Source organism: Xyrauchen texanus, chromosome 20 (genome assembly GCF_025860055.1).
Source record: "Xyrauchen texanus isolate HMW12.3.18 chromosome 20, RBS_HiC_50CHRs, whole genome shotgun sequence".
NCBI lineage: Eukaryota > Metazoa > Chordata > Actinopteri > Cypriniformes > Catostomidae > Xyrauchen > Xyrauchen texanus.
The window spans coordinates 18439951-18574293 of NC_068295.1; the positions used below are offsets into that span (position 1 = coordinate 18439951).

At 39.0% G+C, this 134343-nt stretch overlaps 4 protein-coding genes across 6 annotated transcripts; 1 reads left to right on the forward strand and 3 right to left on the reverse strand.

The window, feature by feature from the left end:
* Positions 1-4581: 4581 nt before the first annotated feature.
* On the reverse strand, positions 4582-26858 carry LOC127660605 (metal transporter CNNM2-like). 2 transcript variants are annotated; one of them, XM_052150926.1, is made up of 8 exons: positions 25370-26858; positions 12849-12992; positions 12613-12750; positions 12354-12523; positions 10511-10604; positions 10000-10062; positions 7502-7680; positions 4582-4794 (listed from the first exon to the last, which is right to left on the reverse strand). In XM_052150926.1, exons 1-8 carry the CDS (start codon positions 26856-26858, stop codon positions 4582-4584), a joined length of 2490 nt encoding a protein of 829 aa, XP_052006886.1. The 2 variants fall into 2 exon arrangements, with proteins under 2 accessions (XP_052006886.1, XP_052006887.1); XM_052150927.1 differs by lacking the exon at positions 10000-10062.
* A 2675-nt stretch (positions 26859-29533) lies between these two features.
* LOC127660624 (BLOC-1-related complex subunit 7-like) lies at positions 29534-32926 on the reverse strand. The gene is made up of 5 exons (XM_052150968.1): positions 32778-32926; positions 32368-32430; positions 32190-32233; positions 31015-31035; positions 29534-30919 (listed from the first exon to the last, which is right to left on the reverse strand). Exons 1-5 carry the CDS (start codon positions 32907-32909, stop codon positions 30868-30870), a joined length of 312 nt encoding a protein of 103 aa, XP_052006928.1. The 5' UTR covers positions 32910-32926; the 3' UTR covers positions 29534-30867.
* A 4419-nt stretch (positions 32927-37345) lies between these two features.
* LOC127660334 (steroid 17-alpha-hydroxylase/17,20 lyase-like) lies at positions 37346-42408 on the forward strand. Its single transcript, XM_052150458.1, has 8 exons — positions 37346-37678; positions 37756-37894; positions 39057-39286; positions 40868-40954; positions 41113-41322; positions 41680-41849; positions 41928-42031; positions 42143-42408. The coding sequence occupies exons 1-8, from the start codon at positions 37346-37348 to the stop codon at positions 42406-42408; spliced, it is 1539 nt and encodes a 512-aa protein (XP_052006418.1).
* A 229-nt stretch (positions 42409-42637) lies between these two features.
* LOC127660613 (WW domain binding protein 1-like) lies at positions 42638-60127 on the reverse strand. Of its 2 annotated transcripts, none has more exons than XM_052150953.1 (4): positions 59936-60127; positions 53764-53866; positions 48180-48341; positions 42638-47088 (listed from the first exon to the last, which is right to left on the reverse strand). In XM_052150953.1, exons 1-4 carry the CDS (start codon positions 60083-60085, stop codon positions 46388-46390), a joined length of 1116 nt encoding a protein of 371 aa, XP_052006913.1. In that variant the 5' UTR covers positions 60086-60127; the 3' UTR covers positions 42638-46387. The 2 variants fall into 2 exon arrangements, with proteins under 2 accessions (XP_052006913.1, XP_052006914.1); XM_052150954.1 differs by lacking the exon at positions 59936-60127 and adding an exon at positions 54286-54473.
* Between the last annotated feature and the right edge of the window lie 74216 nt (positions 60128-134343).

The window sequence follows — 134343 nt, forward strand, 5'->3', positions numbered from 1 at the left end:
GTCATCTGCATTATATATATATATATATATACACACGTATATTTAAATCTGATATTGTATTGTCTGGTTTATAGCATGTAAGCATATACAATAGTACTCTCTGATTTATGACTGTACAGTATCTCTGTACACATTCAAGATTCAAAATAGCAGCAGTGAATGATAGACTCAAACCGCATGTTAGAGCACCACATTTTCAAAGACGTCTCCTCTTTTCTAAAGCAGGCAATCCAACGTGAAAACACTGTGCAGTCTTAAGGACATAACCAAATGCTTTAACTGAAGGGTGTTGAAAAAAAAAAAAATGGAATAAGCAGTTGAAAACATGATGTAAGTATATAACAATAGGAATGCTGACAGAAGCATTTGTTAGTCCTACGGAATGACAAAGTCTCCACAATAACTATTGCACATCTAACATCTCAAGCTTAACCCTTGTGCATCAATAAAAAAAGTTGTTACTCAGAGGTCCTTGGAGGACAAAAATGTCTATGCCAAAAAACTGCCATAATAATATTATTTTCCACGTTCATTGAGTTGATTTTTTTAACCAACATCAGTCCTGATCATAGCTACCAAATATTCATTCATTTTCAGGAGTTTAACCCTTTAAATGCTAGTTTGTTTACATAATGCCACTGTTGTTTTCACACACACACACACACACACACTTAGCTGCATCGTTTATTTAATTGGCCTGCGGTAATTTATAATACAGCAAAGAGAAATTTGGAAAACAAAAGTATGTATTTGCCCCATAGGCTAAATCTGGTGGAAAATATTAACATTTTGAATCCAGGGCTCGGAATTATAGCATAATATCATAGAATTCATGATTTTATGCTTGAATGGCACTGGGATCAAATATTGCAGTTTTAATGGGTTTCAATGGGGACATTTTTGTCCTTAAGGTCCTGAGTGTAAATATTTTGTGTACAGTGTATTATAGATGTATTATAGGAACTGAGGTTGATATATCAAAATTCCCCCAAAAATACACACCTTTGGCAACATTTTTGCCGTTGGCATTAACACAGCCAAAATTAAAAAGACAAAAATGTCTGGAAGGTTGCACAAGGTTTAACTAAACAGTCCTTCTATGATGTTATGTTAAAGGGATAATTCACCCAAAAATTACAAGTCTGTCATCAAATGAGAAATGATTTAATGTTTGGGAAAACTATCCCTTAAATATAATGGACTTCCTGTACATAATCTCTCAACTTCTTTTATTAAATTCTGCTAGTTGATTTTCAGATATTTCATCCTGCATGTCCTACCTGTGAGCTTATTATTTATGGTCATGATTGTCCCTGCATAGCTATTGCACTATTACACTGAGAGGTTGCTACAATACACTTGAGACGTGAATGCCCTGTCATCCAGCAAGTTTACAGAAGCGTCTTGGGACAATCTGATAAAAAAAAATAAAAAATAGTCATGAACCCAAACATTGAACGGCAGATAAAACATCAGCCATAGTATTTTTCCCATTTTGTATCAAGAGCATAAATGTGAACTTGATAAATGATAAAACCAAAATAAATAAATTCATGGTGAATTATTTTCTTTTTTTTTCCTCTCTCTCTTTTTAACTGATAAGTCAATAAAAGTACCACTTTTACAATCCCATGACATTGAGTCCTACATGCATAGCTTTTTACTATAAAGAAAGATAATAAGATAAGATAAAAGAGCAATTGAAATCAAGAGGTTATGGAGTTTAAAGATGAGATATGAGTTATGGTTTACTGAGCCTTATGAAGTTTCTTTGAGGTTATAAATGCAGCTAACAACTGTGTGAAGAAAGGTAGATGTGACCATGCATTTTACAAAATGTTTCTTTACAAAATTAAGAGTTATGCGATTACAGCAAAAGCACTGAAAATCAAAACATCTTGTTAATAAAGAGTGGTGCGAAAACATAAATATGGGAACCAGTCGTGAGACATTTATACTCTATTCACCTTAAAATAGGTGACATTGTACCTCAGCACAATCAGGATTTAAGTAAAAAATTATTTCTCTCTCTCTCTCCTATATATATATATAGACATTTGAAGTCAAAAGTTTACATACACAAGTTAGCTGTGCCATTTCCAGAAAGTGATGTCAAGCCTTTAGACAGTTAGCTTCTGATAGTGTACCTGTGGATGTATTTTAAGGCCTACCTTCAAATTCAGTGCCCCTTTGCTTGACATCATGGGGGAAAAAAAAAAAGAAATCAGCCAAGATCATAAAAAGAAATTGTTGACCTGCACAAGTCTGGTTCATCCTTGGGAGAAATTTCCAAACGCCTGAAGGTACCACGTTCATCTTTACAAACAATAGTATGCAAGTATAAACACTATGGAACCACACAGCCATCATACCGTTCAGGAACGAGACGCATTCTTTCTCTTAGACATGAACGTAGTTTGGTGTGAAAAGTGCAAATCAACCAGAACAACAGCAAAGGACTTTGTGAAGATGCTGGGGGAAACAGGTAGAAAAGTATCTATATCCACAGTAAAATAAGTCCTATATTGACATAACCTGAAAGGCTGCTCAGCAAGGAAGCCACTGCTCCAAAGCCACCATTAAAAATGCTAGACTACAGTGTTTGCAAGTGCACATGGGGACAACAATCTTACTTTTTGGAGAAATGTCCTCTGGTCTGATAATTTTTTTTCTTTTTTAACTTTTTGGCCATAATGACCGTTATGTTTGGAGGAAAAAGGGTGAGGCTTGCAAGCTGAAGAACACCATCCCAACCGTGAAGCATGGGGGTGGCAGCATCATGTTGTAGGGGTGCTATGCTGCAGGAGGTAATGGTGCACTTCACAAAATAGATGGAATTATGAGGAAGGAAAATGATGTGGATATATTGAAGCAACATCTCAAGACATCAGCCAGAAAGTTAAAGCCCGGTCGCAAATGGGTCTTTTAAATATGCAATGAACCCAAGCATATTTCCAAAGTTGTGGCAAAATGGCTTAAGGACAACAAAGTCAAGGTATTTGAGTGGCCATTACAAAGCACTGATCTCAGTCCGATAGGACATTTGTGGGCAGAACTGAAAAAGCATGTGTGAGCAAGGAGGCCTACAAACCTAACTCATTTACACCAGTTCTGTCTGGAGGAATGCACCAAAATTCCAGCAACTTATTGTGAGAAGTTTGTGGAAGGCTCCCTAAAACATTTGACCCAAGTTAATCAATTTAAAAGGCAATGCTACCAAAGTGTACGTAAACTTCTGACCCACTGGGAATGTGAAGAAAAAAAATAAAAGCTGAAATAAATAATTCTCTCTACTATTATTCTGACATTTCACATTCTTAAAATAAAGTAGTGATCCTAACTGACCAAAGACAGGGAATGTTTTCAATAATTAAATATCAGGAATTGTGGAAAAACTGAGTTTCAAAGTATTTGGCTAAGGCGTATGTAAAATACTGACTTCAACTGTATATATACTGTAGATGAAAAAGGCCCTGATATGTAAACACATTTGATTTCTTTGTACTGCAAATGCTGTACATAGTATATCTGCTCATGAGACTAACAAACTCTTGACATGGAACTGCTGAAATTGTTGTAAAAAAAAAAAATTGTATTATTTGGCGCGTCCAGGCAAACACTGTTTTGTCTGCTTATGCATGTTGTGTCCAAGGTTGCTGTGAATTGACCAGATTTGTAAGACCTTAGATGTCAGACCTTGTATATCATTACATCCACAGTGAATCACAATGTGATGCCCATTATTTGCTGTCCTTGTCAAATGTCTTTGGTCATGAGGCCTCTCAGTCTTGGTCTTCTGATAGGCTGAGATGTATCCTTAAGCTCTGACTCTCCTTGAAAAGGTGTGTTGGCCTCGATGTATTTAACTCTATGGAACATTTGAGTGTTTACTGGTGTTGGAAATTTCCTGGTTGCCGATATCTCTTCTCTCATCTCCTTGTGCTACCTGAGGCCAGCACGAAAGATTTTAGAGATCTTTGTGTCATCTGGGCCCTCAAGGGCCTCTATATCTGCTTCGTTGACAAAGCAAAGAGTAACTCAGTATTGTCTGAAGGCACCATTATATCTTTGCCCTTCTGGTATCTGGTCGAGGTGTGGGTTTTCACCTCTTCAAGAGTCCCAGAAGTGGTTTTCGTGACTTAATTCTTGCTCCTTTGTAGCTGCAACTAGTCTCTCTTCAAACGGAAACCTCCAAGTGAAAGAGTGTGAGACTTGTCTTTTAAGTGTGCTGTAGCCGTCTCCCTCTCGAGTGACGGGCAACTTAAGCTTGGTGTCTTCGATCAGTAGGTGAGTGAGCAAAATGCTGTTGGTGGTGGTCCCCGACTTATCCGCTGCCTACAAAAAGGTGTTAAGGTCATTAGTGCATGCATTGTGGGAATTTGCAGTCCTTAACGTTAAGATTCTATGCGTACGTTCCAATCCCCTTTAAATGGACCGTGATGAAAGGACTCAAAGTGAAGCTGCCTAGTGTACATGAAGGACTCTCGCTCACTACTTGGAAAGGGAGAGGCTAATAGAGCAGAGCACATGCTCTCACAATCTCTCTCCCTCTTTTGTCATCACTCTCTTTGCTGAGGGTAGTTAAATAGCCCCATCGTTGTGAGCAGTGTGGTTAGTTTTGTGTGCACTGATGGAGCTCTGCTGTTGGATCAGAGGAGAGGCAGACTCATCCAATGGTCCATCCTGATGTTCAGTGAAGGTCAACTCAATCTTAGTGAACTCACTGTCCGTGGACTGAGGTGTCTTGTCCATTCGTGACGCCATCAGGGCGTTCTGATATTGCTGGCGGGTCACCTAACAAAAAGGGGAAAAGAATGAATGACCTATTCCAGTTCTATTTATATATAAGTGTATGGACCCACTTTATATTAGGTGGCCTTAACTATAATGTACTTAACCATTTGATACAATGTACTTATTATGTACATACATGTTGTTGATTTTAATCACATTTAAAGAACTTGCATTTAATTACATTTGTAGTTACACTGATAACTTTACCCTTAACCCAACCCTTACCCCAAAACCTAACTCTAACCCCTAATCATAACTCTACCCTTACTCCTAAATATACCCGCACCTCAACCTCAGTAATGGCAAATGTGGGAATTTTGCAAAACAACTTGTAGTTACATAGTCTTGTATGTAATGTTAGTACATAGTAGTTAAGGCTACCTAATATAAAGTGTGACCAATGATATTATTAGCATAATAATTTGAACAGTTGAAAAATCAACTGTTCAAAATCAATGAATTCCTTAGTATTTTTGCTTTAATGACACCATGCATGCAAGCTGGCTTGGAGCCCTGGACTTCACAAGTTTGTGCAAAACCTGATGATCCATGTTATTCCAGCATGATTTGAGAATGTTACAAAGAGCATCTTGTGAGCTCCAAAAGGACGACAGAAAATATGACCTTTCATACAAAGAGTTGACATCACAGTTTCTTATTTGATTAGTGACCTAGACATGGCGCAGAATCTGAATTTTTCTTATTTTAAACCATAGCATTTTTTTGTTTACATTTTTTAAACCTAAAACTTTATTTTAAATTTCAAAATATTGATGTGGACTCTGACTTTTGAATATCGGATATTTGAAGGTTATTCTGGTTTGCTTTTGAAATTTAGCTTTTATATTTTGCTCTTTGTGCTTAATTGCTGGTGTTTGTAATTTTTTCTTATTTCCAAGTTGTTTTGGATAAAAATCATCTGCTAATTAGTGGCTCTCAACTGGTGGGTTGCGAGTCACAACCATAAAATGGGTCACAGGGCTATTCTGACAGAAAGCAGGGAAAAAACAATGCTAAATTAAAAAACTAAATAAATAAAATTAATTTACTGTTAACAAAATTATCTCAGTCAATAAACATGCGACCAATCAAACCCTCTCATATTTTGCCACAGCTGTTGGTAATATGGCTTAATACTAAATAAATAAATATGAATGTATGTAAATAAAAAATATTTTCAAAATAAATATTCGGGATTCAATACAAGTTAAGCTCAATCAACAGCATTTGTGGCATAACATTACCACAAAAAATTATTTCGACCCTCCTTTTTAAAAAACGTTTTATTCAGTTTACAGTCAGGCACTTACAATGGAAGTGAATAGGGCCAATTTCTTTAAAGGTTTAAAAGGCAGAAATGAGAAGCTTATAATTTTATAAAAGCACACTGTTAATTCTTCAGTTTTTTTTTCTCCATAATTTGGAATGCCCAATTCCCAATGTGCTCTAAATACTTGTGGTGGCGTAGTGACTCGCCTCAATCTGGGAGGCGGAGGACGAATCTCCGTTGCCTCCACATCTGAGACCATCAATCCACGCATCTTATCATGTGACTTGTTGTGTGCGTTACCGCGGAGACCTAGTGCATGTGCACCGCGGCATCCACGCACAACTCACCACGCGCCCCAAAGAGAGTGAACCACATTATAGCAACCACGAGGAGATTACCCTATGTGACTCTACCCTCCCTAGCAACCGGGCCAATTTGGTTGCTTAGGAGACCTGGCTGGAATCACTCAGCATGCCCTGGATTCAAACTCGCAACTCCAGTGGTGGTAGTCAGCATCTTTACTCGCCGAGCTACCCAGGCCCCCATTAATTCTTCTGTTCATATGAAATAATTAGTTGAGCTATAAAGTTGTGCAAATCATAATTTTTACAGTTATTTGAGTGTTTTAGGGTTTACAGAGTTACGTCATCAAGGCAAGAAGTTATTAAATTGGCTATATATTTACACAGAAAAGGTTAGTAAGTGATTTTATCACACTTAAATCATGTTAACACATACTGTTTATGTCTTGTGACTATACATTCGAAACAGTGAGCATTTTAATGTTTACCGATTGGACCCGTTCACTTCCATTGTAAGTGACTCACTGGAACCCAGAATTTTGCTTTTTTTTTTGTGCTGACTACCACCCCTGGAGTCGCAAGTTCAAATCCAGGGTGTGCTGAGTGACTCCAGCCATGTCTCCTAAGCAACCAAATTGGACCGGTTGCTAGGGAGGGTAGTGTCACCTAGGGTAACCTCCTCATGGTCAGGATTAGTGGTTCTTGCTCTCAATGTGGCACATGGTAAGTTGTGCGTGGATTGCGGAGAGTAGCATGAGCCTCCACATGCAGAGTCTCCATGGTGTCATTTACGACGAACCACGTGATAAGAGGCAACAGAGACTTGTCCTCCGCCACCTGGATTGAGGCGAGTAACCGTACCACCAGGAGGACCTACTTGGTCATTCCAAATTGGGAGAAAAGGGTATAAAAAAATTCAAACAAATAAAAAGATAAAAAAAGAAAGAGGGACAAGTTGAAATACATTTTTGTGGTAATCAACATTATGAAAAAAATGCTGTCAATGTACTGAACCTGGAATATTCCTTTAAGATGCAAAATCTGTCTAAAACTTTAGTAAATTTCAAGGGGCTTGAGGTACCACTACCACTCTAAACATTTTAAATAACAAGTGAAGGATTAGTAGTATTCAGACCTTGATGTAAAGTAGATCAGAGGCAGCTTTCACGGAGTAGTCTGGCACATAGACCTGCAGGAAGGAGTTGAGATGGTTGTTGCTGCTGCCCAGTGAGGGGGTGACTACCTCCATCCGATCAGCCCTGTTCAGGGAGTCGGAGTGGTTGAGACCGAATGGTCGTGGAGGTGACTTATTTTCTGTATATCAAATAAAGGGTGACATGCTGTTCAGTGGTCATCTGCTGGTGATGCTGTAGTGTAAACAAGCTATAAAGATGCTTGTCTGATATTTCATTCACTTTGCATTCCCTGCGTCTCCTTGTAAGCCGTGTTTTGGAATGTTGTTGTGTATTCAGACACAAAGGTTGAGCTTCATTTATTTACTATCCAAATTTGAGATGTAACAGCTGTTTAATGTGACTTGGCTATTTCTCTGCCAGAAACCCAATGTGGTCTTGTTTATATATCAAATAATCAACCAACAATAATAAGGGACAAACAACCAATTAGTCAGTAATAAAGAACTTCAATCTTTCAAGCTAAGATCTTCCCTGCCAGAAACCCACAGAGGATTTGTTTATATAGCAAAATATTCAACCCACAGTAGTAAGGGGAAAAACCCATTATGTTATGTAATGTAATGATCAATACCTAGTCACCTTTTAGAGACACAAATCAAATCTAATACTCAAAAAAGATGCCTGCTTCCATGTCTCACTTTACCAGGTAAATACTCCAACTATGTCAGAAAGTGACATAAGAATAAAGATTAGAACATCTGCTTAATAACTTACACATAATGCACGGTGAAGAGTTTTTAATCAAAATACGATTAGGTGCTTTACTTCTTAAAGAAAGAGTTCAAAGGGTGTTCGTAGGGAAGCAGTGCAACAGTCATTTTACTGGAATGTATATAATCCTAAAAGGTCAGATGCTAACAGTGTGGATTCCTTCAAATTTAGATAAGAGGACTTGAGTATGAAAATGTATGTGACCTACATAAAAAATTTTGATTTATATGGAAATTTGTGGAAAAACTTCACAAACAGAATATAAATATATAGTGATCAAAACTAGTCTGTAATGTTGTAAAATATTTATGACTAAACACAATGTTTTAATGTGAATTTTTGCAATTATTTGTACAAAATATTTTACATATATATTTGGGTAATGCTTTTACAACTTATCTAGTAACTAATAATTAATAATCAAAAATGAGACACCCAAATCAGAACTTGAATAAACATAACTAATGATCTGTCAAGAACTCTAAAATGTAATGTTATTATATAAAGTTGTTTTAAAATATTAATTATATAAGGTGACCAATATATAAATAAATACAAATTTCCAACATTCTTTGAATGTCCATGTACTAAAATATTTGATGAGTGTACCTTCATTTACTATTACTATTATTTTGAATGGCCATGGAAAATGAAGCAATGTAATAACAAATTTACCTGGTTGCAAAACATAGTCACTTAATTTATCTAATGAACTTTCACCTTTTGTTGACCCTTTATGTTTCGCAGAGCTAATGTGTGCTTCTAAATCACTTATACCTTTATAGCAACTGACACATAAGTGCCAGCTTTACATGTCATACTTTCTGCTTCCAACGGATCTCGACCTGGATGAAAGCATGGGAATTTTTTGTGCAAATCTGCTGTAAATTTGTACTTTCGTTTACGGCATTGTTTCCACTCAGTTGTCATTTGCTGCTACTGTCAAGCAACTGTTTGATGCCGAACACAACAGCACTTTGCGCAATCGTGGAGAGATTGACAGGCAGGAATTTGCCTAATAGTTGCTGAGAGCCTCTTATTATTGACCAATTGGTGTGCGAGAAGGCGGGACTTACAAAGAGGGGTTAAAGCAATGCAAATATGGGTGCACACACAAGGAAGTGTTAGACCAGATGCACATCAAAATGCAACTAAAGCCGAATTCAGGACATTTTTGTACATTTAGAAATCCCGGCTGGACGCTTTTTTTAAGGTCTGAAAACGAGGACATGTCCGGGAAAAAGAGGACATATGGTCACCCTAAATTATAAAAGAATAACCATGTTTTCTTGGACTTCATGGATTTCTTAATGTCATTTCTTTTAATAACTGCTGAAGAATATAAGCATTTTTCAAAAACTGAAAGGATTTGGTGCGGAATCACTGCAGAAGTCTGAAAACTAAAGCAACAGAAAGCAAAACAAGCAAACAGAACCTGTCTAAGGTGAATGCTTACATTTTATCAGTCATTTGCATATTGGCTCCAATTATCTGCAGTTATCAGACAGTGGAAAAACTTGTACTGTAAAATAAAATTAGGACCTTGGACAGAGAATAATGCACTTTGGAACTGGGATATTGGACAAAATTAGAAATACTGAACTCCGATAGAGCACAAAACCTCCCCTAGTAAAGTCATATGCTAAATCTGGATGTGTATCAATGAGAAAAATAGAGTAAGGGATTCCAAGAAAAGGATGAAAGGGTGGAGAAACAAGTGCGGTACCTGGAGATCCTGCCAGCGATTCTGCCCTGCTCACAACAAATGTTCGAGACAAGGAGAGGGGAACTGGAGAGCAAGAGGAAGGGAGATGGGAAAAGAGAAGGAGGGCAAGACAGAAGGAAATTGTGGGGAGGAAAACATGATTTACATAGAATTTCTATCAAGAAATAAAAGAGTAATCATTTGCATAAAGTGAATTTGCATAATGTGATTGATTATAGGGGTTAGAGTATTCTACATGCCTAAGGAAATCCAATAATAAATCAGTAGAGAATCATACATCATGCACAATTTGGTGGAAAGAATCATATAAAATAAAGAAATCAACCACAAGGATGTGTAAAAAAAAAAAAACTTGAGATTAGATTCCACCTCTCTTTCGGAAGATTTTACTTACTTTGATGACCAGAACAGATCACAGACTTAATTTATTCATTATGAGATCAATTATTTTCAACATCGAATTGTGTGTGTGCGTGTTTGTATGTGCAATGAGATAACCCATTGTTCAGACCTGGGGATGAGGTTAGAGCCAGTACTCCATAGTAGGAGAAGGCACCAGCCTCAAACTTCATTCCCTCTTTTCCAGCCTCTACTTCCACCTTCCCCTGTGGGCCAGAGAGAAAAAGCTCTTCAGACTGTGATGTTCAATGAATCATGCCATCTGGTGATCATATCACTGTTCCAAACCTAGTGAGCTGCCTTCTAAGGCTGTCTAGGTAGGTTTTGGAACAGTTTTTGTGTTGCTCTCTGTCTGACTGTTAAAGGAATAGTTATATAATAATATAACTCCTTTTTCACTGTACATCTTGCCATTGCAGTCTCTAGACATGATCGTGATTTCAAACTTGACTACACTTCCTAGTGCTTGACATGCGCAGTGGCATAGATGGTGCTAGGAAATGTAATCGAGCTTGAAATCATGATCGCCAAGGAGACTGCAGATGTCAAGACTTATAGTGAAAAAGGAGTTGCCGGATTTCTTTGGTCTGTTCTCACCCTAAACCAATTGGATCGCTTCATAAGACATGGATTAAACCACTGGAGTTTTATGGATTATTTTTATACTTCTTTTAAATGCTTTTTGGAGCTTAAAAGTTTTGGAAACCATTGACTTGCATTGCATGGACCTACAGAGCTTCTAAAAATCTTTGTTTGTGTTCTGCAGAAGAAAGAAAGTCATACACATCTGCACTGCAAAATGTCATTTTCTTAATTCTTTTTTTGGGCGCAATCCAATCGAAACTGATCATACCTATGCCCTACTCACTACAAAGGACAGAGCTCTGGGCACTCTGAAGGGAGAATGGCATTACAGTCTGAATGTACCATTTGCTAAAAGTCTTGTGAAAGGGCCCTTTGTGAAAACAAAATTGTTTTGTACGACCCTTCAAGTGACGTCCCCTTCCCGAAGTGCCCTTTAAAGGTGCAAATATGCCATTTGGAAAACAGAATTTGTCTTGTTTTCCATTAAAAAAATATCAAAAAAATTCTTAAAACAAGATACATTTAGTTGACAAACAAAATGGCATATCATATCTTCTCTTGTTCTCAGAGAAATCAAACAAAATTTTGTGAAATGTATGCTTAAACCCCCCCCCAAAAAACAAATTACAGAAATGTAGTATTATTTAATTTACATAAAATAAATGTATTTAAAAGAGAAAACACATTCATTTTCCTTACCCCACTGGCATATTTTATTATTTTTTTGCATAAAGTTTTTAGATTTCTCTGAAAACAAGACTTAATATATTATGCTATTTTGCTTGCCATGTATACATATCTTGTTTTAAGAATATTTAGATATTTTTACTGGAAAACAAGACAAAAATACTAATTAATACAATTATGAAAAGATTTTCACTTTTGAGTGAACTTTTCATTTAACCTTCAACATTTCACTACATCTAAAGAGTCCTTGACTTTCTATTCTTAGCTCAAGATTCTTAGCTATTTTATCAACATCGGACAATAACTGTGTCCACTTGGCCAATTAACAAGTGTCAACTAGACCTTGTATCAGGTACAAAATCTACCAAAAGCCTTGTCAGTTGATAATAAACAATTATGGATTTACATTTTTTTTTATTTATTTTTTTTGCTTCAATATTGTGTAAAATAAGTGTTAATTTCATTTCAGAAAATTGTTCACAAATATTTTACCATTACTAAACTGTATTATGTACTATATATACAGTATATGCAGTACTGTATTTCAGCCATTAGCCACCCTGCTCTCTAGATTTTGGTGCTGGCCATTGAAAAAAACATTATTGGCCAACCATAAGTTGTGACCACTCACTCAGTCATAACTCAAGCTCATAACACTGAAAGCCAGCGGAGGACGCTCTGACCTGCAAGATGAGGATAAAGTAGTCCACAGGCTTGTTGCGGTGAAAGAGGTAGTGCTCTGACATCTTCTTGTTCTTGTCATCATACTTGAGCTCCTGGATGACGTTAGTATGTTTGAGCAAACGCAGGAGGATTTTCTCCGACATCTGAGCAGAGCTGAAGAACTCCACCTCTGAGGGGAAGAAAAAAGGTTTAAGAATGCTTTATACATTTGTGATTGTGTTCATAATCATAAAAAACAACATACTGAATAATCAGTACCAGTTGCTAGGAAACGCAGTGTGGCCAGCAGAAGCTGTGGTGATATTTTCACCCCCAACTCATTATCTGTGGGTTTGAAAGCTGAGAAGTCCTGTTTCCTCTCCCTGCGAACAATCTTCTTTTTTGTCTTATTGTCAGCTTTCATTGGGAATAACAGAAGGACAATGTTAGATGTTTGCACCTGAATTGTGAGCTCTAAATACATGGGAAATTGTTTTAAATGGATAGATACTCACTGTACAAGTCTGTCTCATCTAAAATCTCAGATTTTATGATTTCCTCAATGACGTCTTCTAGCGTGACGATGCCCTGAACTTCATAGAATGGGTCTCCCTCCCCTTCGTTATTTACTCTTTGGACAATGGCCAAATGGGATTTTCCTGCCAGGGAAAAAACAACAAAAAAACCCACAATGTTACATACAGTTAAACTGCTATTATGACGTATCTCTTTTCAGATCTAATCTAACATGGTGGTCCTCCTAAACTAGCTTCAACCATAAATGCAAAAACACCCACAGAACAGCAGTTTTGTCGGTTTATGGATAAAATATGTCACGCATGCCTAGTATTTAGTTTTTGACAATTGTGACCAAACAAACTTTTCAAACAAGAGGCCTTTGGAGTGAGTTGGACAACAATCCATCGCGTTTTCTTAGCAAATCTCTCATGGTTCCACATCTGTTTTCCCAGGACCTCCTCGATAAGCTGCTTAAACAATTCCTGCCCAGCACTGTCAACCAAAACTTTAAAGAAAATTATTTTCCTGTTTCTCAGCTAGCAATCATTTAAAAGGAATTTTCCGGAGCCAGAGCTAATATTAGATCCAAAATGAAGTTTCCATTCTACTTGGGCGATGCTCTCATCGGCGTTAGTGTAGCAAACCATTATGTAGGATGTCCATATAAAACTTTTGCATAAATGCCAGCTGAAAGACAGAGGAAGATGTTTCTTTGAAAAAATATTAGGCAGTTCTCTCCACTCAGTTTATGACTGACTGGTTTGACTTTTTCCTGTGCTTTATCAAGGGACGTTCAGGCCTGATTCAGTAAGGAAATATAGTGTTGTTACCATTTCAAACCACGAAATCTGACTTTTAAAACAGTGAGAAAATTTGATTATTTGTGCAATTTCTCTGTATGTGGCATTGAATAGGTCTTTCATAAAACAACATCATTGTGACTGAAAATACACTGTGTAGGCTATATAAAGTATACTGTACATATACACCATATATCATCCAGAGATGGCTAGAGTAAATAATTTTTGTCCTTTGATTATGATTATGGTCGAATTTAATGGAAAACTATACAAGTTGCGCTCCGTGGCAATGCAGAATTTTGCTGAGGAGCGTTGCCCTGCGTACCCTTAATAATTGCTTCAAATTTAAGAATGTGCCATGTCGTTGGCCAGCCCCTTCAATTTAACCTTAAATATATACAATATATACAATGCCTTGCACCCTTTTGAGAGCTCACTTTAAGTGGTCTGTTCTTCATAGTGAGTAGAGCATAGTGATGCTCACTTTCAAATGGAATTCACCCTAAATCAGTTGTAAATGTATACATGAAGCACTTCGAGACATATAGCCCATAATTCTCCCCCAGATGCTAAGACATAAGAAATATGACCACTTGTGTCTGAGAATAAGGCCTGTCACTTCCTTCAATGCTTGAGATATGAACGATGATCATAAACCATTCTTTTAGTTTCCCACAAAAACTACTTAGAGACGGATTTATGGAATGCTTTCCAGAATAGGCTACACTAAACATTTGGGATCAAGTGAGCAGAACCAAGATGACTCTGAGTAAACACATTCTTTCTAGACAACACACACAGACACATTTTGTACATTCCCACCTTATTTATGGAATGAGGCTTTTCCTTCTATATTTTCCATAATGGAATTTCCCTATAAATAGTCAGTGAGACTGTGGGTGGCACGTCTGGGACGCCTCACTGGGACATCTTACAAATGCCGCAGACACATATCAAGGCAATGGCCCTTTTTTATCTGATCCTCTTATAAACAGTAAAATAACAGTAGGTTCCCAAAGGAAAATACTTAATTCAGTCTTAATATTTGACCTGGAAATTTCGATGCAGTTAACAGTAAATTCACTTTTCTCACATAGACAGTAAAATTGCCCATAAAAAGTGATTTCAAACACATGATTAAAAACCACTAACAATTGTATATAAAAAAAACAACAACAGCATCTATATATAGGGAAACCTATTGGGCCAGAAATGGCCAACAAATATTTTAGCCTAATACCTGAGAATCAGACTAAAACCTTGCATGATGAACACATTAAAAGTAAAACTACTACAATGCCTTTAAATAATTATCTATTTAAAATGATTAAGTTCAGACTGGTAGATTTAAACAAACACATTACAATAACTTGATTGACATGTGCAACAGAATAAGAGAGTAGTAGAATATTGTCAAAAAATATATATAATTCTTTTTAAAAGGCAACACTTTACAATAAGATTGCATTCATTAAAATCACAATGAATTATGTATCATTAACTAACAGTGACCAATAATTGCCAAATGATGCAGCGGAATGACGATTCTGATTGCCACAAGACTGGTTTTAGTTTCCATTGAAGCAATGTAAAAACTACCCGAACAAGTAATCCAGAAGTAGAATAACAACCATTTGAAGTGTTAGTTGGTGTAAAAATTAAATCAGGCTCAACTTGTGCAGTTGTTGGCTATCATAACAAGGATGAAATATGTCAAGTAGGTGAAGCAATATGAAACAAGTCATTAATGTTATACAAATCATTTAATGCACAGGTAGGTTTAATCGTTCCAGTCAGGTTTATCATCGTTCAATATTAAATGCGCCTCCTCTGCTGTCCTCCATAATGAGACATTGCGAGAGTTCTATGCCTGTTCAAACGACCTCCGGATGTGAATATAGTGTAGCAAATCTGATGAGTCTCAGAGCCAGAGTTGACAGTCACGTTACAAAATACAAAATTCTTCTTATATCAACTGCGAAGTGCTACAGAAAAAAACTGGAAGAGACACCAGTGTTCCTCAGCCCTATATCAGTAATTAGGAATGCACCTGTACTTTCCTCTTACTCACCCATAAGAATTATAAGGAAAGTATGGTTTGACATTCAGCTATGTTTTGTCCAGGGGGGGAAGAAGCAAACCGGGACCAATCAAATGTCCAGCAAGGTGATTTGAATTGTGATAAATATTATCTACTATTGCTTTGCTGCTCTGCACACACCCGCAAGAGGGCGTCGCTTGTTCACGCATCGCTAACTGAAGCGCTAAATGAAGACCGTTTCATAAAACGTAGCCCTTTTCGGTTTAGTAATCGCCCTAGGCCAATCGCGATTTCATTTTTAATTCAATCAATCGCTCAGCCTTAATGGATACCATACCGATGTCTCAGAGGTCAAAGTTTGCAGGTTTTTAGAGAGCTTTGGATGATCAAGTGACTTGGATGGTCAAGTCCGCAATGCTGGTTTTTACTCTTTAATGTATAAATGACAAAGAATAGAAATGAAACGTTACATATTGTTAGCAGTGGCAACCCTTCGACATTATGTGTCTATTATTATTTTTGTATTGTGCATTGTCCATTTTTCTAGTTATTCATACGTTTTTTTTTTCATTCATACAAATAAATGTAATATTAAATCACACTACTTTTTCTCAGTGTCAGATTTAGAACTGGCCGAACTCTAGCTCTAACGACCCATAGATGAAGTTAACCATTATTGTTATTGTAATGACTGCATTAACTAATCAATGCTGGCAAGTGACCATGGTATAAGTGGGATAAGTCATGGCCAGGTGTGCATTAAAAGATTTGAATGCACTTCGCATCCACGTCATGCATTAAAATTGTTTAACTCACACCTAGCCATGGATTATCCATTACATATTGCATGTGTCAACATATACAATTTTAATGTAAACAATGTCTTGGTATATGTAGAAATTAACATTAACCAAAAATAATAACTACTGTAAAAAACACTGTTTATTATTAGTTCATGTTAACTATTGCAGTTACAAATGTTAACGAATACAATCTTATTGTAAATGGTAAAACATAGCACCTGCAAACATAGCACTTTTTTAAATACTTATTAAAATATTAATTAAAACAACACTGCACTGTTGGAGTCTGAAAGACGGATAGACGCTAGGGTACACATTGTACATTGTACAGTATAGGTGTGCTTTTTTGTGAACAGCAGAGAGAATGGAGCGTGATTTAATATTTTACCTCTAGACCTTTTTTCACCCAATGGACCTTTTCTTGTATCAGTTAACTTCTCTCAACAATGTATAAATCTTAGAAGACCCTTTACTGGAAATTGGTGATTTCAGCTTGTTTACAACACGATTTATGTTTAAGTCTACCAAATGCGCCTTGTTTTGTCAACATAAACATCAATTAACCCTGTGAATTCCTGACCCCGCTTACAGGATTACGCATTCCAACCCCACAACATTTTGAATGCAAATACCTCTCATTGCTGACAAGAGTTGTTTTTAAAGACTACAGAAGCCAAGACTAAAAAAGCCACAATCAAAGCTCTTTAAATAAACTACAACATGAAATAGACCAACAAAGCACATCAAAGGGCAAAATGCTACAACCCCAATTCCGAAAATGTTGGGACAGTATGAAAAATGCTAATTAAAAACAAAAATGAATAATTTGTAAATTATAAATCACCCTTTGCTATATTGAAAGCTCTACAATTACAAATTGTATGATGGTTTACCCTTTGTATTTAATTGTTTAAATGTACAGTCATTTCAAATCAGATGATTGCAACACGCTCCAAATAAGTTGTGACAGTTGAGTGTTTACCACTGTAAAACATCACCATTTCTTCTAATAACACTTATTAAGCATTTGGGCCCTGAAGACACAAGTTTGTTAAGTTTAGAAAGTGGAATTCATCCATTATGCAGGTCTTTAGCTGTAAATTGTACGGGGTCTTCGTTGCCATCTAACGTGCCACACATTCTCAATTTGAGATGGTCAGGACTGTAGGCAGGCCAATCTAGCACCCACACACTTTGCTTACATATCCATGCACTCGAAATGCAGGGACGTATCTGGAAAAGACGGTGCTGGATGGCAGTATATGTTGCTCCAAAATTTGTACATATCTGTCTGCATTAATGGTGTTTTCACAGATGTGCAAGTTACCTATGCCAAGAGCACTGACACAACCCTGGCCCATACAGACACTGGCTTTTGGGCCAAATGCTAATAAAAGCTTGGATAGTCCTGTTCCTCTTTGGTCCTGATAACACGACAGCTGTGTTTTTCAAAAACTATTTGAAATGTTGACTCTTTGGACTAATAGACACAGCTCCACTGTTCTACTTTCTATCTAAGATGAGACCGAGCCCAGAAAAGTCAGCAGTGCTTCTGGACAGTGTTGATGTATGGCTTCTGCTTTGCATAGTTAAGTCTTAACTTGCATCTGTGGATGCAGTGGTGAATGGTGTTGACTAACAAAGGTTTACTAAAGTTATCCCAAGAAAATGTTCATGATATCATTACAGATAAATTACATTTTTGTTTAAGACAGTGATTTCTGAGGGATCAGAGATCATGCACATTCAGAAATGGTTTTCGGCTCGCCCTTTACACACAGAGATTTGACCAGATTCCTTGAATCTTTTATCCATATTGTGCACTTTAGAGGGTGAAATGCCCAAAATACTTCCAATTTGTCTTTGGGGAACATTGTTCTCAAAGTGCTGGATTGTTTGCTGAAGGATCTGTTAGCAAATTGACAAGTCTTTAACAATCCTTGCTCTTGAAGGACTAGGCTGTTTTTGGATGCTCCTTATACAGTATAGAGTACTATGACACAATTGCCTCATCTGTTTAACATCTCCTGTTTCACATTGCCTTGTTATTTCAACTCCTCAAATTGTTACCATTCTTATCTTGCCTGTCTCAACTTTTTTTGAGCATGTTGCAATAATCTGATTCGATATGACTACATAAAAACAAAACAAAAAACAATACAATTCACAAGGTAAAACATCATATAACGTGTAGTTGTGGTGCAACACAACTGTCCCAACTTTTTCAGAATTGGGGTTGTACAATGTAACAGTAATACCTGGAAATGAAAATAGTTTATGCAAAATTGAGATGCATAAGAGGGAACTAGAATGATGACATAAATAATATATTAAGATAGACCATTAGAGTCCACCTACATGGTCAATTGCCCTTTGAAACATCAGGTGACAGCATGCTTTCACCATAACAGTATATCAGAAATTTTGTGTTGAGTAAACATGGTTTGAAAGGTATGCTGCGTCACAACAAAGAAAGGGAGAGAAAGGCTTATGTGGGTGATACAGAGTCCTTTACACAGGAGATGTGGGGGCTTCTAAGACAGGCTTTGCTGATGGACTCAAACTCGACACTATACAACACATACCTCAATTGTTGCCCAAATCTGTTTAAGTCCATTTCCTGTTGAGCCATTAGTGGAATGTTGGGCCACTGCAATACAGTGGTCCACCTACCCAACATGGTGACAGCCTGTGAGGAAATTACACTGTCGATTGCAGAATATTTAAACAAATTTACCTTCTCGTGGAGAAATGAAAAAAAAAAAAAAAAAAAAAAAGAGCAAATGTCATCAATAAATTACAGTTCTTAAATTAAAACAACTGATTTAGCCCTATTTACACCCATTTTGCTAAAAAAAACTTCTCACAGTTATAACCTGGTTCCTGTGAAGCTCAACTGGTAAAGCATGGCTTACTCCGCCCAGATCATGGGTTCATACTGTGCATAATGTTGTATACACTTGTATACATTCGTATACACTTTGAATGCACATTAAATTGTGCAGCAGCCGGGTGCAGTTTCAATCTCTCCCTTTAGATAGTGACATTCGCGCAACTCATAGAAGTGGTGCTGACCGCACAGTGAAATGCCAGTTTCGGAGTTTGTAGTTATTTACAGGATCTGCTTCTGTATTATTTTAACTTTAATAAAGCTATAATGCATTAAATATAACTGTATTTAAGATGTAACACCTGGGTGTTTCCTTTTAAAGACGCTCGACAAGGAATATTTAACCCAAAAGTGAGACCATGCAACTCCAGTGGTTTAATCAATGCCAAGATTTATTGTGGAAAATATATTTTTATTTTGTATATAGTTATATTTTGGTCTGTTCTCACCTGAAACAATTTGACTGCTTAAGAAGACATGGATTAAAACACTGGAGTGATATGGATTACTTATATGCTGCCTTTATGTGCATTTTGGAACTTAACATTTTTGGACCCCATTAACTTGCATTGTATGGACCTACAGAGCTGAAATATTTTTCTTAAAATGTTTGTTTGTGTTCTGCAGAAGAAAGAAAGTCATACGGATGGCACGAGGGTGAGTAAATGATGATTAGAATTGCAATAATAGGGAGAACTATTCCAAGTCACTTGAATAAAAGGAGCTGCCAAATAATAAATGCAAACTCTATTCAATTGTAAAAATGAGATTTATAGGCTATTTGTACATATACATATATATATATATATATATATATATATATATACACACACACACACACACACACACACACACACACACACACACACTATTGGTCAAACGTTTTGGGTCACTTACTCATTGTTTATTATTACTATTTTTCTAATTTAAGGTTAATAAAGTCATCAAAACTATGGAAGAACAGAAATAGAAATATAGGAATTGCGTTGTGACTAAATAAATATGTCTATATCAAAACTATGTTATATTTTAGCATCTTCAAAGTAGTCACCCTTTGAATAGGATTTGCAGAAACATACTCTTGACATTTTCTCAACCAACTTCAAAATCACCTTTGGATTTTTTAAAACAGTATTGAAGGAGTTCCCATCAATACTGGACACTTATTAGCTACTTTTCTTTATAATTCAGTCCAAATCATCAATTTCAAAAACTTTTTTTTAGTTTTGTAATTAAATTAATTAATATGTTGGCACAATTATATTTTTGTCTACAAAACTAATTTCATACAATTAAGCATACGCCTTCAGATCAAAAGATTTTGAAGATCATAAGAAACATTTCAGTCAAGTGACCCCAAACTTTTGAATGGCAGTGTGTGTGTGTGTGTTATATTATATATATATATATATATATATATATCTATCTCAAGGGGTATGGATAGCTCAGTGAGTATTGACACAGACTACCACCCCTGGAGTTGTGAGCTCGAATCCAGGGTGTGCTGTGTGAATCCAGCCAGGTCTCCTAGGCAACATAATTGGCCCGGTTGCTAGGGAGGTTAGAGTCACATGGGGTAACTTCCTCGTGGTCGTGATTAGTGGTTCTCGCTCTCAATGTGGTGCATGGTAAGTTGTGCATGGATAGCGGAGAGTAGCATGAGCCTCCACATGCGGCGTCTCCACGGTGTCATGCACGAATAACCACGTGACAAGATGCACGGATTGAAGTCTCAGATTCAGAGGCAACTAAGACTTGTCCTCCACCACCCGGATTGAGGTGAGTAACCGCACCACCACGAGGACCTTCTAAGTAATGGGAATTGGGCATTCCTTATTGGGAGAAATGGGGATAAAAAAAGTCTTACATCAAGAGTGCATTCTTCTGCAGTGCATAATGGCATAACATTCCAGACAATTGATAATGCTTTTTTTTTTAAATCCTCTTTTACAGCCTCTAGTAGATACGTCTTGATCTGATTGCTTAGTGTAGCCAGTGAAAATTACAAGCCAGGCTGATTAGTCTGTAGCTTAAGGTCCCCAGTTCAAGTGATTCCCAAATCATACATTTCAAACACCAGTCATAAAACAAGTAATGTCCTCATGTTGTGATATAAAGTTGTAATGTCATCAAATAAAACTTGGATTATATCTAAACCTGGATCTGCTGAACAAGCATATACAGGGTCAGACAGGAGTGGATATGGCCTTTTCATGAACTCTGCTCTAGTAGTCAGTGCAAGCCACAGGTTTGCATTACTGACAGCCAGTGCCAAGATTTCACATCAAGTTCAATGCACTCCATTTGAACTGTTTCCACTGAGTCAGTGGCCTGTGCCACACCTTGGAGTGTTCAGATCAACAGGTAATATATTTAATAGTAACATTTCACATGCCATCTTACAATAAAACCAACAATATTACTTACTGATGCTAAGCATCTTGAAAGCAGTTCTCTGGTGTGTGTCAGTTACTTCAGAGTAGGGCTGCAACTAACGATTATTTTGATAATCGATTAATCTAATGATTATTAGAACAATGATTATTCTGCGATTTTTGCAAGGATTAATTATTAGCTCTTAACCGTTTATTCAGCTTGTGCCCCGACTAAAAAGGTTGTATTAAACATGCTTACTAACAATAAAAAGGACAAAATCATCTTTTAAAAAATGACATTCACTGAATTAAAGGGGAGAAAAAACACTTTTTATTAAGTATAATTCAGTAAAGAATTTCACTGCAAAAATCCCATTGTTATCAAGAGTTTTTGTCTTGTTTTCCATTTAAAATAGTCTAAAAATAGTCAAAAAATTGTCTCAAAATAAGATACATTTACTTGAGAAGCAACATATAAGATATTTAGACTTGTTTTAAGAGAATGTTTCTTATATATAAGTGTATTTTGTATATAAGTGTATTTTTTCACTTGGAGACCTAGCGTGTGTGGGGCGCATTCATGCTACAACTCACCATGCGCCCCACCGAGAGCGAGAACCACATTATAGTGACCATGAGGAGGTTAACACAAGGTGACTCTACCCACCCAAGCAACTGGGCAAATTGGTTGCTTAGGAAGCCTGACTGGAGTCACTCAGCATGCTTCAATTCATCTTTTACTCACAAAAAAACTAACTCTCTATTATTATTATTAAAACTGCATACTGCCAATTTTCTTCACGATAAGAAACACACAGTGACACATATATTATGATTCAATAATTTGCAAGCCATCATGTTATAATCTAGCTGCAGCAAGCGTGCACACTCGAGGGACGAGCATCCCCGCGCCAGATTGTGCATCAGCCGGGTGCAGTTTCAATCTCTCCCTTTAGATAGGGACATTCGCGCAACTCATAGACATGGTGCTGACCGCACAGTGAAATGCCAGTTTTGGAGCTTGTAGTTATTTACAGGATCTGCTTCTGTATTATTTTAACTTTAATAAAGCTATAATGCATTAACTATAACTGCATTTAAGATGTAACGCCAGGGTGTTTCCATTAAAGACACTCAACATGCAAGTTTTGCTTCAGCGGAACGGCAGCTCCGGCTCCACTTATTCCAGTGTGCTTCTGTATTTACTTGTTTGGTATTTTTGCATTATAATTCCCTCAAACTTTGCGATCTACATCCCCTGAAGCTGTTTGGAAACTTTAGAGTGCATCTGGACTGTGAGCTGTGTAATTCTTCCTCTCCTCAGTCAGGCGTGAACTGCAGTGCTGCTCTCGCGCGTCATCATTAAAGTTTAATGTGAGTTCATGTTACATTAAATAAGATCAAACGACTATTCGACAACAAAACATTTAGTTGACAATTTTTTATTTTCGACATTGTCGATAACGACGACTAACGTTTCAGCCCTACTTTAGAGCAATGTTTCCCAAACTTAGTCTTATGTTCCCCCATTGTCCCATCAGTAAAACTCAATACGCCTTCATTGGCATCAAACCATAAAGGGATAGTTCACCCAAAAATAATTTACTCCCCCTCATGTAATCCCAAATGTGTATGACTTTCTTTCTTCTGCTGAACACAAACTAAGATTTTTAGAAGAATATCTCAGCTCTGTATGTCCATACAATGCAAGTGAATGGTATAGCCAGAATGGAAGGTCCATATCTTCAGAAGCAATGTGATAGGTGTGGGTGCAGGGGTGCAACTAAACATTTTTGAGGCATATGCAACATCAATGTTGAATATTATGAAATATTACCATTCAGAACACACACACACACACACACACACACACACACACACACACACACACACACACACACACACACACACACACACACATCATTAAAAACGATATTTTTTTAAATCAAGAATTCATTAAAAAAAAGTTACAACTTAATGTGATGCAATTATTTCATTCAAACTTTTATATTTCGAATTTATATGCGAGCAGTCATGTACATATCAATAAAACCATTTAGTAATATATATATATATATATATAGAGCGAAGACTTTCAAAGACTTTCTTGAAGATTTTCAGTGCTAAAGTGATAATGAAGCCAACCAATCGATCTTCACCCTCTTGGACATTTTCTACATTTTAATGCACCGTTTTAATTTTCCATCTTCCTTTTTCTGTTCTGCCCACCAGATCGCATTCCCCCCTCTGATAATCTTTGTCATGTGACAGTCAGAGCATCGTCGGTAGACAGAGGGTGCCTCTTGATCAAATCAAATAATGCACACTTGAAATAAAAATGCACACTTGAACCCATTTAAAATGCAAAGAATGCTAAGTTACATAAAGGTTAAATCAAATACATTTTTTATCAAATACATTCATTCCCTTTGCATTGCATATCCCATGTTTGCACCCCTGTGTAGGTGAGAAACAGATAAATATTTGAGTTTTTACTTGATAGATTGTGAATGTGAAAGTGGAGATTCAAATTTTGAAAGTGAAAGTGGAGATTTATGGTAAAAAGGACTGGAGACTTAAGGATTACTTTTAAGTCACCAGTGTGATTTTTGGAGTTTCAAAGGCTTGATCACAATTCACTTGCATTGTAAGGACCAACACAGCTGAGATATTCTTTTAAAAATGTTATTTGTATTCAGAAGAAGAAAGTCATCCACATGTGGGATGGCATGAGGGTGAGTAAATGGTAAAATAATTACAAATTTGGGGTTAACTAACCCTTTAAGTGTGTAAATTATATTATACTGAATTTTCCTAAAAGGAAATTAACCACTAGGGGGACTCAGCAAACTCCTGAGGGGGTCTCAGGATGACTTGAAATTAGTTATATTAAAATATAACTTCATTTAAATGCAGAAATTTGTTAAATTCATGATGTAGGTCTACAACATAAACTGACAGTTCCGAATACATCTGGAATTAATTGTGATAAGTTTTTTAATCTACTTACACTTATAGGTTCTGTGAAGGTTTTTAGGGGTTCAAAAAAGGTTAAGAATCACTAATACGAAGTCCTAATATTGTACTGTCTTGTAGATTTAACAAAATAAAATCGAAATCTTTCCAAATACCCGGTTTGGCATCACTACTTTAGATGGGTTGTCAGTATTGTAATTGGTTAATGTAAAAAGAAAATGACCACATTTGTGCAATTAATAATTATAGGCTATTTGAATTGTTCAACAATTAGAAATGTAAAAATTAAAAAGATTCTCAAGGCACCATTTGGGGTTCCTCCGTAGCCACGCCGGTAGAACCATCTGTTCATAAAATGATCTCCAAATATCTTATCTCCTCAAGGAACTTCAAAATATCTTTCAAGAGCCTTGAAGCCTTTCTCTTATGATGGGGTTACTAAAGAACCATTGGTACTAGTTCTTGCAGGAACTAAAAGCAAGTTTCTCAGGGAACAGAAAGGGTGTCTGGAGGATCTCCAGAAGGTGCCACCAGTGTGGCATCTGAGGAATCCCAAGTGGTGCCTCAAGTATCTTTTCATTTTTACAGTGCATAACTCTATGAACATAATGTCCAATTGTATACAATTTTACCTTTTTTAAACTCCTCGAGCATCGCATCCAGCTTTGTATCATTGAAGACAAAATGCAGAGGGTGGCTGTAGAACTTTGTGATGGTTTTCAGCGGAGTGCAGTCATCTGGATCCACAAAGGCCAAGTCCTTCACAAACAGCAGGTCCACAATATGACACTTCTCACCCTCATACACAGGTATGCGCGTGTAGCCACTCTCCATGATCTCAGACATGGTGCTGAAGTCCAGGATGGCATCACTGGCAATCATGAAGCAGTCTCGCAGAGGTGTCATGACATCCTCCACGGTTTTAGTCCTGAGCTCCAGAGCACCCTGGATGATGTTCAGCTCCTCTTTCACCAAATCATTATACGGATCTGTCACTCTGAGCATCTCCAGTAGCTTCTCCCTGTTGTACACAGTGCCTATCTCCTGTCCCAGAACATGGTCCAGAAGTTTACTGACAGGATAAGATGCTGGGAATGTAAGGATCATGAAAAATTTCGTGAGGAATATTGTGTTTGCACCAACAGCGAGGCCATGCCTGGAGCAAATGGCTTGTGGTACAATTTCTCCAAATATTACAATCCCTATAGTGGACACCACTACAGCTATCAACCCTGATCCTGCTATGTCATCAAGCAGAATCGTCAAAGTGGTATTGACCAGAACGTTTCCTAAGAGTAAAGAGCAAAGAAGGTAGTTTCCTTGGCTTCGGACTGGTTCGATCTTCTTTGCGTAGTTTTTCTCCTTCTCTGTCCCACAGTTTTGGACTATCCGGAGCTCCATGGGATCAAGTGCCATCAGTCCCAGATTGAGCCCGCTGAACATGCCAGACAAACACAACAGCATCGCAATAAAAATCACCTGCAGCCAGAAAGGCAGCAGGAACTTTTTCTCCTCTACCACGAGCACTTTGGTGTCATGCCCTTCATGATAAATCCAGGTGCTCTCGGACCACGAGTCCTGGGCGGCTGATGAGGACGCCTGCGCAGCGGTCGCGATGCACAGGTAATACGCTTTACTCTTCTCCGTTTTTCGAAGGGGTTTCACTTCTATTTCAATAACTCCAGAGGTCTTTCTGTTTACCTCCACGTTGGGGAGGACGATTATATCAGACGTTCGGATGCCACAGGGATGAGAGTCAGGTGAGTCTTCGGGGCTCTGGCTCTCCGCAGGTGCGCTGCTGCTTCTGCCGCTGCTGTCACTCGAGCGCTCGTGTTCCGTAAAGGCGAGTTTGGACCACGTCTCGTTATTAATGTTTTGCCCATAGACTCTTAACCTGACATGAGATCGCTCGCTGACACGCAAATAACCTCTGTCCATAAATGACACCTCGTCTGTGTCCTCGAGTCTGAGGCCAATGATGACAGTCTCCTCTGGTGCATCTGTGCCACTAGTGCAGCTGATCACACAACTGCTGACAATTAAGAACATAACGGTCAATGATCTAGCCCGGTTCAGCGCCGCCATATTAGAAGTGGGCACTGCGGTGCATTGCTCTGCCATGTTGACAGTGGGCAGACTTTAGTGAATGAATGTTGGATGCCACGGTCAGAGGGAGTCAGAGTCCGCCTTCATCTTCTCTATATCCTTTCTGACAACAAGCGACATCATTACTCACCACGTACTGCTGCCTCTCTGCACCGCGATGACACACCAGCACTCTGTGAGAACTACTGTTTGTACAGATGTCTCTTGAAGGACGTTACTTTTGACCAATCAAGTAATGTATGCAAATAGGGCGGGACTATTGAAAAGCGTATCCAATGATATTGTACGGAACGTTGGAGGAGAGGCGGTCCTTACGGCCTTAAAAACGGTAGTGGGTGTTTTTAAAGACCAATCAATGGTTCAAATAAGGCGTAGCTAAAAGATGGGAGTGGTGTCTAGCGGCCAACTGAATTTTAGTAAAACTACGGGCCAATACATTGCATTAACGTACTGAAGAATTCGGGGTTAACTGTCAGAAGGAAAAAAAGAAAGAAAGCAAGAAAAAAAAAACGTTACAGGGCTTAAGTGTGGAGACCTGTAATGACAAAAGACAATAATAGAACCGAGAAGAATTTAAAGAGGATCCTCAGATTTTATCTATGTGCTTACTGTGTTAGAAAACGTACAATCTGGGCCCAGTTTCAGTATTGTGGCGGTAATGATAAAAAAAATATAATAATAAAAAAAAAAGTTAAAGTTAAATAAAATCGTACATATTACTGCCTAAATTTTATAGCCTCTTTATAAAATTCTCCATATTAAGTTTGGTTGTGTATTTGGCTTGTTTTAACAATTGACTAAACAATTAACATATAAGAGAAATACAAGACATAGATTGTAAACTGATTGTTGCTGAAAATGTTCCTGAATTTAGAGGTTGCAGGAATACAAGTTATAAGTTAAGCTCAATCGACAGCATTTTTGGCATAATGTTGGTTACCAAAAAAAAGATAAGTGAAAGTGAGGCACAGTTTATAATGGAAGTGAATGGGGCCAATCAGTGATTTGTCTTATTGTGTATTCTGTATATACTTTATTTTCTATTAAATTTTTATTTTATTCAATTTTTTTATTTTTTATTATTCTTTTTTATTATCTCTGTCCTGTTGCTTTATTGTATTGATGTGCATTTTAAGCTCCTGTCACCAAGACAAATTCCTTGTTTGTGTAAGCATACCTGGCAATAAAGCTTATTCTAATGATGATGATGTAACACTGTAAACCCCAAAAATCTAAAACGGCCATAAAAATTATGCTTTAAACAACTTTAAAGTGCTTTTAGGAAATTATAAGATTCCCATTTATGCCTTTAAACCATAAAATTGGCCCCATTCACTACCATTGTAAGTGCTTCACTCTAACCTCAAGTTTGATTCGATTTTTTTTAAAGAAAAGGAGGGACGAGTCGAAATGTTTTGTGGTAATCAACATTATGCCACACATGCTGTCGATTGAGCTGAACTTGTATTAATCCTAGAATATTACTTTAAGGGAACATATGGGGGGAACTATTATACATAGGCTAACCTGAAAAAAACTGTCTATTTCCATTAGAACAGAAAACAATCTTATAGTTCACCCAAAAATGAAAATTCATTGAACAAAATTATTTACTCACCCTCAAGCCATCCCAGATGTGTATGACTTTTTTTTCTGATAACCACAAACCACAAACACAGTTCTGTAGGCCCATACAATGCAAGTGAATGGTGGCTAGAAATGTGAAACTCAAAAAGCAAATAAAGGCAGTATAAAAGTAATCCATAAGACTCCAATGGTTTTGTCTTCTGAAGCAATATGATTAGTGGGTGAGAAACACATAAATATTTAAGTCCTTTTTCCCCCTTATCAATCTCCACTTTTACACTTCCACATTCTTCTTTTGTTTTTGGCAATTCACAATCTTCATATAGGCACCTACTGGACAGGGAGGAGCTCTTATCAATAGCTATGCACTAAGTATTTTAATTATATAGGCTAATTGGTATATCAACTCTAATCCAATAGTTGGATTACAGCTGCAGTTTTGACTTGCTTGTAAATTTGTGTTCTTCTCTACCCCATAAACAAACATGCAACATGTATGCATTCAAATAGGCCTTAGGTTATAGCCTACTGTATGCCACACAACACAAAACAGAGTCTGTTGTGTTCATCTAGACTAGAGCAACTAGATTTTACAGCAAAGCAATAAGTCTGTTAAGTTTCAGAGTAGGATTTATCATAGATAACAGAAAACTGTTTACATTTGTACATAGAATAGGTGGTCAGCAGTATAAATGCATATCGGTAAATATATAAAATAAAATATTTAAAAAATATGTTATAATGTAATTTTAGCCTTTTCATATTTACGGGATTTCTGTAGTCATGAAACACTTTAAACATCTTCAAAGATCATTTAATTTGCTCTTAGTTATTTTTTCTGGCTATTTTTTGCCTGTAGAGGGAGCCAAAACCTTGTAAATAGTACTTATGGACTGATATATATATATACTGCCCTACTTGATGTTGTCACATTGGGCAATCTTATAAAGAAATATGGATTCACAACAGTCATGATATGTGCTTACAGTACAGAACATATACGCACATTTAGTCGTGCAGTACACATAACAATTATGAGGCAAATAAATGTGTGCATGAAGACGTTGCAGGTTTGAAGGACACAAGAGCATTACAACCATGCATAATTCTCTAAATATTTATAATTAGATACATTTATTTACATTAGATGCACACTGCAACACTCAATGCCACTTTTCTAAACCTAAATTACTTTTTTAAATATATTTACAAAATTAAGCAAAAATCTATGTGATATACAAACTGAAAAGGGGGGTTATCACTTCCCACAAGAAAGCTGTTAATGTTCCACATAGTACTCAACTTAAAATAAATAAATAAAAGAATATCCATATTTTGGATGTTTTAAGTCATAAGGCATTATCTATTTTGAATAAAACAGTGTAATACTAACATTTAACTTCAACACGCTATTCCACAATCTCTTTGTGGGTTGTAAGAGGGACCTTGGGCACTGATAAGTGGAACTAAGGAGGTACAGAACATTCTTTTCAGCTCAAGGTTAGCATTGCTAGCTCCCATGATCTTGTGAGTTTGAATGGTCTGACGTGCAGAGTGCAAGACCGATTATTAAATGTTTGGAATTTATTAGCTGTTGATCTGCCACACATTTTTTCATTACATTTCAACAATTTTGCATGAATGTTTTTCATAATTGCCTATTGTTTTCATGGGAAATTTTTTATTAAAAAGATATTATAAATTCAATTGATTCCATCTGATGTGTTACAAGCAAACAAGTGTAGACTTTTATCCTCATGCTTATATTTTGACTGTCATGTAAATGTACATGCACACGTGTCTTGCAGACTTGCTGTAAGTCAAAACTCTGTGTTGGAATCCTGAAGAGTTATGCTCAAGGCCTCGCTCTAGGACATCCATCTGCTTGCCCTTGCAGAGGAGTTGCTGATACTGAATGTTGGATTCACTTTATCATGTATTCCTGTGCTGCACGTTCCACAAAGGACTTGTTTCTTCCATTTGCCTTGCTTGTGCACGTACATTTAATTAATTTGTACAAAGCTTAGACTGAAAAATATCCTTCCTTAATTAATAGGAAAATCGTGCAGAAATGTTTTTGTGTGAAATTTTATACAAATATATTTAAGTCAATATATGGCACAACAAAAACATCACAAAACAAGACATACATAATTTAACAACAACATACAGTATTTTTGGCATATCATTTCTTTAAAACAAGATAAAAAAAAGATAACTGGAAACAATCTCCAATAGAAAAGCCTTCACTTGAAGGTCTTGCAGCTGTTTTGTGAGAGCCATCCAAGAGCAGGTCACAATAGCACAGGAGGAGGTTGGTCTTTGCATCTTTTGAAAGAGTAACTACTATGCAATATGAGCCATGTGCACTTTACAATGTTTGTATCTGTGACTGAAAGTCAATGAAATACCATGACGGAGGCTGTCCACAGCTATATTATTTCATCAAGCGTCTTAGCTGGTCCTGCAGGTTTTTTGAGTGTTCTACACTGTAAAGTGGACAAAGAAAGAAAGGTGAATAAACACAAAAAAAAAAAAAAAAAATTATGCAATTGTTTAAAATATTTAAATGATTATGACTTACTTCTTTTGAATGGCTTCTTGCCTAGAGAAAAATAAAAATAAAGATACATTTTAGTGTTTCCTCATTCACAACTGAAAACGGTCACCAATTATCTGTTCTTCGACGTGGCCATTTTCCATCACGATTCACTATATACATGGTGTTAATGAAAATGAATACAATCAGTGTTGCAAACATGGGATATGCAATATATGCAACGCATAGGGGTGCCACACAAGGGGGGGCGCCAAAATCATACTTTTAAAACTCCTTTAATACCTTACGAATAACCAAAAGCACAATTTTAAACAATAATGAAAGAATGTATTTTATTTAATTTTAAGTAACTTAAAACATTCTTTGCATTTTAAATGGGTTCAAGTGTGCATTTTTATTCTTTTATTTGATTTGATCAAGAGGTACCCTCTGTCGATGTCACATGACAAAAATGATCAGGGATAAGTTCTGGTATGCAGAACAGAAAAAGGAAGATGGAAAATGAAAAACAGTGCATTAAAATGAAGAAAACTATGTCCAAGAGGGTGAAGAGAGATTGGCTTAATTGATCACTTTATCACTGAAATTCTTCAAGAAAGCCTTGAACCGATATTTAGAATAGAAGAATAGAAGCCTTTATTTTGGTCTCACATTATACATGCATTTAACAGCATATATAACAATGAAATATATTTGTATTCACATATCCCAGCTAATCTGGGGTCAGAGTGCAGGGTCAGCCATGATACGGTGCCCCTGGAGCAGATAGGGTCAAGGGCCTTGCTCAAGGGCCCAACACTGGCATCTTGGCAGTGCCAAACTGGGGCTTGACCTTCTTGTCAGTAACCCAGAGCCTTTTTTTTCTGAATTGTAATATTTCATAATATTCAACATTAATGTTTCTGCATACCCCTGAATACAAATATATATATTTATACACTACCGGTCAAAGGTTTTGAAACACACTCATTCTTTATTATTATTATTTTGTCCACATTTTAGAGTAATAGTAGTCATCAAAACTAATTCAAACATTTAAGCATACGCCTTCAGATCAAAAGATTTTTAAGATCATGAGAAACATTTCAGTCAAGCGTTTCAAAAGTTTTGACCGGCAGTTTTGACCGACCGACCCACACACAGATAGACAGACCGAGAGAGAGAGAGAGAGAGAGAGAGAGAGAGAGAGAGAGACTTACTGATATTGCAAGTGCGTCGTTATAATAGACATTTTCCGTAGACTCTGTAAGCATAAATAAACTTTAGAAGTTACTCTTCCTTTCGTTATTTAAGTACATAGATGGAAAAGGGTATAACTAATAATAATAACAACACTAATATATGCTTATGAAACTAGTTAATTTATCAATAACTTACATCTTCAGAGTGCAAAATTGTATCTTCTTGAATAACCATATTTCTCGCTGCTTGACTGAGTAGCTGCAAAGAAAAAACACTTTTTAATTATAATAAATCAATTTATTTAATATATTAAATAAGAGATTTAATATAATCATAATTTAATTTAATACTTTAATAAGGCCGATAATTATCAACTGCATGACATTGAGTCGCACAATGACTACGTCCCAAAACCTTTGACAGCATATTTAGACACAATATATGACACCAAATATATGGTCTAATGATGTCTAATTAGACAGCTTACTTGGTTGGTAGACATATTTTACGTTTATAGTTGAAAGAAGGAAACAGCTAGCCAGAAGGCTACATTTAGTCTTAGCAGTCAAAACATTATCAAGTTATGTAACGTATTCGATATTTACTTCTTGGCTCCGGGATCCCTTTATCACTTGGCGGGTTAGAGCGATCATATCTCCACTGCAAGAACTGACTTTATCTGACAATAAACCTTTCACAGATTGACCGAAGCGAGATTGAGTCTCGGAGGAAGCCATCACTGTTTACTACGGAAACTCGCGAGGGACAATGTAAAGTGCGAGGATGGATAACTTTAAAGCCAGACTTATCTCATAAGATTCAAAACTACGAAAAACACAATTAGCTTGATTCAGTAAAGTAAAGGCAAGCCAAGGCACAGATTATCTAATAAAAATATACAACAGTACAGCATGCATCAACAATTGCTGGCAATTAAATGTTATTTTTGCAAGCTCTTAAGAAAACAGAAATTACAAAATTAAAGGAAGTCCGGGTTCAATAAAATTTCAGCTTAACCGGCAGCATTTGTGGCATAATATTGACTACTGCACAAATTCATTTTGACTTTAACCTCCTATTCTTTAAAAAAAGTAAAATTCTGGGTTACAGTGAGGCACTTACAATGGAAATGCATGGAGTCCAATCTTTAAATGTTAAAATACTCACTAATGCATATTTTTGTCTTTTGGTGCCCAATACTTTTGAAAGTTAATTGTTAACATGATTTTAGTGTGATAGCTAATATTTTCAGTGCAAAGTTATTGCCAATTTTACAACTTCATTGCCATTATGATGTTGTGTTGTTATGTATTGTGTTACTACTAATAAAAAAATAAACAGGTTTTATTTGCCTCACCATAATTTGGAACCACAGTTTCCACATATTCCTTTACTCGATTGGGATGTTCTCTGCTATTCTGGACAGCAAGGGCAGTGACTGTAACATCAAGCGTATTTTTTTGCATTAAACATGTGTTTAAATCGACTTTAAGGCTCCAAAAAATCTTCAAAAAGAATGCAAAGAATGGCCTTCTCAGTTGCCACAATTGCAACGCTTGCGTAACACAACAGGGTGTTCAACGCACCACCGTTTCCATTTAAATAAAAGTTGTTCCAGTAACAGTAAATGGAACAGTGGTGCCATTCAAGTTGGATACAGGTGCACATGTGAACCCAAAACACACACAGTCAAACTAAAAGTAATTGGTTACACTGGAGAAAATGTGCCCGTGATTGGCAGCTGCATTGCAACCATAATGCACAAAGGAAAACACAAAACTCAACTGTTGGTTGTAAGCAAAGATGTGCAGCCATTTCTGGGCCTAAATACATGCGAAAGGCTCAACCTAGTGAAGAAGGTTTTTGTGGCTTATGTACAAAAAGACATGAAAAAGGAAACGCTCCTCCGTAAATTCACTGACATATTTGAGGGCTTGGGATGCCTAACAGGTGTACATAAAATTAATGTTGATTAAAAGATGACTCAAGTTATTCAAGCATGTCACAAAGTTCCCTTTGCCCTAATAGGGAAGCTGAAAGAAGAACTTCTCAGCATGGAACAGCTAGAAAAAAAAAATAAAAATAGAAGAACCCACAGAATGAGTTAGCCCACTACACATAGGAGGAAAAATAATTGTCAACTCAGAATCTGTCTCGATTCAAGAGATCTAAACAAATCCATCAAGAGAGAACACATCAAGTTACATACCAGAGAGGAAATAATATCACAGTTTGCCAGAGCAAAATGGTGTAGCAAACTAGATGCCTCCTCAGGGTTCTGGCAGATTAAGTTAGACAAGGCGTCGTCCAAACTCTGCACATTCAACAACCCTGAGGGCAGATACAGATTTTTGCATTTACCATATGGCATTGTCTCAGCTCCTGAGGTATAACACAAAACCATCAGAATGATCTACGAGCACATCAGAGGCGTGGAAACCATAATGGACGACATCATAGTCTATGGTGCAAAGAGGACCATGATGCCAGACTTCGTGAGGTGCTTAAAGTGACTCGTGACTTCAGCCATTGAGAACATGAGACCACAGAACAAAGAGGATGTTAGATGTTTTCTAGGTATGGTTACATACCTGGGAAAGTTCATACCTCATCTCTCGGCAAAGTCATCACTGCTCTGTAGTCTCCTTGAACAAAATAATTGGTCACATGAACAAGAACGCTGCTGGGAAATCTTGAAAGAAACCCTCGCTGCTGAACCTGTGCTAAAGTTTTATGATCCTGAAAGAAGTATACAAATATCAGCAGATGCATCACAGTATGACTTGGGCACTGTGCCACTCCAACAGTACAACGATGCATGGCAGCCTGTGGCTTATGCATCCAGAGCACTCTCTGCTGCAGAATAAAGGTATGCGCTGACAGTAAAGGATTTGCATGCTATTACTGTAGTATATTTTTATCAAGTTAATCAGGAATAATCAATGAAAACATTGTTGATTTATACCACAGTTATGTCTGAGGGGCAAACATGCAGTTTACTGTATGTAAAGGCCTGTGACGTGATGAATATGTGCTCACATATGTTTGACTATTTGACTGTGTGTGCAGAAACATAAATAGCATTACTTAGGGGGGAGAATTGATCTCCTCCAAAGGACTTTCTGTTACTTCTTAATATGGTCAAGACCAGAGTCAATGAAGAGCATGATAATGCGTGTAACCCCACCTTGTTTGAGGAGGTGTATTTAAGTAAAACCAAACCAGAGATGGTTCAGTTGTTGTTGGTACTGTGGTTTCACCGTAGGCAACTCGGCTTTATTGTGTGATAATAAAATCTATTCTTCTGAAATCAAAACCCCAAAGATGCTGAGTGATTTTTCACAAAATTGGCACAAGAAACCACTACATTACCTATGCATGTGAGAGATTCCACCAATTTCTATATGGACAAGCATTCACCTTAGAGACTGACCATAAACAATTGGTGCCAATTATGACTAAGCCGCTGAGTGATTGTCCAGTCAGAATACAGAGATTTCTCTTCAGGTTTTCCAAAAATGCGATATAAATCGGATCTACACACCGGGCCAGTACATGTTTGCAGCTGACACCCTGCCCCGTACAATAGCATGATAAAACACACAGTGCAGAATTTAAAACCTATGTGGACATGTTTGTATGGAGACGCATCCAGGCCTAAGTACCCCAGATCGAATGGACTGTCTTAGAATGCAGTGAAAATTGTGAAAGGACTGATGAGAAAGACACATGTAGGTAAAGAAGATTTTCAAAAAGTCTCATGATCTACAGAAGCACACTGTTGGATAACAGACTTTCCATGGCTCAGATGCTGATGGGAAGAAGGATCCAAACGAACTTGCCTGTTAATGAGGATATTTTAAGCACTCCACACTCAATTCAAGTGAAACGCTTCAAGGAGAAACAAAAACAGAAACAAACTAGACTGTATGATAGAGGAGCAAAACCCGTCTAAAACTGTCAATATAAGAGACAACAAAACTGGTACCTGGTCTCAGTAGGATAATGTGGAAAAACAAGTAACTACGGGGTCTTATGAGAAACTGACAGATGGCGGATCTTCACTGTGACGAAACAGGATTCTTTTAAGACCTAAGACAAACACCCAAACTGAAACAAAGTCTTCCACAACAACACCTGTGCCTGTAGCCGCAGAGCCTGCACAGGCCACGGAGACAACATTTCAGACTATGATTGAGCAAAGACCCAAAAGCAATCATTAAGCTGTCATTAAACCTGCTGAAAGACTAATTGAAGTTATGTGAACCAAGCTGGATTGCTTTCTCCTGTTGCTGTTTAAAAAAATAAAAACAGCTAAGAGTTAATCTAAAGAGTTAAAAAAAGAGTTGTATTTCATTCATATTAAATAATTTAAACGTGAGGCATTTGCATCTGAACAGTAATACAATAAGATTCTGTTTTTTTATCATTAGTTAACACACTAGATATCATGAATGAACAATGAACAATATAATTTTACAGCATTAATTTATTTTTGTTAAAGTTAGTTAATAAATACAATTATTTATTATTAGTTCATGTTAGTACAGCATAACTACATATACAACTTTTTTATAAAAAAAATGTATTACTATTTGTTGAAATTAACATTAACAAAGATTAATAAATGATGTAAGAGTATTGTTCATCGTTAGTTATGTTAACTAATGTTAACAAATGTAACCTTATTTTAGTGTTACTAATATTTGTAATGCTCACATAAACTGTGTTTCTATTTAAGTTAATTTAAGTTTAATATTAAAAGGTTTAAAATAATAAAATAAAGTTATTTGATCCCTCTTTGTTCCATTATCTATTTAACCAAACATATCAAAGTGAGTAGTATAGCAGTTTCAAAACAGGCTAAGGGATCTGCCAGAGTGTAACATTTTGGAAGACATTTCAAATACATTCTGTAAACATGTACAAAACAAAAGAAACTAAAAACTAACCAAATGCATAAATTTGCGGTTTTATTTATTTTTGAATATGAGGACCCAGTCAACATTTTTGTTGAAAACCACACTGATGACACTTAGATAGTTGAAGCTAAACTATTTCAGGGTCAAGGAGGTGGCATTGAAGAATTCATATAAAAATCTGCCATTGGCTTGCTCTTACAGGCAATGCTGACTTAATGAGCTTGTGGGCACTTGGTTGAATATTGCCAACAATGTCTGAACCCCACATCATGTCATGGTTTTTTTGTTCATGTCTGTTTTCTGCAGTGACTTTGGCAGTGCTGTATCTAAAAAGGAAAATGAATGGATATCTGCCAGGCGACAGATCCCCTCCGAGCCTCCCCTCATTGCCTATCATTGGGAGTATTCTCAGCCTAATGAGTGACAGTCCTCCTCACATCTTTTTTCAGCAGCTGCAGAAGAAATATGGAGCTCTATATTCCTTCATGATGGGCTCCCACAAAGTCCTTATCGTGAACAACCACCATCATGCAAAAGAGGTCCTGATCAAAAAAGGGAAAATATTTGCAGCGAGGCCACGAACTGTAAGTAAACTGCATTGATCACTCTAATTATTTGAACTGCTAACTTTTTAATAAGGATTTACATGGTTCTCTTCAAGGTTACAACAGACATATTAACTCGAGGTGGGAAAGATATAGCTTTTTCTGACTACAGTGCCACATGGAAGTTCCATCGGAAAATGGTGCATGGGGCTCTATGCATGTTTGGTGAAGGTTCATTTTCTATTGAGAAGATAAGTGAGTATCACAGCCACTGCCCTGACTTCACTTACAATTACATTTAAAATCAATATTATTATTTATTTATTAAAATTAATAAATAGCACAGATCACATCAGTCAATATGGTGGAGGGGTTCTCAACAGGGGTGCTGAGAGCAAATTAGTTGAGAGGGGGGCGTTAGGTAAAAAATGTAGGGCCTTTATCAATATAATAAACAAATATATCATCAAGTTCCTCTTTGCATTAAAAAATGTATCTAGACTTGGAGTATATTAGTTGGTTCTCTATAATATGGGTTGGTATGCAATTGTACCACGGTTCATCTGATTTTGAAGTCTAGTGACGCATCTGAAGTATCTGGTTCAGCAGCGTGAAATACACAGGCAGAGGCACAACCTTGGCTAATGCACCTGTATGGCCCTGTAGATGATACGGCTCAATGGACAGCAGAGCAGGGGCGTTTTTATTCACAGACCAGTCTTGAGCTCTTAAACACGCACCATTTATTATTACAGCGCTGCGAGAACCAGTGAGAAGCAAGGCACAAGATTCAGAAACCATTTGAATTCGGCCCAGAATTTTACAGTACCACCCTTGAATTTACTATAGTAACACCAACTGTACTTTAGGCAGTAATAGATTAATAATAAATGTGATCATCTCACCACTTCAGCTCTATTAAATTTGCAATAGTATACATTAGGGTAGTGGGAGAATATAATAAATTTTTTTGTAACAACTTATAAATGTTTATATTTTGTATTTGTTGTTTTTAAATGTGTTTAGGGTAGAACTACTTTTCATACTTACAAAACTGCCATAGTCTATTTTATAGAAGTCATGTTACATCTATATGTAACCATGGTTGTGAAGATCCATGCTTCCTTGTGCTTACTATGGTCTACAAACACAACTGTTAAAACTATGAAAAAATAAATAAGCTGGGGTAAGGGAATGAAGTAGTAGTTTTTGGTTCAACCAAAAATGTTTGAGAACCACTGATCTAGATTATATAAAAAAACAATATCCAAAAATAAAAAATAAAATGTGCAGAATAAAAAAACAGAATATCCAGAACAAGTTGCAGGGAGAGGAGTCAATGGAAGAGTTTTGTTTGAACTATATTAATCTTTTTCTCTTCAGTTAATGCCACCATATTCTCGTTTTCCACCTACAGTTTGCAGAGAGGCGAGCTCTATGTGTGATTTGTTGACTGAAACTCGGAACAGTGCAGTGGATCTGGCCCCAGAGCTGACGCGTGCAGTCACAAACGTGGTTTGTGCCCTGTGTTTCAACTCCTCGTACAAACGTGGGGATGCTGAGTTTGAGTCCATGCTCCAGTACAGTCAGGGAATCGTGGATACAGTCGCAAAGGACAGCTTGGTGGACATTTTCCCATGGCTGCAGGTAAACATTAGTTCAATATGTCATATATATATAAATAATAATTAAAGTTTCAACCAAAAAGAAAATTCTGTCATTATTATTTACTCACCCTCATGTTGTTCCAAACCCACATGACTTTCTTTCTTCTGTTATGCACAAAAGAGATGTTAAGCAGTATTTTGTCTGTCACCATTCAATTTAATTGCTTTTCATACAATAAATGTGAATGGTGACTGTCTCAAACTTTCTGCCAAACATCTGTTGAAACAATTCCAATGTTTAAAAAAAAAATAATAATAATAATAATAATAATAATTAAAAATCACTGCGCATGCGCAGTAAGCGGTGTCAGAAAGCCAGATGTGTGAAATTTGACCGATTAAGCTAAGCGCTAGCTAGCTCCTCTAAAAGATAATGGCTGTTTCTCAATGTGCGTTCTTTTGTGTTCTTACGTTCTCGTGGACTCGGTCGATGTCATCATCCTCTGACGAAGTTCAATTCCAGTACTCAAGAACGCAAGTACCGAGAATGCATAAAATTACCTGGATGTGTTCTCGATCAGGAGTATGCATTGGATGGTGACTTGTTGTCAAGAACCCGGTACTACTGTGGCAGACGAAGGACATTATCGTTGTGTTTTCCCCTCAACACAACAATACATTTCCGCTGATGGCTCTTGGGAGTCATTATACTCTGTCAACATTTGTTTTTTTGTTGGGTATTATTTAAATAAAGTAAAAAACATGTAGGAGTGTTAACAGAGTTTTTAAATTTAATGTTTCACTAGGCTTACAAAACCTCACTGCTGTGATAATGCCAGTAGTTCTCTCAGCTTTGTTCAAAGTTTGCAAAAGATGCATTCTACATCCTTCTGTCCTTCCGTCGAGTTCATTCTTCCAAGGTGGCTTGACAAGACTGGTCTTCACATGAACACAAGTCCGTTCTCTGCATTCTTACCATTGAGAAACAGCCAATATAGAGCACAATTAGCCTTCGGGTTCAAAGCTAGCTGGGTACACTATTGCTAGTAACGCAGCTAGTTAAAGTCATCAATTAAACGAAAGTACGAAACAAAGCCAACATAAAAACAGAAATATTCTTAGCTATACTATTATCAAAATGATATGAGTTAATAATATACCTGTAATAAAATGTTCGCTGCCTAGCCCTGAGCTGAAATGATCTGCTTATTCCAGCACTATAATGGAATCAGATGAAGTGAGGCCCTCAGTTTTTGACATTGGGGATTTGTGAGGCATTAGCACGGCACCTCATTTAGCTTAACCAGACAATTTAAAAGTAACTTTTTGAGGACTGCTGTGTCAGCTAACAATGGATTTGGTTAATTGTTTGCGCCGGTCTTTTTGCCACAACTTGATTCTGTGACATAGCGGTGACGTTGCCAAATTATTGGTCTATTGTGTTCCAAAGAAGAAAGTCATACAGGTTTGGAACAATATGAGGGTGAGTAAATAATAATAGATTTTTTTAAAAAGTATAGTAATTTTACCCTTTAAGATCTCATTAAAAAGCAATCATACAAAATCTTTTCTCTTATTATCAGGAATCTGAAAAATAACAATACTACTTTTTTTCTCTAAGATATTCCCAAATAAAGACCTCAGAATCTTGAGACAGTGTGTTGCCATCAGAGACAAACTGCTTCAAAAGAAATACGAGGAGCACAAGGTAATTTTACATCTTAATTTTTACAAAGAAGACCTCAATGTTTGTCTATAATATGCATATTTTATTAGCACAGGCTGTGTTTTAGGGTACAGTGTGGTAGCCTATTTTTCGGCCATTAATTTCTCTGTCAATAACGTGGCATTTGTCTCTATCTACAGATGGATTACAGTGATAACGTCCAGCGGGATCTGCTCGATGCACTGCTGAGAGCCAAACGCTGTTCAGAGAATAACAACACCAGCACTCAGGATGTTGGTTTAACTGAAGATCACCTACTAATGACAGTGGGGGACATTTTTGGGGCAGGGGTGGAAACAACTTCCACTGTATTGAAATGGTCAATAGCATACCTGATACATAATCCACAGGTAATAGAGCTGCTTACCACTGAATCAATTACATGTTATTTATATATATATATATGGTCAGGGGTTCAAGCCACAACACCACCAAGACACCTCTGTTGGGCCCTTGACCCTATCTGCTCCGGGGGCTCCGTATCATGGCTGACCCTGCACTCTGACCCCAGCTTAGCTGGGATATGTGAAAAATAAATAATTTCACCATGTATATGCAGAAATGTATGTATAATGTGTGACAATTGATCAATTTATTTTATTATATATATATATATATATATATATATATATATATATATACACACACACATGCATTTGTTAAAACTTAACAAAACATATTTGATGGTCTTTGCATTAAATGTATAGGTGCAAAAAAAGATTCAGGAGGAGCTGGACAATAAGATTGGAAAAGACAGACACCCTCAGCTCAATGACAGAGGAAATTTGCCTTATCTAGAGGCCACTATAAGAGAAGTGCTGCGAATTCGACCAGTCTCCCCACTCCTCATCCCTCATGTGGCGGTCCAAGACTCCAAGTATTAACCTCATACTTACTGTAATGATTTGTGCAAGACAGTTTGAAAAGTACTGATGTCTTCTCTAATCTTTTGCAGTGTGGGAGAGTACACTGTGCAGAAAGGGACACGAGTTATTATTAACCTGTGGTCTTTACATCATGATGAGAAAGAATGGAAGAATCCTGAGCTATTTGACCCAGGTAACTAACATAGAATTGTCCAATAGATTGCCTCTTAAGATGCATCTAAGAGCAACGTTATACCGTTAAAATAATGCAAAATCCCAATACAATTCTTTTCTAATCTGATAGGACGATTTCTAAATGAAGAAGGCGATGGTTTGTGCTGCCCATCACCGAGTTACCTGCCATTTGGTGCAGGAGTGCGTGTTTGTCTCGGTGAAGCCCTGGCAAAAATGGAGCTCTTTCTCTTCCTGTCATGGATTTTGCAAAGGTTCATGCTTGAGATGCCTGCTGGCCAGGCTCTGCCTGACCTGCAAGGCAAATTTGGTGTCGTTCTTCAACCTAAGAAATTTAAGGTCATTGCTAGACTAAGAGGAGACTTGAACCAATGCTGAGTAATAGTACTTTCTTTCATTTCTTCTCTTCTAATTTTCAGACATTTGTGAATATTTTTTTTTTTATAACAAAGCCCTTCTGTCGAGAAAAAATAAATACAAAGCTGCTGTATCACATATCAAACAAGAATAAAATGAATCCCTTGAGACAACGTGACTATTTCCAACAGTAATATCCAGGCATTTTGGATTTTTGGAACATAATTAGTCGCAGAGGAAATTCTTCAGCTTTAAAAACATTATTTTTTATTTTTTTTATTCATATGGAACATTCTTTGATACTCATTAATTTGGTTGAGCCTTATAAAATGCAGAAAATACATTTTTATATATAAAAAGAAAGTGACTACAGATACAAAACTAAAACATTGTACTAGGCTTAAAATCAAAGCTTAAGAAATACACAAAAGCAATTGGCTTGCAAAGCCTTCGTCACCTTCAAGCATGCAAACTTACTGCATCAGTGACAAAACAGTGCAATGACAGCTTTTCAGGCAGAACTCCCACAGTCTCATTCACAGTAAGCTAACCAACATTGTGACCGAGACAAACTTCTAAGCAATACCTTTGGTCTCGTACATCAAATCGCGAGAGAAAACTATCATGATTAGTGCTAGAGTAATACATGAGCACCCTTGTTGCAACAGATGACTTGATCTCCTCTAACTAAATTAGCTTCAAGCTTGACTAAATCAAATCATTACGATACTTTGATAAATGCATCCATGATGTAGTAACTAGTCCAATTTATTCCAAATGTTCTATATTAAAGCTGGTCAGACAATAGTGCTTCATTCAGGAAATGTTTCCAAAGGCACCAAGTCTGTGTTGGAATCTGCCTCCAGAACCAGTTTTTCCAGCAGACACAGTTGGAACATAATTTACCTGGCACATCATGTTTTAAAGAAAATTAGCCCAGTTCACACAGCAACACTCTGATTTGGAAATCTACAGGGCCGACGAGCTCTCTGTACCCAATCTAAGTCTCTGGCATTGTAGAAAGCCTAACTACTAATCCAAACCAAAGGTCAAATAAACACAGTGGCATTAAGCACAATCCATTTAAAATAACCTAATAACACACAGACAGTGTTGTAATGCAGCTTGGGGAAGTCTCCATCTCATTAACCAGATGTATAAGTGCTACTCTGAAGAACAAGCTAACATAGCAATAACAGTAACCTTACCTTATCGGCTACAATAAAACTTTAAAAGCTTAATCTAAGTAATAAAGCCTATATATGAGTGACCTTACTGTTAGTGGTGCCAGAGTTCCCTTACAGTGTTAAGATACAAAAACAATTTAAAGCACTATGGGAGAATCCAAAATTAAATTAAGGCAAAAATTATTAACATACATATTTAAATGATATGTTTCGATGGAAGGCATATCAAGTGATACTTACAAGTTAACCATTAGTATGTAATAAAGTCTATTATTTCCACTCATACTGGCCCTTGATTATTTCATGCAGTAATCCGAACACACACACACACATTGGACTCTTTAAGGCATATGGCAAAACTAGTAAAATCAATAAAGGCACCTATTGTAAATATGCAAAAGGGGTTAAATCTATATACAAAAGTACAACCCCAATTCTTGGGACAGTATGAAAATGCTAATAAAAAAAAGTAGCGATTTGTAAATTATATTCACCATTTGCTATATTGAAAACAATACAGCAACATATTGATTACCTTGTGAATTTCATTGTTGTAGTTTTTTTTTTAAATGTACAGTAATTTAAAATAAGATGATTGCACCATGCTCCAAAAAAGTTGAGACAGATGCAATTTAAGACTAATAACAATTTGACAAGTTAAAATAACAAGTCGATGTGAAACAGATGAGGCAATCGTGTCAATGAGCCTCCAAAAACAGCTTAGTCCTTCAAGAGCAAGGACCATTCAAGACTTGTCAAGTTTGCCAACAGATGCTTCAGCAAATAACCCAGCACTTTGAGAACAATGTTCTCCAAAGACAAATTGGAAGGATTTTGGACATTTCATCCTCTAGAGTGCACATTATAGTTAAAAGTTTCAAGGAATCTGGTCAAATGTCAGTGGGTAAAGGGCAAGATGAAAGCCATTTCTAAATGCGCATGATCTCTGATCACTCAGACATCACGGTCTTAAAAAAAACTTAGTTAGTCAACACCATTCACCACTGCATCCACAGATGCAAGTTAAGACTTAACTATGCAAAGCAGAAGCCATACATCAACACTGTCCAGAAGCGCTGCCGACTTCTCTGGGCTCGGTCTCATCTTAGATGTGTGTTTTTTGGTCAGATGAGTCAACATTTAAAATTGTTTTTGAAAATCAGCCGTTGCGTTCTCCATGCGAAAAGGACCATTCAAGCTGTTATTAGCATCAGGTCCAAAGGCCAGTGTCTGTATGGGCCAGGGATGTGTCAGTGCCCATGGCATGGGTAACTCGCACATCTGTGAGGGGACCATTAACGCAGACAGATATATAACATTTTGGAGCAGCATATACTATCATCCAGCACCGTCTTTTCCAGGGACGGCCCTGCATTTTCAGCAGGACAACTTCTAACCACATACTGGCCGAATAAGCAGAGTGTGCAGGTGCTAGATTGGCCTGCCATCTCCAATACGACAACAAAGACCCCATACAATTGTGCAGCTAAAGACCTGCATTATGGATGAATAGGGGAAAATTCCACTTTATAAACTTAAACTTGTGTCTTCTGTGCCTAAATGCTTAAAGTGTTATTTGAAGAAATTATGCTTCACGGTGGTAAACACAAATCAGAAAGTAGAACATCATATAATGTTTAGTTGTAGTGCTTTCAATATAGCAAATGGTGAATATGCTCCTTTTTGTATTTATTAACATTTTTCATACTGTTCCAACTTTTTCAGAATTGGGGTTGTATTTACAGCCTGCATTTAAAGATTATTTGCATAATTTCACTATTTGAAAGCATGTGGTATATAACAACAACTGTGGACATCTGCTAATGGATCTATGCAAATAATCATGCAAAATATAGTTTAGTTTTGCATCAAGGCGAAACCATGTAATACAAAACAAAACAAAACTAAAATGACAACCCTACCCAGTTTAACTGTTGGTAGGGAGCACATATATCGACAAGATCACTTTTAGGTGACTTCCCTTCATTTTTCTGAATAGCATCATGCTGTGATACTTCTCCAGACACAAAAATGTGTGTAAATATATATAAAAGACAAAAAGCATTAAAAAAGACAAAGCTCTGAAGTATCAGTGCACTGCCTGGTTGAGACTATCATGGCAGTCTTTACCCTGTTTTCTGTCCTTTGTTTGCACTGTGTAATTTTGTCCCTTTGGGAGTGGCAGTATTTTAAATTACATTAAAGGTAAGAATTTGAGGGGGGAAAAAACACAGATAATTTTAATCAGACCTTAAAGGAATAGTTCTCCCAAAAATGAAAATTGTCATTTAACCTCCCACATGTTGTTCCAAACCCGTATAACTTTCTACACAGTAGATATTTTAATGAATATTGCATTGAAAAAAACGACTGGGAAATTCATTAAAAATATCTCCTTTTGTGTTTCACAGAAGAAAAACAACATGAGGGTGAGTAAATTCTGACTCAGTTTTCTCAACAGGAGGCAATCAGCCTAAAAAAAACAAAACAAAAAGCCTCCAAATCTACAGGCATGTCATTCAGTGCTGTGGGTCAACACAATAAGCCTAGAAACGGGAACAGAATTTCCCCTGTGGCTTTGATCGTGACCTCTCTTTGAAGCAACAGACCTATTAATGTTTATTAGATTATCCAATTAATCCATTAAAAACCGTAAAGGATTTGCACATTAACACCCTCTTGAAACACACTCTCTCTTTCACACGCACACACAAAGTGACATTGCCGACAGTAAAAACTGATTGATGTACTTTGAGAAAGTAAAGGCAAAGGGACAGCAGTGTAAAACAAGTCTCTGCTGGAACTAGTTGTGCTCAACTCTGAGGGTCTATTTTGCTGCCATGACGTGGATCCTCCTGTTCGTTGATGGTGTGCAAATTGAGGCAGACTGGAGGCTGCTGAGGCTCTCCGTCTGAGGCAGCCAGGCCCTGCTCCTCATCCCCTAAACCCTGAGGGCTACTACTGCGTGGGTTGCAGCTATCACAGAAGTCCTGCTCCACAAGCAACCCTCCATCCATATGGCCTACTAGCTCTTTCATCTCCTCCTCTTCTCCATCCCCGGGCCCCTGGCTGCACACACATACTTCAATCCCAGAGTCACCCGTGAAGTGCCTATGACGGCCTGAAGTCTTGTCCTTGCTGTCAGGATAACAGTCCAAGCCTTGCTCTCCAGGTTTAGTCAGATCCTCACTGCTTTGCTTGACTAGGCTGTGTGAGGTAGCACATGCTACCTGCTGGATTTGCTCATCCTCCTCTAGGCTGAGATATGGTTTGTGGGCGTTTCTGGCGGGGCAATGTGTGGTGGGAGAATGTGGCTGCTCTGGGGAACAGTTCTCTGATGCAGAGGCAACGGGGCTGGATTGTAGTGGAGAGCAGAGCTCATCTGTTTGCTCAGAGCACATGGGGTCAGTGCTGGTGGACTGGCCTGGTTGAGAGGCACTGTATGGAGGAGGGGGTGTCGGAGGTCTGTTTTCGACTTCCTCGTAAGCAGGTAAGAGGTAACCAGGCAGAAACCCTGGATGAGAGGAAGACGGAAAATTACTGACGATCAATCATGATCCACTGTGACATACAAAAAAAGCTTTAGTTATGATTTAGGGTTAGTAGAAGTAATAGTTCTCCCAAAAATGAAAATTATCTCATAATTTGCACACCCACATGCCATCCCAGATGTGTATGACTTTCTTCTGCAGAACACAAATATTCTTCTAAAATTTTTCATTTAAGCACTGTAGGTCCATACAATGCAATTGTATTGTGACCAGACATTTCAAGATCAGCAAATCACATAAAGGCAGCAAAAATGTAATCCATAAGTCTCTAGTTGTAAAATCCATATCTTCATAAGCAATATGATAGGTGTGGGTAAGAAACAGATCAATATTTAAGTCTTAAGTCTATTTACTAATAACTAAACAGGCACCACATCTGACTTTCAGAAGTGAAAGTGGAGATTTATAATAAAAAAGGACTTAAATATTGATCTGTTTCTCACCCACACTTATATCACTTTTGAAGATATAGATTACACCACTGGAGTCGTATACATTACTTTTATGCTGCTTTATGGACTTTAGATTTCCACCATTCACTTGAAGAGAAATGACCAACATAGCCAAAATATATTCTTAAAATCTTTACGTGTGTTCAGCAGAAGAAAGAAAGTCATACACATCTGGCATGGCATGAGAGTGAGTAAATGAGAGAATTTTAATTTTGGTGTGAACTATTACTTTAAGACAAAAAAAACAAATCTGTAATCATTTACTCGCCCTCATATTTTTCCAAACCCATGTGACTATCTTCTGTGGAACACAAAGGGAAGCAGAATGTTTGTCTCAATCACCATTCAATTTCATTGCATGCGAAAAAATATGCAATAAAATTAAAGGGTGACTGAGGCATACATTCTGTCCAACAACTCCTTTTGTGTTCCATGGAAGACAAAAAGTCATACAGGTTTGGAACAAAATGAGGGTGAGTAAATGACAACAAATTTTCAGTTTTGGGTGAATTATCCTTTTTATCCTGGGTTAGCTGGAAAAACAGAAAGACAAATGATAAGAGAATGGATGAGAGAGAGAGAGAGATGAAGTGGGTACTGACTGAAGTAGAAGGGTAGAGAGGTGTAGTTATGGGCTTCTCTGTAAGCGATGAGGTTGATCTCGTGCTGCCGTTGCTGCTGCTGCAGTCTGTGTTTGGCTCTGCGGTGGTGACACACACAGCAGCAGCCCAGAATGATGATGAGTGTCAAGACCAACCAAAACCCTGATGAAAGACACACACAACAACACGTTCTTACCAACAGTTTTGCCTGACAAGGCCTTTTGTCGGTCACTTGGTGTAGTGTCTTCCAGTCAGTCACTTCGGACGCCTCAGGGGTTTCAATAGATTGTTCGTTTTATTCCAGTATAGCATTTGATTATCTCGATAAATAAACCGACAAGTAAATAAATTGAAAACCATATGCCTGCTGGCGTCCATGCATTTCCAACGTTCAATTCCAAAAAACTGTTCAACACATGGATTCCTCCTTTGTCTACCTTTATGCCACTAATTGGCACAGGTGTGCAAATTTAACTCCTTCTGTTCCAAGGCCTTCCAAGGCCGCAAGATCATGATTCACCAGCAGGGGTTATTAAATTAACTTCAACATAAATGTCACAAATGGCTCCTACACTTGGTTTCTATCTTCGTCACATCGTGCTTGTTAGCCAAAGTGACAAACAGTGAAATGTCAGTTCAGTTTGGCTGCAATTTTGTCAGTTCAAACAGTATTTCAGTGTGGACAGAAAAATTACTTGACGATTGTACTTAAAACTTGTGACTAGTCAGAATAAAGTGTTCGATCGATAACTCGGGCAGGTTGATCTTTGATCAGTGGATTAATGGAAGTGTTACATCCAGCTTGTGTTAGTTCCAAAATCTACTGAAAGCCGTATTATGAATTATACAGGAGACCTTCTAACTATGTACAATATGAAAATATAAATTTTACTAATGATATTTTCTTTGTTTTTCATCATGTCACATTTTAGCTTTTTAAAAATGAACAAATCAATGTTTTAATAAATAAATATATTATATTGAATATTATATTTTGTTAAATTTGTATTGTTTAATTGCATAATCTGTACTATTTACAGGTATTTACATTGATTTGTTGAACATGTGCTAAAACCCGGTATTGTCTCTTTAAGGGAATCCTGCATTTCTGTAAGCAGCATCTTTAAACGAGCGCATGTTAACAAGGGAGACTCGATTGGCTTCATCTCAACTGTGCTATACCGGATTTGAATTAAATGTTTCTTTTTTGTTCAACAACTTATTGTAAAGAACAGAAAGTGTATTAAAAAAGACATTCATTAAATGGGCCACGTTTAAAAATCTTTGGACACATTAAACTGGAACAAGTTTTACTCTCTATACGCAGTGAAAGGATCTTGCTGCTGAATACTCCACCACTATACTACACAATTAATTCACTGGTGAGTGAAATCTGAACATTTACCAGCCATTTGCCAAATATAAATATTTTTGGTCACATAGTGCAAAATTTGGTTGCAAATGCGAGTGATTTCCTCTCATTGGCTACGTTTACATGCACCCTCATAATGCGATTATAATGTACGGAAGCCCTGAACCGCACTGTGGAAAAATGTTATTCACTAGATTATTTTTTTTTTTAGGTGGTGTCTTTGTGCCTCCCTGAGCCTATGTCCTACAGTTTTTCTCCCAAATTCTTTTTCCCTGCTCAATTTTCTCCCTTCAAAAAACACAATAAAAAAAAAAAAAACATTTTTTTTTTCTCTCCAAAATTATAATTATAAAGCAATTAAATTCTACTTTATAATGAGCAATCTACATGCTGATTTGGGAAACAGGCGTTACTCCATTGTAAAATAACAAACGTCAGTCAAAGTGTTAGTTCACCCAAAAATGAAAATTATCCCATAATTTTCTCAACCTCAAGCCAACCTAGGTGTACATGACTTTCTTCTTTCAGCCAAACACAATCAGAGTATATAAAATATCCTGGCTCTTCCAAGCTTTATAATCGGAATGAATGGTACCTTAGATTTTGATCCATCCATCAAAAAATTAATCCATAAGGCTCCACGGTGGTTAATAAAGGCCTTCTGAAGCGAAGCATTTTTGTAAGAAAAATATCCATATTTATAACTTTAACTATAATCACTTGCTTCCAATAATGGCCGTCCGTGCATTCACTGGCTTCCTCCATCCTCCGCGCTCGTCACTTCTGACCTGAGATAACACTATGCCTATGTCAAACGCCGGAACTCGACTCTCTCATGAACGCGCGGACAGCCGTTACCGGAAGCCAGTGATTACCAGTACCATTCATTACGATTATAAAGCTTGGAGGAGTTGATTAGTATATATTAAGATCTAACAAATTAATTGTGGGATCTCACATATTAGTAGACTCTCAAACATTATATACAGCATGTTTCTTTCCTTGATTAAGATTTGCCAAACATTTCCTAAACAGATAAAGGACCACAGCTGTCATCTTAAGCACAAGATTTTATGCTTAATGATAGTGGCTGAGGCTGGTACAGCATGCTAATTGTTAGCTAGCAAAAAAAAAAAAAAGACGAGAGAAATTGAGAGAAAAAAAACATTTTGGGAATGAGAAAAAAACATTTTTGGAGAGAAAAGATGGCAGTTAAAGATATACTCAAACCAGCCAACAATCATGCCAGTCTAAATTACTGAGCTCACCACCCCCAATTCTAATGGTCGATATGACTATTAACTGAAGCTCCTGACCCATATCAGCTGATTTTATGCATTGCACTACTGCCACATGTTTGGCTGATGATAATCACATGAATAAGTAGATGTACAGGTGTACCTAATAAAGTGACCAGTGAGTATATTTCATAATGTAATATACAGGTTTATCAAGCAACATGATCAACTGAAATATGTTTGTGCACAACCTTCTTCTGCTTTCAATTTAATTACATAACTATTTTGGAAATGTATAAACAACAGTGAGGTTGTGGCAATTGCCTATATTGTGTGTGTGTGTGTGTACATACAGTTTAAGTCAGACGTTTACTCATTTTTTAACCACTCCACAGATGTAATATTAGCCAACTATAGTTTTGGCATGTTCTTTTACACGAGTTACTAACTAAATTACATGAGTAATTTTTCCAACAATGATTTACTGACAGATTGTTTAACTTTTAATTGGCTATATCACAATTCCAGTGAGTCAGAAGTTCACACACATTAAGTTAACTGTGCCTTTAAGCAGCTTGGAAAATTCTAGAAAATTAAGTCAAGCCTTTAGACAATTAGCTTCTGATAGTAGGTGTGCTGAACTGGAGGTGTACCTGTGGATGTATTTTAAAGCCTATATTCAAACTCAGTAACTCTTTGCTTAACATATCAGAAAATGAAAAGAAATCAGCCAATACGTCCGGAAAAAAAGATGTCTGATTTAACCTTGGGAGCAATTTCTAAATGCCTGAATGTATGAGTGGTGGTGGTGTAGTGGGCTGAAGCACTGAACTGGTAAGTAGAAGGTTGTTGGTTCGATCCCCACAGCCACCACAATTGTGTCCTCGAGCAAGGCACTTAACTCCAGGTTGCTCCAGGGGGATTGTCCCTTTAATAAGTGCACTTTAAGTCGCTTGGGATAAAATGCATAAATGTAAATGCATTTGTTTAATGCAAGTATAAACACCATGGAACCACGCAGGAAGCAATTCTTAGAGATGAAAGTAGTTTGGTGCAAAATTGCAAATCAATCCCAGAACAGCAAAGGACCTTGTGAAGATGCTGGAGGAAACAGGTGAAGTATCTATATCCACAGTAAAACGAGTCCTATATCATCATAACCTGAAAGGCTGCTCAGCAAGGTAGAAGCCACTGCTCCAAAACCACCATAAAAAGCCAGACTACAGTTTGCAAGTGCACATGGGGACAAAGAGAATCGTGAAAAGCTGAGCTTAAATGTATTTGGCTAAGGTGTATATAAACTTCTGTCTTCAACTGTACACTCACTGTACACAATGGCCCTAATAAAGTGCCTGACACGGTCGTCTTCTGTTCGAAATGTTATGCATTTAGATATGCAATTATCTAAATTATGATAATTGATTATCTGAGTTACCGTAGCCTTTGTCAGCTTATCAACATAGCATTTTCCCATTTCCCACAGAAATGCAGCTTGCTGGATGTTTTCTGTTTTTCGCACCATTTCTGTTTTACGAGGGTTGTGCATGAAAATCATAGGAGATCAGCAATTACATAAATACTCAAACCTGGCATGGTCAAAATTACTGAGATCACATTTTCCCCCATTCTGATAGTTGTGAATATTAACTAAAACTCCTGACCCGTATCTGCAGGATTGTATGCACTGCAGCCACACAATTAGCTGATTAGATAATCACATGTATAAGTAGATGTACAGGTGTTCATTATAAAGTGATCAGTGAGTGTATATGTGAGGGTACAATTTAATTTTTTTGGTTTAAAATGACGAGGTAGAACACAAAACAGAAGCAGTTTACAGAACCTTACATGTGGCATCAGATCACAGGAGAATAATGTGCTGGATTTTAGGGTGGGGCTCTCAACGGAGAGAGCTGTGTAAGTCAAAGTCTTGTGAGATCCAAGTGTGTGAAACTTTGCCCCAAATTAAGCAGAGACCTTTTCTGGGCTGTACTTTTCCTCATGTAGACATTTAAGGCAGCTGTTTACAGGAGCTGGCCTGATCTGGTTACACTGGATTTGTGTCTGTCCGGGTCGCATGTAATTGGCACAATGTAAAAACCCCAAGTGCAGCACTTGGCTAAGCAGATGATGTGCTGTAATTATTATGAAGATGAGGTTAGATCCCAGTTATTAAAATAGATGGTACACCAGAGGGAGAGGGGTAATTTGATAACACAGGAGCATTGCCAATGGGTGTGACTAGGACAGAACAGCAACTAGATCAGGACCAGCCAATCAATCAGAAGTTATAACCAACATGCCAAAATCTGCCTCGTAATTAATAAGTCTGTGAGAGATTTGTTTAAGATAATTGGGGCTAACTCGTTAACTGGTGTCTCAGTTATGACGCAGAAGGCCACTTGTGTTTGTTCTTAAAACGAAGGAAGACCTGGTTCCAGTAATCTAGATGATTGAACGATTATTTCTCATTACTGTTTATAGTAACAAAATAATTACTGACATCAGAGAACAACTACTGCAGACAGGTTGACAACAAATGCAGGTAGAACTTTATACCCTTAAATAATCAGACTTTTATGCTCATTGTGTCAGAATATAGTGTCTTGAAAATCGACATGCATACATACACAGACTTAAGAGTTAATAACATTAAGGACCATAGCTGACAAGTGGATGTTCAAATAACTTACTTTTTTCAGCAGAACACAAATAAGATGTTAGGTGGAGTGTTAGGGACTGAGAGACCCTTTCATTTAATGGGGAAAAACATGCAATGATAGTGAATGGTGACTGAGACGTTTTTTCTCCTTTTGTGTTCCACAGAAGAAAGTAAGTCATACAGGTTTGGAACAACATGAGGGTGAGTAAATTATGACAATTTCCCTGGAGTGAACAGTCCCTTTTTTTAATTCTTACTGTGCAGTGGATTTCAGACACTAGCAGTCTACACTTTATCTTGAGAGATACTTACACCACACTTCATAGTAATAGCTGCAGCACTGGGACTTTCCACAGCAGTGGCCCGAATCACAGAAGTAGCTCTGGTTGTTCACTCCAAAACACAGCAGCCTGCTCTGCAAAACCAAACACAGTGTACACAACATGAGCCTAAATATGAGAAGGGCTTTGCAAATGCTCCAATGATGCTAGTGTTTTTAAAGACATCCTGCACCCTGATTTCTACAATTTACAAAAAAAGAGCATTCAAATAAATAAGAATGAACAAAATGGGAATATTTTTATGTTTCAAAGGCAATATCTGGTATAAATGCAGGAGAATTTTTTTTTTTTTATAAAAGACCCCAAGCTATAGTTTGCATTGACATTACACTGTCTTCACCTACAGATGTCTTCACAAATAACAAATACAGAGTCAAATCACTATGTTCTCTTTAGTGAGCAGATTGTATAAAAAAAAAAAAGCTAATTAAGTTAAATTAGTTTATTAAAAAAAAATTACTGAATCCTGAGCTCTATTATTTTCCTGCATTACCTGTCTAAACCCCATCAGAAAAGGCACGGTAGACTTCTGATAGCAAAATCAACATTCAACTCGACAGAGACAAAGTTGTGTTACACACTGGACGGCAAACACCGAAGAAGAGACAGAGGAACGTCGGGCTTGAACCACCCTCCACCCTCAAATGGTGCGGTGCGACAAGAACTGCCCGTTTACTGGCGGCCATCTCAATTTAAACACACATACACACAGCCTTCCACATGGCATTTCAAACCCAGTGAGCTCTGCCAGGGAATGCAAGTAAACAGGATGAACAGACAAGCAGTTTGACCCTCCTCTCCATGTCTCACCCTCTATAATAGACACACAAAGACACACAGACACTAAAGACAACTGCAGGCTTGACAGTTGTCTTTTGAGTGTTGAGCTAGATACAGTGCTTACTCGCAAAAGACTGCAAGATTGAAAGCTTGTCTGATGAACTTGATTTTCACTTGATTATTGATAACAAGCTGCAGAAAGCAAAAGTCTAAAAGCTGCAAATCTAAATACCAATGCAATTACAGACAGCATCTTGTATAGAGGCAAAAAGTCCACAGAGGGGAAAGAAATGGACCATCGCTAATCCTTGCCTTAAAACGTTACTGTCCAATCCTACGTGAAGGCATAAAGAAAAACAAAAAATTAGGAAAAGTTGAACACACTTACACTGTTATAAAATGAGGTTTTTGTCTTTTCAGTTAACAGTGATAAGCTTTTTCCTTGATTTAAACAAGCCTAATTTAAACTAGACAGTAGGACAAACGGAAACAGAATTTATAATGGTTGCCATGACAGCAGCCACTCTTAACAAGTGTGAGCGTTTTGAGTGAGAAGGGAACAAAGTCCCTTTGGAAGGTAATATAGGAGGTACATTTTAAGAGTTATTATGATGTAGAGAGAAAGAAAAATAGATTTTAATGGTGTTCTTTCAGACTGTAATACTTTATTTTTAATTACATATTACTATAATTATAAATATTATATACTCTGCACCCATCTACTGAGGTACTTCAACTTGGGATTTAACATTACTTGTGTTTGAACATCATATTTTCGGGCAAATTGGCGTAATTGTTTTCAGACAAATGTTAATAGCAAAGAATTGTGGGTTGTGAGTGCCCACGAAAGATACACCTCATGCATCCTCCGAATTCCCGTGAAAGAAGGTCGCATTCAAGGCTGCATTTGGAGTGTCCTACTTGCTTTTCTGAAACGAGACACAGCCTCACTGAGCACTTTATTAGGAACACCTGTGCACCTACTTATTCATGCCATAATCTAATCAGCCAATCATGTGGCAGCAGTGTACTGCATAAAATCATGCATATACAGGTCAGGAGCTTAATTTAATGTTCACATCAACCATCAGAATGGGTAGAAAACATGTTCTCAGTGATTTTGAACGTGGCATGAAATGTGGCTGATTTGAGTATTTCTGTAACAGCTGATCTCCTTGGTTTTTCTACTCACAACAGTCTCTAGTAGTTGCTCAGAATGGTGTCAGAAACAAAAAACATCCAAGAAACGCCTTGTTGATGAGGTCAATGGAGAATGGCCACACTGGTTTGAGCTGACATAAAGACTTGTCCCTCTTGTTTTTGACTTGTCCCTCGTTTATTAAAAAAATAAAATAATGCAGCAGCAAAAATCGTGGTTATAGCCATTTGCTATGGAAATGAATGGCGCCGGTCCAAAAATATTAAAATACACTAGGGCTGCACGATTTGGGGAAAATGTCATATTGTGATTATTGAGGCTAATATTGCGATAGCGATATAATAAACAAATGGTAACATGAGTCAACTTGCTTAGTTATCAAGGAAAATGCACAAATAGATTACTGATAAAGTTGAAATGTGTATTTCTCAACTCAAACATACAAACTAGCAACAACCACAACTATAAATGCAGTGTTTTCAAATTAAAATATTTTTACTAAATTATATAACATCTTTGCATTACTGCAAACTTGTTATTTTCTCAATATTACACCTAAATAAAATGGAACAATAAATAACATACACATTTTCATGAAAATAAGATTGTCCAAACAAACAGGGACATTTAAGCAGGATGTAACATGTACTTTCTATAAACTCTTTTGAAATGGAAACTGGATATAAAAGTGTGGTTCACTCAAATCACTAAACCTGTTGTGTTTAAATGACCAACTGGTATTTCCAAATCCTCTTTCTAAAAAGTTCTACTTATCGCTGGTACCTCTTGTCCAGTGTGTGTATCATTTTCTGAAATCCCACTTTGCTAACGGTGCATCATGTCTCTTTATATCTCTGTGAAGACTTTGAAAACACATCTGTAATTGTGCCTTGTTTACTGGGCTTTTTAATGTAGTTTTAGTCAATGAAAACTGTTGACATTTTAGTAACATTTAGTCATATTGATATTTTAGCCACTGAACACTGTAAACATTTTAGCCATAAGAGTATTATTGACAAGCATTTGTCAATCTTGTCTATCCAAAACATGCATATATATATATACACACACACACACATTTTATTGTTGTTGTCATTTTTCACATAAGATTGATCTTATCATGAGGATCTCATCAATGATGCTACACGTTGCATGCTGCAGACAGCGGGGTTGAGAGAGGAGCGGAACTTTAAATCTCTCCCGGTCTCGACTCCCGCTCAGATTGTGTCTTCCGCGACTGGTTGGAGCGGCTCTGACCGCACCGAGAATGACAGTTTTGGAGTTTGTGTTTATTTACATGGTACGCTCCCGTATTATATTAACTTTAAGGATGAAATAAAGATATATCGCCAAGCTATGATCGGTGTTATTTTTTTCTGGCCACCAGTTCATTGTCGGGACACTGCACACCGGAAACTCAAATGTAATGACCACACGTGCAACTCCCTAAACTGAGACTGACTGGTCATCTTTTTATTAGCGGTGTAGAAAATGGGCAAACAGCTCTCAGAGAGAATGGGCTGTCACGTCCACACATGCACTTATTTATTTAATATAATCGCACAGGCCGACATCACGATTGCGATATGATTTGTCGTGTAGCACTAAAATACACCTTGTTTTAAAAGTATGATTTTAAAGTGTGATAAGCATCTAAAAAAGGGGTCCCTTTGGTACCATTTCAAATCCATCTTTAAAAAAAAAACAGGACTGTTGTAACCTGGTGCTAGTCATGTTAGCATACAAGATCTGAGATCAACCTATATTTTTTCCAAATAGCAGACATCCCAAGTCTCCCGGAAGTTCCGGGAGTCTCCCGCGTATTGATAGCGGCTCCCTGATGCCCGCAAATTAGTTAAAATCTCCCGGAATCAAGAGCGAGCGAGCGAGCAAGAGCGGTTACACTGTGCTCCAAACCGTGTAGCGCGCACGGCAGAAAGGGAGAGAGCGAAAGACCTTGCGTGTGTGTGTGTGTGCATCAAGAAGTGCATGTAAGACAGAGAACATCCTGATTGGCCTGTTTCGGTAAGTCAACCAATCAATTGTCAGTGTGGGCGGGCTTTTATCTCTTCTCCCGAACCTAATAGATCAGTTCAGTGTATCTAGACACAGGAACGCCATGGCAGAGGGAGAGTGCCCCAAAAAGCGAAAATATAAGACACATTTTACGCCAGACTACACGAAAGTGTGCCCCTGTCTAATAAGAGTGAAACATAATGACAGTCTTGCACGCTGTACAGTTTGTAACAGTGACTTCAGCATTGCCCATGGCGGGTTAAATGATTGTAAAAGACATGTTGACAATGACATGTTTCATTTCATGTGCATATTATTCAGGCCGGCTAGTTACCTAGGCTACATGAAAACAATAAACTCCTTAGACCTGTTTAAAGTTGCAATGGAATATAAATAAAAGCAGTTTACATAAATAGTATAAGCAGTTTATATTAAAAGTAATCTACATAATTAACAAATAATTGCATAGGCCTATAGAGAAATATTTCAAGCCATTTTTTTATTGTAATCTTGATTACGGCTTACAGTTCAAAAATCCAGTATCTCAAAATATTAGAATAAAGGATTTATAATGCAGAAATATAGACCTTCTGAAAAGTGTTAATTTATGCACTCAATACTTGGTCAGGGCTCCATTTGCACAAATGACTGCAAATAATTATTGCTCAGTGGTCCAAAGTCCACTTTTCAGATGAAAGTAAATTTTGCATTTCATTTGGAAATCAAGGTCCCAGAGTCTGGAGGAAGAGTTGAGAGGCACAGAATACTGAAGATACTAGAAGTTGCTTGAAGTCCATTGTGAAGTTTCCACTGTCAGTGTTGATTTGGGTTGTCATGTCATCTGCTGGTGTTGGTCCACCGTATTTTCTCAAGTTGAGAGTCAATGCAGCCGTCAACCAGGAGATTTTAGAGAACTCCATGCTTCTATCTGCTGACAAGCTTTATGGAGATGCTGATTTCCTTTTCCAGCAGGACTTGGCACCAGCCCACAGTGCCAAAACTACTAGTATCTGGTTTGCTGACCATGGTATTACTGTGCTTGATTGGCCAGCCAATTCACCTGACCTGAATCCCATAGAGAATCTATGGGGTATTGTCAAGAGGAAAATGAGAGACACCAGATCCAACAATAAGACGTGCTAATGGCCGCTATCATAGCAACCTAGGCTTACCAAAACACCTCAGCAGTGCCACAGGCTGATTGCCTCCATGCCACACCGCACTGATGCAGTAATTTGTGCAAAAGGAGCCCCCGACCAAGTATTTAGTGCATAAATTAACATACTTTTCAGAAGGTTGACATTTTCTGTATTATAAATTCTTTATTCTAATATTTTTCAAATCCACAAAAAAAGGCTTGAAATATTTCACTTTATGTAATGAATCCAGAATAAATCAAAGTTCCACTTTTAGAATTAAATTACAGAAAGAAAAAAACGTTTCCACGATATTCAATTTTTTTTTTAGATGCACCCATACAGAACATTCACAGTCAAGATCAGAATGAAAGCACAAGAATCAAAACAGCTTTAATCAGTCATCGTTTAAATATTTTAGATATGTATATTTTTTAAACACAGAGGACAGCTAAAGTTTCTATGATTCATACATACTAGGTCTACCCTTAAAGTGTCAATCACAGTCAACTTTACAATTAATAAAATATAGAATTACTTTGCCAGCAGTAGTAATAGTTGAAGATCTTTAATCATAATAGTGAACCCATCAGAAGTTTGTGAAATAAGTTAATGAAATGTCAAAAATGTGACTGTGACAAGACTGAAATCAAACAGACTGTGCTTGCATAGGATTCTGTTGTCAATCACATTGCTGGCAGTTTATTGCTCTGGTCTGAGAAGATATCTAAGTGAAATCAATTAGGGTGTGAATTGTTTGCATTTATCCGTACAAACATTAACTAAGTAAAAATCAAAACCTGCCAAAAGACAAGGCTAGAAGCTGTTCAGATCATCAAAAATGTCACTGCTGTGGAAACAAACACAAAGGCTGTGACTCAAATCTAGTAAGCTGCCTATATAGACAGCTTTTCTCTCTCTTTTTTTTTTTTTAGAATATTAAGCGCATTCGAATGAATAATTAAACGCTATTTTGCCCAAACGTGCTGTCTAGGTAGGCATTTCACTGGTTTCTGAGCCGCCTAGGCTAATGATGCTAACATTGTGTTTACCTCGGTCACCGCTGCCTCCGCTGACACCGAAGCGACCGGTCCAATAACCGCGTTAATTACAAACAACCCCATGCCCCGTCTTATATACTCGACCCCACACATTCCGCCCTTCCCCGTGGCTTTCGAAACATCTGCAGCACGGTAGGACATTCAGCTAGCCTGCAAGCTAGCTTCAGTTCCGTCCCTATCTTCTTTCTTTCAACTCTCTCACAAACGCTGAAAGTCCAAGAAGTCCTGCCCCCTGCATGCTGTTATTGGTCCGTTCAAGAGAACACTTCCTGGTTTGACAAATTACAGTGGCAACAATTGGCTGACTCATCTGACGTTCAAAGACGACGTCATCGACGAATTGGCCGTGCATTTATTGTTCTTCACCAGCTGAGATCAAGAAATCAGCTGATATGGAATTTAAAGAGACAGGAAATTACCCATTTCCTTGTATGCAAGATGACAGACAGACAGAAAGAAAGAACATATAAACAAAATAAATAACTAAATACATTGTAGAGTTGGCTTGGTTTATTCATAACTGAATACACTGTAAGCATGTTATCCATGATGGTTATGGGAATACATTATTATAGATTGTCAGTATGGATCTATTTATCAATTTATATCACATTGTCAAAGCTGTATTGCAGCACAGTGATTTCCACTTTTAACTTTCACCTTCCTCTTCTTTTATTTTTGGTGATTCATATTATTTGTGCATATCGTCACCTACTGGGTAAGGAGGAGAATATATAGTAAAACATCCTTATGTGTTTCTCACCCACACCTAACATATTGCTTCTGAAGATATAGATTTAACCAATGGAGTTATGAGGATTACTTTTATGCTGCATGTATGTGCTTTTTAACCTTTGATGTTCTGGCCACCATTACCTTGTGTTAAGGTAGGCAGCTGGTAGGTAGCTGTGCAGTGTGTAAACCTCACTCCCCTGGCCTCAAGAGGCACACTAGCAACTGACGCTGAGGGTTGTAGCCTTTAGCCTCCATGTTAGTGCACCCTTTTCCCATGCGGAGACTCAGATTTGACTCCCACTCTGAGCAGGTCGAGCAGGACCGGTTACAGTGGTGCCGTAACCCGGATGGGAGTGAGGATTAGGGGGGTGGCTGCAAAATTAGCCAGCTGGTAGGTAGCTGTGCAGTGTGTAAACCTCCCTCCCCTGGCCTCAAGATATGCACTTGCTCCTGGTGCTCTGGGCTGTAGCCTTTAGCCTCCTCATTAGTGGCCGTTTCCCATGCCGGAGAAGCCAGTTCGAATCCCGCTCCGAGTGGTTTGAGCAGGACCGGTTACACTTGCATTGTATGGACCTACAGAGCTAAAGATGTAAAGATATTAACTTAGTTCTTAACATCTCTAGATATTTCTGATATCCTGTAGTACATCAACAAACAATAAAACAGTTCAGTGGCTAATTACAGGGCTTCCACCCTTCTTAAAACATCTAAGGTAACATGACAGATACTGTTTCACCTGCTAAACACTTTGCTCTCCCAGCCAAATAGCTTTGCATCCCACTATTCTTCCAACATCGAGCAGGACCGGTTACACTTGCATTGTATGGAACTACAGAGCTGAAATATTCTCATAAAAATCTTTGTTTGTGTTCAGCAGGAAAAGAAAGTCATACTTCCTTTGGAGAAATTTCCTTTTTGGGTAAACTATTCCTTTAGCCTGAAAAATCAACAAAAATGGTTAACAATTGAAGGTTAATACTGTTTGAAAAAAAAAAGTGACGTGGCATCTGAAAATAAATTATGGTAATAAATGAATTAGGCCTTTCTCAGAACTAATTTCATTTTTATAAGCCATTTTTGCAATTATTTTTAAACAACTGGTCCCAAGGTGTTTTTTAGTAAAAGCATGATGTCACTTCCCCTCAAGTTCACACAGGTGTCCTAGCAGTGTAATTACATGTGTAGTTTATCACATTAATTATGGACATGTTCCACAAAGTATGAAACAAATTTTACAATTAATTTTTGTTTTATCTTTGAATTGTATATCTATTGTTTTTTAGTTTTAAACATAACCTTTTTGTTTGAAATGCTTGAAAAGTTTTCTTGTACTATCGTTCTTTAAAATACAGTAAATTGTGTTTTAAGTGTCCAAATACTTTTTATGCAGTTGTCCAAATACAATTGTAAATTTGCAAGAGCAGTTTGAATCACATTGAAAATTTAAATAGCTGACATTCAATTACAATTAAAAATGTATGACTATTGAACATTATCTGAAAGGGCAGAGTATAAATTTACCAAAGTTCCTAAGTATTTTAGAACTAATGTATAAAACAGTTTAATATCCTCAAGCAGGTTCCGTTTGCACAGGCCATTTATATGCTGTCATTGAAGTGGTAACCACTGATCCCTGAAAAATAAGTGTAATCTCTCAAGTAAACGTGTTTGTTTTGTGCTAAATGTTATTTTGACAGATATAGCTAAGGGCTCTTACTTGCTTTATTCCTATGACATATCTCTCCAACTTTGGACTGCGGCTTCTTAGGTGAGGTCCTTTGAACCAAGCCAAGTTAAAAGGAACAAAAGCAAACAAATCACATTGTCCAGTCAGGAATTTTTCTTGTTCACTGCCTTTCATTTCTCTCTTTTTTAGATGCTTCTCTCATTCAGAACAGTGAAGTCAATGGATCCCAGTTCGACAAGTTAGGAGGATACAAGCTAATCCCCTTAATCTGTCTATTCTCCCGTGCAGTGCCAAAGGGGGAGAGGTACCCAGCACAAGTAATCCTATAGAAAAAACAATAGGATTAGACCCCAGCTCTTGGAGTGACAATCAGATATCTACTGATTGATTTGCAAAGTAGGGTCGAGTTTCTTCAAATTAGCTTTTTTTTTCTCCTCTAGGAAAAGGGTGCCTTTCATTAACTGCTGGTGGGATTCCTTTAGGAGAGAGGCTGGAGGTCTGCATGAAAGGCATGTATTCTTCATTTCCAGCACACATGGATGAGTGACAGGCCTAAGCTTCTCCCACAGCAGAGCCTGAGATGTGGGGAAACACCACTGGCCTGGGCTACCCCTTCACCCTCTATCGGCCCCTTTATGATTCAAACTGTAATGCCTTTAAAAAGTATGTGACAGATGGATCAGAATTCCCTGCTCAGTGAGGATAGCAGATCAGCATTGATGAATGATGAAGACAATTTAAGATATGCTGCCTGTACCTCTTGATTTTAAATTTTTTGTCATGCAACATATTTTACATATCATTTAAAGGTGTACTCCATAAAACTGGATTATGTGGTGCTTATACCTAGCGTTGTAGATGCAGCATCATACAAAAATTTGCATTCTCATTTATGGATATCATTGTAAAAATTTGCATTCTCATTTATGGATATCATTGTAAAAATGTGCAATATGCAGTCATCCATGATGATTAATTTACTCCATGAGTGAAAGCATCAAATTACAGGGGATTATTGAGATAAAGCAATTCATATTTAGCTGGTCAGGATCTCAACATGGCGGCACTCATGAATGTGTGCCCTGCACTCTAGAGTCTTCATCTCATGTGAGTATACATCAGTTTAAAACATTTTCAATAACATTTCTCTACTATTTCTTTTTGTTTAAATGTTTAGAAATGAGCATAAAACTACTGATTTATGTATTTTTACACTCTCTAATTTGAGGCACAGGCTGCCTATATCTACATATATAAAAATACTGTGCATATAGCAAAGCTTTGAGGTCATTATGTTGGTCTCTGAAATTGTATTGCCTGTGTGTCAGTCATCTGAATAAAATGCAATAGTTGTGTCCTCTCTGTGACCTTTAGATGGCACTGTTGGTGTATAATTATCACAGAATCATCTGTCTCTGTATGTTAAAGCCTATTCCTGGATGTGTGATTAGCCACTGTGACACTTGATACTTAACCACAAGCTAATGCAGCTTGGGAAAGGCATCCTTCTGTAGGAAACAAGGGTCACCTGCGCTGAAAAGGAAGTCCTTGATTCCATTTAAGTCCAAAGAACTTGGCCAAGCAAAACAGGGGCTAACTCTTAACTTCATCTCACATTACTTTACCAGTCTGGTCCGTAAATGAAGAGCACTGCTGTGGATTATTGTGCAAGTGAATGATGTGTGAAATATTCAAATTCACCTGAACTTAGCTACATTGTGGTTTTCAGGTCAAACTTATAAAAGTACCCTGTGTGCTCATAAACTTGAGAAATGTGAATGGAGAATGTAAAGATATGAACTTAGTTCTTAGCATCTCTAAATATTTCTGTTATCCCATAGTACATCCACAAACAATAAAACATGAACGGAGTTCAGTGGCTAATTACAGGGCTTCCACCCATCTTAAAACATCTAAGGTAACATGACAGATACTGTTTCACCTGCTAAATACTTTGCTCTCCCAGCCAAATAGCTTAGCCTCCCACTATTCTTCCAACATCTGCCGGCAGAATCACAGTGTAATTGAGGCTTTAAAAAGGCATGCCAGAAAGCTCACCAGATGCATCATTACAGTCCTCAGCCGGTCTTTTGAAATCTAAATTTACGAAGTGGTCTTCGCTCAGGTCTCTTTCACTGGTTAACATGCTTTACTCTGAACACTGTTGAGATGCTAGAGCATGTGTCAAGCATAGGAAGGGATGCTGTACAAACAAACAAAACAACAGGAGCCATAAATTAAAACAAATGACATCATGCTTTCAAAAATGCCATCAGCGGTTTCTCGTGAGTGCTCCTTGCCATCCAGATGTTTCTTCTGAGATCAAAGTCAGAATGTGCTCTGATGGTGTAAACTTATTTGTTGAGTAATACTGGTAGAAAATGTGATCCTTGGTGCACTTAGAGTAATGTAGACCTTTTGTGATTAAATTGCCAGTATAATTTTACAGTGATTTATGCAGGTGCAAAGAATGTAAAGTGCTTAAATCCCAGTTATGTGCAATCGTTCCCATTTTATATATCAGCATTTCTGAATCTATGCTGCATGCACAGGCAAGTGTGAAGATCAGAGTGCACAAAAACAGAAATAATCACATTACGGCAGACGTGACATTGGTGTGTGTCTGTGTTTGTTTTGTGCGTTGTATGTTCCAAAATGTAATAACAACAACAACAATTTACATTTATATAGCGCTTTTCTAGGCACTCAAAGCGCTTTACATAGTATAGGGGGAATATCCTCAACCACCACCAGTGTGCAGCATCCACCTGGATGATGCGATAGCAGCCATAGTGCGCCAGAACACCCACCACACACCAGCTATTGGTGGAGAGGAGATGGTAGAGTGATGTAGCCAATTTAGGGATGGAGATTATTAGGAGGCCATGATAGATAGGGGCCAATGGGGGGAATTTGACTATGGATGGATTGGTTGACTGACAGATAGATAGATAGATAGACAGACAGACAGACAGACAGACAGACAGACAGACGAAGGGATGGACGGACAAGATGATGGAGAGATGGATGGATGGGTCAACGGATGGATAGATAGATAGACAGAGAGATGGATGGACGGATAAGATGGATGGATGAATTGGTTGACAGACAGACGGACGGAGAGACAGATAGACGGACGGAGGGGCAAATAGACAAGATGATCGATGGCTGGATGGGTCGACAGACAGACAGGCAGAGATAGATAGATAGAGGGACTGATGGACAAAATGATAGATGGATGGATGGGTCGATGGATGGATAGATAGATAGATAGACAGAGAGATGGATGGACAGATAAGATGGATGGATTGGTTGACAGACGGACGGACGGACGGACAGATAGATAGATAGATAGACTTACAGAGGGACAGATGGACAAGATGATCGATGGATGGATGGGTCGACAGACAGACAGACAGAGATAGATAGATAGACAGATAGATAGATAGACAAACAAAAACAGACAGACACGATTGGATGATGGATTGCTGGACGGATGGATCGATGGATGGCCTGATAGACAAATAAATGGATGGATTGATCGACAGATAGATGAATGAATGGATAGATAGGTCGACAGACAGACAAAAGACATTTACATTTACATTTATGCATTTGGCAGACGCTTTTATTCAAAGCGAATTACAGAGCCCTTATTACAGGGACATTTCCCCTGGAGCAACCTGGAGTTAAGTGCCTTGCTCAAGGGCACAATGGTGGTGGATGTGGGGATCGAAACGACAACCTTCTGCTTAACAGTATAGTGCTTTAGCCCACTACCACCACCACAAGACAGAGAGACAAGATGGATGGATGGATGGACAGACAAGATGGGTGGATGGGAAGGATGGATTGGTCGATGAATGAATGGGAAGGATGGATGGATTGGTCGATGAATAGATGGGAAGCATGGATGGATGGAGACAGAAGAGTGTAAAAAATAAAATAAGAATCAGAGAAACATTATTTTATTCTGTCACACTCAACTCTAAGAAACCTTCTTATTCATGTAAATCTGGCCATCTAAACTTACATGATGGTACATGCTGCTCCAGAAATCACATCTTGTCTAAAATTCACTGCCTTCAATTTAGGAATATACACAATGTCATCCTTAATATGACTGAGTGCCCATTTCCTGCTGAGCTGCAAACCTATGGATTATTATTTATTAAACTGACCATGTCTTTGAGTCCCGGGAGGCCATATTTCCTGCATGATTGTACAATATCTGTAAGGAGATGTAGGCATTCCTTTTATCCCCAATGACAAAATCAGTTAATGGATTTTCCCACATTGCATATAAACTAATTTACTCTGCGATTGACCATAAATCACATCAACCCAGTATGAGGCACTGTTTCAGAATCAGCAACTCTTTCATTCATTGTCTCGCGAGTTGTTAAATGTGTCCTGTGTATTGCTTCAGTAGTTTATAAGCAAAGTATGTTGTGGGTTATATGAGTGATAGCAGGATCTCTACTTGCTCTCCAAAAAGTTTACTGTTCAGCCCTTGTGTATGCTATGCATTTAAAGAATTGCAATATTACGCTTTAAATAATAATAATAATGATAAAAATAAAATGTGTTTTTTCTTTTTTTGTACACCAGGCATGTTTATTTATTTTTTAACATTGATTCTTGAGACATTTTCTTACCTGCCAAAATAGTAACATTTCCACTGTTAACTTAAAACTAATCACTAGTTAATCACAAATGTTCTGAACACAAATGTTTCTGAACATAAATGTACCAAATTTTGTCTTTTAATTATATTAAAATTATGACATTTCACTTACAACCCCTAAACCACCTGTCCTCAGACCATAACTAAATATTTCAGAAATATGAAAATATATATTAAACAAAAAATAAGCATAAATATAAATGTATCTTTAAAAGAAACACTGCTACTATGTTCTTGCAGAAGGTCAAAATGCAATAATAATAGTAAAGGTTTCACAGCAGTGCTACACGATTAATCATATCTCAATCGCAATCATGATGTCAGCCTGTGCGATTATATGACGGCAAAATGCTGCGATTTTATTAAATAAATAAGTGCATGTGTGGATGTGACAGCACATTCTCTCTGAGAGCTGTTTGCCCATTTTCTACACCTCTAATAAAAAGATGACCAGTCTATAATGATGACACGCGAGACGAGAGGAGCGCTGCAGCTCGAATGTCTGATAGAAACACAGATCACAGCATGGCCTATATCTTTATTTTATCCTTAATTATGCTTCAAATAATACGGGAGCGTGCCATGTAAATAAGCACAAACTCCAAAACTGTCATTCTCTGTGCGGTCAGAGCAGCTTAAACCAATCGCAGAAGAGACCTAATCTGAGTGGGAGTCGAGAGCGGGAGATTTAAAGTTCCGGCTGATGGGCACACTAACACGGAGACGCTCATCTCTCACCCCCACTGTCTCCAGCTCGCAACGTCATCATCATGAGATCATCATGATAAGATCAATCTTGTGTGAAAAATAACACTAAAATTACAACAACAATAATATATATATATATTACTGTTATATAATAAGGTTGACTAAATATGATAAAAACTAAAAAGGACATTTGACACAGGATTAAGACTAAAGATTAAATTAAAAAAATAGCTTACAAAATTAACATTATTATTCAGTTGCCAGGTCATTAGGAGTGTATTAATGCAAAGCCAACGTTTACGTGTTTTTAACGTCACTTTTTTGATCAGTGTGGTACCACCTCCAAAATACTTGCCTCATTTTGAGCCAGGAAAAACCCTGGTTATATGGCGATATTTTGGCTTTAAGATAACCGACACTGAGCAGAGAGAGATACTGTGCAAAATTGAAGTTGCTACATCACGTGGCAACATTACAAATTTATAGCAGCACCTGAAACAGCACAGAGAAAAGTAGCAAAGTGAGATTTCAGAAAATGATCCACACACTGGACAAGAGATACCAGCGATAAGTAGAACTTTTTAGAAAGAGGATTTGGAAATACCAGTTGGTCATTTAAAAAAAAAAAAAACTATAACAACAGTTTTAGTAGTTTGATTGAGTGAACCACACTTTTATATCCAGTTTCCATTTCAAAAGAGTTTATAGAAAGTACATGTTAAATTCTGCTTAAATGTCCCTGTTTGTTTGGACAATCTTATTTTCATGAAAATTTGTATGTTCTTATTTATTTTTCCATTTTATTTAGGTGTAATATTGAGAAAATAACAAGTTTGCAGTAATGCAAATATGTTATTATTTAATTTAGTAAAAATATTTTAATTTGAAAACACTGCATTTATAGTTGTGGTTGTTGCTAGTTTGTATGTTTGAGTTGAGAAATACACATTTCAGCATTATCAGTAATCTATTTGTGCATTTTCCTTGATAACCAAGCAAGTTGACTCATGTTACCATTTGTTTATTATATCGCAAATTGCAATATTAGCCTCAATAATCACAATATGACATTTTCCCCAAATCGTGCAGCCCTATTTCACAGCTATTCTTTGTCAACACATTTACATTTACATTTACATTTATGCATTTGGCAGACACTTTTATCCAAAGCGACTTACAGTGCACTTATTACAGGGACAATCCCCCTGGAGCAACCTGGAGTTAAGTGCCTTGCTCAAGGGCCCAACAGTGGCATCTAGGTGGTGCTGGGGCATGAACCCCCTACCTTCTGGTCAGTAACACTGAGCCTCAACCACTGAGCCACAGTCAGATATTTAGGAAAACATTATCAGGTAAAAGTGTAGTTTCCATATTTCATCTAAAATAAATCCAACTACACCACAAAAATCAATACCTCTGAACATTTAGATTTATCTTAAATAATTCCTTAGTACAACATTTATTCACTTCTGTAGCCGACTTTGTCTCATGGCTCAGGAATCAAAAGTGTCCCCTTACACACTTCTTCAGTTTTTTTTTTTAATGTTTACACACATTTATTTATCGTTTACACACCTGAGTTGTTTAGTATAACATGGATACACTCCTATGGGTTATCACATAGGATTCCCAATGGATAAGAGACCTGCCTGGAGTGTGATGAGACAACACCTTTGCAGAGTCATCTTGTGAATCCAAGGGGGCTTTAACATCAAAAGGATAAGATGTTTTGGGATGGCATGGATTAACTGTGTCAGTGAAGGCTGCCGCTAGCTGCTTCTGGATGGTCCTGCACTAAGCTATTTCTATGCTGTAAGACACTGCTTTGGGGAAAAGGGAATGAAGAGGCACATTGCCATCTTCTATGGGTCTTTGGTTATTCTTTTCCCCTTCTACAGATGTCTGCTCTGACACAGACCCAGCAGCCACCCATAGCTTTTAAGGCTTAACCTTTGACCTCAGATTTCTCACTTTACTGTGTATAACACTAGTCAAAAACACTTACAGGGTCACCAAATGTCTTCCTTGCCTCCTAAGGAGCACCAGAGAGCAATTATTAAAACACATATAACACAAACAGTTATGATACTTAAGTATTAGTGGCATTCACACATACAGCGATTTTCAGAGACAAAGCGATTGTAATTCACTATTTAGTTAGTGACTTCCAACTACATGAGCGACAGTGACCATTGGAGATATGATGTGAACATGTCCAGCAATGCGATAGTGGAAAAAAAAGAAACTTTATGTAAATGAGCAGCAACTACCAATACAAGTAAAGGCACAAAAGCACACGTGATCCATCTCCTGTGAGATACAGGAGTTGAGTGCAAAGAAAGTTTACATTGAGAGTTTATACTGTTCTATATGTTTTAATCTGCACACATGAAGGGATATAATAAAAAAAAATTATGCATATAAAACAATTGTCAGAGAAAACATTTGATTCATGCATTGGTAACCGTTCATCTCGTTCATGATATGATGCATTATGCATTATATCTATCAGTCAGAATGCCAACTAGCGACCAACAATACAGCCACTTTGCGATCTCCAGAGATTAAAATAGCTAAGAGTGACAGTAAGGTGTCATGAAATCAATGTAAACAGTAACTGACCAAGAAATTCAGACCAAGCATAGCCTCAGCTAACAAAGACCAAAAAAGACAACGAAGAAAGGAAACATAACACATTTAATTGGCTCTTTGTTGGAACAATATACTTTCAGTTACAATATATCTGTCATCATATAAGCTGTGGCTTAGCATATATCCCCTTAGTGGGTTCTGGCAGCTCTGAATAGTGTTTGTTTTAGACATCTCAGAGGTTGCTGGCAATGTGTTAAGTCCGTTAAGACTTGGGCCACAGAAGGTCGTGAACCCTGCTCGCTCTCATGAGCCTGTGACCAAGCAAGCAGGGGAAATGTCCACCAGGCCATAACTGTATCATTAGCTGTACTGATAATTCAAAAAGCAAGATGGGTACTTCCCCATCTCAGGTCTAGGAGACCATCTTCAAGGGCTTGGAGTAGATGTTTAGGGATCAAGAATAATATCTGAGCCTAAAATTCTACATACACATTGTATATAAACAAATAATTTTATTAGTCATGTCTCACCATTCACCAGCACATGATTGTTAAAACTTTCTAGAGATAATTTTCCTGCAGAAAGTGTGATTGCAATTGCAAAGCTTGAAGTCAATGACACTGTTTTGATTTCCTTCTCCCGAATTTGTAGTACAGCCTACTCCCGGTGAACAAGGTTTGAAATTATCACCCGTCAAATGCAGATTTTTCATGAGCAATGGTGGGTAATTTTGCTGATGTACCAGTCACTGTGGAGGGCAATCTGTAAGACTTCTCAGAGTAATATATGACAAGAAATCAGACACAAAGATGCATGTGACAAAATATGTGTGATTACATTTTGAAGAACAGATGAAAGAAAATGTGCAGATGCATGTCTGATCTGATGTGTGCGCAATGAGCTCTGCTGTTCACAAGTGCAATGAAAACGCTTTTGAAAGCGCTCTAAGAGACACACATTCACAGAGATCTGGGCCTCATTTACCAATAACTATTGATCTTAGTGGTTAAGATCATTTTCTATGAGTAATTTTAAAATTTGTGTAATTTTTTTTCTGTGCGCCCAGTGTCAAATAGTACCCACCACCCGCAAAATGTGACAAGGCTCAATCCAGTTCGCAAGCTCCTCGTCCAAATGCAGGTATTTCATGCGCGAGTAATTTTTTGTGGTTAACATGCATTGTGAATGCAACACTGCAGGTTTAGTAACACACACACACTTAAGCAATATCACACAAGCAAGCGTGCGATATGGCCCTACATCAGCACTGCTGTGATTCGGCCGCAAGCCAAGTGCCATAGATAATCACAGCAGTGCTGATTTAGGGTCATATAGCACAATTGCGAGTGAGGAAAAACTGAGTATGGTCATAAAAACGCATTTGTGCATGGATACTTTCTTAATTGACCGATCAAAATCTGACGTTGCTGGTTCAAAACAAATGATGCTTCCAAGCCTTTGTTAGTAATTAATAAATGTCACTTCAGAAATAGTATCACTCTTGTGCTGTTGCAAACAGGATGGAGGGATGTGTGTGTGTGTGTGTGTGTGTGTGAGAGAGAGAGAGATGGGGCATGTGCAATCACCTGCTGCCACACATAAGCAGAGATGCTGTCATCTCTCTGAAGATCAGCTTTCTCAGTGGTAAAATAGCCATCCAAGTGGGGGTATTCCTCTCTATTTCACGGTAGCCGGTGCGCAAGAGTCATTCCCTATAAAATCTGCAATATCCTCCACCATTTTAAACAGTATGTATCCAATGTGGAAACTCCGGTAAGAGGAAAGCACCTTAAGATTGGTAATCAATCAGTCTATTATGTCTCTAAGCTTTGATGAACCTTAATGCTGAAGTTGTTAGTTTAAAGAAGTTTAAAGCTATTTCCTAGCTTTAATAATGTAGTAGTAATACAAGCATCATGGAGAGCTGTTCTATGTAAACAATTACTAATTTATTCACTTCACGTCACCAACTGGCTTATATTACACACAAAAATTATCTTTTGACACCACCTGCTGGCTCACTTATGTAATGTAAAAAAGAAATGGATGTAAAAAGAGACACAGAGCCTAAATTAGCTAATCTACGCTGCTCTTACACTTTAGTTTAGGAAGACGAACACAAGCGGAGTGATACACACAGTGAAGCAACGGAGTGCTGATGGTGTCAGACCATCAGTGCTCATGGAACGTCTCTTGTCCAATCAGATTCGAGGACCTGAACTAACCGTGTTATATATATATATATATTGTTATTATTATTATATTTTGTATGTTGGTGCTTCTTGGAGAATTTTCCACAGTTCTTTTATTTATTTAGGATGTCTCAATTGCCTCTGTCTCTTCGTGTAATTCCAGACTGACCCGATGTTCAGTGGGGGGCCTGTGGGGGCCATGACATTTGTTGCATGGCTCCCTGTTCTTCTATTCTATTCTATTCTATTTGCAAAAGGAATGTTTGGGAGTATAACATTTATATCTCCTATGGACACACTAAAGTATCAGATATAAATAACCATCTTAAGACAAAGGATTTTGTGAAACATCTTATGTGCCCAAGACTTTTGCACAGTACTGTAAATATATATACGTACAGTACTGTGCAAAAGTCTTTACTAATATATATATATATATATATATATATATATATATATATATATATATATATATATATATATATATATATAAAACAAAGACAAATGTGATTCAGTGATAAATGGTTTGCACTTATGTAGCGTCTTTTTTAACCTTAACGATTACCAAAGTGCTTTACACTGTGTCCCATTCACCCTTACACACACACACACACACACACACACACACACACACACACACACACACACACACACACACACACACACACACACACACCTATATTTGAGTTATATTTTCTTTTCTTTAGGCAGCATTAACTGTATTACCAAAGCGCAACACATACACATTCACTAAGAACAAATACATTTGGCAGCATTTATTTTGGGAACACATGGGAATTTTTTAGGCTTTTTATTATGAGTCTTGTTATTATTATCTTTACATTTATAATTGTCTTTAGTTCTTAATTTGTAGGCTATTAGACATTTGTCACCTGTTGTCATTGACGGATGCTTTTGTGATGGCAAATGGGGCCATTGTTGATGGTAAATGTTTGGATTTGGGGAAGTGGTTATATATAAGATTTTTTTTATCACTTTTTAATTTTAATTGAATTTTTTTTTCATTTAAAGTGCAAACTGAATTTAAAAATGTATTTTATTTAAGTTTTTCATGTTTCAATAAATTTAATTTTTAAAGGAAAATCAATAAAACAAAAATATTCACTGACCCTTGGCAAACATTTTTTACAACTTTTTTGAACTTTAATTAAGTAATTTTATTGAGACCCACACAAACATGTGTACTCAATTCCATATTGCAACATTATACCTATTAATTGTTGCATATTTGTTTATTTTTATGTTTTTGAGTAGTCTATGTGCAAAATAAACATTTTATTTGAATGAAAAACATTTTTGAAAATAGTGAATTTTAAAAATTGTGCTATGGCTCTTTCAAAAAATTCATTAAAAATAGATCCTTAGTGAATAGAGGTTCCCGACCCCTGGCTTAGAATCTGAACTTTCCACAGATAACCATCACTTCTGCAGTTTGAAATATTTTCAAAAGAATCACAAATTGAAATAAGATTTCTGTAAGACATAAAATGCTAAAGTTTCATTTATGCGTTGAACACTGCTGTTGTAAGCCCCAACTAGCTAAAAACTACAAATCTGCTTTTACCTCAGGCAATTTTCTAAAACATAAGCCATTTTTTACTTTACAATCCAATGTTATATCTTAGATGTCCTGAACAAAATATGCAGTCCAGCAGGAAAAGCATGCTAAACAAATCATCAGAAATATGTTATCAACTGTTGATCATAAAATGTTATACATCATCGCAAAGGGGAGGATCTCAGCTTTCTAATGGTGCCTAGATTGAGCTTCTAGTCCATTTATAATGCCAAGATACTCGATGAAACAATGGGGGTGGTGCATGCCTTTTTATATTTTAAATTTAGCATTTTCAAGTTTCATGTAAACATGGTTTTCTTGCTTTGTTTGATTTTTTTGAACAAGCCGATTTTTGGTAGTTATCAGCATATTGATGTGCATGTAAATGTGTTTCACTGATGCCCAATGCAACTGCTTCTCAAGTGTCCAATCATGAGTGACCAGTGCAAGTTTGAATGCACAGAAGTGCGGATTTTCAGGGAGTAACGACTTAAATTGAGGAGACTGGCTTGAGAATATAGCGCAGAAGCCATATGCACTGCCTTTCTGATGCTGTTTTTATTGTGTTTTTTTAATTATTTTGTTGTATGTAAAAGAAGCTTCAACATTCTTCTAAATCTACCTTTGTGTTCCACAGAAGAAAAAAGAAAACTCATATGTTTGGAACGATATGAGGGTGAGTAAATGACGACAGGACCTTCAGTTTTAGGGAGAAATAACCCTTTAAAAAACAATAGGTTACTTAATTTATTCTTGTAATTATAGCTAAGAGCACTAGAATTCACATCACACACAAAAAAGACTAATAAATCATTAAATCAAATTACCAGCTGAAAGGAATATATAATACCATGCATACTTGAAGACATTCCGAAGTAGGAGTTTCCAGCCATTGTCAACTATATTAGACCAGGCCTAAAGCTGAGGGCCAAAGCACCATGACTAGCTCTCTCTGCGCGGCTTAAGGGCGAGTGTCTTATTTGCGCTGGCGGGCCACAAGGGTGAAACCTCATCCCTTGTTTACAGAAAGGGGCTCTCTCATTTTAGAACAGGTTGGAAAGTATCTGCACATGTGCTGAGCCATATCCATTCTCCATTAATAGTGTGTTGAATAAATCATGGGGAGGGAGTGTGGCTGGGCCGTGTGGCAGACAGCAGGGCAGCAGGAACGTGCGGGAGATGTCTGGATTGCATCTCGCTGTGCTGCACATGTGTACACACACATGCACAACCACATCAACAAAAACATGACAGTAACATCACCTGGTTATTTAACTGAAAACATAAAACAAATGGATGCACAAAGATGTACACAAATATCACCTTTAATTAAAGAGGAATGGAACAAATGTAGATGATTTAGCTGATTTTGAGACAGGAGAGATTTGTGGCAAACCTCCAGTCAGTTATCTCATTTCAGTCTGTTGCAACAAATTCCTTAAAGGTATAGTTCACCCAAAAATTAAAATTCTGTCAACATTTACTCACCCTCATGTTTTTCCAAACCTACATAACTCTCTTTCCTCGTTGGAACAGAAAAGGAGACTCACTTTTCACTTTCATTGTATGGAAAAAGATGCAATGAAAGTGAATGGTTACTGATGCTAACATTTTGCCTAACATCTTCTTTTGTACAGGTTTGGAAGAACATTTTTGGGTGAACTATCCCTTCAAGTTAAGAAAACTCTTAGTGATAATACCCTTGCAATTATAATGCAAGAGCTCCATAATTATTCACAATTTGTTTCACTTACTTACCCATCATCTACATTTATGACAGAATTTAAGTGCCCTCTTTTTAAAACACGGTGAAGACTTTCCGATGACTAACCGTTTTGAATCAAGATGTTCCACATATTGGGCCCTGACTGATCTTATTGTGAATTATTGATATCTTAAAAGGGGACATTTGCCCCTCCCCAAACTCTCCAGGGCCCTCTTTCAATCACCTCTGATTTGTGTTACTTGACTGCCCATATGCGATTGTGAGGGTGCCCCCTCCCAAAAGCCCTACATAGAGCCCCAGTCCACCCCACAAGCCACTCGCTGATCCCAGCACCCACCCTGTTGCCCTGGAGACACGCCGCACAAACATCAATATGGCCACAACCCAGCGTGGACTTGGGTGGGTGAGTCCCACTGCATGAGCTTCTCTCAGAGAGGGGGTCCTTTTCAATCTCTCAGAGGAACAATTGTGTCCACAGACCCAAGATGAGGCTCAAGTCTGGCTTCTTTTTTATTTAAACGGTACTCTATGCACAGGAGGGCTTATTAGATTAACAGAGAACACTATTCTTCCTCACAGGTGCTCTCAGATGTACTGGCTAACTTTATTACTCTCTGTAGACAAGCCTAAATCTGCTGACAGCACAGGTCAATGTAAGTGCTAAGCCTAATTCAACTTGATTCGTAACGTGCAGAAATGTTTCTATTGGAGGTCTTGGCATGTTCCCACCCAGGGTTTTTCATATGGAGACCCATTGCCGACCAGCCAGTCGCAAATCAGATGCACAAATCAAAGTAATGGATGAAGGTGTCATATCCACTGGTGAGGAGCTGGATGAGAGATTCGTAGACAATATCCAACACACCTGCTCTGAGGCAGAACTCTGTACCCAGACACGACACCAGGTGACACCTGGGAGACAGAATGAGAGACATGAGAAGATAGTTACAAATTATACCTTGTCAAACATTATTGAAGAAGATTAATACAATAATAAAAACACAGACAGGGACTTAAAAAGCACCTGGAGAGTGAATTATGTATGCTTGGAGGCCAATCATTCCAGAGCGCAAGTAGAAAAGAGACTGGACAAGTGAGGTCATCTTTGTCTCACATCTGAGAATCAGTTTAATCAAAGTGACTTTAGACTCATAAAACAGGTTGTGTTTACTTGTTGTTGAGATTGGAGCATCTATAGTCTCCACTTCTCACTTGAGTCAAACTAAACGCCTTCATTTATTCGCTAAATCTCTCATTACCTTTAAATCCCACTATATTCCTATGTTTCCAATGACCACAGACCACAAAAAAACTCAAATTAAGTCTTATTCCAAGGAGATAAAAAGTAAACACCTTTCTGCCTTTGAATGGGCTGGCAGGGCAGATAAGTTTGCCATTAAGGTAAATTCCCAGATATCCGTGAGGGAATGAAAGAAGCTGGAAAACTGAGAAGAGTGAAAGAAAGGAGGAGAAAGAAACAGATAGAGGGTAGAGGGGGCTGTCTGGGCTAGCACCACGGTCCTATGATCACAGACCGAACGGGACTGCAGCGCTCTTCACCCCCCACCCTCACCACAGAGGTCAGATTATTGTAGAATCACAATTTCTTTGTTGCTATTTAATCCCCTCCATGACCGTGACTGTGTGCGACTTGTGGACCTTTGATACCTGGTCCATAGCAACCATTTAGTAGAGCCCAATGGCCATAGCGACCGCCCCCCACGTTTGAGGTCTCCTGTGAGCTTGTTCACCGAGGGCAGACTGGTAATCCCCAACCTTCGCTCTGGGGGAGACAAGGGGGGTCTCTTTCTTAGATACAGGCTCTTTAAAGATAGTCCTGCAGAACCAAAGGCCAAGACCCCAGTGGGTCTAAAGACAACTCTCCTCTAGCCTTTGGGCATCTGCATAAAGCAAGAACTCATCATTTACCCCTTGCTGTTAAAATAACACCGTATCAACAACTTGAACTGATGACAGTGCTAAACAATGAGGACAATCAATTAATTGATGCCAAATTTTTTTTTTACAAAGCTTTGTCTCTTGACAGCAATTTGCATGAGATATTTTACTTAAGTGCTTTAGGAAATTGTGCAAATTCAGGTCAGGACAGCATGTCCGGCATCTGCCTGGGCATCTGCAAATGTCAAAGCGCAAAACATAAGAGTCGTAAAAAAAAGTCCACACATCTGTGCTCTGATTTTAAAGCCAGTAATAGCACTGTTCCAAGTATAACAGCAAACAGCCAGGATTCTTAGATTGTTAGGTCACAGGTTTTATGATTCCCATGTTTTTTCCACTTTTTAGAGAGAACCTGTGAAGATTACAGGATGGAGGATAACCATATAATCTTTTAAATTACTGCATCTTCATGGCAGGCGACCTTGTTCTTCCATGGCCGGCCCAGCGTCTGATCTTACAGTGGTGTGGCTTTTTGGGAACGTATGGTGAGACTGTCCCTCCTCTAAACATTGTCTGATCACAGCGAAGGGAGCATCGCTGGTTAAAAAAGAGCTTTTGATTAAGTGAAACAAGGTTAGAGGGATGCTAAAGAAAACATGTATATTCGATTTAGACTCAAAGTATAAAAGTTATTTAGCAGAGTGATGGCATGTTTTATTAAGTTTAGAGGGTGAAATAGACAGATTAATTAAGACATGAGAGTGAGTCAACATCCCTCCTTTGGACTGTCCCAATGGAGTAATGCATACTGTATACAGTGTGTTTGCCAGCCCCACTCACAATGGACACTCTTCCCATCTCGAACACACGTTCACACCAACAGTAGCTAAAGAAGTGTGGTGTGCCTTCTCCTCCTTTTAGCAACCAAAACTATAAATTACATAACAATGAGTTGGGCCCTATTGTGGCTTTTTTGCAGCTCTTGCCAAAGGAGACATCTAATGTTCAGACATGTGGAAGCTGAAAGGTCACTAACAGACAAGTTGGGGGCAACTGTGATATTTGCAATCTGCTAAAGTGATCACACGAACAATGTAGCCACCAAATATAGCCAGACAAACTTGCTTAGGGAAAATGCTTTATTTTCTACATCCTTTTAAAGCACTCCTCAAAAGGCAGCTGACCTCAACCTAATCCTCTATGACCTCTGGATATGCTTAAGTGCAAGCAAAAAAAGCACTCAATATTACTGGCTGATCTATTGTGCTTTAACATTTCTGCAGAATTATTTTGCTTTTCTGCATTGATTTTAAGGGAAAGTCTGCAGAAATCTGTGGAATTGTTTTAATGAAGTTCCAAAGCGGAACTTCGGGAGGAGCTTATCTAGGCCTACCAATCATATTCCAAGGATATCTAAGCGGCTGCTTTCCTCACACCGGTTATGATTCTTATGGTATCCCTCCACCTCCAGTTGTTGTTGCCATACTGTACCTGTCCCGAAGGTGTGATATTCGGATGTACTGATCCTGTGCATGTGTTGTTACACCTGGTTTGCCACTGTGAGGACAATGCTCCCTGAAGCACTTTCTTAAGTGTCTCACAGGACAGACATTGCAATTTATTGCCCTTGCCACATCTGCAGTCCTCATGCCTCCATGCAGCATGACTAAGGCACATTCACGCAGATGAGTAGGGACCCTGAGCATCTTTCTTTTGGTGTTTTTCAGAGTCAGTAGAAAGGTTTCTTTAGTGTCCTTAGTTTTTATAACTGTGACTTTAATTGCCTACCGTCTGTAAGAGCTGTCTTAACGACCGTTCCACAGGTGCATGTTCATTAATTGTTTATGGTTCATTGAACAAGCATGGAAAACATTGTTTAACATTTACAATAAAGATCTGTAAAGTTATTTGGATTTTAACAAAATTATCTTTAAAAATTTCCTGAAAAAGGGACGTTTCTTTTTTACTGAGTTAATATGTAAATAAAATCTAAAAACATAAAATCCCCAAATAAGTGTATTATTTTATTGTTTTTACTTCAGGGAAGAAGAAATGTTATCATTTCTTTAAACAAAAACAATAATAGTTATACTTTGTAAAGCAGTTCAATGGAAAGGAGGCGGCGAGAACCGGCTTGACGATTTAAATAATAGTTTTAATGATAAACTTAAAAGACAAACACACACATGACGGACATGTCCGTAAACGATCTCTCTCTCTCGCACCATCCTCCGCAGTCGGCCTTTATCCCTCTCTGAGTCTTAATTAGCCTGATAAGGGACCGGGTGTGTAGAATCACGACCCAGCCCCGCCCTCCGCCCTGCTACATACCAGTTCTCAGGGTTGGGGAGTAACGGAATACATGCAATGGGATTACGTATTTAAAATACAAAATATAAGTAACTGTATTCCACTACAGTTGCAATTTAAATCACTGGTATTTAGAATACAGTTACATTCAAAAAATTTAATTACTGAAGAGATTACTTTGCATTTTATTGTAATTTTTTTTAATTTAATATTTAGTCCTTTCAGATGGAAAAAATGTATACATATAAATGATGCAATCCAAAGTGCATTTGAACAGCGGTGAAACACTTTCTTATGATGTGTGACATTCATACGAGCAGACAGAGTAAGTTTGGAGTAAGTTTGGAGCAGAAGAAATAGAAATAAACCTTGTGTAAAGGTTTTTGTCTGCTTTACGCTAAAATAAAATGCTTATTCTAGCCATTTTATATGCACATGTTACCAGGCATGATCATATTTTTTTATCAAGAAAATTCATGTTGGATCATAATTACTTTTTTGTAGTAAGACCTTTGATATTAGGGCAAAAATTGTATTCTTGATAATAAATGTTGTATTATTTTCCTGTAAAAATATCTAAAATCCTTAAAACAAGATCAATTTGACTGATCTTGTTTTAGAAACAACAATGCATAAGATATTTAGTTTTTTCAGAGAATGTATTTTTAACATGTGCATTTTATATGTTTATAGTCATAACAAGTGAAAAAAAATCAACCAGTTCTGAAGAAGTAATCCAAAGTATTTAGTATACATTACTGACTTTGAGTAATCTAACAGAATACATTACAAATAACATTTTACAGCATGTATTCTGTAATCTGTAGTGAAATACATTTCAAAGTAACCCTCCCAACCCTACCTGTACTGTGTCCAGTCAAAAATAACAGCAAAGTAAGTGGCCCTACTTGATCAGAATATGACGATTAAAGAAGAAACTAGCCTCTAAACTGCCTGCTTCTCAACAAACCACCATCTGGCTCAATGTATGTCTTAATGTCTTTTCAACAGCCTAATAAGACAGTTGCAAATAAATGTCCTCCCTTTTTAATGTTCTGATATTGTTTGGGAGTTTTTAAATCCCTATTCTGCACTATAAAGAAGGTCATGTGTTTGTAATTAGTTGTGAGTGATGGTCTCAGGGCCGTCAAGAAAAATGGTGGGGCTGGCCTCCCTAACAGTCCTCCGTCTCTGTTTGACCATTTGGGCCACACACACACTTTATGAAAGAGAACTTTAATGAATTGATGGATTTTGAAAAAGGGCAATGTTGAGGACATTTCGTTGGGTGTTAGATCCACAGGAAAAGGTCATTTTGAGCTAACACTCTTGTAAGGTTAAGTGTAGAGGGTAAACTGGCACAGGGAAGCTATGGGAAACATCCAGTGCCTTGAAAGGATGTGAGACAGGTACATAAAGAGCCCTGCTGAGGTTTTCAGGTCCTAAAACAAACAGAAATAGCATAGCGCCGTCTGCATGTTAACCAATTTAGCCCACAGTTGAAATAACCACCAGCAAAGAGGAAAATAAAAGAATGCCATTGGCCAGGACAGTGGAGACTTTTAAATGTCACACGCGTTCTCTTAAAAACAATGAGATTGCAATTTGTATAACACAGCTCTTGGTAGGATCCAGGCATTTAACCCTTACTTTGAGAGAAAAAATTTGAAGAATTTGGGGGCAATTGTGCTATTCTTTGATGGCAAGTGCAAGGAGTTAGGGGTCCTTTATAAGCACCACTTGTGTGTCCCTGACTCTGGGTGATCATAGGCTTTTCACCTTAAAGAGGAGAAAGACTTTAAAGAAAGAAGGGAATTGCCATGTCCAGTGCAACTGAAGCATTGGGCAATCAGAAATGTTTTATAATGAATGTTTCAGTTGACTCAGACAAAACTATTTACAGGGTTCCCACACCTTTTGACCAATGCAAAAGATTTTTAAAAATCACTTTACACAGATTTTACACAAGAAGAACAATTTCTAGCCAACAAAATATTTTAGAGATGAGCTTAACAAGAAAAATGTATAGTCACTTCTTCAATTTCCAAGACATGTCCATAAAATCACAATTTTACAATTTCTGGTATTTCCAGGTTTTCCATAAGCTCGGAAACCCTGATACATTCGGTCTGACATAAAACATTTATTTATGGCATTAATTTATGTTTATTTAGCATCATCATTTACAGGTAAATATTAACTGTTAATTAAGCTGATACAAAGGGAGAACACAACCATTTCCATAAAACAACTAAAATTTGTCTGTTTCCAGTGCGTTTGTTTAGCGTTTGGGGATGGTAGCTTCTGTTTCAAGCACGATCATTATCAAATATGTTTTTCCAAGCACTTTACTTAAAAGACAGTTCAGAAGAAAATATGCTACTAATAGGTTGACTTACAGCAGAAATATCTTTATGTCCCTCATATGCAAACTCTTTCATTCCCTCATAGTGCCGTAATTAGTTTACCAAGCAGCTGGTCAGGTGGAACTTTGAAACATGAGGGTTTGACTGATCTTGGTCTGTACATGTCTTCTGTATTTTTTCTCAACCCAGTCAACAAGTGCAACTCAAAATGAGCCCTGATCTTTCAAATCCATGTTAAAAAAATCTTATAAGTATTTGAAAAGTACTTGGAAGTCCCCGGCTAAACAAAAATCAGGAATCAGAACATCTATAATGTTCATAGGTGCTTCCACTATCTTCAAAACAAACTATTTGAAAAACAATTGATGTTGCAATGAAAATGGTGAACAGGAAATACAATCTCAATTTATTCTACAATGGAGGGCAGTTCATCATTATAATTTGCTTATTATTTTAATGCAAATATAGTATATGAAATGTTCAAAATGAATGTTTTTGAAGAATATCTTTAAATAGTACCATCATACAATAGCAAAACACAGTAACTATGTCAACATCGAAACTAAGAAAATGAACAGTTTTTTGATTGTCCAGCCAAATGTATTGTATAGTACATACACACATGATAATGCACTGATTGGATATATACTTGAATCTGAGCATAGATGTGCCAAACCCATCTGTCACATGACAGATCATAGCCAAAAAGACTTGATATGGGCTAAGAGACAAATTTTTGACAAAATATGTGGTTACTGCATTTTGCTTTGGCATGGCAGAGTACGCTTTACGCTTCCCTCGACGACTCTCCTTCTGGATTTTCCCCACTGTACCTTTGCCTGCTCTTATTTAATAAAGCAGTTGTTTGTTACATTGTGACTGTCTCGTCTTGTGTGTGTGTGTGTCCGGGTTACAGAATAACCAACCTCACCGTAGACAGTCACAATGCGTCACTCCACGGATTTGCGCAGCTCTCTAGAGCGGATTTTCGTGGCGCGTTCTGTGCGCGGATTTGCGGCTGGGAGAGATGACCACGCACTCACGGCGCAGGGACAGCAGGTACGCACTTTGTTTGATTTTTGTCACCCTGTTCTACCTGTGTCTGTCCCTGAGCCCGTTTATGCTCCCAGCGCATTTCTGAGCGCCGTGAGCTCTTCGGGCGCTTACCTAGAGTTTTCCGAGCAAGGCAGTGGTTGTGTAACTCATAACCCCGCCCTTGGCATTATGGACCCAGCGGCCCAACTCATGGGTTTGCGTCAGGGGAGCCAAACCTTGGAGGCTTACGTGATGGATTTTTGTGTCCTGGCGTACCAGGTGAATTTTAATGAGGTGGCTCTGAAGACCATTTTTCAATGTGGACTGAATCAGCCAACCTCATCATTAATGCCTGGTGGTCGCTGCTCCCTTAACCTGGCTCAGTTTATTGACCTCGCCCTACTGTACGCCGGTTCCTCGTTTACCGTGGGGGAGGCAGAAACTGAACCAGCAAAGCCTACCACGGCCCCCGTCTTGAAGCCTACCACGGCCCCCGTCTTGAAGCCTTACACGGCCCCCGTTTTTAAGCCTTACACGGCCCTAGCCCCGAAGCCTGTAACGGCCCCAGTCTCGAAGCCTGGCACGGTCAGCGAGTCAACGCCCATGCCTGCCACGGCCAGAGAGCCAGCGCCCATGCCCGCCACGGCCAACGAGCCAGCGCCCATGCCCGCCACGGCCAACGAGCCAGCGCCCATGCCCGCCACGGCCAACGAGCCAGCGCTCATGTTCGCCATGGTCAGCGAGCCAGCGCCTGTAGCCTCGACCGCCCCAGAGCCAGCGCCTGTAGCCTCGACCGTCCCCATGGCCACATCCCCTGTTGGCCGAAGACGTCAGAGAAGGAAGAGGGCCCCTTCTCCCCAGTCTCGTCTTGTGCTCAAGGCCGCAGAGGTTCCCCCAGAGTCTTCCACGGCTCTGCCGGGTTCTGCTCCGCCCCCTGAGTCTTCCACGGCTCTGCCGGGTTCTGCTCCGCCCCCCGAGTCTTCCACGGCTCTGCCGGGTTCTGCTCCGCCCCCCGAGTCTTCCACGGCTCTGCCGGGTTCTGCTCCGCCCCCCGAGTCTTCCACGGCTCTGCAGACCTCTGCTCCGCCCTCAGAGTCTTCCACGGCTCTGCAGACCTCTGCTCCGCCCTCAGAGTCTTCCACGACTCTGCCGGCCTCTGCTCCACTCTCAGAGTCTACCACGGCTCTGTCAGCCTCTGCTCGCCCCTCAGAGCCCTCCCGGGCTCCGCCTCACGAGTCTCTCAGGGCTCCTACTCTCGAGCCTCCCAGGGCTCCTCCGCTCAAGCTTCCGAGAACTCCTCCTCACGAGCCTCCTAGGGCTCCTCCTCACGAGCCTCCCAGAGCTCTACCCCTCAAGTCCCTCAGGGCTCCCCCTCCTTCCAAGCCTCTCACGGCTTCACCTCTCGAGTCTCTCAGGGCTCCATCCCTCGAGTCTTTCATGGCTCCACCCCTCAAGCCTCTCACGGCTTCGCCTCTCGAGTCTTTCAGGGCTCCATCCCTCGAGTCTTTCAGGGCTCCACCCCTCAAGCCTCTCACAGCTTCGCCTCTCGAGTCTCTCAGGGCTCCATCCCTCGAGTCTTTCATGGCTCCACCCCTCAAGCCTCTCACGGCTTCGCCTCTCGAGTCTTTCAGGGCTCCATCCCTCGAGTCTTTCATGGCTCCACTCCTCAAGCCTCTCACGGCGTCACCTCTCGAGTCTTTCATGGCTCCACCCCTCAAGCCTCTCACGGCTTCGCCCCTCGAGTCTTTCATGGCTCCACCCCTCAAGCCTCTCACGGCTTCGCCTCTCAAGTCTTTCAGGGCTCCATCCCTCGAGTCTTTCATGGCTCCACCCCTCAAGCCTCTCACGGCTTCGCCTCTCGAGTCTCTCAGGGCTCCTCCGCCTCTCAGGGCTTCCCCTCTCGAGTCTTTCATGGCTCCACCCCTCAAGCCTCTCAAGGCTTCGCCTCTCGAGTCTCTCAGGGCTCCTCCCCCTCTCAAGCCTCTCAGGGCTCCCCCTCTCAAGTCTTTCGGGGCTCCCCCCCTCAAGCCTCTCGAGCCTTCCAGGGCTCGCCACTAGAGGCTCCTATGGCTCTGCCTCCTGAGCCCCCTACGGCTCCCCCTCCAGAGCCTCCTACGGCTCCACCTCCCGAGCCTCTCATGGCTCTGCTCCCAAAGACTCCAGAGCTTCCTAGGGCTCCGCCTCTCGAGCCTTCCACGGCTCCGCCACCCGAGCCCCCTACGGCTCTGCTCCCTAAGACTCCAGAGCCTTCTAGAGATTTGCCTCCCGAGCCCCCTATGGCTCTGCTCCCTAAGACTCCAGAGCCTTCTAGAGATTCGCCTCCCGAGCCTCCTGCGGCTCTGCCTCCCAAGCCTCCTACGGCACCACCTCCCCCGGCTCTGCCTCCAGAGCCTACCAGGGCTTCACTCCTGGAGCCTTCTACGGCGCCACCTCCCACGGCGTCACCTCCCTCGGCTCTGCCTCCAGAGCCTTCCAGAGCCTCACCTCTGGAGCCTCCTACGGCGCCACCTCTCCCGGCTCTGCCTCCAGAGCCTACCAGGGCTTCACTCCTGGAGCCTTCTACGGCGCCACCTCCCACGGCGTCACCTCCCTCGGCTCTGCCTCCAGAGCCTTCCAGGGCTTCACCTCTGGAGCCTCCTACGGCGCCACCTCCATGGGCTCCACTTCCTGAGCCTTCCAGGCCTTCGCCCCTAAAGCCCCCCTCGGCTCTGCCTCCAGAGCCTTCCAGGGCTTCACCTCTGGAGCCTCCTACGGCGCCACCTCCAAGGGCTCCACTTCCAGAGCCTTCCAGGCCTTCCCCCCTAAAGCCTCCTTCGGCTCCACCTCCAGAGCCTTCCAGGCCTTCGCCCCTAAAGCCTCCCTCGGATCCACCTCCAGAGCCTTCCAGGCCTTCGCCCCTAAAACCTCCGTCGGCTCCACCTCCAGAGCCTTCCAGGACCCCAGCTCCAGAGCCACCTACGGTGCCGCCTCTGACGGCTCCGCCTTTCACGGCTCAGCCCGGACTTCCTGACCCTCTACCTGTCCTGTGGCTTCTTCCCTGGCCTCCGGACCCTATTCCTGTCCGGTGGTCACCTTCCAGACCCCCGGACCCAGTCCCTGTCCTCCAGTCGCCTTCCAGACCTCCGGACCCTATTCCTGTCCGGTGGTCACCTTCCAGACCCCCGGACCCAGTCCCTGTCCTCCAGTCGCCTTCCAGACCTCCTGACCCAGTCTCTGCCCTATGGCTGCCCCCTAGACCTCCCGACCACCCGCCTGTCCACTATGTTCCCCTGACCTTGCCTTGAACTGCCCATTGACCCCCATGGACTGTTTCATTTCCTTTTGTGCCTTCTGCCCCTTGAGCTCACACGCTCGTTCTGTCCCCCATGAGCTCACACGCTCGTTCTGTCCCCTCGAGCTCACACGCCGTTCTGTCCCTCGAGCTCACACGCTCGTTCTGTCCCCTCGAGCTCACACGCTCGTTCTGTCCCCCGAGCTCACACGCTCGTTCTGTTCCTCGCTCCTCGCAGCCGAGCGGCCGTCAGGAGCCGTCCTATTCAGAGGGGGGAGTACTGTCACGAACCCCGCTCCTCTGCCCCATCTCCGCGTCCACGAGCATGCACACATGCACTCCGTGAGCGTGCTCGCTTCCCGCTTCCTCGCTTCGCCCCCTTGAGCTCGTACGCTCTGTTTCATCCCTCAGGCTTCCACGCCCGGTTTTGCTATTACGAGCTCACGCTCGTAAACTATCTCCCCCCTCTGACTCATGCTCGCTTCTCACGCGCATCAGCCTGAACATTATGACCACCTGCACTCACGCGCTTCCAATCCCCACACATTAGTTTCACCTGCACTCACGCGCTTCCGATCCCCACACATTAGTTACACCTGCACCTTCCCCTATAAATACCCAGCACTTCCGTTTCACGGGTGTTGGTTATTGTATTTAGATTCCGTGTTTTGCCCCCGCTAGTCTCGTCTAGTTTTGACCCCCCTGTGATTCGTTCCTCTTAGCTTGCCAGCTCCCTAGTTGTTAACTGTTTTCCCGTCTTCTACCCTCTTGTTATTTCTGATTCTGATTACCCGGCTTTTTGACCCTACGCTTTCCACGTCTACTCTATCTGTAGATTTGCCCCTTTGTCTTATCCTGATTCCCCGGCCCGACTTTACGCTTCCCTCGACGACTCTCCTTCTGGATTTTCCCCACTGTACCTTTGCCTGCTCTTATTTAATAAAGCAGTTGTTCGTTACATTGTGACTGTCTCGTCTTGTGTGTGTGTGTGTCCGGGTTACATATTGTGAATATTGTTGGCTCATGTACGATAAATTGCTTGTGATATTCCTTATTTGTAAGTCATATAAGTTGGACTTTGGATAGTGTAAAAATGTAAAAATACTAATTCTACAGTTAAGTCTAGACATACTCTCTAATATTACTGTGACTTTTTTTTTTTTTAATTGTGAGGCATTTTTGTGCTAAAAATAAAACGAGGCAATGTTTGGCTGTTTATCATAACCCCTCTTTAATCAGAAAGAGAAAAAACATTACAGAGCTACGGTCGTCTCTGTTTTGGCAAACAGAATGGCTGTTTGTTCTGATGTCTTCCGTGAACAGGGTAAATGTAACCACTCTAATGTGTCTCATGTTTGTGCTGGGTGTCTAAGGGTTATGCTGGTGGCCTGTCTGTGAAATTTTATAAAAGCGGACACACACACACACACACACACACACACACACACACACACACACAGCCCCCATGCCTGTCAGCCCCCCAACCCTCCACTCATCAGTCGGTTTCTCAGCCCCCTGTAACTGGCGGCATTGTGCTCCTCACACAAGGTGCACCTGATTACTAGACGGGAACACATTATGGCAGGATACAACTGACCCTGGTGCAGCCACACAAAGACAAGTGGAAAGAGAACACGACTCACTCCAGGACAGGTCATAGCACTCCTGAGACCGGACCAGTGTTTTCACACACTTCAAATTAAGATGATGCCCTACAAGTTAAAATGCATCTATTTTGCAAAACAAAACAAAAAATAAAATCACATAATGTCTATGATACAAATCAACGGAAGGATCCTTACAAGGTAGAACAGCATTAAAGAAATGGTTTACCCCCCCCAAAATAAAAATGTTGTCAATGTTTACTCAACCTTATGTAGATTCAATCTGCATGATTCTTCGGTAGAACAGCTCACTGGAGAGGAAGATTATCAGATAATAATGACTTTTTAACTAAATGTATTTTAATGCTGTTGTAATGCTTCAGTAGACTTGGAATAGAGTACACATGCAGTACGAGCCACATTTATAATACTTTTATGCTGCATTTCTGTTCTTTTCGAAGCTTGAAAGTTCCAGTCTCCATTCATTGCAATCACATGGAATAGAGCAACCCGTAATTCTTTTGTATTGTAAGCAAGAAAGTCCTACAGATTTGGAACAATATTTATAAAAAAAGAAAGATTTATAATTTTTGAGTGAACAATTCTTTAAAATCAAAATTGAAAAGGATCTGCTGAGCATGTTCAAAAATCCTAAACAGAACTGTCAAAAATAAATACTAATAAGTTATATATATATATATACAGATGAAGTCAGAAGTTTACATACACTTCATGTCATTAGAAGTCATTAAAACACATTTTTTAACCAGATTTAATATTAGCAAACTATAGTTTTGACAAGTCGTTTAGGATATCTACTTTGTGTATGACGCAAGTCATTTTTCCAACAATTGTTTACAGACAAATTGTTTAACTTCTAATTGACTACATCACAATTCCAGTGAGTCAGAAGTTTACATACATTAATTTAACTGTGCCTTTAAGCAGCTTGGAAAATTCCAGAAAATGATGTCAAGCCTTTAGATAATTAGCCATTAGCTTCTGATAGGAGGTGTACTGAATTGAGGTGTACCTGTGGATGTATTCTAAGGCCTACCTTCAAACTCAGTGCCTCTTTGCTTAACATGGGAAAATCAAAAGAAATCAGCCAAGACCTCCACAAAATATTGTGGACCTCCACAAGTCTGGTTCATCCTTGAACTAGACTTGAGCAATTCCAAATGCCTGAAGGTACCACGTTCATCTGTACAAACAATAGTATGCAAGTATAAACACTATGGGACCACACAGCCATCATAACACTCAGGAAGGAGACACATTCCATCTCCTAAAGATGAACATAGTTTGGTGCGAAAAGTGTAAATCAATCCCAGAACAACAGCAAAGAACCTTGTGAAGATTCTGGAGGAATCAGGTAGACAACTATCTATATCCACATTAAAACAAGTCCTATATCGATATAACCTGAAAGGCTGTTTAGCAAGGAAGAACCACTGCTTCAAAACTGCCATAAAAAAGTGCACACGGGGACAAAGATCTTACTTTTTGGAGAAATGTGCTCTAGTCTGATGAAAGAAAAATGTAACTGTTTGGCCATAATGACCATCGTTATATTTGGAAGGAAAAGGGTGAAGCTTGCAAGCCGAAGAACACCATCCCAACCTTGAAGCATAGGGGTGGCAGCATCATGTTGTGGGGGTGCTTCGCTGCAGGAGGTACTGGTGCACTTCACAAAATTGATGGCATCACGAGGAAGGAAAATTATGTGCAAATCTAGACAGGCCCCATTTCCAGCAGCCACACTTTATCCTTGAGTAATCATGCTAAATTGTTAATTTGTTACTAGAAAATCACTTGCCATTATATCAAACACAGTTGAAAGCTATTTGGTACATTAAATGAAGCTTGACATTGTCTTTGTGTTTGTTTTGAGTTGCCACAGTATGCAATAGACTAACATGTCTTAAGATCAATATCAGGCCAAAAATGGCAACACAAAGAAAAGGTCAATCATTGTTTTGAGGAATGAAGGCTATACAATGCTTGAAATTGCCAAAAAAATTAAGATTTCATACAAAAGTGTACAATACAGTCTTCAAAGATAAAGGACAACTGGCTCTAAAAAAGACTCGGGGGTGCAGGCCTTATGGGAAGAATTGCACAAAAAAAGCCACTTTTGAAACAGAAAAACAAAAAGAAAAGGTTAGAGTGGGCAAAGAAACATATTTTGGACAACAGATAATTGGAAGAGTGTTATGGATCTTAACCCCATTGAGCTTTGTGGGATCAGTTAGACTGTAAGGTGTGTGAGAAGTGCCCAACAAGACAGCCACATCTATGGCAAGCACAACAGTAAGTGTGGGGTGAAATGTCATCAGAGTATCTGGACAATCTGACAGCTAGAATGCCAAGGATCTGCAAAGCTTCCATTGCTGCACATAGGGGATATTTTGATAAGAAATCTTTGAAGTAGTTTAAGAAGTTCAGTGAAATTTTTCAAATTGTAATAGTGATTTTTCACGTAATTAATATCCTGACTATATATTGTGATCAGTTGAATTCCAGTTTGGTGAATAAAAGTACCAATTTCTTGCCATATGAGCAAAATCTGTACATTATTTCATACTTTTGGCCATCAGTGTATCGATATATATATATATATACAGTATATATATATATATATATATATATAGTATATATATATATATATATATATATATATATATATATATATATATATATATATACACACACACACTTCAGCCACATCATTAACACCACTTGCCTAATATTGTGTAGGTCCCCTCATGCTGCCAAAACAGCGCCAGCACACATCTCAGAATTCTGAGATTATATTTTTCTCACCACAATTGTACAAAGCCGTTATCCGAGTTACCGTAGACTTAGTCAGTTCTAACCAGTCTAGCCATTATTTGTTGACCTCTCTCATCAACAAGGCATTTCCATCTGCAAAACTGCCACTCACTTGATGTTTTTGTTTTTTACACCATTCGGAGTAAATTCTAGAGACTGTTGTGTGTGAAAATCCCAGGAGATCTGCAGTTACAGAAATACTCAAACCAGCCCATCTGACAAAGTCTATGGTAACTCAGATAACCATGCTGTACAATTGTGTAGAAGAATATCAACTCAGAATGCTATTCTGAGATGTGGGTCGGCATGTTTTTGTGACAGGAGTGTGACCTACACAATATTAGGCAGGTGGTTTTAATGTTATGGCTGATCAGTGTAAATATACACACACACATATATATATATATATATATATATATATATATATATATATATATATATATATATATATATATATATATACACACACACACACACACACACACACAGTATTATACCATATATATTTAAAAAAACATTATCCAGAAAATTGTCCTGTGTTGTGTGTAGTTTCAAATGCAGGCTAAATGACTAAATAATGTGTGTTGGCTGTTCATTGATTGTCACACCTCTGTATAACCTTAATTGGTTACAAGTTTCACAGGGTTGTAGTAAGTCTGACTTGGTGATTCAATGGCCTGTTTACCTGTGCGTGCATCTGCATTCTGATAGCTACCCAGCACATGTGTACATCAAGCTGACACCGGATACCCATGCCTCACAGATCAAAAAAATCAGGCACATAGGTGGGTCACATTCATTTTGACTCAACCTTTGTCTTCCAGAGTTCTATAGAATATGTGATACCCAGGAAAATATGCATGGAATCACCTCAACTCCTTCCACACAATTTATTCCATCTCAAATTTGGTGCTGGAACAACCTCATCATTAATATTAATTTGTTTGTTGTTAATATTTATATTAATAAAAACCTGGCTTAAAAATCTGTAATTAAGAGTCTTCAGTCCCATGTCAAAACATTTGCTCAGTACTTTTTTATCCAGTATACTTAATGCTTTTAGCATTTAAATACAGAACAAGTGACGTAACAGTAGAGTAATATTTTTTACTCCTGTAGAGAATACACTGGACATTAAAAACAAATTTTGAAAAATGAATGGAGCGTAGCGAGGTGTAAAGAGTGGCTGAAGGGTATGTTGAGACAGCGGATTTGTTCACAGATGTGTTTTCATTCATGAGGCATCTAGGGAAAAAAGGAGGAACAGAGAGAAATGAAAAAGAAACAAAAACACTCTGATATCCCTTTTAGTTGGGTGACAGGTTGAAATTAGTTGAGCAGGTATGGGTGGGTGGCTGTTATGTGGGTGCGTGACTGCAGTAGTTTTGACCTGTGTGATAGTCAGGGATTAAAGCCCTCCTGGACAGCTGGAATTGACGGGCGAGGCTCTGTAGCTCTACAGCTCCTTGCATTGTGTTTGGAGGTGAGCTGAACAATAGAACCCTCACACTAGTGAACACACTGGAATGTGCCTGTTTTAGCACTCAGGTATTCTTTCAATGCCCTGCTGGGATGGTCTCTTTCATTGACAGAATGGTTTCTTGGTCTCTGTGCCAACTATGTAAAGTGTGGTGACAGTGTACTCTGCAATAAATGCTTACTATTATAAAATGGATGGTTTTAACTCTAAATTCGATTTGATAATTTTAAGCCGTTTTAAAATAAAAATACTACAAATGCAGATAGTTCTATAATAAATATTATAAAATGGATAGTTCGACTCTCCATTCTATATTGGATGATTTTGAAGCTGGTGTAAAATTACTAATCTTATCGATCACTTGAGAGCATACTTTCCATAATAATGTACCAAGTTTCTACGTTCTATGGCAACTGCAAACAGCCTACAGTTAGGGTAATAAAGTATATTATTGGTGAAAGAATATTTATGGACCCTTTATTACAGACTGTGATGATACATTTCTGTAACCACGTATATCTAGCAAAATGTTATTTTTTCTATTTTCACAATTTACAACATTGTTATTTTTGGTATATTTCCCTGGCATTAATAATAATAAAATAGTCAATATAGTTGTGATGGAGTTTCAAATATAGCTGCTGATAGAGTGACATTAAATATGGCTGTAATCCATCTCAAATTTTTTCAAATTTCTTTTGGCTGTTGAAGCAAATTAGAATACCAAAAAATATATTTTTATATATGCGGTCCCCCAATCAAATCTGTAAGAAGTTTGCCCAGCTATAGTCTGCTTCCAATAATCAAGCCAGGAAATATAAAAAAGGGGTCCATTATGATAATTATTCATAATAAATGTAACTATTTTCTGAACAGTGTTTTTTTTTATTCATTGTGCTGTTGCCACCATTGTATGAAAGCAATAGACCCCTCGAATAAAGGGGTTTAAGGCACCCAAAGAGCATCCTTTACCCATAGTGAAATCACTGTAACTCACAGTCTCTCATGGCTTATTGCTTTAAACCTACCTCGCAAAAGACACATTAAAACACACTACAAAACAAATCACAAAGCTATTGACTGACTGTCTCCTTTCTGCATCTTCCACTCTCACATACTTTCATACCTCCAGAGAAAAACCCAGAGAAAGAGCAGGGGGCTCTTTGCCCTCCCACTAACATCAACCAAAGAAATGGGCTTCACAATGGAATACCAGTGTGGCCTCAAATTAACAACCAGCCTGTGTGAATAAGCTCTGTAGTGCCTGGTGTCCAACTCTGAACCCCCAGCACAAAAACAGAGAGGGACAGTGACCCTTCATCTCTCTCGCTCGCTCTCACAAACACACACACACACACACACACAAGTGAGCAGAGACAGTAAGAATTGAATGAAGAGGTGTGAATTACTCACAGTTGTTTTAAGACCAGGACTAGATTAATTGCATGAAGAGAAAAGTTTAATTTCTTAAATATAAATTAAACAAAAAGTGCCACAAAATGTAAAGATGCACTCATTATTACTGCTAGTTATGTATGTTCACAGCTAGTGGTGAGGATGCAGAACAACTAAACAGCTCTCAGTTAACAATGACATTCTAGAAATATTTAGTATAGTTTTTCCCCACTATCGTGTTAACGTCTAATTAAATGGGATTATCGAGTCATTTTAGACAGGTCATATATCTTTACATGGCGGCGGCAAGAAAAGTGTGCCCAGCACCATATGTAAAATAAAACGGCTTTGTTCGAAAATGTATATGAAGCCATTTTTGGTGCGAATGCTTGAAGACCAAGAAGAAAAAACAACAACTAAAAACAACGAGAGAGGGAGAGAGAGAAAAGAGAGAATGCTAGTAAAATTGAGGGAAAGTGCTGTCTCGTCTGTGATGGGTTCAGTTGGTTTGTCCATTGAGGGCCCAAGCATATTGGCAAAGACAGCCATGGCAGCTGTCAACCCAGTTAGCGGTGGCCCATCAACCATATTCAGCTCGCCTGGCCAGTGTTGGCATTTTAACATTTTTACTGTTGGGTAAACTCATTTGCCCCAGTGAAGGCTGTGTGCCCTAATACAATATGCAGGCTGCCTGACCTTTGAACCCGTGTGACACAAGATACAATAGGGGCAAGGCCAAAGCTCTCTCTTCCCAGCCCTTATTACTTTCTATTACTTCAATTGCTTATCCCTCAGTGATTCCGATGTGAAAAAACAAAAGGGAGTGAGCGAAAAAAGAAAATAGAACACAACAATTAAAAATATTTTTGTCTCCCAGACAAGTTCTGATTGATCTGAAAGGGACTCCTATTGATATTATAGCTGTAAAAGGTCAAAGCCTCTCTATCGCCTAATGTGGCCCCACCTTCCCTTGACCTTTACACACCCCCCAAAGCAAAGCCCATGCACACAATCTCCCTCCAAACCCCCTGCTCCACGCTACCCACCCCAGACCCCAACTTCTCTGCCCCAAAAAACCCAGCACGCCTCAGGATCATTAGAACATGTCAGAGGTTCACTGCCAACAAAACCATTTTGGTAACCTAATCAGCTGACATCATTATTCGAGGAACTGTGCAGCATGAAATTAGTGCTGGGGTCACACAAACTTTAATTCAACCCCTGCTGGGAGAGGACCTCCACAGTAACAACATTGTTAGGGCCAAACCAACACAAGCAACCACACATATTTGGTCAAGACCACCGCAAACGCTTTTCGTACCAACTGCACACATCACTAGAAATGTGCCTGAGCATTCCATATGCTGTTTTTAAATATCACTCAAATATTATTGTTACATTTTTTTTTTTTTGCATATACAATTAGGGATCTCAGCATCGGCCACTACCCATCCCGATCCGCTACCAGTGTTTTTTCTTTGCATAATCTGTTTAGAATATCTTTACGTTATTGTGTGGAACTAATTGGGTTTGCTCTATAATATGTAAAGAATCACAAACCTTTAACTACACTAAGCAGTTTTCTTTTTTCCCAACTTGTATCTGGACTTTAAAGGTCTCTTTTTTGTTCAATTTAGTTGAAAGAAATCAGCTCACTTTTCATTCACGCAGTTATTTTTTGGAACCCATTCAACTTAAATATTATTATAATTTGTAAACAAATGATGAGTTCTGATTGCACGCACTAATCAAGCGCTGCATGTATACCCCGCTTTCACACTCACACTCTTTGTCTGTTCTCATCAATAGTATCTCTGAGACTTCAGAACTTTATACTATGTCAACCATACTTGTGTCTTCATTTTTGCCTGCAAATGTCATAAGACTGTTGTGAGTTATCTGTTCATCGAGTCTATACCCTGTCTGGATATTACTCACCTGCTGTTTGCCACTCTGCTCAACTGGATTTACTCACTATGTTTAACATCACTGTTTCAATCATCTGTTCAATAAACCCTGCTACTGAGTTCATATCTCTGCCTCAGTGAGTCTCTCCGTGACACCTTTTAACTCTCACGCTAGTATTTTGACATTCTGTCAACTCTCCAGGAAGTCCTGTATTTGAATGTTTGTAGACAAGTTCACAGTAGTTTAATTTGCTTCTTATTCAAATTCTTGTAAAAAATAAAAGCACCTCCAGTGTCATTCTAAATGCATATTATAATTGAACCGAAATATTGAGCATCTACATCTGAGATGTACGTGAGTAGCGCTCAAATATTGCGCACCGCGTGAAGGCTAAAAATAGCCATGAGTGTGTGTAAACAGAGCAGCGCCATTAAATAACATGCTGGAGCTGCACGTGCATTTAATTTATTTACTTATTAAACACAGCGTTTGTGATTCACAGCGCTATCGCATGTCTTCAAGTGGTTTTAAATAAAATGACTCATATGAACTACAGTACTTTAATTGTGTTTAAATGGCTCTTTTATGTCATTTTTTGAGCTTGACAGTAACGAACATGACTAACACGCAGTTTTAGATTTAGATTAGGCTCGTCGGACCGATACCGATCCATTTAAAAACGTCAGTATATGAGCCAATACCGATCCAGGTATCAGATCGGTGCATCCCTACATACAATCACTGAGCTCTTTATTAGGAACACTATGGTCCAAATAAAGTACCAGACATGGTCTTCAGCTGTTGTAGCCCATCCGCTTCAAGGTTTGACGAGTTGTGCATTATGAGATGCAATTCTGCTCACTACCACTAGTGGTTATCTGAGTTACCCTAGACTTTCTGTCAGTTCAAACCAATCTGGCTATTCTCCATTGATCTCTCTCATTAACAAATAGTTTCCATCTGCAGAACTGCCACTCACTGGATGTTTTTTTGTGCGTGAAAATCCCAGGAGTTAAGCAGTTACAGAAATACTCAAACCAGCCCATCTGGCACCAACAATCATGCCACGGTTGAAATCACTGAGATCACATGTTTCCCCCATTCTGATGAACATTAATTGAAGATCCTGACCCGTTTCTGCATGATTTTGTCCACTGCACTGCTGTCATACGATTGGCTGATTAGATAATTGCCTGAATAAGTAGGTGTGCAGGTGTTCCTAAATGCCCAATTAGTGTATTTTTGTTGTTTGTTTATTTGCAGGTAGAATACAAGCTAAAAGTACATATAGAAAAAGTTTAGTATTAACATACCTAATGCACACAGTACTCTTTTAACCAATAACAAAAACAACATTGACAGATTTTAGCTAAAATACGGATGCAAATAATTTTTCTGCAAGAAGCATGATTTATTGTGAAAAATGCTGTATTGCTATATATTTTTTTATTACATTTTATTAAGCATGTAACTTTACAACTAAGTGAACGTAGGAAATCCTGCTGGAAAAACCATGTCAAAGCAACTTAAAATGGTCTAGCTGTTTTTTGAAACATGGTAGCTGGATTCATGGCTGATCCAAGGTAGTTTACCAACTCTAACCCGCTTGAGCACGATGGTCTCACAGGTCCCTGCCAACTTAAACCAGCTTATACCAGCTACCAAGCATAGGTTTTTTCAATATTTTTCAAATATTCTAGGATGATCTCCTAGAATGTCATTTCTCTCTCTTGTTTCTGGTTGGAAAAATCAAAAGATTAATTTTAGTGAATCGATTTATTCAGACAGTTCAGATTTTATTTAAAATGGTTAAAAAAAAACAGATTCACCAAAGTCCCTGCAAAATATTTTAAATATTTTTTCCAGTCAAATAAATGTTCAGTTAAATGCTGCTGTTTTTGATTGAGGGTGTTTTTGTTGTAGCTTCATTATAGTTAAGTGTAAAATAATTAGTTCCTGTTGGTATCCCAATTGAGATCCTAATAGTTTCTGTCAGTTAATTATTTCAGATTTTTAAAGAGATAAATATTGATCAAATAGTTAATAGATTGCCCCTTTAAATAGCTTCAATTTGTTAGTACATTTGATAGTAAAATTAAGTGTAGCAAATAAGGGTACTTCATTTTGAATATATATTTAAAAAATCACATTTTTTATTCACAGAAGGATTCATTGAACTGAGCTTTTTCTGCACTCCCTGCAGAAAAAAACCCCCAATTATAATACTTGTGCCATAAACTAATAACCACTTGCTTGATCTAAACAAAATAGATGCCATTTTAAAACTTAGAATCTGGACTTTAAAATGCAGTTAAATTAAATAATGCTTTTTTAATTTGGTGAGCTGGTAAAAACATAAAGAAATAGAGATGTGTAATATTTTGTTGGAAAGATCTCAATTAAATGCAATGAGCATTTGTTTTACTCAGAGGCCAAACTCCAACTAATATATATATATATATATATATATATATATATATATATATATATATATATATATATATATATATATAAAAAGATATTCAGATAATTAAAATGCTTTACATTCTTGTAGAAGAAGAGTTAATCATTGATAAGACAATATAAAAAGCAGCTTTAGAATACAATGTATTGTTTACATTATTGATCATAATCCAATCATTGGCACACAGTTCACAGCAATCCATTTCACAAGTGAATTTGTCAATCAGTTTGAGATTTATTATGATTTCTTTAAATTAATGCTTACAAAACTTTTACATCTAGAGCCAAGAGGTATATTAACATCAAAAAGGAAAACAAATAAACAGTTTAAATAAAAATATCAAATTGTTTACATATTTCAATACACTTTACAGCTTTCTTGTAACTCAAATTGGAAATTGTTCTTAGGTATTGCTGAACTTCTGAATTAAAAATTAAAACTAATGGTTTATAACCACCATACTTACATTTATGAATACTAAACTTTGCCAAAAAAAGCAGAACATTAATCAAATAATATTCCTTATGAAAAGACATGTCATAGCTAAAAAAACGAATAAAACATTTTCAAAACAAAGTTGAAAGCTGGGAATGATATGATCTCTAACAATCTTGCAGAAGTCAGACCAAAACAAGTCGAGTAGAGACAACTCCAAAATAAATGAAAAAATGATTCTGCCTGCAGACCACAAAATGTACAGAATATATCGACATCACCATTAAATCTCTCTACAAGAAAATAATTAGTGGGGTAGTACTTATAAATAAGTTTGAAGGAAATTTCTTTGATTTTAATTGTGATTAGATATTTATGGAGTAATTTCCGAATTTTGTACCATCTCAATCCAGCCAAACCCTGCGTCAGGCATGTTTGTGTCACGTCTCGGATGTGTTGCATCATAAACATAAAATGTTTAGGTCACTGTGTCAAGTTAAATATAGTTTATTACTCAATCTTTAAACGCATCTTGAGATCCCTTCTTGTGTTTTGAACACAAGAGCGCCTACTGAAGTGTTTTCTTCACTGTAATAAACTGCGCGTTGCTCATACAGCTGAAGTTTCACTTACTGCCCTCTGGAGTAAACAGGTGGTACTATAAACTTGCATTTTTCAGGAATCTTCCAAATTATGGTCTGGGGGAAGTGCGATTAAATGCGTTAAAAATTTTTAACGCATTATTTTTGAAAATTAATCAATGAACGCGTTAAATCGACAGCCCTAATTATAACCTAAAACAGACTATCCCAATTCAAATGTGCCTAAACATAATATGATAAGTATAGATCTTGAAATATTTCTCAAAGAGTGAACATGGAAAAACGATGCACAAAAGGGCACTTAACACACGTTGTGTGTGTGTGTGTGTGTGTGTGTGTGTGTGTGTGTGTGTGTGTGTGTGTGTGTGTGTGTGTGTGTGTGTGTGTGTGTGTGTTTGTATACACATGTCCAAGGACTTTGTGTGTGCAAACACACATCCACATTTGTGTTCATCTAAGGAATGGGATGCTCGTGAACTCTTAATATTTCTGTACTTTGTAGTCTAATCCATTAAATTCCAATGGCCGGTCACTTTAGACCGGGAAAACCACAGGTGTAACAAAGTGGGAAAAAAAGCAATACAATTTTATGAAAATTATTTAAAAAAAAAAAGTGTTCAGATGCCCTTTGTAAACAAATTCATGGAATTTTATTCCAACTGGATGAAATATACTGCAGTTTTCAGGGGGAAAATATATATTTAAAAAAAAAAAAAATATATATATATATATATATATATATATATATATATATATATATATATATATATATATATGGTTCTGGTTTTGACCAGAACACAATATACGGAAAATATTATTTAAATAGCCTCTGGGATTAGACAATTCTGACTATTATTAATTAGTAAAATATTTTACAATAAATCTCTTAAATCCAAATGCAGCAGTTTCTCCCAAAGGCACATGGGTAAAGACAGGGTTCAAAGGGAGTTTAACCCCCCGTACATCAGCCTTGCAGTGGATGTTGTTCATTTGTTATAGCTGACCCCTGGCTTTGTTCAAGGGGATGTTAAGGTGCTTTCATCTTAGTCTCTAAATATGTTTGAATTGAAAAGGGTTATGATGTATTTATATTGGCTGGGGGAGGACAATAGACAGGGTCTTTCTCCTTCCCTCTCTGTGCCCCCCCCCCACCCCCCTGTTCAGCTCACACTCGAGTTCACAGACCTTTTGGCTTTCTGTTCATGTCCCCTGCATCTGAGGTCAGAGGAACATTCCACACACCACCTTTAGCTTAGCGGAGTGGAACAGACCCATGTCAATTTAGACAAAAAAATACACAAACAAAAATCCATGAGAAAGTCAGCAACCAGTTACGCAGACATGGTCTTGTGTGTAACAGCTTATAAATAGTCACCTCTCTCTAATAGCATGACAAGGTGCATCACAAATCTACGATGACCTACAGTGGATATAAAAAGTCTACACACCCCTGTTAAAATGCCAGGTTCTTGTGATGTAAAAGAATGAGACAAAGATAAATCATGTCAGAACTTTTTCCACCTTTAATGTGACCTATAACGTGAACAATTCAATTGAAAAACAATCTGAAATCTTTGAGGGGGAAAAATACAAAATAAAAAAAACTCACAATAACCTGGTTGCATAAGTGTGCACACCCTTAAACTAATACTTTGTTGAAGCACCTTTTCATTTTATTACAGCACTCAGTCTTTCTGGGTAGGAGTCTATTAGCATGGCACATCTTGACGTGGCAATATTTGCCCACTCTTCTTTGCAAAAGTGCTCCAAATCTGTCAGATTGCTAGGACATCTCATGTCCACAGTCCTCCTCAGATCACCCCACAGGTGATCATTTGGATTCAGGTCTGAGCTCCGGCTGGGCCATTCCAAAACGTTAATCTGCTTCTGGTGAAGCCATGCTTTTATGGATTTGGATGTGTGTTTTGGGTCGTTGTCGTGCTGAAATGTAAACTTCCTCTTCATCTTCAGCTTTCTAACGGAGGCCTGAATTCCTTCCACCATGATTAAGGCCCCGGTTCCAGCTGAAGAAAAACAGCCCCAAAGCATGATGCTGCCACCACCATGCTTCACTGTGGGTATGGTGTTCTTTGGGTGATGTGCAGTGTTGTTTTTGCGCCAAAAATACCTTTTGGAATTATGGCCAAAAAGTTCAACCTTGGTTTCATCAGACCATAACACATTTTCCCATGTGCTTTTGGGAGACTTGATGTTTGTTTTTGCAAACTTCAGCCAGGCTTGGATGTTTTTCTTTGTAAGAAAAGGCTTCCGTCTTGCCACCCTACCCCAAAGTCCATTCATATGAAGAATACGGGAGATTTTTGTCACATGTAGCACACAGCCATTACTTGCCAGAAATTCCTGCAGTTCCTTTAATGTTGCTGTAGGCCTCTTGGAAGCCTCCCTGACCTGTTTTCTTCTAATTTTTCATCAATTTTGGAGGGACGTCCAGTTCTTGGTAATGTCTCTGTTGTGCCATATTTTCTCCACTTGACTGTCTTCACTGTGTTCCATGGTATATCTAATGCTTTGGAAATTCTTTTGTACCTTTCTCCTGACTGATATCTTTCAACAATGAGATCCCTCTGATGCTTTGGATGCTCTCTGCAGACCAAGGCTTTTGTTCTGAGATGCAACTAAGAAAATGTCAGAAAAATCCTACTAGAACAGCTGAACTTTATTTGTGATTAATCAGAGTCACTTTAAATGATGGTAGGTGTTTAATGACTTCTATTTAACATGAGTTTGAATGTGATTGGTTAATTTTGAAGACAGCCAGATCCCCAGTTATAAGAGGGTGTGCACACTTATGCAACCAGGTTTTTGTAAGATTTTTAATTTAAATGTTTTCCCCCACGAAGATTTCAGTTTGTTTTTCAATTGAATTGTTCACGTTATAGGTCGCATTAAAAGTGGAAAAAGTTCTGACATGATTTATCTTTGTCTCATTATTTTACATCACAAAAACCTGGCATTTTAACAGGGGAGTGTAGACTTTTTATATCCACTGTAGATAATTTCTGTGCCCCTTGCACTAGCACTGTTCCATCTGGAATTTACAATCATATTTTTTAAATACCCATTCTCTTCCCATTTGGAGCTGCAGGCTTCTATGCAAAAATATTTGAGATATTCAGACAAACAAGAGGTAGACGGCAAACATTTGCAATATTTTACCACACAATACTTTATTGATATTCTCATACCAAGAATATATATTTTTTGTTTGTTAGATTTTTCACATTAATATTTTTGGAAAAAAAGTGACAGACAACCACTAAAATTTGAAAGAAATCAAAACCTACTGTGGCATTTGGCCAATGAAAACACAACTGCTGTATTTACAGATCCTCCATACAGCTAGACTGTAAGAATTGTTTTGTTTTTGATTAATACATTTCTAACCAAGCTACACTATTCCCAATTGTTGTTGTCTCTATGTTCCATGCTACTTCTGTGGCTCTACGATGAATTAAAGCAGCAAGTTCAGCATGTATTGCCCAAAGCACCGAAGTCCAATGAAGATAAATAATAAACAAGTGATTAAATGATCGTAATATATCAGTTTTGAATTGCAATCCACTAAAGAATTGCAATATTATCGTATCTTCTAATTCCTACCCCTAAGGTTTGTGTACTATGGAGACATATAAAAGTTATACAAAGTAAGTAGTCGTCTTTACTTTTTAAGTCATCACTGTCTGAAACTCATATATGGTCTTTGTTAGAACTGAGGGCATTTTAAATGTATCTGAACAAATGAACAAAGCAAGACAGTTCAAATAAGTATGTGAACAGTCTAACTCCTTCTGGTTAAGAGAGAACACAGCCAGTTGTGCATTACACAAGCAGAGACTAACTTCTAAGCAAAAATGCTTTTTAAGGAATAACAAAAGTTTCCATCTCAAATATGCCTGGGGAACACCTGTATGTGGCATGTGTGTAATGATCTGCTTGTGCAAAGCCTGCATAGAAGGGGCATATTGACTGCAATTATTCAGGCCACCACCTGCAGTCAGAAGCTATAGCTCCCATGCTGTGCTTTCAGTAGTAAGCGTCCTGTATTTAACGTGTGGGAACGCACATTCTGTCCGTTATCGCTTTATTGTTGCAGACTCTTTCTTGTCTTGCTTTCTTTCTTGTTTTTTAACTAATTGAATTCTTGACTCCTAAGACACGGCTCACCATCCCAGCCATGAGAGAGAGAGAGAGAGAGAGGGAGAGATGAGAAGCAAAATGAATGACATGAATTTAGCTCATTCTTACTTTTCTCTCTCTCTCTTTTGCTTGAATGAGGTGGAGCATAGGGGGTGAAAGTGGGGCGGGGTGAGCTTAGGTTGGTATAGAGGGGTACGTCTCGCTGTACTTTCATACAGGGGGTCATAGGTCATGCTCCCTCCATTTACCAGAGAGTGGTGTTTTGGGGGCGGTTTATCCAACAAAAATTTCAAAGGTAGTACCCCTACATCATCTTTGTAGTTGTGCTTCACCAACTCTAAACAAAACAGGCCTGCCCAAAAAGAAGCCTTTCTCACTTCTCCTTGGGGTTGCTTCTCTTTTTGACGCTTGCGCTGCTGCCTTTCATTCCCCCCTACTTGGTCACTGTGGGCTCATTGCAACTACTGAGTTAGTGTGTACTGTGCTCTTTGAGGCAGACAGATAGATGAAGAGCTTCTGTCCCTATCCCATTACATACAGAAATGGAGATTTGAAAAGTGTAGTTTAAAATGCATGGGTGAAGTCTTTAGAAATGTAATCTTTGATTTTGTGTTGTTTTCATACATTTCAAAATAAATAATACCATTTGACCAAAAAAATAATTTAATGACTCAAGAATGGCACAAATAACATAAGTGTATACAACTTAAAATAATTTATAAAACACATCTTTGGACCACTAGACCACCTAGACATTTTTTGACTTTAAGCCCCACAAAAATGATCTAAATAAAATGGAGAAATTGAACGTTCATCATAGATGTGTATGAAAATACTTTTTCTATGATTTACCTTTTTTAATGCAATTTATTTTTAATAACTCTGGATAATTACCTGTACACATAATATTTTTATTCTCTGCTAAGGACATTGATTAGTCATGTTGATAAATTCTCTGGGTGAATAACAAACACTAGAATTTCTGCATTGGCCAAAGTGGACAAGCAAACCTGATCAATTGAGCGAGGCCTCTTCAATCTAAACTGTAATTAAACAATGTCAGAAAAACCAAACAAATATAGGCCTAATTCTCTTAAGATCAGAAATGTGCAGATGGTATTAACTTCGGATCAAATTCCCCAATTCAAGCTTACATCTGTGCATATTTGCTACTGTCTCTATAAGTGGAGTGATTCTATAATTTAAATCAAACTACAAACAAACATGCACAAACCCTGCTTTTATTTTAAACGCACTTATTGAACCAACTGACAGGCTCTGTTGTGTATGAATATGTTACAGTATATGCAAAGGGGAAGAGTACCAGACAAGTGCTCCCTACTAATTCTACATCTTTTGGTAATAGGGAATCCTTTTAAATGGGACGGGTCAGAGAGATGCATCAAGACAGTTAAGTACGGCATATTTGAGGAATATTGGGAGACAGACATTTGTGTGCCAGTGCCCTGCATCATGGAGTTGAGATGGTTTATTTAAAAATCATTCAAATGTGTTAAAGGAATATTCAGAGTTTAATACAAGTTAAGCTCAATCGATGGTATTTGGGGCTTAATGTTGATTACCACAATAATTAATTTAGTTTTAATGAATTAATTAAATTCCTCCTTTTCTTTAAAAAAAGATGCAAAAATCTAAACTTTATAATAACTTTATAACAAATAATACACACGTTTTAACAGAAGAATTAATGCAAGTGATTTTATAAAATTATAAGCTTCACATTTTTGCCTTTAAACCGACCAAAAATAGGCACCATTCACTTCCATTGTAAGTACCTCACTGTAACCTTGATTTTCCCTTTTGTTTTTTTAAGAAAAGGAGGGATGAGTCAGATTTATTTTTTGTGGTAATCAGCATTAAGGCAAAAATGCTGTCAATTGAACTTATCTTGTATTGAACCTGGAAAATTATTTAAAATTACCATTCCTTAAAGGTCAGATGTGTGCGTTTTATATACTGTATGTGTAAGAAACTATTCATATTTAATGGTGCACTCAGTAATTTTTCCCTCATTAAAAAATTCAGCTTTTTTTACTTTAAGTTCTTTTTTACTATAAATTATCCTACCTGCCCAGTAGGTGGCAATATGCATGAAGAATGCAAATCGCCAAAAGCAAAGAAGAATATTGTGAAAGTGAATGTGGAGATTGATAGTAAAAAGGATGCATATCACTTCACTTTAAGCATCCACTCGCTAACGTCCCTAAGCACTCTGGGAAATCCCTGCAGCCATTTTTTAAGTCTGTTCCACATAGTTAAGTGGGCAAGGGAAGTTTCTGTTGACAGACCCTCAACCCCTAGATTTTGAGCTGCTCCATATCCCACAATGCAACTCCATTGTGAAATCTCCATTGCTAAAACTACCCCACCCCCATACAACTCTATTGTATGATGGAAGTGAAGGTTGGTCAACTGAGCAGTTTAGAAAAGTTATATTGATATTTAACAGCATAATACTTTTAGCTACCTTAAACTGACTGTTTGTTACACAGTGTAATTTTAAGGTTACCGTAATGTTTTATAAAATTTTGTAAAACTTGATTAATCTTTCTAACAATTAATTCCAATAAAATAATATTGTTTTCTTAACAGGCAAGATTTATACAAAAGCCTCTGAAATTACAACTAAACTTTACCTGAACCTGTGATTGCATCAATTCCTGAAACCTTTGTCTATTCAGGTGCAAAAATCACTAAGCAATTCTAAAAATGTACTTGATGAATTAAAGGCTTAGAGATCTATAACCCGACCCGGGCCCGACGGGACTCAAGAACCGGGTTTCAAGTACGTTTTTCAAGTACGACTTCGGGTTCAGGTTTGTAATTAATGAAAAAATAAACAGAATAACCGAACTTGTTTCGCACACACCCTCACTCACAGACACACATGAACGGACGAGTTAGGGGCCGAATGGTTTTTGTGTGCATCTGTTTTCTCATTGTTAAAATCATGCTGGACGGATGTCTTTGACATTTGCACCACATCTTGCTTTTACTTCAGCGTCTCAAGTAAGGATCAGAATATTTTAAACACCGTGTCTAGTTAAAAATAACTTAAAATTGTCAAAAACTCATGTTGAGACATTCTTTGCAATGCGTATAGATTGTCTCAAATATTCAACATTCTAAACAAATTCAGGCTGCATAGGGGTACTGTTGCAGTGTTTCATTTTATTCCAGATTGTTCTGCACCAAGTGAATTTTCAGCAAATAAACGGTAAGTCAAAATTTGTTTTTCCTGCTGATCTTGTGTACTGAGGGGCTGCTGTGCCTTGTTAAAACTGTATGTTTACTGTTTCAATACTGTTACAAATGTTGACTATATGCTTACATATGATGCATTCTATTGCAACAGTACTTGCTAGGAGACGAAATTAAATAGAATGTGATTTCGTGTTCAGATTGGGCTTAAAATTTTACTGTATTGTTCGGGCCAGGTAAAGTCAGGTTCGAGTTTCATTTTAAGGCCTGTGCAGACCTCTATAAGGGCTTAGGGTCTTCAAGTTAAACACATTGCGTGAGGTCTGCCAGGAGTGGGCACTCGTGCAACGTAAGCAATGATGTCCACGAGTGCATCTCAATCAGCTCCCTAGTTCAGTAGTCAGGGCACAATCACAAAATCTTTCCAGTATACTGAAACATGCTCTCCCTAAAAATCTCACAATGCACCGTAAAAACCAGGGAGCATCGTTGCTCACTATGTTCACTTACTTCTGAAGTCTCTCAAGTCATTAAAAGATGGGCACAAGTGTAAATATATGATGTCAAAACCTTATTTTCTCTTTAAAAGAGATGTTTTGAGTAATCGTGTGAAAGGCAAGCTCTGCGCACCTTGCTAGTTTTAACACTATTATTGTCATAAACCGGTGAGAATCGATACACCCTGTTCCATAACTGTAGGAAGACAATATGTCAAAGAATTCAAAATTTTCAGGTTCTGGAGACATTAAAAGACACTTAAGTGCTCAAACTGATACCACTGAAAAGGCCACAGACCAGGAAGCCGATTTGGCCAGTGAAAAGCGGGAAATTCGGCAAGAATCTTTGAACCTGTCGGCAATGCTGATGAAGGACGTTGCTGACTTGGAGGATCTTGCTGTTATATGTCGATCGATCACAGCCATGGTGATGAAATTCACTGAGGTGGTTATAAGAGTGGGGGATGTCTAGAAACAGATCGATTATCAGGAGTCATCGGAGAGGGAATTATCTGCTAATCCGATAGCGACCAAGGTGGATTTGGAGTGCATCTGGGAGAAGCTGGAGGATATGGAGAATTGTAGTTGGCAAATTAACGTCCATATTGTTGGAATTCCTGAGGGAGCAGAGGGTCAGAATATGGTGGAATTCCTGGACGGGCTCTTTCTAAGTCTGATCAACATAACAGTCCATAAGCTGGAAATCGAGCAAGCTCACAGGGTTCCAAATCGGCGATCCGCTGAGGGAGACAGCTGGCCAAATTTCTGAGATCATCCGATAAAGATCTCGTGTTACGCGAGGAGAGGAGTAAAGGAAGGCTTTCTTTGAAAAACCACAGCATTTTCTTGTTCCCAGACTTTGCGAATTCAACAAGAGAGAAACGTGATCCATTCAAGGAATGCAAGAAACTCTTACATCAACGGAAGGTCACTTTTGCACTGATGTTCCTGGCCAAATTGAGAATAGATGCTAAGGATGGCCATAAAACATTCACATGCCAACAGCAAGCATTGTCCTTCATAAAGTCAATGGAATGAGTAAGTTATTTTCGTGACAGTTATGTGGATGAATCTACATGTTATTTGTGTTTAAATTAGCTGGAGATTGTTTAATAGATTATCTTTTGTTGTGCAATTCTCTCTCACAAAATTTGTATAGAAACACCGTACTTGACCATTCTGACGGCAAATGTTTTCCCTCGTAGGCGTACATGGACTGTTTGAGTTTAGAGGGATGGACGCCAGTTGGCGCTGTCGTGCGCAGGGTTAATGCACATGTTGTTCCTTTTTCTGTTTGTTTGGTTCTGGGGGAATTTGGGGTTTTGACTGTTGCTTTAATGTTGGAATGTGGTCTTTATCATTTTGTTTTTGACATATAATCTATTTTTGCTCATATGTAAAAATGTGTGGATTGTCTCTCTCCATGTCGAATGTGTGTGACGAGGCAGGCAAAGAATGAGAATCTAAGTGCAGCTTTACAAAAAAAAAGAAAAGAAAACACAGAGTAAAGAAAAACACAGTGAACCTAGCACAGAGCATAACAAAACATGTAAAAACTGACAAATAAACTGGGGGAAACAAGGGCTTAAATACACAAGGGAAAACAAGGAAAACCTGGGGAAACAATCAGGGAATGAGAAACAATCAGGGGAAAACCAATCATAAAATTAAACTACAAAGAACTACAAAAACCTATCAGGAAACAGGAACTAAACAAGAACTACAACATAAAAGCACAAAAACAAAAGACAACAGGGAATATGTGACAGAGCCCCCCCCCCTTTAAGGAGCGGATTCCAGACGCTCCAAAAAATAAAAAAAATAAAATAACAAATCATCCATGGAGTGAAGTGGAAAACAAGAGGCTCGTGGGAGCACAAGGAGCAAATAGGCAGTCCAAGTTGGCACAAGGGGCAAGGCGAGCAGAGGAACATGGCAAGGTCAGAGAGCAGATCAGGCGGAATGCCAGGGTCAGGAGGCCTGGATCAGGTGGCCTGGAAGGCGGCCACAGGACGGGGACTGGATCAGGAGGCCTGGGAGGAATCCATTGGACGGGGACTGGGTCAGGAGGCCAGGGAGAAGGCCACAGGACAGGAACTGGGTCAGGAGGCCAGGGAGAAGGCCACAGGACAGGGACCGGGTCAGGAGGCCAGGGAGGAGGCCACAGGACAGGGTCCGGGTCAGGAGGCCAGGGAGGAGGCCACAGGACAGGGTCCGGGTCAGGAGGCCAGAGAGGAGGCCACAGGACAGGATCCGGGTCAGGAGGACTGGGAGGAGGCCACAGGACAGGATCCGGGTCAGGAGTATAGAGAGGAGGCCACAGAACAGGGTCCGGGTCAGGAGGCCTGGGAGGAGGCCACAGGACAGGGACCGGGTCAGGAGGCCAGGGAGGAGGCCACAGGATAGGGACTGGGTCAGGAGGCCTGGGAGGAGGCCAAAGGACAGGAACTGGGTCAGGAGGCCTAGTGGAGCCAAGGAGGGCTCCAGGGGCGGAGCCGTGGAAGGTTCAGGAGACCGGGCCGTGGAAGGCTCAGTGGACAGGGGCGTGGATGGCTCAGGGGTCAGGGCCGTGGAAGGCTCAGGGGACAGGGCCATGGAAGGCTCAGGGGACAGGGCCATGGAAGGCTCAGGGGACAGGGCCATGGAAGGCTCAGGGGACAGGGCCATGGAAGGCTCAGGAGACAGGGCCGTGGGGGGCGGAGCCGTGGAAGACTCTGGGGGCAGAGTCCGGATGGTCAAAGTTGGCAACGCAGGTTCTGGGATGGACGAGGCTGGCAACGCAGGCTCTGGGACGGACAAGACTTCCAGCTCGTTGGCCATGGAAGGCGTGGCCGTTGGCTCATTGGCCGTGGCAGGCGTGGATGTTGGCTCGTTTGCCGTGGCAGGCGTGGGCATTGGCTCTTTATGAGTATTCTCAGAAGCAAACATCTCTAAAATTAAATCCACATACTCCTCCCACATGTAATCACCGGTCTCCGGCAATTCCTTCCATTCATGGGCAAGGAGGCCGATCTGGTAAATGGACTTCAGGTGACTATCAGCAAATCCAGAGCATCTGGCAGTGGTGCTGAACAGACATGAGTATTCAATTATAGAAAGGTTCGCTCAGCTCAACTGGAGGAAGACCGCTGCTAGATCCATCTTAGGTCAGTTCTTCTGTGACGAGGCAGGCAAAGAATGAGGACCTAAGTGCAGCTTTATAAAAAAAAAAGAAAACACAGAGTAAAGAATTTACCTCGGCCATTGATATTAATAATGCTTTTAAAGAATTCTATTTTGAGCTCTATAGTTCCACATCTTCGTATACTGGTGAAGATATTAGAAACTTCCTCAACTGATGACTCAGCAAAAAAAAAAAATGTAGGAGGTTAATACACTCGGTGACCTATATGAGAGTGGTGTGTTAAGATCCTTTCAAAATGTGGTTCAATATTCTGTAATTCCCATATCTCAGTTCTTTAGGTATTTACAGCTGTACCTCCTGCTCTGTACTATTTTTGGGAGTAGCATACACCCCACTAAAGCGGCAGATACTCTGGGAGAGGTGATTACTGATTTCATGAGGTCATGAGTCATCAGTGTATTACTCCCTGTTAATTCAGAATCCGTAGAAGAATGTTAATTCAGAGTCTGGGGATGGAGCTTCAACTTCTCTCAAGAGATTACGAGAGAAGCATTTAAACTTGGTATTGGAGGAGGGAGTGTGGGCTAGAATTCTAAAACGTCTGCATCAAGAGATGCAAGGGTGCACATTATGAAATTCAAGATTTTACAATGATTTTGTTGGGCCCCATCTAGGTCCTAAAGATACCCACCTGCTAGCGATGCCAATCAGAAGATGGAGACACAGCCCATGTTTTTTTGGTGGTGTGTTAAGATTAGTGATGGGAATTTTGTTCATTTTGTCTACTCGAGTACATTGACTAATTATTTGAGTACTTGTCGAGTACTCAAGGGGTGATTACATGTTCATAACTGTATATATAATAACATGTCTGTTAAACGTCTATGGCTGCTGCATTGTGCCTTGTTGTTCCAGTGTATCGTCTATTCGTTATTATAGCCTTTTATAAAATAATATGTTACAAAATGTACAAAAGATTCAAAATATAATGCATCATATTTTATCATTATGTGAAGATTCGCTGTCCAACTCTGAAAGAATGTGCCCAACGCACGTCCGTCTGTTCTTCCTTCGGGTTCCCATAGTAATCTTAGTAAGCATGCACAAGTTTTTTTAGTGACTGTCTGAACCATCTATTTTCAAATAACAGGAGATGCCATAACCATTGCGTTTTTAATAGTTTCACCATGGTGCTGATTAATAACGACTGCACTTGAATGCACAAGCTCGTTATCGTGTCGCAGTTAATTGAGTCATAAGTGTTCCGATGCTCAGTGGATTACCACCCTTGCCAGTGCCCAAATTCGTTTTCACGATATATACTGATTCACGGCATAGGGAGCTAAGAAGCTGATTGAGACGCACCCCATAAGATGGAGGGAAGTTAGCGAGGTGCGCTGGAGGAGTGGCGACACAGGTTGGAGGGAGCCAGACACCCATATCTGGTCTTCACTGACCATCGTAACCTAGAGTACCTACGCTCTGCCAAGAGACTCAACCCCAGACATGCCATTTCCTCCATTTCCTACCTCCCAGGTTCCAAGAATGTCAAGGCCGACGCCTTCCTGGTGCGTACCCTGCTTGACTCCAGACGACACCGAGGTCAGATCCAATACCTGGTGGATTGGGAGGGGTACGGTCCGGAGGAAAGATCCTGGGTCGGTGCCAACGACATCCTCGACCCCAATCTCATCACGGAGTTCCACCGGACCAATCCGGAGAGACCAGCCCCTCGACCTCGGGGGAGACCTCAACGCAGGTCGCATCCTCGCGTCAGGAGCCGCTCACAGGGGGGGGCTCTGTCACGAACACTGGTGAAGGCACCTCCCCCTTCAGTCATCGGAGATCAGACTCACCGGATTATTGACCTTAGAGACTACATTTCCCATAAGCCAGCATACCTAGGTCTGATTGCGCCACAGCTGTCCCTTGTTTTCTATGACTATTTAAACCATGACTGTTTACTCATTCTTTGCGAAGTCTTGTTTGCTCCGGCTACATTTCCAAGCATTACTCTGTCTATACCTAGTGATCTATCGTGTACCAACCTTGCTTTGTTTTCCGACCACGTTTGATTGCCACCTGCCCTGTTATTACTATTGCCTGCCTTTGATTACCGTTGTTTGCTGCCTGCCCTGATCCTCTGCCTGTTTCACTCTCGACTTTGCCTGCCCTCTACATTATTGTCTGCCTGCTCTTCGACCCTGCCTGTACGACCTGAGTATTCTACTTTCAATAAAAACTGCTGATGGATCTCAACTCACCTGAGTCTTCATTACACGAGGGAAGGGGGTAAAATTTGAAGAGGAACACAGCCAAGGTCTTAAATATTGATTTGTTTATCAACCACGCTTATAATACACATCTCGGATGTTATGAGGGTAAATGATGAGAGAATTTTCATTTATGGGTGACCTACCCCTAATATGCAGAGAAAAATATAAAGCTGCATTCACATTGCCAGCTACTTTGTCACTGCATGTTGCCAGTGGCTGGCGATTAGTTCGCTAGTGGTGTGTATGGAGAGTCTAAACAGTTGTTTCTTAACAATTAATATTATTATTAAAATATTAAGATTACGTGAGCTCTACCATCTTCTCTCATATTGGCGTCACTCCCATAAGTCGTTCTTGATTTTCATAAAGTTAAACATTTCTCAACTTTGTTGTGTCGCTGGACACATCCACATCCGGTCGCCATTGATCGTGTTGTCGGAAGTTGCCAGCTTTCATTGAAAATGAATGAGATGAGGTTGCTACGTGTCACTGGCAGTGTGACCGCAGCTTAAGTAAGTCATTTGTAGGTAGATTTTTCCAGAAAGTTTAAACAATGTAGTTTTGTGGCACTATGAAAAAATTTATTTGTTTGTTTTGACTGTCTAGGATCACAAATTTGGCTCAACAATGCTGTGATTTTGGGGTGGACTATCCGTTTGGTCGACCTTTTCAAAAACCCTGGTTTCAAACATTTGCCCTTTGGGCTACTAGTGCTACAGAAATGACAATGTTCGCCTTTAAAGACAATTTCTTTTTAAATTAAAAAGTTCAAAAATGTGTTAATTTGTTGTTCAGGCCATGGCCTTTGTATTGCGTTTTTGCATTTATTCAGATTTCATCTGTAAATATGAACACGTATGAACTATGAGATCTTCAACTCATAAAAGTTGTAATCCTTATTTAAACTTGAATTTTCTAATGATCATTTACACAGATCTTTGGTAGCTCTTGACTATGTTTTTTTTTTTTTACCATAGTAATTCCTAGCAAACCATGTTATTATGGCAGAGAGTATACTGGTTAATTGTTAAGTAAACTGTCAACCAATTCTATCTCCAATTAGGGCAACTGAAAGACTTGAAAGAGTTGCTTTCTCCTATGAGGGCCATTACCAACTGAACAAGTCATTCCAGGTTCTTAAACAGTGTCTTCAAGATAAAATGTATGCTAATCAGAGGCCATTAGTAGCAATCAGGGCCTTTTCTTGGACAGGAGGAGATGAATCAACATTTGGAGTGAGATTCTGAAGTCTGACATGGCTGACAAAGGCTAGACTGAGATGGGGGTGGGAGGGAGGGAGAACTAGTCAAACTCACAGGTTACAGATCAAGAATCGGGAATCAATTTGTCTGCTTTGAGTGATGTTTTTTTTTCTCCAACATGGCCATGGCCTCTTTGATATGGGGTGGTAAATGGAATTCAGAACAGAAGAGCAGCCCACTGGAGTGAAATGAGAACAACGCAGGGAGCCAAAGTGCCCATTACCTTTGCAATGGGAGAGGGGCCTTTTTTTGGATTGGTCTCACAGTTAGGCTGGGACCGTAAGCCATATGACACCATTTAAGGAATTTCAAAGCTAGCGTTTACATTGCAACATCACCTGTGAAAGTCATGTAATCACTGTAGAGTGCTTCAAGTCTGCACAAGACTAGTCCTGCCCACAGTTCCACCCATTACGCTGTGATATAACCTTTGAAACACCAGAGACTACTCTGAGAAGGTGGTCCAATATAAAAAGTACCCAGGTTCCCAAATTAAACTATAAAAAGCAATCTCAGAAAAAAGACAAGGGCCACTGGACACACGGTAAGGATCAGTGATGTTGTCTACAAAAAGATACAAGATGGACAAAAGTCAACCTTGGCATTTCGCTCCAGCCAGAATTTCCCACTAACAGACCTTGATATAATGTTCATTGGAAAAACTGACAGCAAAGAGGGAGGGAAGGTTGGAAAAAGATGAGGAGGGAAGATAAAGTGATGAAAATGGAAAATTCTGACATAATTTACTCACCCTCATGTTGCTCCAAACCATATGACTTACTTTCTTCTGTGGAGCTTAAAAGGTGAACTCAAGAACCAGATCAGTCAGATTTGTGAACAACTAATTTAGAATGGTTTTGTAAACTTGATCAACTGATTCATTGACCAGATCTGACTCAAAAGAACAATTTGTTGACTTGGGAGTATAACGGAGTCATATGGACCACTTTATTATGTTTTTTTTGTGTCTTTTTTGTAGCTTGATAGCCCCAGCCCTCATTTCCTTCCATCACATGGAAAAGGTTGCCAGGATATTGTTTAAAAAAAATCACCTTTGTGTTCCAAATTAATGAAATATAAAAAAAGAACATGGCAATTAAAGTAAATAAGAATGAAATACAAATCTAAGCTCAAGCAAATGGTGTGGGGAAAAAGAGAATGGCTATATTTTCAGTTTTTTTGTTTTATACACAAGTGTGATTCTGTACTGAGTTGAAACACTAGAGCCCCTAACACCTTAGTGTCAGAGGCAACCATATGCAAACTCTCTCGACATCTCTCTCTCTCTGTTCTTCCTCTCTTTTTTGTCCCTCACCCCTTCTCTCAGAACTGTTACTGCAGAATCTCCTCTCTTGCTCTTTGCAATCTAGATACCTCAAGCGTGAAGCTGGAACAATTACATTTGCAATGCAAGGGGTTCCCATCTCTTCCTTCAGGTTTCCAAATTAAAACACAATGATCAATCACTACTTTGAAACCCTCGCTTTTAGAATTTCTCCATCTACGGTTTCAGATCTTGAAGAGGTTACACTGAATATTGAATGAGAGAAAGCAAAACATGCTTACTCTCAATTAGAGGACATCTGCTGCTCTTTTTTTATTGGTGGACAGTCAGGAGCTCAATCCTCTGAAAATCACTTCACATCACATCACTTTTCAACAAATGAAAACTGCAAATTAATTTCAGATTTGATGAGCATGACATGACTGAGATTAAAACATATGCAAAACTACATATTTTCAAAATGGACAAACCCCCCAAAATGGGGTTTAAATAAACAGACACGATAATGACAAAATAACAAACAGGTGCGGACAATAACACAGAGGCGGCAGTGAAGAGGATCGGGAATGAAGGGGAGTGTAGTTTATACAGGGACAGTGAAACACGGGGCGGACAACAAGAAAAACGTGACATGTAGCGTGATCAGTCATGAGTGAAACAGAAAACACGGGGCAGACAACAAGGGATCGTAACATAACCCCCCCTCAAAAGGACCGGATTCCAGACGGTACTACAAAAAAGAAAACCCACAAAAACAACAAAAACAAAAAGTCCAAGGAGTGAGGGGGTAGACCCAGGGGAACACAGACAGACAAAAGGGGGCACAAGGGACACAGAGACAGTCCAAGGAGGCACAAGGGACACAGAGACAGACCAAGGGGAGGCACAAGGGGCAATCAGGCAGTCCACGGAGGCACAGAGGGCCGACAGGCAGTCCATGGGGGTATGAGACGGGGAACGGGTCAGGGACAGGTTTAGGAGGCCAGGGAGGTGTCGACCGGGCAGGGACAGGTTTAGGTGGTCTGGGAGGCGGCCCTAGTATGGGGATAGGTTTGGGTGGCCCGGGAGCTGGCCACAAGGCAAGGGCCGGTTCCGGAGGCCTGGGAGGAGGAGTGGCCACTGGGTGAGCTGGCGGAGCCGCGTGAGGCGAAGCCATGGAGGACTTCTGAGGCGGAGCAGTCGAAGACTTGGGTGGCGGCGCCGAAGGAGGTGCAGGTAGGGCCGCAGGAGACCCTGGGGGCAGAGCAGAGGCAGGCAGAGCCGTGGGGTACACTGTGGGCGGAGCCATAGAAGGCTTGGGAGGCGGCGCCAAGGGAGGCTCGGGAGGCGGAGCCGAGGGAGGCGATGGCGTAGAAGGCTCAGAAGGCGGAGCCGAGGGAGCCACTGGAGGGGGAGCCGAGGGAAGCTCGGGAGGCGGAGCCGAGGGAGGTTCGGGAGGTGGAGCCGAGGGAGGCTCAGGAGGTGGAGCTGAAGGAGGCTCTGGAGGTGGAGCCGAGGGAGGTTCAGGAGGCGGAGCCGAAGGAGGCGAGGGCGAAGAAGGCTCTGAAGGCGGAGCTGAGGGAGGCTTCGGAGGCGGAGCCGGGAGAGGCTCAGGAGACTCCGGAGGCGGAGCCTTTGTAGGCGGAGCTGAGGGAGGCGGAACCATGGAAAGCTCAGGAGGCTCAGGGGGCGGAGCCGTGGGAGGCTCAGGTGGCTGAGCAGAGAGAGGCTCGGGCGGCAGAGCAGAGGGAGGCTCAGGAGGCAGAGCAGAGGGAGGCTCGGGAGGCTCCGGATGCTCGGGGGGCGGAGCCGTAGGAGGCTTGGGGGCGGACCCCTGGAAATCTCAGGAGGCGGAGCCCTTGGTGACTCGAGAGACCTGAGAGGCGGAGCCCTGGGTGGCTCGAGAGACTCGAGAGGCGGAGCCTTGGGTGGCTTGAGAGACTTGAGAGGCGGAGCCCTGGGTGGCTCGAAAGACTTGAGAGGCGGAGCCCTGGGAGGCTCGGAAGGCGGAGCCCTGGAAGGCTCGAGGGGCTTGAGAGGCGGAGCCCTAGGAGGCTCGGAAGGCGGAGCCCTGGAAGGCTTGGGAGGCTTGAGAGACTTGAGAGGCGGAGCCCTGGGAGGCTCGGGAGGAAGAGCCCTGGAAGACTCGAGAGACTTGGGAGGCGGAGTCCTGTAAGGCTCGAGAGGCTTGAGAGGCGGAGCCCTGGGATGCTCGGGAGGTGGAGCACTGGAAGGTTCGGAAGGCTCGAGAGGAGGAGCCCTGGGAGGTTCGAGAGACTTGAGAGGCGGAGCCCTGGAAGGCTCGGGAGGAGGAGCCCTGGAAGACTCGGGGGGCGCTGGCTCTTGGACGGTCATGGCTACTGGCGCTGGATCTTGGACGGTCGAGGCTATAGGCGCTGGCTCAGGGACGGTCGAGGCTACAGGCGCTGGCTCAGGGACGGTCGAGGCTACAGGCACTGGCTCACTGACGTTTGAGGCTACCTGCACTGGCTCGCTGACATTTGAGGCTTCAGGCTCTGGCTGGTTAACCGTGGTATGTGTGAGCTTGGGTCCGCTGGACACTGAGGGCAGAGCCACGGGGGGTTCTGGGGACGGAGCTGCGGGAGGCGGATACTGGAGGGCAGAGGACTTTCCCCTTCTCCTCTTCCTCCGGGCGGATGAGACTGGCGACGCTGGAACGCTGTGCGTGGTTGGCGTGGCATCAGGCTCACTGACCGTGGCTGACGAGGGCTCAGGCTCGCTGACCGGGGCAGGCGTGGGCTCTGGCTCGCAGACCGGGGCAGGCGTGGGCTCAGGCTCGCTGACCGTGGCTGATGAGGGCTCAGGCAGGGTAAACCTCGAATGAACCAGGGGAACCGCGAGAGAACAACGGCATGAACGAGAAACATAACAACGATCGACAAAGGAAAGGGAAAACAGCGGGGTTTAAATAAACAGACACGATAATGACAAAATAACATACAGGTGCGGACAATAACACAGAGGCAGCAGTGAAGAGGAACGGGAATGAAGGGAAGTGTAGTTTATACAGGGACAGTGAAACACGGGGCGGACAACAAGGAAAACGTGACATGGAGCGTGATCAGTGATGAGTGAAACAGAAAACACGGGGCAGACAACAAGGGATCGTGACAGATACATTTTAGGCTCTTCAAAGAGGGTATTTACCATGCAGACCGTCTAACAGTTAAAGCACAGAAATCTGTCAGCATACCATTTAAAGTACCACTATTTACAGTGTAAAATATCTTAAGTATATGAAAAAATCTAAATAAACTAGTTAACCTTAAAAATCAACTAGTGGGTCATTGAACGACTAGTCGACCTTCATGACACATCACTAGATTAAATGTAGTCCCAAAAAAGTTGATCTGACTTAAGTTAAGTCATTTTAATTTGTATAGCTATTTTCACAGTACACATCTTTTCAAAGCTGCTTTACAAAAAATCATTATGTAATACAATTGTAAAGTCAAAAGTTACTTAAAATTACACAGTGACTGACAAAGTGGAAATTCTAATTTTCAATGTTTTTTTGTGTTTTAATTTACTTCAACAAGGCCACCAAACCACAGAATTTTAAGTCAGTTTATAGGTTAGCTGATGCCTCTATTTCAAGGCAATTTGATTAACTTCTCCCACCGTCAATAAGTGTAAAGAAGTGCGGCCCATTATCTGAGTGCAGCAGTCTGTTTCAAAGGCCTGCTATTTCAGCCATCAAATTGGAGAATTAATGACGTGGATAATCGTCTCTTATTTTGAAATCTAAATTCTTGGTTGAGGAGACAGGGCAGCGGGGATTAATAACTCGGCTGAGTGACTAAAACTGCGTTGAACCATTGCATCTGCTCAAGTAGCAGAGGCTTTCTTCCGCTACACACAAGCCTTGTCGTGACAAAAGATGAGACACCGATGAAAACGAGACCGGGCCAGCCAGTGTCCTTTAGTGTCTCCCAGAACACAGTGTTTTCATTTGTTCAGCAGGGCTGGGAAGGTGCGTTTGACAGATATGGGGCAGGTGGAGGCTCTGTGCTAGTGTTACAGCTTCATGTGCCTGTGTGTCATTAAGTGTGTGGGAGTATACATGGCCGAGCAATCAAAGGCAGCAGCAGCAGCAAAGGCAACCCCGCTTCACCATAATATCCTGCACAGTTTTTCCTCTCTCCCTCTTTGCCTGTCTCACTCCATCCCACATTTGTTTTAACAGCTCATCACATTGAGAAATTTCCCAGATGTATTGGGGGAGAAATGGTTAACCAGCACTAGACTGAAAGTTCAGAATAGCATACTACCATATAATACATACTATTTATCCATATACTGCAGAAATAGTAAGAGTAGTATGGTAGTATGCTATTCTCAACACAGCACAAGTGTTTACAAAGACCCTCAAGGGTCTTGTTCCACACCATGAGGGGGCACAATTCTGATTTCTAAGCCTTCAGGGTCTGGGATCACATTCTTATCCATCTGCATTTCAGAGGTGTGAACTAATTGACAAAGCAATGGTGTGGCAATAAATTGAAGTGTTTGTATTAAAAAAGGTTCTGGCCACCTGCTTTGGGTTGCCCTGTCTGTGACCACTTCACCTCATGAGCTGTAATGATGCCACCATCCCCACTCTCTGCTTTAACACTCACTGATACATTCTTTATTTGAAAGATCTCAAATTCTCTTTGATGAAAGCAAAGGTTGATGTTCAGGTCTGCTGTTGATTCATATAGTCAAAAGAATAGGGAAAGCCAGTGAGTATGAAGTATGCAACAGAATCAAGTGAGATGGACCGCAACTAGAAGAGCATCACTGATATAGTAGAGTGGGAAATGTATTTCCACACAACCATATACAGAGGTAACAGAATATTAAACAATACAAGGATGTGCACTCTTGGTAATAGTGGAGATATTTGACATGATCAGATGCTTTTAAAGTAACTGCTTACAGTAACATTCTTTTTTTATGTTTAGTACTTTTTGCAATACTATACAAGAGATATTTCTGGTCCTCTAAAGCCCTATTTGGATGGAAAATATTTGACAAGGGGACGTGAGGTAATGCCCGCATTTACTGGTGGTAGTCAGTGATTTTATTGCCATCCAAATCCAAAATGCCTGTTTTTCTCCCACCTCCTGTGAGAAAATTCCCAGCCGAGTTACCTTGAAAAACACCAAGGTCATGAGGTAATTTAATTGCGTCTGACCCTTTTTGACCACTGCTTAGTGTTGTACAGTTGCGCTGCGCGGTAACAGCTCTACTGGCAATGTACAGTTGTGAACAATGGAGGATTGTGTAACAAAAATGTTTGAAATAATTCCCAATAATATAATTATGTCACCACTCCACCACAGTGGGAACTCTTATGCCGCGTTTACACTACATGATTTTAAGCCTGATTTTCTCTCGCCAACAGTTTTGTGGAGATCGCCGACAAAAGCCTGAAATTGTGGGCAAATCAGAGCTCGCTCCCGTCAGTGACTATCGCAATGTATGAACCATCAAAGATGCGATTTGAGAGAATCGCCGAAGTGGCGCCGATGTCAGCGAGATATCTAGATTGTAAAATATCTGGACCCGTCTGCGATTCCAAATCGTGCTGTGTGAAATTTGTTTTGACTGAATACAACAGCAGTGTTGACCTACAGCCAATGAGAGAGTAAGAAACAGGGCATGGGAAGTTTCAGTGGGAGGAGTCCAGATGTACCAGAACATCAACTAGCATGGCTGTGGTATCAAGAAAGTCTCATTGGACCGAAGAAATGGAGGAACCATTAGTGGAACATATGGCAGGAACATTTGACGTTTTCTCTGAACTGTACAACAACCGGGTGGAGAAAGAGAACAGTTGGAGAGAAATTGCCAATTCTCTTGGACAGTCAGGTAAGCAAATAGATTGATTTTACAGTAGGAGGTACTTTTTCATATTGTAACCAATAAAATATATGATGCCTTGAGGCAACAAACATACACATCATATTCTGAAATGCAAAACATATGAGCATGCATTCGTTTTCTTATCTCGTATCACTTCTCGCGTGTACTCTGTTGTGAAACGTAATTTGGAGTCCAGGCAGAGTTGTCTGGGATTCGTCAGTAACAAGACAGACAGTTGTGTAATATGAACGGTACCACGATCCGACGTCTTATAAAGTTGTGTAGTGTATAGGAGCCATTAAGTAAACGAAAAATAAAATAATAGTTTCGTCAAATTGTTTCTGAAAGTTTGTATCACCTCAAAATGAAATTAAAGTCAGCGTTTCTTCACACGTCCAGTGTCTCTTCCTTGACGCCCTGTTGATCATGTGACTCAAACATGTGAGTGACCACATGAGAAGTGAATTTCCAGGTTTGTAGGATGACTAGTAAAAGGATGACCCCTGTGAAACAATTGCCATCCAAATAGGGCTTATGCAGTGTTTCAAGAGTGCCGATATTTGTATAACAGCACTGGGAAGCTTTACTGTGTGAATCTGTGTTTGTGGCATTCCAGACAGGCTGTCAGTCTGTTTGTTGTCTGTCAGTCTGCTTTGGTTTCTTTTGGCAGTATTTTCATTTGCGGAGCGAAAATAGAATAAATAAGTGGCCATATTGTGTCTAAAATGAAGTGAATAGAATTTTATAACTAAACTTGTTTAAAGAACTGTTGTATAAATGCAATAGTATTGCTTATATGAGAATCAAGGATGGACAACACTGAATCTATCCAATACCGGAAAAAAGGTCTTTGGTAGACTACATTGTAAGGATTACTAAGACTCACAGAAACCAGATAAGTAAACTCTTGAGGATAAGTCATGCTGCTAATAAGAGAAATTACTTATCATAGAGATGGACTGATCACACTCTGTCAAACGTGGGAATTGTATACAAGAACTGTACGAATCGATCTGGAGTCAGAGTCCAAATCTACAATGAAATTAAACTATTTCAGTCACATGGACATGAACCTACATTGCACAACAATATCAGTGCAGAAACTCAAATGTTTATAGTGCAGCGGACCAATTTTGCATTGCTTTTACAGGAATTATGAATTTCTGATGTCTTTCCAAGGCTTTTTGCAAATTAAAGCGTGCATCATTGCATGCATCTAATGATGGGGTCATACACTACAGCCCCGTGCAAAGGATGACATCATACCAAATAGAACTGCCAAATAGAAGCATGGGGTCACTCGACATAGCAGATTTCACTGATGGCCGTGTGAAGACATGCTTGAATATAAATGTAATTTACATTGAGTTACTATGATTGAATTGGACAAGGTCCAAAATGGGAGGTAATAACTTAAGGAGAGGAGTGTTATCACTCAAAGATTTATTTCCCACTATTGAATATGAATTGTCCACTGTTCCTAAATGCTTCTCTATAAAGTGACCTTCAAAATCAACTGAATATCATGCAGTGGAAAGAGGCCAATGAAGTAAAGCAACAGAGAAAGACAACCCAGATTGTCAACCATTTATATTTAAAGGGATAATTCACAGAAAAATGAAAAGCCTGTCAGCTTTTACTCATCCTCATGTTGTTTCAAACCAGTATGACTTTTTTGTTCCACAGAAGAGAGAAAGCCTTACGGGTTTGGAACAACATTAGTAAATGATGTCAGAATTTTCATTTTTGGGTGAACTATCCCAACAGATAAGCAATGCCTGAACAGCTCTCACATTTGCAGTCTTGTCTCTGGAACAACTGACTCTCTGGAACAAATCGCTTCCTCTGTCATGAACAATTATTTTACCATCACTAAAAAAAAGAAATATAGTGATGATTTGTAGGAATACAGCATAATGTTGAAATATTATTAGTTTAAGTAGCATTACAGGAAATGAGCACTAATTAAAAATAATAAAGCTCCTCTATTATTCAGGAATTTTTTGTTTTTAATTGCAAACAATCCCAAATAATCTAGCCACAAAGTGTGGACTCACAAAATGGCTGAACTACTGTAGTTAATGTGTAACAAATGTTTAAATTTAGGAAATAGGTTAACAAGTGGCCCAATATCAAAGAGGAGGAAAAACTAGCACATTACTGTTTTACTTTTTAACCAAAGAATAATGGTTGTTGCTAGACTCTCTGGATCTAGATCCCAAACTAAACCTTCATTGCATGTGTGACTATGTTGCTATTGATTCTATGTTTAGAAATCTTGTGTAGACTTGAAATCTACACTTTAGAATTCAATGGAAATCACATCAGTTTCATGTTAAAAGATTTCTTGCTTTGTCATCACATCAGTTTAGATGATTTCTGAAATGATGATGAAGAACTGCAAACAGAAAACATGAATTTACCCTCCTGCACTGATAAGGTGTGTGTCTGTCTGAATGAATCTGCACATATCTTCTAGGTGTGCTGTGAACAGGGCCACACAATTTTTCTGCAAATATCCCCCTTCAGCTCTCAGATGGTACACACTGATGTTTGCTGCCTGAGTGATATAGAGCACATCACAGTCCAGCTGTATCCATGGCAACAACCTGTGGGCGAACAATCAAGGAATGGAAATTACTCCTACGTGTTTTTTCCGTAATTCACTCTGTATCTTGGGGCTTAAGGTGACGAGGGGGCTAATAAAACACACACACACACAATAATGCCTTGTCCATATTGGCAAGGTCAACGACACTCCCTATCCAGAGGATACATTTCTGAAAATATGTATGTTGGGGTTGGACAATGAAAGTATGTCATCTATTTACTTTTTAAATTCTTTTCCCTTCTCATTTTAGAAGGACAGGGGTGGGTCACATTTCGAGTAGTTTTAGTCCACTAGCTTGCACAAGATCATTTCTGTATCTGTATATGGTTAGTTATCCTGTTACATGTTTTTCAACAAATTTGTTTGTGTTAGTTTTAAAAAAATTTCATTACGAGCTGCTTCGCCGCTGAAATAACTGGCCCAGTTAACCTTCTTGGTTTGAAAATCTGGCCCAACTGAATTTGTAATTGAATAGCCCTGCTGTATACGATTCAGGTTGTTTTTTGCATTCAAGTTTGATGCAGCTTAATTAAATTAAGTGCACATCTTATTTGACCAGGTATATTAAATAACATAGAACTCACTTAATTTTCCACTTTAAAAGGATGTCTTTATGAATCCATGTATCCAGTTGTGGGACACCCTCACTCTGTCCTTAAGAGGAATGGTGGGACACCTGAAATAATTGATGAATGATCGGGGGTTGCAGGTTGACATTATTGTTCTGTGTACATTTTGGGATAATTTTATATAATTGGAAAAACTAGGGGAAATATATGCATTTATGTTATCTCTTAGAAACAACCAGAGAGGACACAAAAGTGACATGCTGCTTGTTTATACTGTTAAACTTGTAAAGTGTATAAAAGTGCATAAAGTGTATAAAATTGTAATATTAACTGTTTGAAATACACATAGCCATCAACTTGATAGTTTGTGTGCCAGGTGTGACTAAAAGACGAGGTGACTTAATGGAATCTTAATGAAATATATTAACTATTTTTGACATTGTAAATGAGTTTAAATGACAAATATTTCAGGACTTAGTAACAGGGCCTTCTTTTCCCTACTGGCAGTGACTATCATTTGTTGTGTTTTGAATGGTGGCTACAACACAAGATGATGGTGTGGTACTTTTTTTAAGAAAGCTTTTAGCCAGCAAGACTTCCTTGGCTAACCTGCATTACCAGAAAAACTTCACTGGTTGGCCAGCTTGACCAGCTCAGTTTTGCTTGTGACATATGCTAGTCCAAATTAGCACTGACCAGCCTCAACCAGTTTAGACCATCATGGGAACTGCATAAACTGGTCTTCTCAGCAGGGTTATTCTGATTGAGACTGCTCAAATCTAAAATCAAATACAAGCATCCAAACCAAAAAAAATCCCCAAACTGTTTTTTTTTTTTTTGTTTTTTAAATCAGGTTGACTACAATCAAACTTCTTATTTATCTATGCATTGGTACAATTTAACGTTTGCTCTCTAATCTTTGTAAGAATACCCTCTCATGTGCAGGTTGCACATGCAACCAAGACCCACATCACTGACAGAGTAAGTAATTCAGTGAATCGCAAGCTACACTGTTGATCTACGCAGTCTATGTAGCTGGGTGTTTCAATGCCTCGGCAGGAACTACTAGTTAGCAGCACCGCCAGTGTTGTGTAAATCCTTACAGGTCTATTCCTTGTCGTCATGGTTGGGAGGGATCTATTCCACTACAGATTACAGACTACAAGACAAGATACACGTTAAAAATACATTCTCTGAAAAACCTAAATATCTTATGCAGTGTTGTTTATAAAACAAGATTAATCTAATTGATCTTGTTTTAAGGATTTTTAGATATTTTTATAGAAAAAAAATACATAAATTATAATCAAGAATACGATTTTTGCCCTAATATCAAAAGTCTTACTAGAAAAAAGAAATTATTATCTAACGTGAACCTTGATGAAAAAATATGATTGTGCCTCAACACTTCTTGTCGTGTCAAGCAAGTATTGATAATCTTTTTAGCTATTCTTCTCCACATAACGTCTCTGGAGATCAGCTGGTAGCTTGTCCTGCACGAGCCAGTGTGCTTTGCTCTTCTTTTCTGTGGTAGTTTTAACTTGGGCTATATGTATGATTAGTAAATTGAGAACAAAATATTTGTTGTTGTTGTTCATGATGAGCATGATGGAGATGGTTTTTGCCAATGAGAAGGATGATGGTATCACATTTTAGTCATTACACAATAACACAGTATGGACCGTAACAGAATAAAAACTAAATTATTTTATATTAATTAATTTATAAACCTCCGCAATAAGACAAAAACGTCTTATATGTATAATAGTAAAAATGTATTAAAATCCAGGGTTGTGTGTATTCTGATTACAAAATAATTTGTTACTCTAATCTAATAACTTTATAGTTAGAAAGTGGCGTAATGCATTACATTTTAAATTGTAGTAATCAGATTAAAGTGACTTAATTTCAATTAATTATTAAGGGCAGGATATTGATACAGAATTCCCTATTTGATTCGATTTAGATTCACAAGTTTTTGATTCCGATTTAGATTCAATTTAATAAAGATTCCTATGGGTGTATTTGATTTATAATGTATATTATGCTTAAATATGAAAATAATGATCTCTCAGCTAATGCTGTTAATTATACACAGGACCTTCTATCTAGGTAAATTTGTTTTACAAACTATATTTTATTATAATTGTTTCATCATATTGGTCACATTTTTGCTTTTTAAAAATGTCCTTATCTATCTATTCCATGCATCAATATATATGCAATTTAATATAATATAATATAAAATTGCAAATATTACATTGCATGTGAGTATACTGTATACAGTTGAAGTCAGAAGTTTACATGCACTTAGGTTGAAGTCATTAACTCAAAAGATTTAATATTAGCAAACTCTAGTTTTGGTAAGTCGTTTAGGACAAATACTTTGTGCATGACATAAGCAATTTGTCCAACATTTGTTTACAGACAGATTGTTTCACATTTAATTGACTATATCACAATTCCAGTGGGTCAAAAGTTTACATACATTAAATTAACTGCCTTTAAGCTTGGAAAATTCCAGAACATTATGTCTAGTCTTTAGACAATTATTCCATTAGTTTCTGATAGGAGGTGTACTGAATTGGAGGTGTACCTGTGGATGTATTACGAGTATCTTCAAACTTCCGTGCCTCTTTCCTTAACATCATGGGAAAATCTAAAGAAATCAGCCAAGACCTGTGGAAAACAATTGTGGACCTCCACAAGTCTGGTTAATGCTTGGGAGCAATTTCCAAATGACTGAAGGTACCACGTTCATCTGTACAAACTATAGTACGCAAGTATAAACACCATGGGACCTCACAGCCATCATACTGCTCAGGAAGGAGAAGCATTCTGTCTCTTATAGATGAACATAGTTTGGTGCAAATCAATCCCAGAACAACAGCAAAGGACCTTGTGAAGATGCTGGAGGAAACAGGTAGACAAGTATCTATATCCACAGTAAAACGAGTCCTATATCAACATAACCTGAAAGGCTGTTCAGCAAGGAAGAACCATTGCTTCAAAACTGCTATAAAAAAGCCAGACTACAGTTTGCAAGTGCACATGGGGACAGAGATATTACTTTTTGGAAAAATTTCCTCTGATCTGATGAAACAAAATTGAACTTTTTGGCCATAATGACCATTGTTATGTTTGGAGGAAAAAGGGTGAGGCTTGCAAGTGGAAGAACACCTTCCCAACCGGGAAGCATGGGAGTGGCAGTATCATGTTGTTGGGGTGCTTTGCTGCAGGAGGGACTGGTGCAATTCACAAAATTGCAAATTCCAAAATTGGAACTGATATGTTAAATTATATAACTGACTAGGCTGTTTATTGCACGAAATTATAGTATTGTTTCAACTGTTCGTGAGATGGATAGCCTTAGGGAAAATAGCCTGTTCTTGTGCCTGATGGTTCTGGTGCTCAGTGCTCTGTAGCATATATATACAGTATCTCACATAAGTGAGTACACCCCTCACATTTTTGTAAATATTTGATTATATCTTTTCATGTGACAACACTGAATAAATTACACATTGCGACAATGTAAAGTAGTGAGTGTACAGCTTGTATAACAGTGTAAATTTGCTGTCCCCCCAAAATAACTCAACATACAGCCATTAATGTCTAAACCACTGGCAACAAAAGTGAGTACACCCCTAAGTGAAAATGTCCAAATTGGGCCCAATTAGCCATTTTCCCTCCCCGGTGTCATGTGACTCGTTAGTGTTACAAGGTCTCAGGTGTGAATGGGAAGCAGGTGTGTTAAATTTGGTGTCATCGCTCTCACACTCCCTCATACTGGTCACTGGAAGTTCAACATGGCACCTCATGGCAAAGAACTCTCTGAGGATCTGAGAAAAAGAATTGTTGCTCTACATAAAGATGGCCTAGGCCAGGGGTGCCCACACTTTTTTGTGTGATGATCTACTTTTAAATGACCAACTCAATAAGATCTACCAACTAAAAAAACACAGTTTCATTTAAAATAAGAAAATGCTTGTTGGGACTACTGCATGTATCCCTACATGCAATTCATCTTCTAATTAATAAAAAAATATATAATAATGTTCAATGTTGATGTCATTCAGTTTTAAAACTAGACCCAAAACACCTACAGCACAATAGATTACAATAGCCAGGGCATTTACCGTTATTCTGATGACTTGCTCTGAATGGATTCAGACAGTTTTGCCCAATCCGGTCAGTAGCATCACAATTTCGCGCTATGTTCTCAGAAGTCCTTGGAAGGCGCGTATGTGCAAACCTAGTTGTCATGGCAACTGAATAAACAAAACCTCGCCTGGTCAAGACCCTGACACTGAGCTGCAGCATGGTGGCCAAGACCATATAGCAATTTAACAGGACAGGTTCCACTTAGAACAGGCCTCGCCATGGTCGACCAAAGAAGTTGAGTGCATGTGCTTATCCAGAGGTTGTCTTTGGGAAATAGACTTATGAGTGCTGCCAGCATTGCTGCAGAGGTTGAAGGGTTGGAGGATCAGCCTGTCAGTGCTCAGACCATACGCCACACAATGCATCAAATTGGTCATCCCAGAAGGAAGCCTCTTCTAAAGATGATGCACAAGAAAGCCCACAAACAGTTTGCTGAAGACAAGCAGACTAAGGACATGGATTACTGGAACCATGTCCTGTGGTCTGATGAGACCAAGATAAACTTATTTGGTTCTGATGGTGTCAAGCGTGTGTGGCGGAAACCAGGTGAGGAGTACAAAGACAAGTGTGTCTTGCCTACAGTCAAGCAAGTTGGTAGGAGTGTCATGATCTGGGGCGGCATGAGTGCTGCCGGAACTGGGGAGCTACAGTTCATTGAGGGAACCATAAATGCCAACATGTACTGTGACATACTAAAGCAGAGCATGAGCCCCTCCCTTCGGAGACTGGGCCGCAGGGCAGTATTCCAGCATGATAACGACCTCAAACACGACCACTACCACTGCCTTGCTAAAGAAGCTGAGGGTGAAGGTGATGGACTGGCCAAGCATGTCTGCAGACCTAAAACCTACTGAGCATCTGTGGGGCATCCTCAAAGGGAAGGTGGAGCAGCACAAGGTCTCTAACATCCACCAGCTCTGGGATGTCATGGAGGAGTGGAAGAGGACTCCAGTAGCAGCCTGTGAAGCTCTGGTGAACTCCATGCCCAAGAGGGTTAAAGCAGTGCTGGAAAATAATTGTGGCCACACAAAATATTGACACTTTGGGCCCAATTTGGACATTTTCACTTAGGAGTGTAATCATTTTTGTTGCCAGCGGTTTAGACATTAATGGCTGTGTGTTGAGTTATTTTGAGGGGACAGCAAATTTTCACTGTTATACAAGATGTACACTCACTACTTCTGTGTTGTCACATGAAAATATATAATAAAATATTTACAAAAATGTGAGGGGTGTACTCATTTTTGTGAGGTACTGATATATATATATATATTAGTTACATGTTTGTTATTTATGAGCATAGTTTGTACTATTTACAAGTATTTACAATGATATGTAGAACAAGTGCTACATCGGTACTCTCTCTATAAGAAAGGTGGCAGCGTTTCACACTATATGATGCCAACTCTAACCATAAGACATGGGATACTTCATATGCCATTGTTTGAACCTTGGATTTAAGATGGACGACACTGAACCTCACCAAAATTACCGGCCTGTTTGAATTGCGTTTCACATCCCTGATCCCTGATCACCTCGGTCTATTGATGGACTACGATCTTGAAATGGAATACATAGACTAACAATTGCCAACAAAAGCCTTCATCAGCCAATTAACAAGGACAATTGCACCTATGTGAACTTCTGCAGTTAATCCAGGATGGACTTCAAAGTCATTGGTCATTAATCTTACAGTTCAAACAAAATCGATGTTTAAACACTGACCCTTAACACTTACTTAGTTTAATAATTTTAAACCATGACTTTAACTATACATAAGTAATATTTACATTATATTAATGCTGTTAGCCAGGGGGGAACTGGCCCCCACAGTGAGGCTGGTTTCTCCCAAGGTTATTTTTCCTCCATTAATCAAAATTTTATGTAGTTTTGTGTTCCTTGCCACAGTCGCTTTCAGCTTGCTCACTGGGGTTATTAATACAATTACTATTTAATTACTTATTTTTAAACACGATAAACAATCATATTTTATCTAATTACACAATGATGATTCATCGACATTATAGACATTAGCTTTATCGTCTTTTAATGCCTGATCTTTTGTAAAGCTGCTTTGAAACGATGTGTGTTGTGAAAGGCGCTATACAAATAAAATGTACTTGAATTGGCTTGACTATACACTATGCACTTACACAATACACTGCACTCATCCATGTATTGTTAGGGGTGTAACGATCCATTGATCTGGATCAATGCAACGATCCAATAAACAACGATCCAATGTTATCGATACAATGTGATATGGAAAGTTTTTTTTTAAAGATGCACCTTTATTTTAATACTCTCATGTCAGCCACGTCAGTACACATTTCTGTCAAGTGATGAAGCAACCATATTACATTAATTTAACTTTATGCACGCTAAATATGCTTTTCATGTGGGACAAGGATGTGGGCAGAGTCTGTGAAACCAAATTGTGCTATGCTCTCCAGGCGCTCACGTCCACCGGGCTTCTGGCGAAACCTGAGCTCCAGTAACAGGATCAGTGTGAGTACGTCAACCGGGCACTCTTTAAAATTTGAGCTCTTCTGACAAATGCAGAGCGGCTCATATGCACGATGAATTCGGGCTTACATCGATGTCATTGCGCATGTGACCCATTTTAATTTTACATGAGATTTTGCTAACATTTTAAATGACCATAGAGCAGTTCAACTATCATGTGAAACATCTTGACAACACCGATATTCTGAACTGCATTAATGAGGGAAAGAGAAATCACCTACTCAGGACTAGAATCAGTTGTATGACTTTACATATCTACACATCCACAGCCTTAGTCCCTTACTAACATTTATCCCAGATAACAGTAACAGAATTTTTAATTACAACTGTCGAAGTAGCCAAGAAAACCACGAATAGCATGGATAGTTGGAAAAAAGTCATGAGTATGTAAGTACTATGAATTGGATTAAACTGAAAAATAAGCTGTAATCAAATGACTGATGATTACTCATGTGTGACGTTGTTTTTAATATGGTGCAATTCACAAATTAGATGACATCATGAGGAAGGAAAATTATGCAATATATTGAAGCAACATCTCAAGACATCAGCCATGAATTTAAAGCTTGGTCGCAAATGAGTCTTCCAAATGGACAATGACCCCAAGCATACTTCCAAAGTTGTGGCAAAATGGCTTAAGGACAACAAAGTCAATGTATTAGAATGGCCATCACAAAGTCCTGACCTCAATCTGATAGAACATTTGTTGGCAGAACTCAAAAAGCGGAGGAATGTGCCAAAATTCCAGCACCTTATTATGAGAAGCTTGTGGAAGGCTACTCAAAATGTTTGACCCTGAAATATTCTGAAAAATAAGCGGTAATCAAATGATTGATGATCACTTATTTGTGAAGTTATCTGTATAATTTTTTTCAATATCTGAAGTACCTTATTTTGTTGTGGATGTCCCAATGTGGATACTAAATTTGCACTTTTCAGAGAGCTCAATAAAATATTCAAATTATAATTTGGTTGCATTTGAGGGCAAATTGTTTTAAACTGATTGTGTAAAATAGGCACATAATATCAGAATATCGTGAATCGGAACAAATCGAAATTGTATAATGGCAGACTTTGAAGTATTTGCAAATATCGGATCGCAGGCCAAGAGAACTGATATAAGATCGTATCATGATGAAAAGTCCGATTTACACCCCTATGTAGTGTATATATTTTCAAAGTGTGTTATTGTCCTAAATTGAACACTTAACAGTTTTCAACAACACAGGAGCATGCAGCTGATGGAAGGGATGTTTTCAAACACACTGAATTTGATGCCACACAGTTCAACACTTATTTCTAAAATAATGAACATATTCACTATTAAAATAGACATCATTCAATGACAAATGTATCTCCTCTTTGGAGAGGATATTACACACACACAATACACAGAACGAGTCAAACCAAACATTTACTTTCAACATTGAAAGGATCTCTGTGCCAAATTTCTTCTTCAATATAATACTGCTCAATCACTGGTGAGCGAAAATTGAATATTTGCCAGCTAGTGGCGAAACACAGACAGTTTTAATTGCATAGCTCAAAATGTGGTTGTGTATCCAAGTGATTTACTTACATTGTGGAGGTTTGCGCATAGAGTAAAAGATTGATTTGTTATTTAAGAATCAAGATCATTCAAATGAAGTCATGATGCATCGTAAATCTATATTTTTACCCAGTCCAATTATCAAGTACATTACTTGGGTTACACATTTCTTAAATAGTATTATTTATGTAGAATTCAAAACATGAATTACATGTATGTGACAGCTGAAGCATGTATGCCTTCTAAAGAGCCCCCTGCATCCTAATCTGCACCTTATCTGCCCTAAATAGTGTCCGTGATTAGAATTAGGGAGTCTCAAACCATAGTGTATTGAGATGAGTGTCCTAAAATTGCTCGGATGGTCTACTATTTCCATTAGATTTTCGAAGGGTGGATCTGTGAACACTTTTACGGCTAATATTGCCCACAATCCCATGCTCGACAGAAGAGGAGTTTGACCGTTTGCTTTAGAACCACAATTGTCATACGTGAAACACTACAAACATTGCAGTGAGAACGATGCCGCATCATAAGTTCATAATCATGTTTTTATTACATAAAATCAGCATTAAATGTGACATACTGTAAGTTTGGTAGAACACTGTGAAGAGGAACTACTTACTATGTTTTTGTTTCTGGATGAAAACACTCGCCACCTCAATAAATTGCAAACGATCAATCTGCTCTCCATTTACAGTGATCGGAAATTATTGAGTGAATAAGAATCCTCATCTTACCATCTATACAACAGTAAAGAGAAGTCTCAGGGGTGCAGGCGTTATGGGAAGAACTGCAACACATTTTGCACATCATACATTGAATAGACATAACAATTGGAAAAATTTTGATTTGCATTAAATATACATTACTATACATGCTGCAGTATATCTAAACATCAGCGGCCCTCCACAGGAAACACCCCTTGACAGATCTTCAACGATGCACTGTTTCTTCTCCCATGCGGTTGGAAAAATGTTAGGATATCGTAAATTAAATGCAATGAAGAATAATGAATGAATCATAGTAAACATGAAACCAGTAACTTGCATGTCATAATAACTGTAAAAGAATGATTGACAGGTTGGTGGATACGGTTCGCCCAAGGGATCTTTGGTTTCAAGATGCGATTTTATGATGATATAGTATGTCCCAATACTTGCACACTTTTTGCTACACACTTAAGAGACATTTTTCCATTACAAAATGAGTACACACTTTAAGGGCATTGTGTACTGTAAGTAGTAGAATTGGGACGCAGGAAATAACTTGCATGCAACAATGAACGAGGAGGAAATATAGATATTATTTTGATTAAAATAAAAAGTGTTAGGAATTAGCAATGTGATTACTTTTTTTTACAGAGTAATCATTACTGTAATCTAATTACATTTAAAGAAAAGTAATAAGTAATTGAAATTGATTAATTTTGAGTAACTTACCCAACACTGTTCATATCATATAGAGTAGGTCAGTATTATGACATTAGCACAGTGTCATACTGTATTATATCAACATCTGGTGGCCAAAAGTTTGGAATAATGTACAGATTTTGCTGCTTCGGAAGGAAATTGGTTCTTTATTTCACCAAAGTGGCATTCAACTGATCACAAAGTATAGTCAGGACATTACTGATGTAAAAAAACAGCACCATCACGAAAAAAGTATAATCTAGACAGACCCCATTTCCAGCAGCCATCACTCCAACACCAGTTGTTGCATGGTGATTTAACACAAGTGTAACAGTTAAATTGGCCTGGCTGTTTTATAAGCAAGCTTTCCAGTAGCTGGTCAACTAA

Coding starts and splice junctions, on each gene's coding strand:
- LOC127660613 (XM_052150953.1), bottom strand. CDS start 60,085: ATGTCCTACCGTGCTGCAGATGTTTCGAAAGCCACGGGGAAGGGCGGA. Junction 53,867..59,935: donor CGGAGGCAGCGGTGACCGAG/GTAAACACAATG, acceptor TTGGTTTTGCAG/AGCAGGCTGCTGTGTTTTGG. Junction 48,342..53,763: donor CTATTACTATGAAGTGTGGT/GTAAGTATCTCT, acceptor GTCTTTCATCAG/GGTTTTGGTTGGTCTTGACA.
- LOC127660334 (XM_052150458.1), top strand. CDS start 37,346: ATGTCTGAACCCCACATCATGTCATGGTTTTTTTGTTCATGTCTGTTT. Junction 37,895..39,056: donor ATTTTCTATTGAGAAGATAA/GTGAGTATCACA, acceptor TTCCACCTACAG/TTTGCAGAGAGGCGAGCTCT. Junction 42,032..42,142: donor TCCTGAGCTATTTGACCCAG/GTAACTAACATA, acceptor CTAATCTGATAG/GACGATTTCTAAATGAAGAA.
- LOC127660605 (XM_052150926.1), bottom strand. CDS start 26,858: ATGGCAGAGCAATGCACCGCAGTGCCCACTTCTAATATGGCGGCGCTG. Junction 12,751..12,848: donor AGATGAGACAGACTTGTACA/GTGAGTATCTAT, acceptor TCCCAATGAAAG/CTGACAATAAGACAAAAAAG. Junction 7,681..9,999: donor ATCGCTGGCAGGATCTCCAG/GTACCGCACTTG, acceptor TTTGATATACAG/AAAATAAGTCACCTCCACGA.
- LOC127660624 (XM_052150968.1), bottom strand. CDS start 32,909: ATGGCTTCCTCCGAGACTCAATCTCGCTTCGGTCAATCTGTGAAAGGT. Junction 32,431..32,777: donor AGGGATCCCGGAGCCAAGAA/GTAAATATCGAA, acceptor TTTTCTTTGCAG/CTACTCAGTCAAGCAGCGAG. Junction 30,920..31,014: donor CAAGAAGCCATTCAAAAGAA/GTAAGTCATAAT, acceptor TCCACTTTACAG/TGTAGAACACTCAAAAAACC.